Source organism: Mytilus californianus, unplaced genomic scaffold (assembly GCF_021869535.1).
Source record: "Mytilus californianus isolate M0D057914Y unplaced genomic scaffold, xbMytCali1.0.p SCAF_17, whole genome shotgun sequence".
Lineage (NCBI taxonomy): Eukaryota > Metazoa > Mollusca > Bivalvia > Mytilida > Mytilidae > Mytilus > Mytilus californianus.
Window position 1 is genome coordinate 12,756,611 of NW_026262659.1, and position 144,179 is coordinate 12,900,789.

Sequence of the window (144,179 nt, forward strand, 5' to 3'; positions counted from 1 at the left end):
TGTAGGTACGCTACTTTCAATCTGTGATTTCGTTATATTTTCTTCTTTCCGAACATTCTTGTACTTAGGAGAAAAATTAATCTTCACCTTGAAATCAAACAAGTCTTGTTTTGGATCCCACCTCATTCCGAGAATTTTTTCATGTGCAAATTCATCTAAATCAACCTCCACGGATTCACCACTATCTTGGGATTGTAATGTACTGCATTTTTCATTTCCAGATATAATCCAATGTTTAATGCGGAAACCTCCACATGCCAGCATTTTCGCGGTCTGCTGGATTATCAAACAAGCATTATCTACACTTTCAACTGACTGTAATATATCATCTACATAACTGTTTCTTATCACCATTTTTGATGCATCTGGGTAGATATGTTGATACATTTTTGCCGTTTGATGTAATGCAAGCGTCGAAATCGCTCCACTCGGTCTGTCGCCAAAAGTAACTGTTAACAATGCATAGTGATCTGGATCTCTGTGTGTTTCTAAATTTCTCCACACAAATCGGTGTGTGTTTGTGTGCTGATCTAACGGTGAAAGTCTTATCGCATTGTACATTTTTGAAATGTCACCAGCCAAAGCTATGGATTCTTGTCTGAATCGAATTAAGACCGCTAACAAATCATTGATCACATTGGACCCTTTCGCCCAATAGTCATTAAGAGTGTGTCCCATATAAGATGACGAAGAGTTAAACACAATTGTTAATGGTGTCGACTTTGATTCGGGTTTTAACACCTCGTGATGTGGTATGTAATGTACCGGACCGCTATGTATCTCCATATCTCTTCGTCAATTTTCTTGCTATGCCACGTTTTCCCATATCCATAATCTGTTCGTCGTAGGCACTTGCATATTCTAACGAATTTCGAAGTAGTCGTTTTTCAGTAGATCCAAGTCTTGATACGGCTGAATTCACGTTATTTGGAAGGTTGTTTGGATTTTTTATCCAGGGGTAATTTACTATCCATTGCTGCGATTCTTCATGATGTGTCATGCCTGATTTAATGATATTTAATTCCCTCTCCTCCCTTATACTGTGTTGTGATTGTCCTATAGCACATTTGCCACACTTACATGAGCCACATTTTAATGTGGTTTGTTTCCCAGGCCCTTCTATGTCAAAAAGTGAATCTAATTTATCCTTAATACTGTCTCTGTCCAATACATGAATATCATTTAACGGAATGATTTTCCCGGATGCCCAGTAAATACGGACTATGCCATGGTTTGACAATTTTGGCACTTCTAGTAGTGGATGGCTGCCACGAATGCAGTACCCAAATTGATTTCTCATCAACTGTAGATTTTTAATTTGTTCTTCTTTATTGGGCATTAAAATACAACAATCTGTGCCGATCACTATGTCTACTTGGCCAGTTGGCCTTTGAATGTCATTCTTGTTGATACCTTTGAACAGTTGTTCGACTCTACTCATATCAACTCTTGCAACCTCGGCTGTAACTTTCTCCGTGCCATATGCTTTTATTGTCCATATTTTACCTCCAAGGTCAGTCAAAGGTATTACATACTCTTTACTTTGTACGTGTTCGGTTACATTTCCAACCTTCGTCACAGATAATGTTATATCTTGTCCAGATAATCCTAATCGTTTAGCAGTTTTGTGTGTGATCAATGACATGTTCGCTCCAGGGTCCCAAAGTGTTGTCAACGACATGTCCTTACACTGAACTGAACTGATCATTAATAGTACTCCTTTCTTGTTCTTGTCATCGTTTATCACCTGTGTAGAGTTATGAAAGGATATGTCATCCATGTGTGCAGTGTGCAAATTTTTGTGATGAATTTTCCCACATGTTTGATGAAGCTCATTTTGTATGTCACAAGGTTTACGGTTGTGACAATTTCTTGACAAATGTCCTATCTTTAGACAACTGAAACATCCACCATTTTTTCTCACTAAATCAACCTTCGTCTGACTATCTAATCTCTCAAATATAGAACAATCACCTATTTCATGATTATCTGATTTGTGATCCCAACACTTAAACTTCCCTTCTGTATTTCTATTTGTACCGGTATATTTGTCTGAATTGTAACGATTTGTCGGTTTGTTTGACATTGCTTGCGCTACCTGTGCAAGACCTTCAACAACCTGTTTCATCCCTTGCTGGTTCTCTTGTAATTGCACTTGCAAGGGATCTACGGCTACACCATTATTATTCTCGTCATTTTTCGATTCATTTGCATCAAAAGTATTTATCTTTTCTATTGCTGTTCCATATTCACGCAAATCAGACTCCATGTACTCTAGAGCACTTTTTTCTTCTAACAAAAAATTTAAGAATTCTTTGAAACGCAATGGAATACTTTTCGATTCCGTCTTCTGTTTTCGTAATGCCCATTCACGTTTTTGTATAGGCGGTAGGAGTTTTTCTATCTGACTCACAATAGTTGCTGTGTTCATCTCTGCTTCGAGGTTCATTCGTTTTAAATCAAGCCAACATTTCTCGACATTTTCTACTACCGAAATAAACTTCATGTTGTCACCTTCTTGAACTTTCTTTAATCTTTTCAATTCATTTAATATGTGATCGATCAATTTCTCTTCTCTACCATATTTCATATCAAGACGCCGAAACATTTCCTCGAAATCATTGCCAACACCTTTCACGACAGTTAAGGCTTCACCACTTAAACATTGTTTCAGAGCATATGGATCTTTACCGTATGACGATATCATGTGTCTTTCATAATCAACTTTGAAACTTGGATAATCACGAATGCTGCCAGCAAAAATAGGAGCCTCTAATTTTTTCACCCTAAACGTTTCAGTATCTTTATTTTTCTTAGCATGCTTCATCGAATTTTGTTCCTTTAGCTTACTGTCTTGTTCATGTTTTATCTTTTGTCTTAGATTCTCACACAATGATCTTGATTTACAAAGTTCTCGGTACATACCAGTTAGATCATGATTACGTTCATTTATCTTTGGTTTGTCTTCTTCACTTTCAGAATCAAATGTTTCTAAAAATACCTCATGTCTTGCTTCTAGTTCTGTATATGCTGTTTCCAAATCTTGAAGTATTTTTTCAACCACAATTGTTCCTAACTCATCCTGTATTCCTTCTAGTAAACGACCATATATTCTATGAAATCTCCCTTTGGCCGTACTTCTTTTCTTCTTTGTTAACCGTATGTGATCGGCATCAACAGACATCTTGCCTTGCGTTGAAATGTATGAAGATAATTCGTCAAAGGCTGTAACTTTTTATTGTAAATGATGTTTCAACCTAAAAATACACAATATGACAATATTCAAATAACACACAAGTCACAAGTTTGATATCTGTTGACATCGCGATTGATAACAGTTAATTAGACACAATAAGCAGTTCAAACATTCGATAAACAATAATGTTGATATCACTTACGCATTGACGGCCTATTTCATATCAATCATTTGCTATTAACTTGTTGGTTTTCCATGATGAACAAAACAAGTTCAAAAACCATTCCAGGGTTAATCGAGAAAGGGGGAAAGAAACGAGTCTGTATACTGTACTTTTCTACTCATAATAATACCTCCATTATTTGGAGTACCACTTCTTTAACGTATACTGTACTTTATCACATCATCGATTCAGGATAAATCCGTCATAAAATCAATACTAATATTGGAAATGTCATCAGATTAAAATAATCGCCATACAATCCAAAATTAATTATCAATCAAATTGATAATGGTTATCGATCCGATACAGCTTGGAGTCAAACGCACATGTCCCGTGCGGGGTTGGAACTCCAACTTTAGTGTTGCCAGGCTGGTGATGCAGTAAATTAAGTACTTTGACTTCTTGGTCGACAAGCACCCTGATGCAATTGTTACCAAATTACAACCTTATTAAAATATAGATCTTTAAATCCGCTCCGTATTTATTGGTCGTCGCTTTTGTAAGATCTAAAGACATATCATAATTAAGAGTCATGTTCATGAGATACGGACGCCATAAGTAGGGTATGTTCATTACACATAAACAGAGTTATGAAGTATAACGGCTTAATTTGACACAACATTAGTTTTAAGATCACAATCACAAATGTTTTTAACGATATATATGTGTCTCAACTCACATGTGGCATGTTTTTTCATTCTATGATCTTAAGATATTAAGTCACCAGTCATCCACTTTATAATTTTATCAATTGTGTTTTATTCCCGATTATGACATTTTGACTGAGTGTTGATTAACATGACGGGTAATGCATGCTTAGCAGGGCATGTTGTTCCTGTAGTTGCACCCGGTCTCGCTTTATTAGTTTTATTTGACTACCTAAATTTTCTTTTGCAACCTTGATTTGTCGTCTTGATTCACAAGAATTAAACCTTGGTAAACCACTGTTGCCTATATGTACATGGTATTTTATACAATTTTGTTAACTTACAATAACTTCGAATGACATGCTGGCACTTTCACATCCGTATTATATAAAATTTTGTTAGAAAACAATAATTTCGAGTGACACGCTGGCAGTTTGAATGCAAATTTTCGGACAAAAACATGTTACTAATTTAATGTTTAATCGACTTACGTTTTATAATATACGTAATGAACAAAACAATGACACTTTACTGGTTCGCTTACTTGCGAAATGTTAAAAATTAGGTAGGTCGATGCATAATATCAGAACAATGCTAGACAGCTAAATGACCAAAACACAGTCAGAATTCTACTTCGTCTACTTCTTCAAAATAATCTTCCCATTATACAACTTAATTGTTTTTCAATCATGAAAATGGAAGTCATTGAAGGGATTAAGCTCTTGAATGATATTAATGTATTCAAATAGCATCATTTCGACTCCTATTTGAAAGTTGATTTTGAAATGAAATATGTATCTTCTAGCTATAACACATCATTTACTGTACTCTTATACCTTTTGTCTACATAAAGGTGTTGCTTGATTGGTTGTCATGGGTTATTTTTTCTGTATTATTAAATTCAATAAAACACTGCAAACTAGTTCATTTGATATTTTATCAGAAAGGCGGGCTAGAACATTCATTGTTTGAATACTAATACCCTTGATAACTCACATTAAAAAAGGAAGTTGGGCATTTTTTTAGTACCAAAATTCAACGCTGTCGTTAAAGGCTTTTGGTAAAACAAAATTAAAGGAGTGTTTGAGAACTTTCGACCTTTTTTTGGGGCATATTTCACAAACACATCGATTTATATGCCTTATTTGTAATTAAAAAATGAATGAACGAAAATATAAAAGAAAAATAATCGTAAGAAGTACACTTAAGGTTATTGCATTGGTAGTAGATCGAATATTTTGTTTTTTGTTATTCAAACACATCTATTCTATTGTTATGATTCATTACAATAGAATTTCACTTGACGGAAATATTTCATTGGTACTGGGAATTTTTAATTTTATAATATCAACATGTAGCCTTAATACATAACAGTAATGAAATCTGAAGCGAGATTATATATCAAATATTGTTTTTGGTTATATACGACTTCAGTAAACTCAAAAACGCATAAACGTTAAAAGGGTAACCAAATTCTCTTTGCGATAAGATTATTGTCCATTTTAAGACCGTTTTCCAACAGAGATGAACATTGATGCTTTTGAAATATCGTGTGGAATTTTTGAAAGTGTAATGTTTGCTTATGCATCTTTAAGACACAGAAGTATTTCACCTACCGATATGTCTGAAAATTTTCTTTTATTTAAAAGTTTACAAATATATTTTAGCTCCATACTATAATTTGAGTATACCATGTGTATAAGATGCAATAACTCTTAAATAATGTAGCTGCTTCAAACTTTTCAAGGCCATACAACAGATATATCGAAATATACCAGCTTGGGTATTTTTACCTTCCCTCATAAAGTGTTCCATTTCTTTTGTATACATCAAAGGTATATCAGCCTTTATTATCGGAAACGATTCGCAGCCTATCCGACAACATTTTTCTTGAACGATTGAATGTGCTTTAATGTGACCCCTTATTGGATGTTCAGATATTACACACGCGAAAAAAACCCACACATTTCTAACTGAAGGAATTAATATATATGATTTTAATCAGATTGACTTGATTATATTTGTCAACAGAGCCGAACACTGGTAACATGAGGTTAGTTTAGTAATCATACATCGACGAAGAGATAGAGCGTGTTAATTACATTAATATAACTTTGCATACTATGTTTGTGCACTGTGTCTGTGTATGTAGATTATGCGCTAACACATTAACTGCAATGAATCATTGTTTCTTGTTTTAATATCATGACAATTAATGTCGAACTCAAAATTTGGGAAGTAAGTTTTTTTTCTATCATTTTGTCATAATCCGCAACTGCGCAAGTGATGTAATATCTCTGAAAAGGTTAAAATTGGAGGTCATATACATAAAATGGACCGCTTTTTTTATTACTGTATGGAAAGTGAAGTCAACAATAGTTTTCTGTTGTTAAAATATCATACATCAATTAAGATATAAAAAGGTAAACAACAAAAATACCAAACTCCAAGGAAAATTCAAAACGGAAAGTCCCTTAACAATTAGCAAAATCAAAAGCTCAAACACACAAATCATTGTAACAAACATACTGATTGAATCGAAAATGAGCGGGACCGGATGCGTCTAGAGAGTAATCGTCTCCTGCAATGCATGTATATTCACCATCAGAATCTATGACTATTTTAGATTTAAAGGTCTAAAAAACAATACCATTGAAAACATATTCCTTATTTGGTGAAATAGAGACTTATTATTTTTGGTCAACAACTGCGTGATGGTGGCAGTAAAACTTATCGAATGGTACAGTAGTTTCTATAGCTCTGTCAAAAGTGGAATGATCACATTGTAAATGAACTGAATTCAAACGCACCTGCCACGAGCGGCATTGAAGCTAACAACTCAGTGTTGGCAGGCTAGCGATAACTTGAGATGAACTACTTTCTAGACTATTTGGTCAACAAAGCATCAATTTTAGTTTGAAGACGTCAATTTGTATCAAGGAAATATCAAGATACCTTTAAGCTTCTGTAGTTTCCTTCATTACAACATCAATTGGATATGTATGGTAAAAGCATTACTAACTGATATGAGTTATTGAAAGACCGGTCACCTTTTTGCAATTTTAGTTCATTAATATGTTTCGGAGTTTAGTGTGACGTCCATTTTCACTGAACTAGTACACATTTTGTTTACGGGCCAGCTGAAGCCCGTCTCCGGATTCGGGATTTGCTCGCTGTGTTGAAGACCCATTGGTGGCTTTGGGCTGTTTCTGCTCTTTGGCCGTGTTGTTGTCTCTTTGACACATTCCCTATTTCCATTTACAATTTTATTCCATATATTGGAAAGTGAAAGTAAAAATGTTTGAAAGATGTTTTTTTATTTTGTCTTTGAGACTGTTCTGTATGAATACTGCTTTATATTTGTTTAGAAAACATATTGTAAGCAGAGGTGCACAATTAGTGTCCATTGACATATATTTCTTTTGGAATATTGATTTACAAAACATAACACATTTGGTGTCGATCTAACAGTTCTGTATTTCTATGATACTATTTTCGGTTTCATTCTTGTATTTCAGAAAACAAAATTTCTGATAAATACAATTCTCTTAGTTTGTTGAAGAAAAAATAATTTTGAATCATTCAATTTTATTTCTATTGATTTTCACTAGAAACGACAGCAACATTGAGAAGATTATAATATATTGAATTTGTAGCTGATGCTTTTTTAATGACAGTGTGTTCGTATCACCTTCAACAAAAGTACAGGGTATTTCGTTTTCGGAAAATAATAAATTGAATCATATGATTGCTAAAAGTATAGGTGTGTGTGAGTGCGTGTGTGTGTGTGTGTGTGTGTGTGTGTGTACAATTATTTTCTAGAAAAATTTAGCATTGAAAAGAACTGAAACTTAAAATGACATGGTAATGATTTCAGTGATTAAATGTAGGAAATAATGCCATTTTGTCGGCAAGGGAAACTGAACCGATAATGATGCAAAGAATCAGAAAATGATAAAACTGAGAGTATATGCTAGATATTGCTGCTAAAACCCGTCCAAATTATGACGTCATAATTTCAGATTAACATGGTTAGTACTTAGCGTTAAGCTTGATTTGCAGTAACCAAGATCATTTCATAAATACTACATCTTCTTATTATTGCTTTCTTTGTACATTTGTGAGTGCTCTCTTTTTTGGCATTATTGTATAGTTATATGGTTTATCTATCCATATAAGTGTACGTACTTTTATGTACCTTTTGTTAGGTATGTCATCCGATCAAAATAATAAAGGAGGAGGCTAAGATCTTAAACCTAACGTTCACACAGTCACATGTTTCTGTGATGGTTGTCTTATGTCATAACTGAGTGATTGTCGTTATTTGGATGAGGTGGTAGATCCTTGATGGTTGCTATCACTAGTAAACCAATTTTTATCTAAAACGTTCATTTTGATCTCAACAGCTCTAAAAAGTCTTCACCACAAACATGCAAAAGTCGTGTTTGGAATGTACCATGAACTTTTTTACTCTTGAATTAAAAAAATTGAAAAACGAAAGAAAATAAAACGATTGAGAGCATAAAAGACAAAAGTATATAAACAGAATATGCAAAAAAGGTTTACGTTAACTTCATTATTTAAGAACAATAAAAACAGTAACAAAGTTAAACTGTATCAATCAATCATTCAGGTAGCGACGTACTAGCTGCTGTATATATACTGGTCATCCCGTTTGAAGTTGTGCTATGATTGATTTTCTTCATTGTGTCTATTTTTTTATTCTTACGATATAAGGTATAGATAAACAAGGTCGGATGTTTATGGGTGCGTAAAACTAGTTGGTAGCAAACGCTTGTGAAGGTACCAGGTAAGGCTATCTGTATCGTGTGTTATTCTTTGTGGTTGTTTGTTTTTTGTCCTTGTTTGTACGTCTATTGTTTTAGAGGAGTCGTGTGTTGGTTCTATCTGTTGTCAGCTGTACTTAACATTATTTTGGTTTTTGATTTTTAAAATGTGAATGTATTCTTTTTATAGAAAATAAACATGTTCTTTCCTTTTACCTTTGTACATACTAATGCATAGGTGGAAATTAAAATCTGTATTCGAGCTATAATAAATTAGACGGAACGAATCATATAGCATGATGATATGAATATCGGCATAAATAACACAAATAGGCAAAATATGATTTCATAAGGTAGGTGTTTGCATTTTTATATGTTCCTTTTTTATTATATTTTTATGAACGAATACCGGACGCATATATCAATATCTGAAGCAGTCTCCATTGATTGGTTGACATTTACAAATTTGAAGAAACTAACAATTAAAGGTATGTGCTCCCCAATTCTTGTTTAGAATCCGTATCGACGTTGACATTACTAGTTCTAGGTTTATAACAATCACCTCTGGTAAGATCTTTTTTAAATCAGTATTTGCTTATGAAAAATAATGAAATGGTAATGACTTCATCAGTTATTATTAAATGATTGGAATGTTATTATGTTAATTTGTTTCGACTGCAATGCTTTATACCTAGATGTGTGTTTTGCTTTTTACTTAACCACGATTGTACTTAAATATATTCGGATACACAAAACGTGATCGACATTTTTAGAAACGATTCTGTTTGCTCTTATTGGCATCGAAATGCGTTTTCAATAAAGAACTACTAAAAATATTAAAAATGTGCTTGAATAGAAAAAAATAAATTAAAAAGACAATTTACATCGTACAGGATATATGTAATAATATATTCTGATACATAAGCTTTGAAAATGTAAGATATTGATAAATATTGCGCACATTAAATTCAGTTATCTTGCACGACTAGTCAGTTTTGTGTAGACGATGACATAACATCTAAAATGAGACAACTAAGTTACCTGAATCCAGTGTAAATGTTATATCAGAGTATTTATTTTTACAAGTTAGTTTTCTCCGAAGCCTTTGATCAAATTATAATGGAAATTGGAATGATCGTTCCAAACAAAAATGAGGTAAAAATGAATGGTTAACGTTTTAACTTTGATAACTGATGTCATTTGAACGCGATAATATCTTAAACTTTGGGAGGGAATTTATGCAACGCTTAGCCAACTGGTAATACATCATTCTTCTAGGGTTAATTGTCTTGAACTATGTTCTTTTAAGTACCACCCCAATGCGAGGCGAACATGTAGCCGCTATAGAACTGTTGAAATAATTACACCTAATATTGGCTATGTTTTATGAGTCGTAAACATTTATACAAACTGGCTACCCAAATTATATGCCGGGATTTATACCCTTATTCAAGATATCGCTCATCTTGTTTTTTAGCTGATGTGTGCCAGTTTCTAATTATGAATATGAAACATACTTTTTAGATAAGTGAAGCGGAATTAAGAATGGTTTAACCTCACCACATAGTTATATTTGTGTTTCGTAAATTACAATGTATAAATTAGGCCATTAGTGGAGAAATCGTTTGAATTTGTTCCACATTTTTCATGTCGATGCATTTTATTATAGCTGACTATATGCTACGGGTTTTCGTCTCGTTGTTTAAGGCCGTACGGTGATCCATAACTGATTTATTTTTGTCATTTGAACTCTTGAAGATAGTTGTCTCTTCGGCAGTCATACCACATCTCCTTATATAGCATTTTTGAATTGGGATAAATGTGAACTATACAAAGGATATGTATTTCTAAGTGCCATGAAACTAGTCAATGAGTCCCTTAGATATTTTGTTATTCAAGCAAAAATGTATAACTTTTTGTGTTTTACTACAAATGTATTGAATATGTAAATATTTAAGAATTTTTTAAAAATCGTTTCCAAAATGTTACCAAAAAAAAAAAAAAAAACTAAATTGTGACTTCTTGTCCCTCAATGTTTATTTGTGACCTTTTGTCCTACCTTCTAATTGATGACAAAAGTCATATAAAAAAAGTCACGGAAAAAATTCATGAAAAAAGGGTCACAGGAAATAAAGTCACAATAATAAATTATATAAGGTTATTGATGGATTATTTTTGACCTTGTATTTGTACTTTCTTTTGTTTAAAAATTTTATCCTGAAAAATCATTGACATGTTGAAAAACGATTTCAAGAGTGTATATTATATTTTTCTATTATGAAAATAGTTGAAAAATATTTAAAAACTTCGTAATTACTTAAGATATGATTATGAAATTTAGATTTATTTATTAATTTATTTTACAAGTATTATCGTAAACAGAGATAAATATACAATGTTGATTTCCTTTGCTTTATGATTAGGTTAGATAATACTTAGTCATGTTTTGTGTTTTTCTAAAGACCGAGGCGGACATTAACAAATTATATCCTTTCCCATTGCAATAGTCAAACCTTAATATGAGCTATCTTTAAGTGTTAACATGGTTAGTAAAGGGGATGTAAATCATATTAAATTGTCATTTCAACAGATTGAATGAAATAGCAATGAGATATTTTTGTGATAACAAAAAAGGGTAAATTTTTCAAAAATGGAGATTTCTTCTGCCTCAGGTACAATAACAATTTTTTAAATTATATGAAACTTCAAATTTAAAAATAAGTCGAACATGTTTTATATACTTGAAAGGCTAAGTTTTTTCTCTAAAAGAAAAAAGTAAAATAACAAAAATACCGAACTTCGAGCAAAATTCAAAACGGAAAGTCCATAAACGGTCCGTGTAAGTAAGGTCCGTGTAACAATTTAAAAAAGTAAAAAGGTAAAAAGCAGGAAATATATCAAATCATTTTTTTAATTGTAAAACAAATAATTTAAAAAAGAAAATGTTTTTCTTTAAAAAAAATTGGAATCACATTAGATAACAGTATCCTGAAACTTTTAAGGTTTTGCATCGATTGAAAAAAAAAGAGAAAAACACATTTTTTAAACCTATTTAAACCTGCATCGAGCAGATTGATTTACTGTAAAAAAAAAATCCCTAACTTATAAGCTTAGCGTTTCAGAATTAATTCAGGACTATTTGGTTATCCAAGCGCCCATCATGTAGGAGTAACAATAAAAACTGAGTAAGTAAGTAAGCTAAATAATATGGTAGGGTTGAGTATGTATATATTGTCTACTCTACGATAAGCAATCAAATGGTTCAATACACGTGTATTCCCTCACATTTGATATCAGATTTTGTTGTTTTGCTTTACGACTTCTTACTATCTGCAATCATGTCCGCAGATGAAATTATTGAACGTACATTTTGAACGATCATCTTTAACCTTTAATCAACTATTTCAGTTCTTTTAAATCATTGGTCTTCAAATATTCGGCTTTCGAGCGTTCCTGATGAAGGTAAATCCAGAAAAGCGCGTCGGACGCATGCAATTTTTAACGTGTTAATTTCATATTTTATCGATTACATGACGATCATATATTGCCTTTCATCATTGATTTCAGTTCTAAATATTGGTACGGTAGGCATACTGAATCCATGGTGTCGCAATGAACGTTGTGAAACTGGGAGGTTGTCAATATCTATTTTACACTGCTACCCGCTATACACGCTGAATTTAAGAATTAGTTCAAATATTTGTAGCTTGGAGCTAGAATAAAAGGTAAAACTTTAACATACAATTCAGCATGCTGGTCTTGTAAAAACGGAATACATACATACCATATGAACAGTTTAATATATGAGCAACACTGTGTTGATTATTTAAATGATTCCCAGGTGAGGTAGTTTGATAATGAAATATGTTTTTGTGTTGAAATTATGTTTGTATATACATCGTTTTTTCTCTCTTGGAGAGGGCTTGCAAATGCTCAGCCTATTGCACCTTTCAATTCTATATATTTTGAAGTAAAACAAGAACAGTGTTTAAACAAATCGTAGTTTGAAATAATTTTTAAAAGTTCATATCAACGATTAACATATGAGTAAGTTCAATTGACCAATCTAAATGGTAATCTGTTTTTTTTTTTTTCGTTTAGTCATATTTACCTTTTGATTTATTATTTTAGCATAATTTAGGTCGTTGGTTGTCTCATTTTATCACGTTGTGTAACACGGTAGGTAAAGTGTCCGGCTGTCCGGCTGAGATCGTGTTTTTCGGGTGAATCGGTCAACTTTTTTCGAGTGAAATTAAATGCGACTAGATCGATTTACTGCTATTTCGCAAGTATGATAGTTTTATTCATGACTATTCATCTTTTTCTGAATAATATATATATATTAAGCACAAACTATGCACAATTTCCATGAATTTCACTCAAAATTCAGTGTTTTACATTTGGCAAGGGTTTTACTGCCGGTCTGAACAGGACCTTAGTGACAATATTTCTATTTCCGATTCCCAAATAGATTACCATTTAGATTGGTCACTTCAACTTACTCATATGTTTATCGTTGATATGAACTTTTAAAAATTATTTCAAATTACGATTTCAAAATGCCAACACCTACACATGGATAGATCGGCGCTTAATGTACAGCGGCAACTATTACATAAATATGCAGGCTGAAAATAATGTTTATGTTATATGTTTATACGGTTTGAATGTATTCAGCTTTTAAAAGACCAGCACGCTGAGTTGAATGTTATCGTTCTACCTTTTAACATTATCCTGGCTCCAAGCTACTAATATTTGATCTTACTCTTCAATTCAGCCTGTATAGCGGGTAGCAGTTTAAAAAAGATATCAACAACTTCCCACTTTCGGGGCTAGCACAACGTTAATTGCGAAACCATGGATTTACCTTCATCAGGAAGGCTCAAAAGCCGAATATTTGAAGGCCAATGATTTATTAGAATCGAAATAATTGATTAAAGGTTAATATGATCGTTCAAAATGTACGTTCAATGATTTCATCTGCCGACAAAATTGTAGATAGTGAGAAGTCGTAAAGCAAAACAAAAAAATCTGAAATTAAATTTGAGTGATTACACGTGTATTGAACCATTTTATTGCTTAATGTACAGTAGACAATATATACATACTCAACCCTACCATATTATTAAGCTTACTTACTTACTCAGTTTTTATTGTTACTCCTAAATGATGGGCGCTTGGAAAACCAAATAGTCCTGAATTAATTATCTGAAACGCTAAGCTTATAAGCTAGGGATTTTTTTTACAGTAAATCAATCTGCTCGATGCAGGTTTAAATAGGTTTAAAAAAAGTATTTTTTTGTTTTTTTCAATCGATGCAAAACCTAAATAATTTCAGGATACTGTTATCTCATGTGATTCCATTTTTTTTTTAAAGAAAAACATTTTCTTCTTTAAATTATTTTTTTTGCAATTAAAAAATGATTTGATATATTCCAAACTAAGAATGATCATAATCAGAGCCGTGTTTCTTATTTTAAATAAAGTCTCCGCTTTTGAAAAAATTGTTATTTTGTTATTTTGTAACTTTTCACCGCTTACAACTATCTACCTCTTGTTTTATTTTATACATAAACTTTTAAGTAACAGTAACTCTTCATTTCATTTTGTTTCGTATCTTTTCGTTTCATTCGTTTTATTCCGCATTTATTCCGTTTCGCACTTTACAGGTACCCCAAATGTTCTCTTTTTGCCCGTTTTTAATATCTTATTTGGTGAAAATTTCAAAAAATTGGGAATTTTGATATTTTAAAACTTTGATCAAAATTACCAAAAATTAAAATTTGAAACCTTTTTAAAGTTTTGAATTAATAATTGTTACACACACGAACCATAAACAAATGGCAAAATCAAAAGCTCAAACATATCAAACGAATGGATAACAACTGTTATATTCCTGACTAGGTACAGGCATTTTCTTCTGTAGACAATGGTGGATTGAACCTGAAATTATGGCTCGCCAAACCTCCCGCTTATATGGCAATGTTAAGAATATCGCTAAAATGACAACATTACGTGACAGAAATACAATACAAGTAAACAAAAGAACACTCAGGACAGAGAAATACATAAATAAATAATATAATAGTACAATACAACATGTAAACCACAGAATAATAATAGACACCTTCCACAAAAAGTACACCACAATAGAAGTGACAGTGATATTTTGTCTAAAAAAAATCCTTTATATTATCAAAATCTTCATAAATGTGCCGATATTGAATTATTGACTTCCCAGAACTTTTCGCCGATATTTTCCAGTATGCATTGACCTTAACTACGACACCTCTTGTTATAACTTCGGCCACCGCACAGCGCAAGTGCGAGGAGAAAACCGTGATGAAAGAATGTAAACACACGTGCTCTTGAAGGTAAATAGAAATAACAGAAACAACAAATCATTTAACAACTGTTAAGGAATAGTTTCATTAATAAATGGGAACACATGGAAAATATAAAAACAAATGTCATGGCTCTTTCAATTCACTTATCTATCACGCTTTCCACGTGCTTTCTTGTTATTGTTTTTTTAATTTCACGACCCGGTAAACTTCGGCAACAAACTCGAAAGTTAATTAGCTTGCGATCAACAACCACTGAATGAAATATTTTGTTATCGATAATACGTTATAGATGTGTAATAAATATAAAAAAAAAACGTGCATGCAAGACTTAGTTCAGTATATATGCATGCATAGGTTCAATGATTTCGATAACATTAAAATTTCAAGGAACTCGTTTCATATGACTTTAATAATGACAAAAATTTATCAATCAATTAATTTTAAAATTACTATCGTTTCAACATCAGATGCATACTTTTTTTTATTGATGGATGTATTGTTTTAAAATACTCTTGTTTTCATTTATAATAATTGGACTGGCAAACAACAGTACTCATGATTTAGTTTCGTTTGCTCTCTTCCTTTGGAAATTGCCTCAGGGGTTTGAACACTTCGTTAGTGCAGTTTTTAAGAGTCCACTTTCACTAATTAATCTACAATGAAAAGTCATTTATGCATAGCCTTTTATAGAGCATGAAAAGACATTAACTACGAAAATTAGAAGGCAAAATACTGGTTTTCCATTGGACGAGAATGGGTGAGTATGTTCTAAGGAACTTATAAAATTCTTATTCTATAGCTTTAGTTAATTAAGTATAAAGTTGCTGTTTCCTTTGACGATGTATTGAAGAGTTATAGTAACTAAGTTGTTTTTTTTTCTTGTTTTTTTTAAGCATTTCTTTTTTTCTTCAAGAATTTACAGGTATCAACATATATTTATCTTGTGGCACAATAATCAAGCAAGTAAAATAAATAAGCATACTAAGCATACTATGGTATAACAGTATGAAATCCATGGATTAAGTATAGTAATAACATTTTCATTAATATAATAATAATAGTAATAGTAGTGCAAGGACATATATGTACATGCATATGGTATATCAGTATACATATACTTTCAAATACTCATATACATACATATGTATATGGATTTATCTTACCTCCTATACATTTCTAGGAATATGATTGGTTAAAAGCGTCCGCGTGGAGACCGTGTATATTCCATATTAGGTTAGTAGGGATGCGGGGCTTATTTCAATACACGGTTAGTAATGGTGCTACGTCCCTTTATAAAAACATAACGGTACTGAGACAAAATCTTAAAGGTTTCACCAAACGAAGAAATTGGTGATTAAGATTGAAATAAATTAATAAAACACATTTAAAGCTAACAAGTTGTTATTGTTGGCATCTGTTTTTGTATGATCAATGGAAGTAGTTTCGTAATGCTAACGGTATTGAAGACTTGCTCATTTTGATAGGTTACTAGTCTAAATATCACACTTTAAGATAGTCGGTAAGATAAATTCGTTACATAGTGTGCTAGTGACGTAATACGGTATATATGGGGTCAGTAAATTCCATATGGGGATTCGAGCTTCGCTCTCACCCCATATGGAATTTACTGACCCCATATATACCGTATTAGGTCACTAGCACACTATGTAACTAATATTTCCCCATTAAAATTTAATCAGTGACCTAAGCCCAGGGGAGCCAGTACACGTTGTGTTCTTCAACACTTAAATATTTTGAGGAAATATGTTTTTTCTAAAATCAAGTTTTCTTTTATATAATTATGAAGTCCTTTTATATGAGGTGTTATATCTTGCATCTTAGATCTGTACATGGAGTACTTTGTCAGTAAATTAACTTTATTTTTGATAAAATTTAATTTATAATTTTCATAGAGGCCAAAAATGACTATTTTCAAATTTAGTGGAATTTCGATATGAACTATATCGAAAATCCAAGAATTCAGATTGTGCCAAATGTCGGCTACAATATGACAACCCCAAAGTAAATGTTCTATAGTTTCTGGCTTTTCCTTGCAAAATGTACACAAATTACAATTTACAAGATTCAGTTGGTTTAATGGTTTATTGCCTTTGCGGGATATTATTTGCTCCTTTGTATACATGATACTTAAATATTATTGTTTTACAACAACATTCAAGTAAAATTCAGTCGAAGTTGAAAATAAATTTCAGTAAAATATATATCAGTATAACTATATGCATTCTTGAGGTCTTTTGGGGGAATGAACAACATGTTAAAAACATTAATTTGTTTTCCGGCGATGCTGAAATTCATTAAAATGTTGCATAAGTATTTTCTGTCGATGCCGAAATTTTATGAAATGTAGTATCAGAAATGTTGCATCAGAAAATGTTGCATCACACAACCAGTTACCATTGCATTCGGAAATTTCATGACTTGTTATAAATTTAACGTAATGCATTCGGAAAATTTCATGACTTTTTATATTTTTAAGGTATTTCCCGAATCATTTATTTATTTAGTATATCTATATAAAAATAATTATATATAATAATATATAATTTTAACATAGTCCACTTCTAATTTTCCTGTCTGTTCGGAGTGCACTATGGAGGTCCTTTATATTTCTACAGACCCCTTTATTTCAGCATTTTAATTTCTTCCGTAGTAAATTTGTACAGGCAGTTTATGAAGTTGATTGACCAGAAATGGTTTTTTTTCAAATTTTTAATGCATAAACTAGTTAGAAATATCGTTCAATATTACTGTTTAAGTCTTAATTAGAATCCATAGAATTTTTTAATAATTTGTCAAAATGTAGTTTGTATCATGATTATTCCAAAATATAATAAAAAGTATGGGTCACCTGACTTTTTTTTCACACTACAGATTGTGCAAAATTGTCAGATTTTGTATAGATTATGCATGAAAAATCCAATTGTGTGTGATAAAAAGAAAACTACACCATAGAATTTTAAGATAAAATGTGAGAAGATAGCTCTTATAACATACTTTCAGATAAGAAAAAGAAAAAAATGGGGTCACCAGACTCGTTTTGTTTTGCTACATAATAAAATAGGCAAATTCACAACACTTTCTATTATAAAAAATACTTTATCTGATTTATCTCCTCTACTATCTGAGATATCTCCCCTTATGTGGCAAAGTTGAAAAAAAATTAAATTGTTTTTAAAGTTATTTTGATTTAGTTTATTCATAAACTTTGCAAAAACGGTAAAATTACTTTCGAAATCATAAAAAATACTTGTATCATAAAAACATTTTATTAGGCAGATGATATCGTATCACACAACACAATAGTTCAAATCAATAAACAATTCTAAGAATTATCAAGGTAGAAATTCTAAAAATGTAATTGCATAAAATTAACCCTCAACCAGAAGATCACGATATTACACAGTTATATTTATGGTACGACTGGGCGGGTTATATTTTTCTCTCAAATCTATCGAAATTGTTGATCGACGCTTCAACTGGAAATCAGATTCATTGTATATAAAATAAACAAGTGTGTACCGTGTGAAAAGCAATCCTGAAGTGAATGTTGCAGGTATGATGTAATATAATTTAACAGGTTAATGAAGGTGAGTCAAGGGCAAGGTACACTATTTTGTCACAAAATCATTTTCATGACATAAATGAACTTAGCATCGGAAAAGATTTGCATATATCTGTTCTTCAGTAGCACATACGTATTTTACCTTATTGCCCATTTTTTGGATTTTTTACCACCAAACTATCGCCGGAGGCAGAGATGCAAATTCATGCTTCAACTAGACAAATCTTTTTATCTTTCAGTTGAATTTTTTCGGCGGAATTTGTTCTTGTGCACAAAAAAAGATCCGCATGTATTTGCACCTACCACAATCGACTGTTTTATGAAATTGAGTCTTTCATTTAAAATTTTACAAATGTCTCAGAGCTCTATACTATAATTCAAGTAAAAACACGTATATCAGATGCACAAAATCCTAAACTATGCACCTACAATAAACTTTTAAAGCCCATAGAAACAGATGTTAACACTTCAAATATACCAATTTGGCATTTTTTACCTTTTTAATAAAGAGTTCCATATATTTCTTTTGTTTAATTTTAACTGGATATCAGCCTGAACAAGTCATAAATATAACTGGAATTCATGGCCTTGTAAATATGGTCTGCAATTATGTTAAGTAAATGGTGTGGTTCAAATATTCCTAAATATTCATTCATTACCAATACGGTATATTTTATTTATCCCACAATGTAGGAACAAGGGACACAATTTAATATTAAAAAGAAAATCAAATGAACATCTACAAAGGCAACACAGTACAAGAGAACACTGCTATTTTCTCACAATATTTGGAAAACTTCGACAATAGTATATTTACATTTTGATGAATTTAAATTAGTTTTTAGAACTTGTCTTGTTGATCAATTTAGCTTTTCAAAGTTTCTGTGTATCTATTAAAATGTTCATAATTCATATTATACTTTTAACACTTAAATTGGTCAAAATTCATCATTCATTGCCAAATAATTTTGTGTTAAAAGACCTGCTTGACAACTTCAAAACAAAGTGAATTATTAGTAAAGCTTCTTTTCAATTACTCCCATACAGAACACTTGGATCTTGGTCTCTTTATCAATTTCATGACAACAGGCAAACATATACAAAACGGTTGTGATTGTCATTTAGGGACAATAACTCATATAAGGAGTTAAACAATGATTTCCGTCTTGTCAAAGATTTTTAGATCTTGCTGATAATTTTGTCTATTGAAAGTTTCTATCTATCTAAAATATTTCAAAATAATAGGTAAATATGAAAAAAAAATAATTCGTAAAATTCGTCATTTAAGGGCAACAATTTCTAAAAGGATTTTACTGGCAATTTCCGACATGTTTTGACTTATTGTAGATATTCTCTTGCTGATTAATATTGCAATATGAAGTCTCTCTCTCTCTATCTCTCTCTCTCTCTCTCTCTCTCTCTATATATATATATATAATAAAAACATTACGGCCTTCTTCATTGGAATAAATTACATCATTGAAACAACAATTACATCGCTTGGATACATTACGTTATGATAACTACTATGACGTTCATTTGCCGCGTTTTTTTCTGTTTTTTTTATAAATATTTTCGCTATCGTTCATACATTGTGTTGAGTCCATCACGCTCTAATTTTTTTAATTTTTTTATCCAAAAGGCTTCTTTAGTTTTTCTGTAAATTTCTGTTCCAAATACTCTTTCTATGGCGGTAACTTTTAAATTTTTCATCGAATGATTATGCTGAATAAAGTGGTTTGCTACCGGATCGTCTGTTTTGTTTGTTCGTATTTTTGAAAAGTTCAATAGCATCCGTTGATCAAGTGTATCACCCGTTTGTCCTACATATATAAGTTTTTCGCATTTTGTACAGTTAATTGCATATACTACGCCCACGGTTTTACAGTTTTTTTGTCCCTGGATGGTATATTCTTTCCCGGTGTTGTCACAAAATACCTTGGTTTCATTTATGTGTGAGCATAATGCACAATTTTTACCGCATGGTCCACAGCCATTAGTTTGTTTATAAAATAGTAAATTGTGTTTCTTGTGCACTAAGATGTCTTTTATGTTGTTGTCGCGTTTAAATGCTACGATAGGTGGATCGGGGAATATTCCTTAGCCTGTTAGATTGATGGAGAATTTTAAGATTTTTTCTGAGAATTGAATGTATATTTGGAAGCGCTTTGGAAAAGTAATCACCAAGGGTGTTCTGTCGTTTTCTTTCTTTGGTTTGTACTGTAATAGATCGTCTCGGTTTAGAATATCGACTTTTTTTAATTGAACTTCAGTTGACGAGTTATTGTATCCACGTTTTTTCAGGTGCCTTTTTATATCTTCTCTTCTTATTTTGTAATTTTCTTCTGTTGAGCAAATTCTTTTGACACGAATACCGAGTCCATATGGTATAGCATTATTTACATAATTTGGATGGCTTGACGAAACATGTAATTTTTTTATCAAAACTAAAGTCGGTCTCATAGCTGAATGGAACCAATTTTCAAATTGCAATTTTCAAATTCAAATAAAGTTTAATGCTTTAATATAGGTGGGCAAGTATATATATATATATATATATATATATAAATAAGTCTAAATTGAAAACAACGTTTAAACCTATGATTGCGTTGGATAAAAACCGCAATTTTTATACGTGTGCATGCAAAACAAATTTCTTGGTAGAGGGGTCTAAATACAGCACAAACAACATTTTAAAAAGACCAAAAAAGTGAAAAAGTATATTTAAACAAAACGCATTTGACTAACAGGTCGAACAACTGATGTTCTTAAACCCTGCTGACTGCCATTGGCGATTGCCAAATAAACGGATCACAAGATGTAACAAAATGGATCTTTATTTAATTTATTAATTTAATACCAAATAGAAAACAATAAACTTGCGGAAAAGATGGTATACCGAAAACATGAGGTGCAAAAATTTGTACACCATATCCGGATTTCGACAATTAATGTCTCTTCAGTGATGTTAGGAATCGAAACGGTATTTGGAAGGCCATATAATTTACCTCAATTTAAGATAGACTCTTGAATTTAAGAGTCGAAATAGGATGAATGGATCATATAAACCCGAAGGCAAATATAATACAAGCCCAAACGAAAAATATAAATAAGTCTAGATTGAAAACAACGTTTAAATCTATGATTGCGTTGGATAAAAACCGCAATTTTTATACGTGTGCATGCAAAACAAATTTCTTGGTAGAGGTGTCTAAATACAGCACAAACAACATTTTAAAAAGACAAAAAAAGTGAAAAAGTATATTTAAACAAAACGCATTTGACTAACAGGTCGAATAACTGATGTTTTTAAACCCTGCTGACTGCCATTGGCGATTGCCAAATAAACGGATCAAAAGATGTAACACAATGGATCTTTATTTAATTTATTAATTTAATACCAAATAGAAAACAATAAACTTGCGGAAAAAGATGGTATACCGCAAACATGAGGTGCAAAAATTTGTACACCATATCCGGATTTCGACAATTAATGTCTCTTCAGTGATGTTAAGAATCGAAACGGTATTTGGAAGGCCATATAATTTTCTTCAATTAAGGATAGACTCTTGAATTTTAGAGTCGAAATAGGATGAACGGATCATATAAACCCGAAGGTAAATATAATACAAGCCCAAACGAAAAATATAAATAAGTCTAAATTGAAAACAACGTTTAAACCTATGATGGCGTTGGATAAAAACCGCATTATATAACATCACTGAAGAGACATTAATTGTCGAAATCCGGATATGGTGTACAAAAACCTTTGCACCTTTTGTTTGCGGTATACCATCTTTTCTGCAAGTTTATTGTTTTCTGTTTGGTATTAAATTTATAAAAGAGATCCATTTATTACATCGGTGGTCCGTTTATTTGGCAATCGCCAATGGCAGTCAGCAGGGTTTAATAACATTTGTTGTTCGACCTGTTAGTCAAATGCGTTTTGTTAAAATATACTTTTTCACCTTTTTGGTCTTTTGGAAAATGTTGTTTGTGCTGTATTTAGACCCCTCTAACACGAAATTTGTTTTCCATGCACACGTATAAAAATGCGGTTTTTATCCAATGCAATCATAGGTTTGAACATTGTTTTCAATTTAGACTTGTTTATATTTTTTCGTTTGGGCTTGTAATATATTTGCCTTCAGGTTTATATGATCCGTTCATCCTATTTTGACTCCTCAAAATTCAAGAGTCTTTCCTAAATTGAGGTAAATTGTTTGGCTTTCCAAATACCGTTGGGTTTCTAACATCACTGAAGAGACATTAATTGTCGAAATCCGGATATGGTGTACAAAAACCTTTGCACCTTTTGTTTGCGTAATACCATCTTTTCTGCAAGTTTATTGTTTTCTGTTTGGTATTAAATTAATAATTTAGGTCCATTTATTACATCGGCGGTCCGTTCATTTGGCAATCGCCAATGGCAGTCAGCAGGGTTTAAGAACATTTGTTGTTCGACCTGTTAGTCAAATGCGTTTTGTTAAAATATACTTTTTCACTTTTTTGGTCTTTTTAAATTGTTGTTTGTGCTGTATTTAAACCCCTCTACCAAGAAATTTGTTTTGCATGCACACGTATAAAGATTGCGGTTTTTATCCAACGCAATCATAGGTTTAAACGTTGTTTTCAATTTAGACGTGTTTATATTTTTTCGTTTGGGCTTGTATTATATTTGCCTTCGGGTTTATATGATCCGTGCATCCTATTTTGACTCCTCAAAGTTCAAGAGTCTATCCTAAATTGAGGTTAATTGTTTGGCTTTTCAAATACCGTTTCCGTTCCTAACATCACTGAAGAGACATTAATTGTCGAAATTCGGATATGGTGTACAAAAACCTCTGGACCTTTTGTTTGCGGTATGCCATCTTTTCTGCAAGTTTATTGTTTTCTGTTTGGTATTAAATTTATAATTAAGATCCACTTATTACATCGGTGATCCGTTTATTTGGCAATCGCCAATGGCAGTCAGCAGGGTTTAAGAACATTTATTGTTCGACCTGTTAGTCAAATGCGTTTTGTTAAAATATACTTTTTCACTTTTTTGGTCTTTTGGAAAATGCTTTTTGCGCTGTATTTAGACCCCTCTAACAAGAAATTTGTTTTGCATGCACACGTATAAAATTGCGGTTTTTATACAACGCAATCATAGGTTTGAACGTTGTTTTCAATTTAGACTTGTCTATATTTTTTCGTTTGGGCTTGTATTATATTTGCCTTCGGGTTTATATGATGCGTTCATCCTATTTTGACTCCTTAAAATTCAAGAGTCTGTCCTAAATTGAGGCAAATTGTTTGGCTTTCCAAGTACCGTTTCGGTTCCTAACATCACTGAAGAGACATTAATTGTCGAAATCCGGATATGGTGTACAAAAACCTTTGCACCTTTTGTTTGCGGTATACCATCTTTTCTGCAAGTTTATTGTTTTCTGTTTGGGATCCATTTATTACATCGGTGATCTGCTTATTTTGCAATCGCCAATGGCAGTCAGCAGGGTTTAAGAACATTTGTTGTTCGACCTGTTAGTCAAATGCGTTTTGTTAAAATATACTTTTTCACTTTTTTGGTCTTTTGGAAAATGTTGTTTGTGCTGTATTTAGACCCCTCTAACAAGAAATTTGTTTTGCATGCACACGTATAAAAATTGCGGTATTTATCCAACGCAATCATAGGTTTGAACGTTGTTTTCAATTTAGACTTGTTTACATTTTTTCGTTTGGGCTTGTATTATATTTGCCTTCGGGTTTATATGATCCGTTCATCCTATTTTGACTCCTCAAATTTTTAAGAGTCTATCCTAAATTGAGGTTAATTGTTTGGCTTTCCAAATACCGTTTCGGTTCCTAACATGACTGAAGAGACATTAATTGTCGAAATACGGATATGGTGTACAAAAACTTTTGCACCTTTTGTTTGCGGTATACCATCTTTTCTGCAAGTTTTTTGTTTTCTGTTTGGTATTAATATTATAATTCAGATCCATTTATTACTTCGGTGGTCCGTTTATTTGCCAATCGCCAATGGCAGTTTGCAGGGTTTAAGAACATTTGTTGTTCAACCTGTTAGTCAAATGCGTTTTGTTAAAATATACTTTTTCACTTTTTTGGTCTTTTAGAAAATATTGTTTGTGCTGTATTTAGACCCCTCTAACAAGAAATTTGTTTTGCATGCACACGTATAAAAAATGCGGTTTTTATACAACGCAATCATAGGTTTGAACGTTGTTTTCAATTTAGACTTGTTTATATTTTTTCGTTTGGGCTTGTATTATATTTGCCATCGGGTTTATATGATCCGTTCATCCTATTTTGACTCCTCAAATTTCAAGAGTCTATCCTAAATTGAGGTTAATTGTTTGGCTTTCCAAATACCGTTTCGGTTCCTAACATCACTGAAGAGACATTAATTGTCGAAATCCGGATATGGTGTACAAAAACATTTGCACCTTTTGTTTGCGGTATGCCATCTTTTCTGCAAGTTTATTGTTTTCTGATTGGTATTAAATTTATAATTAAGATCCATTTATTACATCGGTGATCCGTTTATTTGGCAATCGCCAATGGCAGTCAGCAGGGTTTAAGAACATTTATTGTTCGACCTTTTAGTCAAATGCATTTTGTTAGAATATACTTTTTCACTTTTTTGGTCTTTTGGAAAATTTTGTTTGTGCTGTATTTAGACCCCTCTAACAAGAAATTTGTTTGCTTGCACACGTATAAAAATTGCGGTTTTTATCCAACGCAATCATAGGTTTGAACGTTTTTTTCAATTTAGACTTGTTTATATTTTTTCGTTTGGGCTTGTATTATATTTGCCTTCAGGTTTATATGATGCGTTCATCCTATTTTGACTCCTCAAAATTCGAGAGTCTATCCTAAAATGAGGTAAATTGTTTGGCTTTCTAAATACCGTTTCGGTTCTTAACATCACTGAAGAGACATTAATTGTCGAAATACGGATATGGTGTACAAAAACTTTTGCACCTTTTGTTTGCGGTATACCATCTTTTCTGCAAGTTTATTGTTTTCTGTTTGGTATTAAATTTATAATTAAGATCCATTTATAACATTGGTGATCCGCTTATTTGGCAATCGCCAATGGCAGTCAGCAGGGTTTAAGAACATTTGTTGTTCGACCTGTTAGTCAAATGCGTTTTGTTAAAATATACTTTTTAACTTTTTTGGTCTTTTGGAAAATGTTGTTTGTGCTGTATTTAGACCCCTCTAACAAGAAATTTGTTTTGCATGCACACGTATAAAAATTGCGGTATTTATCCAACGCAATCATAGGTTTGAACGTTGTTTTCAATTTAGACTTGTTTACATTTTTTCGTTTGGGCTTGTATTATATTTGCCTTCGGGTTTATATGATCCGTTCATCCTATTTTGACTCCTCAAAATTCAAGAGTCTGTCCTAAATTGAGGTAAATTGTTTGGCTTTCCAAGTACCGTTTCGGTTCCTAACATCACTGAAGAGACATTAATTGTCGAAATCCGGATATGGTGTACAAAAACCTTTGCACCTTTTGTTTGCGGTATACCATCTTTTCTGCAAGTTTATTGTTTTCTGTTTGGGATCCATTTATTACATCGGTGATCCGCTTATTTGGCAATCGCCAATGGCAGTCAGCAGGGTTTAAGAACATTTGTTGTTCGACCTGTTAGTCAAATGCGTTTTGTTAAAATATACTTTTTCACTTTTTTGGTCTTTTGGAAAATGTTGTTTGTGCTGTATTTAGACCCCTCTAACAAGAAATTTGTTTTGCATGCACACGTATAAAAATTGCGGTATTTATCCAACGCAATCATAGGTTTGAACGTTGTTTTCAATTTAGACTTGTTTACATTTTTTCGTTTGGGCTTGTATTATATTTGCCTTCGGGTTTATATGATCCGTTCATCCTATTTTGACTCCTCAAATTTCAAGAGTCTATCCTAAATTGAGGTAAATTGTTTGGCTTTCCAAATACCGTTTCGGTTCCTAACATCACTGAAGAGACATTAATTGTCGAAATACGGATATGGTGTACAAAAACTTTTGCACCTTTTGTTTGCGGTATACCATCTTTTCTGCAAGTTTTTTGTTTTCTGTTTGGTATTAAATTTATAATTCAGATCCATTTATTACATCGGTGGTCCGTTTATTTGCCAATCGCCAATGGCAGTTTGCAGGGTTTAAGAACATTTGTTGTTCAACCTGTTAGTCAAATGCGTTTTGTTAAAATATACTTTTTTTAACTTTTTTGGTCTTTTAGAAAATATTGTTTGTGCTGTATTTAGACCCCTCTAACAAGAAATTTGTTTTGCATGCACACGTATAAAAAATGCGGTTTTTATACAACGCAATCATAGGTTTGAACGTTGTTTTCAATTTAGACTTGTTTATATTTTTTCGTTTGGGCTTGTATTATATTTGCCTTCGGGTTTATATGATCCGTTCATCCTATTTTGACTCCTCAAATTTCAAGAGTCTATCCTAAATTGAGGTTAATTGTTTGGCTTTCCAAATACCGTTTCGGTTCCTAACATCACTGAAGAGACATTAATTGTCGAAATCCGGATATGGTGTACAAAAACATTTGCACCTTTCGTTTGCGGTATGCCATCTTTTCTGCAAGTTTATTGTTTTCTGTTTGGTATTAAATTTATAATTAAGATCAATTTATTACATCGGTGATCCGTTTATTTGGCAATCGCCAATGGCAGTCAGCAGGGTTTAAGAACATTTATTGTTCGACCTGTTAGTCAAATGCGTTTTGTTAGAATATACTTTTTCACTTTTTTGGTCTTTGGGAAAATGTTGTTTGTGCTGTATTTAGACCCCTCTAACAAGAAATTTGTTTTGCTTGCACACGTATAAAAATTGCGGTTTTTATCCAACGCAATCATAGGTTTGAACGTTGTTTTCAATTTAGACTTGTTTATATTTTTTCGTTTGGGCTTGTATTATATTTGCCTTCAGGTTTATATGATGCGTTCATCCTATTTTGACTCCTCAAAATTCGAGAGTCTATCCTAAATTGAGGTAAATTGTTTGACTTTCCAAATACCGTTTCGGTTCTTAACATCACTGAAGAGACATTAATTGTCGAAATACGGATATGGTGTACAAAAACTTTTGCACCTTTTGTTTGCGGTATACCATCTTTTCTGCAAGTTTATTGTTTTCTGTTTGGTATAAAATTTATAATTAAGATCCATTTATAACATTGGTGATCCGTTTATTTGGCAATCGCCAATGGCAGTCAGCAGGGTTTAAGAACATTTGTTATTCGACCTGTTAGTCAAATGCGTTTTGTTAAAATATACTTTTTCATTTTTTTGGTCTTTTGGAAAATGTTGTTTGTGCTGTATTTAGACCCCTCTAACAAGAAATTTGTTTTGCATGCACACGTATAAAATTGCGGTTTTTATACAACGCAATCATAGGTGTGAACGTTGTTTTCAATTTAGACTTGTCTATATTTTTTCGTTTGGGCTTGTATTATAGTTGCTTTCGGGTTTATATGATCCGTTCATCCTATTTTGACTCCTCAAAATTCAAGAGTCTGTCCTAAATTGAGGTAAATTGTTTGGCTTTCCAAATACCGTTTCGGTTCCTAACATCACTGAAGAGACATTAATTGTCGAAATCCGGATATGGTGTACAAAAACCTTTCCACATTTTGTTTGCGGTATACCATCTTTTCTGCAAGTTTATTGTTTTCTGTTTGGGATCCATTTATTACATCGGTGATCCGCTTATTTGGCAATCGCCAATGGCAGTCAGCAGGGTTTAAGAACATTTGTTGTTCGACCTGTTAGTCAAATGCGTTTTGTTAAAATATACTTTTTCACTTTTTTGGTCTTTTGGAAAATGTTGTTTGTTTTGTATTTAGACCCCTCTAACAAGAAATTTGTTTTGCATACACATGTATAAAAATTGCGGTATTTATCCAACGCAATCATAGGTTTGAACGTTGTTTTCAATTTAGACTTGTTTATATTTTTTCGTTTGGGCTTGTTTTATATTTGCCTTCGGGTTTATATGATCTGTTCATCCTATTTTGACTCCTCAAATTTCAAGAGTCTATCCTAAATTGAGGTTAATTGTTTGGCTTTTCAAATACCGTTTCGTTTCCTAACATCACTGAAGAGACATTAATTGTCGAAATCCGGATATGGTGTACAAAAACCTTTGCACCTTTTGTTTGCAGTATACCATCTTTTCTGCAAGTTTATTGTTTTCTGTTTTGTATTAAATTTATAATTTAGATCCATTTATTACATCGGTGGTCCGTTTATTTGCCAATCGCCAATGGCAGTTTGCAGGGTTTAAGAACATTTGTTGTTCGACCTGTTAGTCAAATGTGTTTTTTTTTAAATATACTTTTTCACTTTTTTGGTCTTTTGGAAAATATTGTTTGTGCTGTATTTAGACCCCTATAACAAGAAATTTGTTTTGCATGCACACGTATAAAAATTGCGGTTTTTATCCAACGCAATCATAGGTTTGAACGTTGTTTTCAATTTAGACTTGTTTACATTTTTTCGTTTGGGCTTGTATTATATTGGCCTTCAGGTTTATATGATGCGTTCATCCTATTTTGACTCCTCAAAATTCAAGAGTCTATCCTAAATTGAGGTAAATTGTTTAGCTTTCCAAATACCGTTTCGGTTCCTAACATCACTGAAGAGACATTAATTGTCGAAATACGGATATGGTGTACAAAAACGTTTGCACCTTTTGTTTGCGGTATACCATCTTTTCTGCAAGTTTTTTGTTTTGTATTTGGTATTAAATTTATAATTAAGATCCATTTATAACATTGGTGATCCGTTTATTTGGCAATCGCCAATGGCAGTCAGCAGGGTTTAAGAACATTTGTTGTTCGACCTGTTAGTCAAATGCGTTTTGTTAAAATATACTTTTTCACTTTTTTGGTCTTTTGGAAAATGTTGTTTGTGCTGTATTTAGACCCCTCTAACAAGAAATTTGTTTTGCATGCACACGTATAAAATTGCGGTTTTTATACAACGCAATCATAGGTTTGAACGTTGTTTTCAATTTAGACTTGTTTATATATATAACGCGTCTAAACATCAGCCCAACAATGTAAGATCTGTAAATTTCCTTTCGCAAATTTTTTGTTCTTCCCTCGCCGGGATTCGAATTCATGCTACTGAGATATCGTGACACCAAATCGCCTGCACTATATCCGACGCGCTAGACCACTCGACCACCTAGGCTTCACAAATATAAAGCTTTCGTTGGCCGGGTGTTACCTTTCCTCGTCAGTTTAAATCTAGCATCGTAATACAGTACATGATATATAAGGCATGAAGATGGAATTGTTACAGATCAGCTGAAATATCTATTGTAAAGGATCATACAAATTAATGCAAGATACAGTCACAGAAATAATTATATATATAAGTACGTCTGAACCAGTGACAACTCTACAACAGATTTAATCATCGGATCACCAGCAGTGATGGTGATACATGGCTGTGTACATTCTGTATATACAACTCGTCTAAACATCAGCCCAACAATGTTAGATCTGTTTTTTTTGCTTTCGCAAATTTTTTATTCTTCCCTCGCCGGGATTCGAACTCATGCTACTGAGATAACTTGACACTAAATCGTTAAGTAAAGATAATGTTAAAAACCGAAACGGTATTTGGAAAGCCAAACAATTTACCTCAATTTAGGATAGACTCTTTCGGTGGCCGGGTGTTACCTTTCCTCGTCAGTTTTAATCTAGCGTCGTAATACAGTACATGATATATAAGGCATGAAGATGGAATTGTTACAGATCAGCTGAAATATCTATTGTAAAGGATCCTACAAATTAAAGCAAGATACAGTCACAGAAATAATTATATATGAGTTCGAATCCCGGCGAGGGAAGAACAAAAAATTTGCGAAAGCAAATTTACAGATCTAACATTGTTGGGCTGATGTTTAGATGAGTTGTATATACAGAATGTACACAGCCATGTATCACCATCACTGCTGGTGATCCGATGGATAAATCTGTTGTAGAGTTGTCACTGGTTCAGACGTACTTATATATATATATATATATATATATATATATATATATATTATAGTTTTCAAAAGAGTATCCAATAATGAAATAAATTGGTAAAATTTGTCATCATAATTCCTATAAGAAGGACAGTAGGCTCAACATTCTGAACATGTCTGCCCCTGTCGGATTTTAAGTTTGGTTAAAGGTCCAGTAGGTTCAGTGGAGAAGATTTATGTTAACGTTATAACGGACGACGATGACGACGGACAAAAAGTGATGAGAAAAACTCACTTGCCCCTTTTAACCTTAAAATATACTTAAGTATGTTAAATTGTGTTGTTTCTTGAAAAAAATATATATTTCATTTGGTTGTTCCGTTATTATGATAGTTGGTCAATTTAAATTCAATGCATTCATTAAAAAACTTATTAAAGATACCAGGCTTATAATTTTGTGCACCAGACGTGTGTTTTGTCTTCATAAGACAGTGACAGTCGGATCTAAAGGTTAAAATGCCAAATCCAGTACGAAGTTGAAGAACAACATGATAAAGGCATATTCCAATTGCAGTTTATATTATATTTTGGACTCAGGAATCACTAACGAGACAATACTTGCCTAAACGCGCATCTGCTGCAGTAAAATTAGTTTTTTAGCGTTTATTGATATTTCAGGATGTACACATCTGAGGAGCCAAAAATTACTGATTTAAACTTTTTTCTTATTCAACTTTTGGGTTTATTTGACTGTAAAAAAGTAATTGAGGAAGAAAAAAATTGATATGGTGGCACTTCTTTTTTTTTCAGCTACGGCCATTTAAAAGTACCTCATTTGTACTGATTTTTCATTTTTTCCTCTTTTTACCCATTGTTGGGCTATTATCATAAAAAAAAATGATATGGGATGTACATATTTATTGTAAAATCATTTCTTTGTACCCCTCATCTATTTTCTCGACATTTTGGCTGATGACACTTGTCAATTTTACTCACAAATTACTTATTGTAAGTATACAATTTTTCACAGAGTTTATTTTGATTATATATATTTTTAAAATTCATTAATGTTTTCCACTTGTATCACACTTTTTGGAAATAATTTCTGAACGAGATTTCAACGAGACTGAAGCATCAGAAGAATACACCCTTAATTGAAATTAGGTTTTTATTTTTGAATCTGATTTTTATTGGCGCACTGTGTTTACGTATTACTGATTGTACATCTAGGTCATAACATAAGAATATTACTTTATTTTTTTTCAGATATCTTGATGATGGAAGGGAATCTAAAGATGAAGGTGTCTTTGATAAAAGGCTATAGAGATCAGTGGTTTGTGTTAACAGAGGATGGATTTCTAAAGCGCTTTAGCGTATGTATGGTGATGGCAAATCTCTTTCGAGTTTTATTTGACACTAACGTGACCACAACTGTTTTCGGTGATTGTGTTATATGTCTAACTACTTGGGGGTGTTAAACGACCTGAACTCGCACGGTCGGTTATAGGTCTTGATTAGGATGCTTGTAATATATTTTGAATGTATAACGTTGTTGCTTCCTTTTTTGTTCTTTGGCCTCAGAGCACATTTATTTCGTAGTGCATTTCTTTTAGACAAAAAAAAAAAAACGCAAGTAAAAAAATTGCACCTGCTCTATCCAAAAAAGATTTTCACAGTGTAGTGTACTACCTTTGGAACAAATTACATCAAAATTATAGAAAAATCTATCGGTTCAACTCAATATATCAGTAATAACCCGGTTGATTGATTGTTCGAACGCATTGAGCTTTCTATCTTCAATCAAGCGATTCAATCACTGCTTTTTTCAATATTGTTTTTACGGCGTTCTAAGTATTATATCTTAGATTCTGAACAAACCTGATACCAACTACAATAAAAATCAAAACATGTGGTATTGTTGACATTGAGACATCTATCAACCTGATAACGACACAAAACGGAAGTAAGTTAATACAGGTCACCACATAGCTTTCAACAATGAGTAAAACCCTTACCGTATAGTCCGCTTATAAAAGTCCCGACGAGATACTTTCCATAGTAGTTAAGACTATCTTTTAATTAATTGTTTTTTTAAATACAATATTCATGAGAATAAATTCCGCAAGACAAATATGAAAGCACGTCTGATCGTTTGACATATTGATAAATTACAAAAAAAAGAAACCATTCTTAATGGACAAAAATACTTCTCGTTGGGATCTTTTATGTGTGTAAGGATAACATTGGTTAACGTAGATAAATAAAGGAACAGAGCAAGTCAGGTTCTAAAATAATGTATGAAAAAATTACGATAATGACAAGACAGGTTGTGAATTATTCCACAATAAAGGTGACCGGTTTGCAATAAATGAAAAATTTAACTATCTTATTTTAAATGTGTTTGTATATTCCTGCTTTTATTTTATACTTGTACTAGAACAAGTAGAAGTACTAGAAAGAGTTAACAGTGACAACCGATAAAATGTGTTTAAGCGATATTTCTGTTAAGCATGTGGTGATATTTTTACATCAGCTCGCTAAGGAAATTTATGTTCGATTTATTACTGTATGGTGTGGAAAGGATCAGGTTGTTAACTGTTTGATATAAAAGATAACTCATATTCTATATTAAATCGATTATTTTATGTTACAGGAAAAACCAATTAAGGAAAACAAGAAACCTAGGGATCAAATTATGTTACTGGTATGTATTTAAACTGTTAACTATACATACAAGTTCCACCAAGTATGTATATTGATAAGTTCCCACTCACTGTTGTACACATACAGTAAAAATAATAAATACGAAAAGTAGTAAATCAGATATTGAGTGTTGGGGATGTCTTCAGCAATACATCTTAGACTCATAACTTCTAAAAGAGCTGAACGAAGGATTTATAATTCGATGATTTGTACATTTAACCATTTTACTTTTGAGCTTTATAATTAGTAATTGAACATAAGTTACATGCACAGTCACTGGATTGTAAAAATAGAAAAGTCGAGTTAAAAGTAAAGGTTTAAATTGTCACATAAGTTTTAGTATGCAGAAGCGCTATTGTGTGATATACTATCGCTGGACATGTTTCAACAACCAGCTTAAACAGGCATTTATAACATGTCGGTTGTTGTTGGGAACTGTTGGGATTCGTTTAACTGATTCTTTGGATTCCTATATAGTGTTTTGTGGATTATTGTTTTCGTCTCTTATTTTGACCTTGTTATCTTTCTTGTTTCATCCTATGATTTTTACTGCCCATTTGGTATCACTGAACTATTTTCAGTACAATTAATTATCTAACGTTTGACTGTAACTTCACTGTAGTTGCTTTACTTCAATAAGTGTAGTCCTTTGAAAGTTGAAGTTGAAAATTTTTGAGAGAGGCAAAAAAGTTCTATAACATTATAGAAAGAAACACTGCGAAAACCTCAATCTGAAAATGTCACAAAGCCTAATTAATTGAATCTTGTATCAATAAACAACAAAAAGTCTATTTACTCACTATAGAACAATGTGTGAAAATGGTTTAGATTGTTTCAAAGAATGCAAAAATTTAACAGTTCGGTCACTGTAAAATATTTGAATAATAGTCAGCCATCGTTTATATAAAGGTGCTGAATTTATTTGGAGAGAAAAAGATTTATAGTAAAACATGCATTATCATTCTACTTTACCCCCGGCTCATATTATATTACTCTTCATGGAAACGCCTGATCATGCCAGCTCTTTATTCAATACAACTAATGGTAGTTATGTACATGATGTCATTGGTTACGACTTTTAATTCAAAATTTAAAAGAAAATAGTAATAGAAGTATAATAAATTAAATTTCACATAGCTGAGGGGGTGATACAGCAGATTTTATCCTCGAAAAAGCATTGTCAACCTTGGCTTCGCCTCGGTTGGCAATATTTTCTCGGCGTAACAATCTGCTCTATCACCCTCTCAGCTATATGTTATTTATAGATTGTTGCAAAGCATCAAAACGGAATAAACCAACCGTAAAATGTGTTGTGTTTTAATTCAACAACGATTATTTCGGTTACTTTCATCCCTCTTTTACATGTGAAATTTAAAGATGCACACAAACGTCAGATTCAGAATGCACATATAATTTTTCAGAGAAGAATGAAAGCAATGTATATGTCGTATTAAATGTCATTAGATTTGCGCGGGTTTTCATAAATTACATGCAACATAAATTCATAAAATTAACGCCGAAATAAAATTATCCTACAAAGACTTTATAAAATAAAAAAATATTAATCAGATATAGGACAGTGAAGAAATGTCGTTTTGCACGAAATTTGGTGTTAAAATCTGTTTCTCTGATGATTTTGAGAAGATATGCAAACAAATGTAGTTCTTTTTTCAAATGATCTGCACAAAGATGTGTCCTTTTTATGAAACGTCATCAGGCATGGTCACCTCTTTTTCATGACATCACTACAGTGAAATTCACAGGAAAGCAAAAAATATCAACGTCATAGTTGATTTTGACCAATGAAGAAATGAGTTCAAACGAACCACAAGTTGATTAAAAATAGATTATACCACAGCATCAAGTATGATACTTATAGGTTTCATAACGAGTGAAAATTGGATATAGCTTGATATCAACTCGAGTGATTTAATTTCAATATAATAATAAACGAGCCTTCGGCGAGTTTATTATTACTATTTAAATTAAATGACGAGTGTTGATATCAAGCGATATCCAATCCTTACGAGTTGTTGAACCTATACTTCTTATGGTCAACACTCTTATTGTGTTAGATGAAAAAAATCCGCGAATCCTTGATCTAGTCTTTTGCACATACATGTATCAGTATGACGTCATATGTCCTTTTTTCGGCATCGAACTTTAACATCAGACATTTTAAAAAAATTTGTACACTTCAGAATGTAATAAAATTTAACAAAAAGAAGATTTCCAGGTGGAAAGTATGAGTGTTTTGTATGTTATTGAAGAAATAACATATGTCTGTTGCCTTGGACGAAATGTACATCGTCTTAACCTTTGAAAGTTATCAATGACCTAACGAATAGCCAATGTAAATTTCGTAATATCGTCTCATGATGCTTGAAAAAAGCCAATCAAATTATCGCAGTTTTCGTATCACCTTGCTGTGTGATACGAGATATCATATTTCTTCATGCAAGAAATCGATTACAGGCCTCAACCATAAGAGAAAATATGTATCAACTCCAGTTAGTTAAATTTCAAATTCAAAAAACGAGGCTCTCCGAGCGTTTCAAATATTTAAAATTTAACTGTCGAGATTGGATACATATCGTGTTGCAAGAGATTTAGTGGTTGAATCTGTTCATCTAATGATATACAGACGATATACACGACGATCTTATTCCTTATTCTTGCAAAAAGATGTGTTCTTTCTTTGTGACGTCATCAGGCATGGTTGACTTTTTTCATGTCGGCAGAATAGGAAATTCAGAGGAAGGCAAGAAAATTTGATGTCATAATCGAATTTTGACCAATGAAGAACTGAGATCAAACAACGTTGGTTAAATAAAAATAATTAACAGGTCAGGAGCAAAAAAAAAAAAAACAAAAAAATTGGGTAAGAATTAGAAAAATAAATAAATATCGTATTGCATGATATTTGGTGGTGGAATCTGTTTCTGTCGCTTTCAGCAGCCACTTTGGTTCAATTTTGCTAAAACAAGATAAGAAACATCGCTGATGAATTATTCACTTGCAAGTGAACAATTCGACCTCTTTGAATCCGTATTCATGTAACCTGCAATTCAACCCATGAGCTAGAGATTGGTTACGCATGTATTAGTCGTGTTCAGCCATTAAAAGGAAAAGAATGTCAACATTGAAAGTAAAACAAAGCCTAAGACAGGTATGTCAAAGGTGAACCATTTCGTTCATTGATTCGATCCAAAGGTAAAATCAATGATTAACTTTTTTTAACCTATAACATGAAATCAAACATGAGGTCGCTATCTATTTATATTTATGTTTATGTTTATATCGGGTTATGTGACCGTCGGCAGACTTCTGATGTCATCTCGATGGTTAATTAGATGACGTCTAGACTAAAGTACACACGAAATGCTGATATATATATTATCGAGTACATGCATTGTTAGCTGTTTATTTCAGACTTATTGTAATTAGGATATAAGTTTTAGTATGTTATAAATCAAATATGAGAATTTGAGTCAAATCGATGAACATGAATTTGACAGCTAGTGCCCCTTTAAGTGCTACAAAAGATTGTACATTATGCTTTAAAATTTTAATTCAAATATTACCAAACAAGATACGTTGTACCGTATCCGAACCAGAACAATTCTATACCTAGTGACTACACGCTCTGTCTTTTTGTCGTATTTCTATTTGACATAATGTTTTTCTTCAACTCATTGTTTGTATTGCTCCTATGGTTTCTAATACACCTTTTTCAGCTTTCAGATATTTCTGTAAAGAAAGACCTCGTTTCCTTCAGAGTTACATCAGCAAATAACAATGTTTTTCGTCTGAGAGGTAAGTAATGTTCGAATATAAATAATCTGAAATACATGTAACAGGGAAAAAAATGTTTGCACACAAAATATCGTTTATAGGCTAATGTTTTTTGTTTTTTTTTTTTGTTGTTTTTTTTTTGGGAGGGGAGGAGGGAATGGGGAAAAAGAACTACTAAACAATCTCTGAAGTCTTTTTGTGTGGTATGCAAGACATATCATCCTTATTATTTTATTTCTTTTGAATTATAATTCGAACTTCTAAAGGCATAGTGTACATTCATATTTTATGAAAGTTTACCTTTGTTGCTTTGATAAGAAAAATGCTGGTACATATTATATTTTTATAAACTCAAAATCTCTTAAATTCTGCTTCAGCGGAACTTTATTTTTAATTAAGAACCAACAAAAGTATACCAACAATAAAGTTCCGCTTAAGGAGACCGGCATGGCCGGCCGAAAGCTCAGGATTATTATATATATATATACTACATGTAGAACACACCCGCGACATCGCGTATCCGTGACTCAATTAAGAACCTATGCCTTATTTACACCTGTATTCTGGATTTTAATTCACTTTCACTAATACGTGTAAACAGTATTCAATTACGGGTTTTATACAGTTTTAGGACAATTATATGTTAAGAAGGAATGTATATATACCCTTTTTGGTTTAGTATTTTAAATCTTAATTTTTGATTTTTGAATAAATAGTATTAAAATTAAGGGCTTTTAATACCCATGTGACACAGGTGCTCCGATAACGTAGGAATTTACGAACGAAGAAAAGAATAAGACATGTACTATTGGTATCGGTATCGGATTCGACCCGTAACTTGTTAATTATTGGTAATATTAATTAAGTGGAAAACAAAAGGGACTGGAATGGTGTAATTTTTAATCAACACCATTGTCCTATATTAGTTATATATAGAGAGTTAACTCGTCATTATTACGTTATGACGGCTAACAAATTGGATTACGTCGTTTTAGTATTATATATATAGCAATTTTTTTTTTGTTCTTCTTATATATATATAAAGGGCTAGAAAATCAACCTAACGATGTTAGAGTAGATCTGATTCTTTACTTCCTCCCCGAGCGGGATATATATATCGTCTAAACATCAGCCCAACAATGTTAGATCTGTAAATTCGCTAACATTGTTGGGCTGATGTTTAGAGTTGTATATACAAAATGTACACAGCCATATATCACCATCACTGCTGGTAATCCGATGGATAAATCTGTTGTAGAGTTGTCACTGGTTCAGACGTACTTATATATATGTACATATATATATATCTAAATTGAAAACAACGTTCAAACTTATGATTGCGTTGGATAAAAACCGCAATTTTTATACGTGTGCTTGCAAAACAAATTTCTTGTTAGAGGGGTCTAAATACAGCACAAACAACATTTTCCAAAAGACCAAAAAAGTGAAAAAGTATATTTTAACAAAACGCATTTGACTAACAGGTCGAACAACAAATGTTCTTAAACCCTGCTGACTGCCATTGGCGATTGCCAAATAAACGGATCACCGATGTAATAAATGGATCTTAATTATAAATTTAATACTAAACAGAAAACAATAAACTAGCGGAAAAGATGGTATACCGCAAACAAAAGGTGCAAAGGTTTTTGTACACCATATCCGGATTTCGACAATTAATGTCTCTTCAGTGATGTTAGGAATCGAAACGGTATTTGGAAAGCCATACAATTTACCTTAATTAAGGATAGACTCTTTAATTTTGAGGAGTCAAAATAGGATGAACGGATCATATAATGCCGAAGGCAAATATGATACAAGCCCAAACGAAAAAATATAAAAAAATCTAAATTGAAAACAACGTTCAAACCTATGATTGCATTGGATAAAAACCGCAATTTTTATACGTGTGCATGCAAAACAAATTTCTTGTTAGGGGTCTAAATACAGCACAAACAACGTTTTCCAAAAGACCAAAAAAGTGAAAAAGTATATTTTAACACACACATATATATATATATATATATAGTTAGAAGAGGGGATAAGGCGTCTGCACAATGCTAGGCGGTGTTGTCGTAGAAGTTAGAAATAAAAAGTGCAGGTTCCAGCCCCGCTCGGGGAGGAATTAAAGAATCAGATCTACTCTAACATCGTTAGGTTGATTTTCTAGGCACTTTATATATATACTGAACAGAGGCAGACAAATACATATATAAATTAACAGTGAGTGTATGCTTCTAAAAATAGATTAGCATCCTGTAATTATACTGAAGAGATGAGTAGATGATAATTCCTGTACACTTAAAAATACTTCGTGTATTGTGTCAGATGGCCTTGTTTAATTCCTACGAGGAGGTAACACCTCCCGAAACGAAAGCTGATTTTTTTTATCAGCTATAGTTAGAGGAGGGGATAAGGCGTCTGCGCAATGCTAGGAGGTGTTGTCGTAGAAGTGATCAATAAAAAGTGCAGGTTCCAGCCCCGCTCGTGTAGGAAGTAAAGAATCAGATCTACTCTTACATCGTTAGGTTGATTTTTCTAGGCACTTTATATATATACTGAACAGAGGCAAACATATATATATAGTTAGTTATTTAGTTAATATATATATATATATATATATATATTCAAGAGTCTATCCTAAATTGAGGTAAATTATATGGCCTTCCAAATACCGTTTCGATTCCTAACATCACTGAAGAGACATGAATTGTCGAAATCCGGATATGGTGTACAAATTTTTGCACCTCATGTTTGCGGTATACCATCTTTTCCGCAAGTTTATTGTTTTTTGTTTGGTAATAATTCAATAATAAGATCTGTTTTGTTACATCTTGTGATCCGTTTATTTGGCAATCGCCAATGGCAGTCAGCAGGGTTTAAGAACATTTGTTGTTCGACCTGCCAGTCAAATGCGTTTTGTTAAAATATACTTTTTCACTCATTCGGTCTTTTGGAAAATGTTGTTTGTGCTGTATTTAGGCCCCTTTACCAAGAAATTTGTTTTGCATGCACACGTATAAAAATTGCGGTTTTTATCCAACGCAATCATAGGTTTGAACGTTGTTTTCAATTTAGACTTGTTTATATTTTTCCGTTTGAGCTTGTATTATATTTGCCTTCGGGTTTATATGATCCGTTCATCCTATTTTGACTCTTTCAAAATTCAAGAGTCTATCCTAAATTGAGGTAAATTATATGGCCTTCCAAATACCGTTTCGATTCCTAACATCACTGAAGAGACATGAATTGTCGAAATCCGGATATGGTGTACAAATTTTTGCACCTCATGTTTGCGGTATACCATCTTTTCCGCAAGTTTATTGTTTTCTGTTTGGTAATAATTTAATAATAATATCTGTTTTGTTACATCTTGTGATCCGTTGATTTGACAATCGCCAATGGCAGTCAGCAGGTTTTAAGAACATCAGTTGTTCGAACTGCTAGTCAAATACGTTTTGTTAAAATATACTTTTTCACTCATTTGGTCTTTTGGAAAATGTTGTTTGTGCTGTATTTAGACCCCTCTACCAAGAAATTTGTTTTACATGCACACGTATAAAAATTGCGGTTTTTATCCAACGCAATTATTATAACAAAAATAAAAAGGAAGACGTTGTTGGAATTCATGTGAATGGTATATATGGAATGTTGTTATGTTGTGAAGTTAGCTGTTGTGTTGATTCCCGGCAGACTCTCAACAGACGAACTACATCTGTGAGAGCTGGTTCTTGGTTGTTACATGCTTGGGGAAACTAGCTTTGAACAATGCCTTTGATGGTGCATGACATTGCTGTCGATGTGAAGGCAGGCCGGGCGTTGTTGCCAATGTAGAGGCAGGCCGGGATCGACTGACACCTATAAGTTTCAAATTCAAACTTTGACGTCTCAAAGCAGAATTTCTACTTATATAGCAATCATTTAATTGATGGTATTCCAACGTGACTTTCTTTGTCAGCATAAAATTAGAAATTACCAAATATAGTTATTGTCCGAAATAAGGTCAAAATGTTGTATAAGTAAATGTCCCATATATAATAGAGAGGTCACTTTGACATTGGTGATTATAAATAATCTTTAAATGACCAGAGAACAGTTTGCATTATCCCACGGTGTATAATAGTGATTAAAAAAATCATTACCTTTCTTATTTGAATAAAATTTAATTAATAATTGTAACGTCAGCTATGTCCAAAATTTATGTCAAATATCTGTCATAATACAATCATAGGTTTGAACGTTGTTTTCAATTTAGACTTGTCTATATTTTCTCGTTTGGGCTTGTATTATATTTGCCTTCGGGTTTATATGATCCGTTCAACTTATTTTGACTCTTTCAAAATTCAAGAGTCTATCCTAAATTGAGGTAAATTATATGGCCTTCCAAATACCGTTTCGATTCCTAACATCACTGAAGAGACATTAATTGTCGAAATCCGGATATGGTGTACAAAAACCTTTGCACCTTTTGCATGCGGTATATCATCTTTTCCACAAGTTTATTGTTTTCTGTTTTGTATTAAATTTATAATTAAGATCCATTTATTTCATCGGTGATCCGTTTATTTGGCAATCGCCAATGGCAGTCAGCAGGGTTTAAGAACATTTGTTGTTCGATCTGTTAGTCAAATGCGTTTTGTTAAAATATACTATAGATATATATATATTTTGCGTCTGTTCAGTGACAACGGTAAAGAAGTATACCTTGTTCATTTGATTAAATTTGCGAAAATGTTTTGATTTTAAAATTTACAAGTATACGAGCATAGTTCAGTTTTAAATTGTATTACTGTCAAGATTGCGTTGGGGAAAACCAGCATTGAGTTTATAAGATTAATTGTACATCATACTGACGAAGCATATTTGTTATCCTAAATATTTATTGACCCTTGTATTTATCGTTTCCTTTTTGTTATTTTAGGGCATTTTGTATATGGACTAATGGATTCAGACATTTTAGAAAATGCCTGCAAAAATTTGAAAGGCTTTTTACCCAATGGCTGAAATCATTATCATAATGAAATGTTCATAAATACTGAGGCATTGAAAGTATTGAACAACAAAGCAGTTTTATCTATAATGATAATTACTGAATTTAAGGCTTGCAGTTTTAATTATTCATTATATTTTCTACTGAATTATTTAAACTTCCCACAAGCACTGAACTCGACAAATTATGATTATTTCATAAAATGTTTGGATGGCAGGTTCTGTTACACGTTTGTCCTGATTTGTTTGCCAAAAATAACAACGTTTGACATTAAATCAGGTCTTAGCAGTACCACCATATTTGATGAAAACCCGGACCATGACCCATGAGGCTCTGTTATTATTTTTACTGATAAATCACTTAATGATGTACACTGTTCGTAAAACACGGGATTTCGCAAACAGCATACACATGAATATCTTCGTTTTTCATGTGTTACCAAAACATTCTAAGTAACATAAGTATGATTAGGTTGATTTACATGCACATCTTTTGGTTTATCGGTGCATTCAACAGGCTGAACCAGATATTGGCATGGTGTGCGATGCATGCATAGCAGGAGACGTTTACCCTATCGTCGCATCCGGTCTCGCTACTTGTTGAGTTCATGCGATTCCCTCAGGTTTTGTTTCTACGTTAGCTTGATTTGTCTCTTCTTGATTGCTTTTCGAGATTTAAACATCGGTAAACTACTATCGCCTAATTCAGCAGATTGTAAAGACCCAAGAATTCCCTTCAGGCACTCTTGTATGGAAAAACCCATGCTATATGGGGAATCTGTTTGGGTGTGCAGGAATTATAGATTCACATTATTTCTGAATGGGGATATTAAAGCTGATGCATCGTGTAAGGAGAATGCCATGCTGTCTGTACTTTAAAAACTCTTCGACCGTTCCGCTATTGGCCTGTTAAAAGGCAACATTTCTGTCCTTATCCTACATACTTTCATTTCAGCAGCAGTCGAAATTCCTGTTCTTTTTCCGAGTCAATTCCATTCAGAACTTACCTATTTGATGTATTATCCATGTGTTCTCTTTCTAAATAAACATAAAATATTTGCAACTGAATGCAAACAATAACAAGAGGCTCATGAGAGCCTGATATCGCTCACCTGTAATTTCAGTTTCAAACATTTGACTTATTTGTAGATCTTACTTTGCTGAACAATTTTGTCGTTTACACTTTCTTTCTATAATAATATAAAAGATAATACATAACCCAAAACTGTAAAATTTCCTAAAAATTAACTATTTCTGGACAGTAACCCAACAATAAGTTGTCCTATTGGTCTAACGATTACTTGACAGGTAGATCTAAACCTGTTTAACACTTTCACCTATGTCAGTTTTGCTCTAACTGCTTTAGTTTTTGAGATGAAAACCAAAAACTTCATTTGACTCCTATGTTCTATTTTTAGAAACTGCCTCCATTTTTTGAATGGATCAAATCCTCGAATACAATCTATAAACTAAATACCCTAAGGAATATTCAATTACAGTTTTTAAGTAGTATTTGGCAGTTTCAGAGAAGAAGACTTTTGAAAAAGTAATTAGACTTTCACAAAAAAAAATGTAAAAATAAAACGTTTTAAGGGCAATAACTCCTTTAGGGGTCAATTGACTATTTTGATCATGTTGACTTATTTGTAGATCTTACTTAGCTGAACATTTATTGCCATTTATACTTTCTCTCTATCTACTATAATATTAAAGAAAATAACCTTAAACAGTAAAATTTAATAAAAATAAACTATTTCCAACAGTTACCCCACAATGGGTTGTCGAACTTGTCTGAAATTTCATAACAGATTGACCTATTTATCACTTAAACTCCCTTTCACTTTTTTTCTAACTGCTATAAGCCAAAAACTGCTTTTGTCCCCTATGTTCTATTTTTAGCCATGGCAGCCATGTTTGTTTATGGATCAAAACTTTGGATACAATTTATAAACTATATACTCTAAGGAATATGAGTTAAAGTTTGGAAGTATTTGGCCCAGTAGTTTCAGAGAAGAAGATTTTTGAAAAAGTAATAAACTTGCACCAAAAAATGTAAAAAAAATATACGTTTCAAGGGCAATTACTCCTTAAGGAGTCAATTGACTATTTTGATCTTTTGACTTATTTGTAGATCCTACTTAGCAGAACATTTTTGCTATTTACACTTTCTCTCTATCTATTATAATATTAAAGATAATAACCAAAAACAGTAAAATTTCATGAAAATAAACTATTTCGGACAGTAAGACCACAATGGTTGGTTCAATTGGTCTAAAAAATTCATAGCAGATAGACCTTGACGTATTCATCACTTTAACTTCCTGTCACTATTGCTTTAACTGCTATAGGTTTTGAAATAAAAGCCAAAAACTGCATTTGACCCCTATGTTCTGTTTTGGCCATGGCGGCCATGTTTAATAATGGATCAAAACTTTGGATACAATTTAAAAACCAGTTACCCTAAGGAACATTCAGTTAAAGTTTAAAAGTATTAGGCCCAGTAGTTTCAGAGGAGAAGATTTTTAAATGTTAGCAAACATGAATAAATTGTGTTAAATTGTCTTTAAAGTGCAATAACTCCTTAAGGGGTCAATTATTGACAATTTTGGTCATATTAACGTTTTTGTAGATCTTACTTTGCTGAACATTTTTGCTGTTAACAGTTTATCTTTATCTTCAATTAAATTCAAAATAATAACCAAAAACTGCAAAATTTCCTTAAAATTACTAATTTAGTGGCAGCAACCCAACAATTGGTTGTTCGGTTCGTCTGAAAGTTTCAGGGCTGATAGATCTTGGCCTATTGAACATGTTTACCCCTGTCAGATTTGCTCTAAATGCTTTAGTTTTTGAGATATAAGCCAAAAACTGCATTTGACCCCTATGTTCTATTTTTAGCCATGGCGGCCATGTTTGTTGGTGTATCAAAACTTCGGATACAGTTTATAAACTAGATACCCTAAGGAACATTCAGTTAAAGTTTGAAGGTAATTAGTCTAGTAGTTTCAGAGGAGAAGATTCTTGAAATAGTTTATGACGACGACGGCAACAGACGACGACGACTACGACGAAAGACGACGGACGACGACGGACGCCAAGTGATGGCATAAGCTCACATTGGGCCCTCGGGCCCGGTGAGCTAAAAATCAGTCAATCAAAAGCACCCTTCCTTTTCTCTCCTTCATATTTAACACTTCTGTTTTGAATCTAGATTTTCCAAAAATTCTTTGGTAAATTTTTTTCTCAAGTAACCAATTTTCGTTCTGTCATCATGATGAGAAGATCATTAAATTACTTTCTAAAATACCGGGTGAAAAAAATACTTAACGTAGTCTAAAAAAAAAAGAGCTTATTGGTTTTTGGCCGTAATGATGTTTTGGTCTCTAAATGATATCCTTTTTCTACAACTAACATGCAATTTGTTGAATTTTGTTTACAAAATGACTAGGTATTTTTAGACATTTAATTTAATGCCTGTCAAGATTGGGCATTTTATAAATTGCCTTAAAATTCAGTTATTTTACAAAATACCTAAATTTTGAAAATTCTTGTAACATATACATATATAACATAAACATGCTTATTTTCATTCTCAATTTTATGCTAAGTTTCCTTTTCGGCATATACTATAAATGTAATTTAGTAGCTGCATCAGTTTCTTTTCAACTTAATCAACGCCAAGATAGACTGAATGTTGATTGTGCTATATCTATTCCTAATAAAGATTTACAATAAGTGTATGACTCCGACCCGCGTCCGAATACGAGTCAGAGTAAGACAGTTTAAATGACGTGGGCGATCTCAAAATAATAAAATTATCGGAAACATCGTAGTGTAATCATTATAGTATTAATTGAAAAGTTGTTTTCGGCGATTGCCAAAACGATGACTACCACAAACTTGGCTTAAGATGAAGTGTGGCAAGGAAGCCTCCAACGAGTTCCAATGACTTTATAGTATTTCAATTCGCTTATAACATGTTCAGCGGAGATAATTTTGAGCCTGTTTATCCTCCTTAACATTCTCTTTTTGTGTTCCGGCTTTCTGGTTGACTGCTGTCTGGTGTATATCGTGAATAGCTGATAAAACACTCCAACCTATTTTTCTTGACGAGGATCAGGAACAACCCACTCCTGTATGAGCGGTAGATGAACCTGAACCTAAAACAATGGAGATAAAATGCAGGTGATGCTACAGCGAAAGCTATTGAAATTGCCAGAGATAATGCTACAGCCAGAATTGTAAATAATATTTCTGATGCTCTTGTAATTCTTGCAACTACAAGAAAAGAGCATCCCCGGAATAAAACCCCAAAGAATCTTAAACGCAATTGTTTCGCAGTAACCATGAAAGGTATGAGTCATTTATTACAAAACAGGTTTCAAAATTGTTTTAAAAGTCTCAGGGTTGATATAGATTAATCTGAAAGTTGTTGGTTCGATAATGTGAAAATTATGAAAACAACAATATATATTTGTATATTCATCAAAAAGGAAAAACAAAGAAATGTCTTAACATATAAAGCATATGCATTTAACCTATAGTGCATAACAAGATTTTGTGAGGTAGACGAAATTGACCCTAAAACGATCGTATTGAATTTTGGTGTCCAAAAAATAGACAGATCGGACATAGTTTTGACTTTATCTACTGACTTGTTTTGTTTGGAATCAATCGTTATTAAAGATTTATAATTAGACTGAAAAATGTTTTTTTTTTATAAGATAAACAATAATTTTACCTGGCGTAGCCGTGCGTAAAATGTATTTCGGTATTTCTCTTCGAAAAATGACTTGTTTGATGGAATAAAACGTCTGATTTGAAAACCTTCACTTTTATCTCCGGAATAGGCTATTGTAACGTGTAACCGGGCGGGGACGTTTAAATATGTTTATCCTCGGGTTCGTACCAGTTTCCTGGGATTTTGAGAGCAATTCGAAAATTCTTAAGTCAATAAAAAGTTTATGCTATCACTACCAAATAATAAAACAAATACTACATAAAACGAAGTTCAACACCTATTAACTTAACCCGAACCTGGCAAATTGAAACAGTTTAACAAAACCCTTTCAGTCTGATATTAGTTTTAAACCAAATGTTCGAAACTAGGCTGAAACCTAAATGTATGAAACTGGCTGAAACCTAAATGTATGAAACTGGGCTGAAACCTAAATGTATGGAACCGGGCTGAAACCTATTAAAACGAATGTATGATAACTATTTCAACTGGTGTAAACTTTCGGCGTATGAAACTTTATTCAAATATATGTATAAAACTGTTGGAATAACAGGGTAGCACTAAGGTATGGTTTAACAGCAAACACTCACTGCAATAGTGAGAGATGTGGAACGCAAAACCTTAGCACTAGCCCTGTTTAGACAACTTGTACTGAACCAAAACTTTCCTATCTTTATCCTCTCAGCAGGTTTCAAACACTCCACTTTGTTTGATTTATCCTGCTACTCGTCTTAAACAATTAACTGTCCTACCTTTCTGCTCTACTTCTTACTATCTCTACGGCACAAATGACAACTTGAACTGAATAGCTGCCCACTATTTATACTTTGGACGCGGACCTCGAAGAGAGCACCATAGCAACAACTGTACAGGTAAAGCGTCTTATAGCAACCAAGGATAAAGGGATGATTTCGATGCTGTTTTCAATGATAAAAAGATCAAATGGGAAATTCATAGAGGTATCGGAAAATATATAACTGTAGATATATTATAACATTCTTAAACTGTAAATTCGTAACACTTAAAAATAATTGATTTACGCTATATTTCAAAAATTTTGTGACAATATAAGAAGTGGCAATTCTTACCTTTCATACCTTTAGTTTCATTGATAAAAAATAATATGGATTCGTCCAGTGTCCAGTTTGAGGTCATTTAAGTTACTGCACATTCATGCACGTTCTGGTTTAATCAAAAAACGTGTATAAAAAATAAAAAGTTTGAAGGTAAACTAAAAATAAAATAATCAAATCAAATTGCGTAAGATTCATTCTCTTATGGTTGTGGCCTACTATCTATCTCTTGCATGAAGAGATATTTCTCGTACCACACTGCACGGAGTGTGATACGAAAAAGTGATACGAAAATCTGCATTAATTTGATTGGCTTATCCAGTTTCATGAGACGATGTTACGAAATTTCCATTGGCTAATTGGTTAGGTCATTGATGACTTTCAAAGGTTAAGGCGATGTCTATTTCGTCCATGGCAACAGACATATGTGGTTTCTTCAATAATATACAAAACACTCACATTTTTTCAACTAAAAATCTTCTTTTTGTCAAATTTTATTACATTCTGGAGCGTACAATTTTCCTTTTACTGCCAAGCTTGTTTTTTTTTCTAAAGTACACAAGAATATTTGCCGTCAGTGACGATAACAATAACGTCGCGTCATAAGATTTTGCGTAAAAGGGTACGACGTCTTTCAGTGATTGCATTTGAACGGCAATTTGGAGAAGTTTTGCTTCCGTATACGTAGAAGTAAATTGTACTTTTTCGGTAATAATTTTATTAAAAATCTCAGGGGCATAGGTAGGTTTTAACTTTTTTATTTCTTTTTAAATTCGAAGAGATGGTTCCACAGCGCTCAAACAAACAGTTGATAGTTGAGCTTCCTCACGGGGCTTTTGATTATGTCATTACGTGGACGTTTTTTAGTGATTATTTGATTACCAGACCAAATATTTCATGGTTATTTGATTATTTGATAATCTAGGAGTGTATTTTTCTACGCCCGTTTAAGGGACGTATTATGGTATACCGTTGTCCGTCCGTCCGTCCGTCGTCAACATATCGGATATTACCTCAAAAAAACTTCAACCAATTTGCATAAAACTTTGGTGAATTGTTAATATCTATTGACGTGAGCTCCCTTTCCTTTTTTTTTTAATTTTAGATTTTACGTTTCCGAGTTATGGGGTTGTATTATAATATATATTTTTTTTTTACAGCAGATATATTTTTTTTATTTTTTAAAAGAGAGAATGTAAAGTTGGATGCAATTTAGAAATTCGATTTAAAATGCACATGTATCCTTTCGTTCGTATGTTATATATAATTGGCAGTGATTGGGGTTAAATTCTGGTAAACTTTACATTAATTAAAACAGAGAAAATTCGACATTTTCCTGCGATTAAAAAACCAATTAATATAGTTTTCTTTTATGACTGCATAAATACGACACTTTATATCATATTTACTTTGATATCTAAAAAAAAACTTGCATTCACTGTCCTTCTATTCTCGCTATTGGAGAAAAACAGATTTTTCCTATATACACTGAACAACACAAATGAAGCACCACTTCTTTCCATACATAGCAATTTTTTATAAAATATAATCTTAAAATGAATCCCCGTGTTTAAGAGAAATTTTCGTTTTTGTGGCGACAATGTGGATTTCAACCAAACAATAGTCAACAATCAAAAGTAAGTTATTTTCAAATTGGTCATTAAAGAAAAATAAGATCAAAATTTTAACATCGTACTAATTTTTCATTGTTTTAGGTGAAAAGATTCACGCGACTTTCGTTCTTGCAATATTCAGGTTAATGTAGTTTTTGATGAAGTTGAATTGCAACTTGGAACTTAGTACACATGTTCCCAATGATATGATCTTTTTAATTCTAATGTCAAATTAGAGTTTTGACCCCAATTTCACGGTCCACTGAACATAGAAAATGATAGTGCGAGTGGGGCATCCGTGTAGTGTGGACACATTCTTTTTATTTTGTGTTGACAAATTGATTTTTTTTAGAAGATTTTGTTGATGTTGATGACCCCAGTAACATTGTGTAAATTTTTGGACTCATTTCAAGCACTTATAAAGCAGTCATAGATTTGGCTGATATGATCAGAGGTACATGTACTTGGGGACAGGACGATTTTTTTTACCTTCCCCTATTTTCCAAAACATATATACATCAGTAACAGCTGTGTATAGTAAACATGGAATTGATAGTAAATAGCAAATACAAGTTATTTATAGTATATTAATCATTTTATGTTCTTATAATACAGAAAAAACGCAAAAATAATTGGTATTAACAGAAAACGATGAAATAATGGATTTTGGAAAAAAGGGAAAGGGCCAAAAAAAATTGTCCTGTCCCCAAGTACCTATGGATATGATGAAAGAGAGTTATAATGATGGACGAAAAAATTTAAAAGTATGGAAAAAGGTAGTTTTTTAATCTTGTGCTACGTATCGTTATCAATGCATACACATTATACCAATAAAATACATCGGATAACCTTAAACTGTCAAGATTAGCTTTCACGCAACAGCTTATTGAGGATCTCGCCAAAGACCACATGATGCAAAGAAACGAAAATCAAGACAATTTAGACAAAATAAGAATACAAATGGAATAAGGAAGTTGCCCGGTCATCGAGAGAAAGACTGTGATGTATTTTCAGACAGGAATGGTTACGGCGGTCGAAGGAGGAGTAGGACAGTGTGTCGAGTATGCAGTAAGGGGGTGCGCCGGGATTGTAAAGATAATCATTAGTGTGTTGAATCTTGATTAAAAATATATTATTTTTATCTGATAAAAAACCGTTTTCATTGTAATACCAGGTATCGTTTTAAAATGGAGAAGTGAGAACATAAGACAACCCACCACACCTACATGAATAAATGATTGATAATGCATCAAATCCCCATCCCCTCCCATAAAGATGGCTCTGTAGGATCACGACAAGCACTTTAATTACTCAACTTTACTTTTCCCTACATGGTATTTTTAATTGATATTTCGGTCATTCTAGTATTTGAAATCGCTCTTCGATCGTTTTTAGGCTTCTTGTTTGTTTGATAATTCCATAATTCGGATCTGGACCACTACTGAAGATTCATTATTTGATGAAACATGCACATACAGTGCAACAAAATTGGTTTCAGTAATTAAACATCTCGACTGCTGTCACTAATGAGTGAAACTTCTCCATTTCTTTAATATGATTTTTTTTTTATATAAAACAAAACAGAAAAATCAGCAGGAAGTCCACAAAATGAAAACAAATTGAAATAATTTATATATATACTCTATAAAAGTATGGCCGACGCAACTAAAATGAAAATTTGAAAGCACTTTGCATGCATAACGTTACGTTTTGTTACAGCACAGTTCTTCGTCTGTGTAGCCACTCTCATAGTACACAAAAGAGGCAACGTCACTGAAGCCTATTGTTCTACGTAAGGAAAAAAACATCGGCCGAAAATCGGCCCGTGGCAGTCAACGTAGTATTTACAAATCGGCCTAAAATCGGCCCGTGGCACAGAAAACGTTAAAATGTCTGGTGTTAACAGTTGGAAAGCAGGTCACGGTTTGACCCCAAGTCTATCAGCAACAATAGAGTCACGTGACCGTGAAAATTCAGTAAAACTACGGATGAGACAAACCTCACTTTTACTCACTAAAATACCACTGTCATGGTAAAAACTTATTGATCAAAAAAATCTTGAATATACATAGTTTTGACTCGTCAAAACTTACACATCAACTCAAAGTCCTTTATTCTTTATTTGATCTTCAAACTTGAAGTTTGTGTGAAAATTGTCAAGGCTCCTGATCGAAAAATCTAAACATTTTCGAGGAAACTAAAAATGATGGGCTGAATTTAAATTTAATAAAGCATCTCAGTAAGACAAACACTCGATATGAATATCTAGGCAATACAGTTGTGGATACGCAAACGTCAAGTTATGTTCAACACGAAGCGGTGGTTTTTTTGGCCGATTTGTGCAAGTGGTTATCTCCCCTTGATATCACCAGTCAAAAATAAAAACCCACCAAAATGAATAAAAAGGAGTTTATTTTACAAAAATCAAGAAGAAAATAAAAGAAAGTCGATTAACAACTATGTTATTATAATATTAAGAGGAGATACTTCCCTACTTTTCAGAGAAGGATTACAGGTAAATATTAAAAGACAAACAGAAAAAAATGGTAAAAATAAGATCTAGAAACCTAGCTGAGTTGATATGAATTAGCTTTGGGCCTGATGAAATTTACTTTCAGTTTGTAATTTTTGTAATGGGATATGGGATCACTCCTAATGGATTTTCTTTTAACTACTTCTAACAATGTTTAATGCAATAAAACATACTGTATACAATTTAAATAATCTTTCTGAAAAAAAATAGTACTGACCATTTATATTTTATATTTTATTAAAGTGGGACCAAGAGTCACAATTTAATTTCTTCAAAGTAAAAAAGCCTTTTAACTCCAGCCTATGTTTCTTAGTTGAACAGTACAGTACTGCCTAGAAAATATCATACAGAGAAAGGACAAAAATTCTGTAAAAAATAATGCTTAAATTATAAGTGAAAGCAGGGACAGTCTATACTAACTGAGTATAGAAAGTCCCTGGTGAAAGTGACATAATTTTGAATTTTAAAATCATTATTATTGTAAAATTCAACTATTAGATTAGCTAGCACAGTAGCCCTTGTCCAATTTCTCAGGGTATTTTATAGATTATGAAAGTAAACTTTAAAAAAAAATGGGGCTTCTTCTCTTCAGGTTGCTGTATCTGCTGCTTTACATATTTATAAAAATATATATAATTGGATATTAATCTCAGAAATGAAAGTTGGTAAGACAAATCTTGTGCATTTTACTTTAATAATGATCAATGATGATTAAATTTGACAAGAATTTGCCATTTGAATAAATTCAATTTTGTAAAAACACATCTCTATGAATTAATTTCTTGTTTGACTTGAAAAGCTAGTGTTTGCTCTTATTAATGTAGCTTACTTAGTAAAGAGATAATAAATAAGCAAGGTTTTTAACTTATAAAATATAAATATGATTAAGTGACCTTCATTTCCTTTTTTCATATGTTTTTCCTCCAGAATTTTTCTTTGCAATGCATTTTCTATTGCTATTTTTGCGCTTTTGTTTATCCATAGGCCATCATTAATTTGTCATATTTGCTTCCAGTATAAATGAAATTTTCTTAGACCTATAGTTTCAAACGCCATAAAGAAGAACTTTGTCGTTTCACTTGTCCAATGTGTAAATTTTCACCATGCACATGACCCTGACACATATTTTGTAAACGTTATATGACGTATGTTGAAAAAGAAAACAATGTCACCGTCAATTTGTGTAGGGGATCAAAAAGGGTTTTAATTACTTTGAAATGGAGGTATCGTCTGGAACTGTGAAAAACAAAAATTTTTAATCACAATTTCATTCATATATAAGATAAAATCAGTATTTTAGAATACTTTGGAAACAGGTACAATGAAAAGAAGTTGAACTTTACTGTTTTGAAGTAGAAACGCAGCCAAAACCAGGTACAAATTGACATGACTGGTGGTCACCAAAATTAATGTATAATAGTAAAAAAAAGATGGTTTCAAAATTGTGTAGAAATTTGAAATAGTTTACCCGGTTTCATTTAAGATTATTACCGTTCTTTTCCGTATTTGGATACGCAAACGTCAAGTTATGAAAAATCGATGTTTTTGGCGAACAAAAAAGATGGCTGAAGTTTTTTAGAACGGACAGGATAAAGAAATAGCAATAACAAGCTATTTTTGATAATGTTTGTATGACGTATTGAAACTATATTGGTCGCAAAACCTACAAATTCTAAAATTCAATTATAATAAAAGTATGACAAGTTGAAATAAATACTTTAAACGTCAATCTTTTAGCCGATTGATTTGGCGGACTTTTTGACGTGACGGACGACTGTAGCGCCACCTAATTAATTCCCCCTGCTATTGTTGCTGATAGAGCTTGACGACAACGGACGTTTCCAAGGACTTGCTTTCCAACTGTTATTGTTTGACACCGAAACAGAACATATGACATATGCAAAAGACTAGATGAACGATTCGCGGAATTTTTAATTTAACACAATGAGAGTGTTGACCATAAGAGAAATAGGTTTAACAACTTGTGAGAATTGGATATCGCTTGTTATTATACCTTACATATATTATAAACAATTATATTGGGTAACACGTTATCACGTGACATGGAATAATTCAGTTAATTTTAAATTTATTTAATTGCAAGGAGGGACGAATAACCCTTAAAATTTACACCAGCGGTGAATAACCCTATTATTATCCTTCCCTACCGCTATATCAGCTTCCTCAACATATCTGTAAAACTAGTATCCAGTTAGCGCGTGCAAGTGAGGAGACATTATCAAGTGAGCAGGACTTATCAACAAATTCTCCCAACATATTGCTTTGCATTGTATACGTAATGGTGATAAGTCACCAAATAAATTCTTTTAATAAAATAAATTACACTTGCAGTACATATTTTACAATGAACCATTTCTTTTTTCCTAAAAATACTTTACATTCTGAAACGAGATGTTGATAAAATTGTGTCGACGGCAGTCTTGATAAGTTCTGCCGGGACTACTTTTTTTCAGAACTGAACTATTTGACCTAATTTGAACTATTGATCTGACCTGTACAAATGTCAACAATGCGCGGGTGGCAGTTTAAATTATTAAAAACGTTTATAGTGAACATAAAATTCACAGTAAAACTTATAATAAAAATTGATTAATTAAATGCACATATATTATATATCTATACACTCTAGATTAAACATTTCATTTTAAATAATAAGATAGGGGAAACAATCTACCACAAAACAACAACCCTCTTTCTGACAAGTCTAAAATACTTATTTCATCTGCTAAAACAAAACAAAACAAAACAAACATACAAAATGGCCACTGACAAAGATAATGCTTTTGAAGACCAATCAAACTGACATTTTTTACTTCAATTCGGGGGAAATTCAGCAAATGAAAGTCAAAGTCAAACTGAGTGCATGTACATATATGTATCACTATAAATGTCAAATTATTTGAGTCTGAATTACATATACCTAGTTTTCTCAAATTGCTTGTAAAAACAAAAAGAAAAATAATTGTTTCATAAAAAAAAGCACACATACAACATTTTATTATCATGTTCACTGCATATTAAATTGGTATCCTGAAAAATTCCACAAAAAGTCACAATTTAATGTTTTTGTTGTGAAAAATGGTGTAAATCATATATATTGGCTATATCTGTATAATGTACATTGATAATTCACATGAAATAGACTGAAGAGGGCAAACTATTAAATGATTAATACATGTAAAACATGTTAAGATTCCATTTATAGTATTTACTGTTTCAGTGTAACTAAGTTAGGATTTGAACCTAAGACCTTCTCATTAAGAGATGCTCTGACCCCTGAGCTACCTAGTTGAATACACTGAAAGCATATTTTTTTTCAAGAATCATAAACATGATGTACCTTGTCATTTTAACTCCAAGTCATCAAAAGAATGATATATCAATGTACATGTACAAGCAGAATGCAGCGAAGCAATTTTGTATAATATTTCAAAAATCCAGGTGATCTGGTTCTGTTATTTCTGACGGAAAATTTTGACATGTTTGAACCAAATATGTTTTCCTCAATGATAACATTTGGCAAAGCACTTATAGGAAATGGTACCCCATAACCTGAACCAGAATACCGTCCCAATGCAATTTGGTGGGGTAGTCGTTACAAAAATAACACCTACCTTCCTTGTCTTCTCACTTACAAATGGCGGGTACAAGGTGCGAGATGTCGAGGTATTTACATACAAGAAGGACAATTCACCAACATCTGTCTTTCTCAAATGAACTTCTCCTTTACGAATTACGACTACTTAAATATGTATGTGTACTTTTAGTCTTGAAAACAAACAGCATGTTGATGCGTTTCTGGAATTTTTTTATGAAGCGTATGCTGTTCAGCAGTCAGCGAGTAGAAATTTTCTTCTTCTGGTGATATGAAATACTACGATCTTTCAATATAATCTTTAATATTTCTTTTTTTTTGTATCATCTTCAAATATTATACTCTCATATATGCATTATCATGTACACGAAACATTTTTCTTCCTCTAGTTAATGGGAATATTTTACCCTGCGTATTTTGGCCATAAGGTGTATCCGCGGTTTAATATTTTGATGACGTGTGTTGCCTAGTAATAACAGAGACACTCTGGTAATAACAATTCCCGCGAAATTATTGAAAAAGGAAATTTTGATAAGAAACATTGCTTTGAAAGATGATAAAAATGTTATCTGAATGTGGATTGTATAGATATTGAAAAATATCAGCCCCCTCGACAGAATATGAAGCTAAATGGCTCGTTCGCTACGCTCACTCGACATTTAGCTTCATATTCTGGATCGCGGGCTGATATTTTTCTATATCTACATATCCACATCCAGATAACATGTACTTATTCACCGATGAATAACCTTTTGAGTTTCTTGATTTGTCCACGAGTTATCTCCCATGAAAATGACGTCACAGACGTAAGTAAGCAAAATGGCAACGTTCAACTTCAAGTTACAGGAAGCCCATCAAGTGACGAGGAAACAAGACTTTGGAAATGCATCTAGTGCCGAGGATATCTCTTATAAACGGTCCTTTTCAGGACCATCAATATTTCACAAAAAGATTCTACCTTTTTTGTACATATGAGAAATTTTAAGACACAAATTTATTTTCGAACGTTTACTTGTGTTTGTTACGATACAGTAGGTAACGTGCTTTTTCAATGTTTCAAAAGGTCCTTCCACTGTTAGTTCGGTATAATAAAACAAGTATGGCCCCTTTAGAAGCGATGAATATCCAAAATTGTCAACCGTAAAAAAATATTTCTCTTCGGGCTGCGCCCTCAGTGAAATAACCTTTTCGTGTTGACAATTTTGGATATTCACCTTCTCTACGGGCCATAATTGTATTATAACATCAACTCGTTATTTAATTTAAATAGTAATATCGTTTATTATTATATTGAAATTAAATAACTCGAGTTGATATCAAGCGATATCCAATTCCTACTCGTTATGAAACCTATAAATAACAATGGCCGGTCCACATCATAATAATTAATAGGGGTGAACTGGGAAGGTAGAAAATGACAGATATTGAAGTTTATTTTTTTTCAATAACGAATAATAATTTGTCAACCAAAAGTTTTGCTATAATTTCAAAAACATGTCGTTCTGTATTGGTATAGTTTTCGGATCTTTCATTTCCGTATTTAAGGCAATAGAAAGTTTGGGCTTTAAAAGTCTACATAATAATTGACTTTATACAGAAAATTCGCCCTTTTAAAACATTTATTGTTTCACAAATAATACATGGATACAAAGTAAAATCATTTCTTAAAACAATGCAAAAAAATTCTTCTGATTGGTACAGTGGTATTTCATAAAGTGGTATAGCAAACATCGAATTCTCTCACAAAATATTATCACACACTGTAATCCCTTTGCTCCTTTCCAGGAAGGATCTGCCTATCCTTCTGGAGCACCTGAGATCCACCCCCCCCCCCCCCCCCCCCCCCCCCCCCCAGTTTTTTTTTTATGGGAATGCCTTCAATAAATAATATTTGTTTCCAACATTGAGCAAATCACTTTAACCATGCAACCATGTGTGAGGGGGGGGGGGGGGGGGGGGGGGATAGGAGGCGTCATGATCCCGAAATCCCGGGCTTAAAAACGTGGAATCCCGAGGTCCCGAATTTAAAAAAAAATTTAAATCCCGACTTCCCGAAATTCGAAAAAAGAATTCCCGGATCCCGAAGGATCAATCCCGAAATCCCAAGCTTAAAAACACCCGATCCCGGAGTCCCGATAAAGGTCCTACCAAAATTCCTCAAATTCCTGTATTTGAAGCGTCGAGTGGAAATAGTTGCCAATAATTATTATCTTAGCCATAATTTATTCCTATCCTTATCTTACAATACCAGTGTTAACACCAACAATTATGAAATGCCTTAAAAATAACAATATACAGATACAGCAGAGTGTAGATAGGGTCTACAGAATAGAAAATCATGAATGGACAAAAAAAAAAGGAGAAAAAAGGACTAATAACTAAATTAATCAATAGAGAAAAACGGGGTGTCCACATATACAAAGAAGAGAATACCTGGGTGCTTAAAAATAAAGAATACAGAATACAGAATAATGGGCCAAAATATAAGGAATAATGAATAATGAATGACCCTCCACTCCACATCCAAACCTTCATATAGACATACTTTGAGGATGCATTCACCAATCTGCAAACTGCAAAGAAAATTGAAAAGATCATGACCTTAGTAGGATGCTGACAGATAAATATTTTATTCAATTGCTTTAAAAAAAATATCAAAGGAATCTGAGCTATAGAATTCAATTGCATTTGTCAATAGTTGACAAGTATCTTAATCATATGTCAATCTTTAAATCGCCCAGAATCTAATCAAAGTACTGAAGTACTGAACATCGGATGACCGCAAGTTATTGTGGATGTCAGAAGCACTTGTCTCAGAAAAAAATCACATCTTTATACCTGAAAGTGAAGTTAATGTACAGATGTATTTTTTTCTGAGACAAGTTCTTGTGTGGAAGATAAACAAATAAAAGGGAATTCAACATCACCGTAATAACTATTATATATATATATATATATATATATACAAGTCTAAATTGAAAACAACGTTCAAACCTATATATATATATATATATATATATATATATATATATATATATATATATATATATATATATATATATATATATATATATGTATTGTAGTGATACAAATCAATATACTCTGGTTTATATTAATATTAATATTTGTATATTACAGTTACATGTATATATAATTTTCATCCATTTGTATATCATTCTATTCTACTAATTAGTAATAGTGCAGTGCAAGTGCATGGTGGACACTCTTTTATAATAATTCGATTTTTCTTATAGATTTGATTTGAGTAGGCATTCATATTTTCCCGCAAAACGAGAGAGCAAGGACCAATAACTCTGCATGTATCTGTATATAATCTTCACCTCCTTTATAGGAGATTGCAATCGTTCTTGAGATATTCTTCCGCACACAATTTTTTTGTACGTCTGCATAGATATTAATAATTTTTACTTACATACATATAAAACATTTTAATATTATTAAATAATGTTCTAAAAAAAAATTTGATGAGTATTCATTGAAGAAATGAATATATAGCAAGCGATAAGGAATGTTATTTTGCACTCGATGATGTCGGCGTATTTATCATGTTTATAGATCGGTTAAAAACCCAAAACTAATTTACATAATGGAAATTTAGGCGATAGCAATACACCGGAATGACCTCACGGTCATCCGCTGTAAAAAGATAAGATAATTTAAACAAAAACAAACTTGAAATAAAAAGGGTTGTCTGGCCCGTGTGAACAGAAAAAGAAACAACATTCATCTTAGTCGTAGTAGGAAAATAGAATTTATTTGTACTAGTTTTCCTTCCAAGGAAAACAATTAATCAAACCATTATACAGTATGTAGGATAATTCAAGATTGGAGATGATGTTACTAAGAAGTGTAGAAATAAGTTTCTGTTTTAAATTTCATAGAAGTTTAATTTTTATTTATATCAGATAAATAAACAATCTGACTCATAACTTATTCAAAGATTTCCATAAAAATTTTCCACTATGTTCATTTGCAATACATATACTGTATATCTTTATTTTTGTTATATCTATTGTGACATTTCATGAGTGAAGATACGTCTCTGTTGGAAACAGGAAACCCACTTTTTTGTGTAAATATTCTTTGTTTTGTTAATCTTCTATAACAAAGCTGAACAGTTAATCAGTAAAACACCTTTCAAGCAATAACCGGTATCGACAATTAAAATGAAATCAACACATGGTCGTTTCTCAAAAGATATATTTTTACCGTATACGAATGGCTAATATTAAACCTCTACATGCACATGAAAAAAGAAATGAGGTATGGATAATACAGAAAAAAATCAAATGGACAAATATATACTATTAGATGTTCATGTATCTACTATATAACGTCCCTTATAATTGAAATTATTTATTTCAAAAGACAGAAATCCTACAACAAAAGTATAAGTAATGGTCGGATAAGAAAAATTTGTGTAATTATTCAGGCTATTTGAACAGAGTTTGATTTGTCACATACGGTTCATCCTTCATATATTTGCATATCAAATAGATATTGAGTCAGAAATATGATAATTACAATGTACCATTTTGTACACACCAGATCAGGTAGACGTAAACATGTTTTCTAAATCCTACTTTTTGAACCAATTACAAAAAGAAACCATTTCTTTACCATAGAATATTTGACCACGATCAAATTTTGTTTCATAACTACAAACGTAAGTAATGTAATTTATAAGAATATCGTGACCCTTTTATTAAACTGCATTTGTGATGACTTTTTTCCTGGTTGAAATAGTTATTTGTTTTATTGTGATTAAGATTGTTACACAATGTTGACTGCTGTACCCCAATTTTTGACAATTTTACTTATTATGTCTGTTTGTTTTGCTCACACATTGTTGTCAATATAATGGAATTCTATGCGACAGTCATACAATTGAGAGGTTTAGCTAGCTATAAAACCAGGTTTAATCCACCATTTTCTAAATAAAGAAATGCCTGTACCAAGGACACAGGACAAAACGTCATAAACAAAAAGTCACGGACAAAAAGTCACTGGACAAAAAGTCATAATTCAGTTTTTAAGATTATTTTTCTTTGCTTAGAAAACACTTAATTAAAAAATAACATTTTTGTATTTTTCTTGAATTATTGTATATATAAACCAACTTTGTAAACAAAATTTATAAAAAAAACATCAATAATAATCAAATAATTGTTAAGAAAACAATACCTCAACATGACTTGGTATTTAAACGGCTTGATGGAGCCAAGAAATATATCCTTTGCATGATTAAAATTTAATAAAATTAATATTCATTTATAAAGGCTAATGAGAAATTTGCCGAACTGTAAAAACAATATATGTTATAAAAAGTAAATATTTCAAGATCTTTCTCTTATATATTCAAACAATTGTAAACAAATTATTTGTGACTTTTTGTCCTGTGAATTTTTGTCCTATCAAATTTGTGACTTTCAGTCCTGTGACTTTTTGTCCTGCGACTTTCTGTCCGCTTACCGTTTGCCTTTCGTTTGATGTGTTTGAGCTTTTGATTTTATCATTTGATAAAGGACTTTCCGTTTTGAATTTTCTGTATTTTTGCTATTTTACTTTTTTATACAGGTATTGTAACAGCCTAGCTCCCAATATGGATAGAATTAATACACTTTAAATTGTTTGATTTTTTAATGAATCAAAGCTTCGTCGGTGTTTTGATCCAGCCAACTTTGTGGCAAATCAGACATTTTTTCTAATCTCATTTTCAATAATTTTTTTGTTATTTTCATTTCTCTAATTTTACTATAAATTGTGTATTCTATTGCCCAAAAAAGGAGAATTTCTCAATATTGGTGCGAATTCTTTTGATATTTCAATTGATTTAAAAAAAAATAAAATATTTTTTCAATGTAAAGATTTTGACAAAAATGGAAAAGAAAATCTTCAAAAGTGTAGTGTATATTTTTTTTTATTGAAGTTTGACTTAATAATGTCCAGTAAGAGGCATTGCAAATGCATTTATCAACAAAAACAGAAATTAAATAACTAGTTTTATCTATAATAGTGTTCATTCACCATTTAGACAAATGCATTCCTGTATTCAAATATAAATGTACAAATACCTTGTTAAATGTTAAATAGCAATATATATAATGTGGAGTAAACAAATTAATTTTATTGCAGAAAATGCTCAGGTTAGAGTTATGCATTATTATTTATTGTTTCAGACAAATTACTGATAATCCTAACTTTAATTCTCCTAAAATTATTCACTAATATCAGATAATTATGAAACTGATTTTACAAGTGAAATAGAATGTTTTTGCATTTTCAACATATATTATTCTTTTTTATTTTCTTTATAAAAAAACCCACATCATATTAATCTTTAATCATTCATTTTTCATACATAATTTACAAAATAATTCATGTAGTGTAGATCAAAAGTAATAATAGGTATAATATTGAGGTCAAGAATTGAGTAACAAAGTGTTTTTAATTAGGCAATTTTACAAGACGGGCGACCTACATTTGCGCGAATTTGAATTTTGACAGATATTACGTTTGACAAATGGTTTGACGTTTGCCCGAATTTACCTGTTATTTACCTGATTTTTTATCTGTGTTTTAATCAAATGCATGAAAATAACGTGAACTTTATGATTTTTTTTTATTTAAATTATTTGGATATTGATGGATTCCTAATACAATCAAAGAAGCGTTTCTTCGTTTATATAAAAGCTTGTCAAATAGCAAAGGTTTGAATAGCATACAGTTCGTCTTTTCTAGAAAGGAACATTATAAGTATAAAAACCCTATTCTGGAATTTAACACAGTATGTAATCTCGACAGGAACAATATATATAAGTCCTTGCTGTGAAAAGACTCTGGGCCATTGTTTCTTCGTTCTGTGCTTTCATTTGGAACAGTCGTCCATATTCTTGGCAGTATTATAGACTCACTGTTGACGTAGTATTCAACTAAGTAGTTGGCAAATAGTCTACAAAACTGCCCTATACTTTCTCCGCTGGAAGACCTGGCAATCACAAATCCTTGCCGTGTTTAAACCACTTTTCTATTTCAGTTGACACATATTCAACTATTTGTTTATTAAAAAATTTAAATAATTAGCGCAAACGTAGTAACTTTTCAACAGGTAAATTTGAAGGAAACGTATTGTGTTTTGTCGCGCAAACCTGAATAATTGTTCGCCCAAACATAGGACAAATTCGCACAAACGTAACGCGCCGCACAAGAGATATCAACTGTGGCCATTTACGATTGCAATAGGGTGGAGTTGATTCCAATTAATACCCACACCTTTTGAGTGTAATTGTTTGCAAATCATGACAGTTGTCAATCGTACTGACATTTTATCAGTACTCGTATTTACCTCATGAAATAATTCGAATGATATAATTTGAAAAAGTGAGGGAATCAACTTTGATAACAATACAAATCTTTTACAAATTTTTATTCAAGTACCCACACAAGCATAAGATACTATAAAAATGCTTAAATTTGATATATTACCTTTTCGCTTAAAAAATTAAATAGTAAAATACTATTATAGATGTTGATTTACAAAGGAATTATATGCACATGTTTATCTCAAATTTAGTTGCTTATCGACCTCTCTTTTTTTAATTTAGAGGAAAATTACATGTCAAAAGTTAGCAGTAGATGATTAAAATGGTGTATAAACTATCTGCAAGTCATAAAACGCATCTTTAGATTCTTGATATTTCTAAACTCAGAATTCTGCCCATTCTTAAAAGTTCAGAGTTATCATATAGATCCAGAATGGCTGGATCAAAAATCTAGAAATTATAATTTATTTATTTTTTAATAAAGTTAACTCAATTTTCATTTTTATGAAATTGCTCATACATGTACAGGAACGCATCCTTATACATGTTATATTATCAGATCATTGCATGGCATTTTTCATATCAAATGTATTATCGGCCCAGGAGCCGAAGGCTCGAAGGCGTAAATTGACCGAGGGCTGATAATACATCTGATATGAAAAATGACATGTTATGATCTTTTTATCATATGCTTTAACCACGGAAAATAATAAACGGTTTAATATACTGGTCATTTTAAGTGATTCTCAAGTAGAAGTTCAAAAAGTGAAAAGTTTACGGTCGACGGACGCCAAATTTAATACATCCGTTATGAAATCTTTCTATTATATTCCGCAGTAAAGGAGAAAAACAACAGTATTTTTTTTTTTAATAATGACGATAAAAAAAATCAACAAAATATAATGAACACTGTTTGGAAAAGTCAACATTTGTAAAGTAACTTGCTAAATTATGCTAGAAACTTTTAAAAATGCATTTATTGTATCATTTGTTTTGCATTTTACATAATATATTTTCTTGTTTCCTAATATTTGTTTTGTACCCTACTTTGTTATGTTTTTCACTGAAAACGTACAATTGAGGTGTATTTTCCGGAATTTGCCGAGTAACGCCGGAATTCCATGCGATAACGTTACGGAAAGGCAAGCGATAATAGCCGGAAGCAGTTGATAAATTTTTCATATCAGCCCGCTAAGCACCATTTCGGAAAACATGGAATTCACGTAAATTTAATGCTATTATCATACTGTAAAAAATATAAGTTATTTACTCTAAGTATATGATAAGAAGATTTATCAAATGTTAATGATACAAATGGGATATTTTGTGGCAGGCACCAGGAAGGCAGACAGTTAAAAAAAGACACCTATACAGTTTTTGTTAATGATAATTTGATCATTATCAAATATTATATTATATATAAATGAAATAAAATTGTGGTTACGAAATTGCTTAATAACAAACAGTTATTAGGTCGGAAAAATACAAGAACAATTTCTAGAAATAATTCTTTTGTTAAAGAAAGAAAAAAATCAGACACCTGAGTTTGGACCTTTTGTTCTAGACTAAGTATATTCTAATAGCTCAGAGGAGATTAGATATGAATGCATATTAGACAACAATCTACCCGAGTTAAAACGGAGTGGTAGTAAGCAAATATAGGCCACCGTACAGCCTTCAACAATGAGAAAAACTTAATCCGTAAAGTCAGCATACTACGTAGCATACTTCACTAGACTTGTACAAATATTTTCAGCAAATGCAATATGCAAAATAATTTCTAAATGGAATGTAGTGAGGAGTTGTTCGTATATTCTTTTCCAAGGTAGAGATGCATGGCTTGTAACTGAAGGCAATATCAATCCTTCGATTCTAGATGTCTTGTATAAATCTTTCTCTCATGAGACTTTATTTTTGTATATTTTTTATAATGATTTTCTTTTATCCAAGAAAACTCCAGCGTCGACACATTTTAAATTTTACACTATTTGAACTTTGTCATGTCAGATATTAATTCAAAACAACAAGTCATATGGGAAGAGTATATAAATCTGTGAAAAATATAACTAAAGGCTCCCAAGAGCCTGTGTCGCTCACCTGATTCTACTTTGGTTTTGGAAATCATATAAAAATAGATTAAAATCATAACAGATACCCCAATAATGATTGAGGCCAAATTTGGTTTAATACTGGCCCCGTAATTTAATCAAAAGCAGAAGACTTTTGTAAAGTTTACAGAAATTACCAATAAATTCATTGAAATTGTAGAAAATGACTTTATAAGGACAATGACAAATCATCTACAAAGTAATAACACTAGGTCAGCACTTCAAAAGAAACATTCATACCATGTTTGGTTTTAATCCATTAAACGGTTTTCTAGAAGAAGACATTTGTATATATTTCCCATAGGGTCCTTTTTTAAACTAAGTCCCATGTTGGCAGCCATCTTGGTTGATGGATTTGCTACAAAGTAACAACACTTGGTCAACACCTCATAAGGAACATTCATGCCATGTTTTGTTTCATTCCATTCAGTGGTTCTTCAAAAGACTTTTGTATGTATTTCACATAGGGTCCTTTGTTAAACTAAGTTCCCCGCTGGCAGCCATCTTGGATGATTGATTGGTTTTAAATATACCATGAAGAGGTGAACTATATATACAAACAGTCAAGCGATGTAAGTAAGATTAGGATTTCTAAAAGTTAATCTAGAGACTCTCAAGAGCCTGTGTCGCTAACCTGATTCTACTTTAATTTTGGAAATCATGTAAAAATAGATTAAAATCATAGCAGATACCCTAATAATGATTGAGGCCAAATTTGTTGGTGTAGTTAATAGATATTTCTGGTTTTGTAAATAGATTAGACCATTGATTTTGCTGTTTGAATTTGTTTTACACAGGTCATTTTAGGGCCCTTTATAGCCTGCTATTCGGTGTGAGCTAAGGCTCCATGTTGAAGTAACAACACTTGGCCAGCACCTCATTAGGAACATTCATGCCATGTTTGGTTTCATTCCATTCAGTGGTTCTCTAAAAGAAAACATTTGTATGTATTTTCCATAGGGTCCTATGTTAAATGAAATCCCAGCTGGCGGCCATCTTGAATGATTGATCGCCTACAAAGTTACAACACTTGGTCAGCATCTCATAAGGAACATTCATGCCATATTTTATTTCATTCAATTTTGTGGTTCTCTAAAAGAAGACATTTGTATGTATTTCCTATAGGGTCCTATGTTAAACTAAGTCCCTCTCTGGCTGCCATTTTGGATAATGGATCGGCTTCAAAGTAACAGCACCTGGTCAGCTCCTCATAAGGAACATTCATGCCATGTTTGATTTCATTACATTCAGTGGTTCTCTAAAAGAGGACATTTGTATGTGTTGTCCATAGGGTCCAATGTTAAACGAAGTCCCCGCTGGCTGCCATCTTGGATGATGGATCGCCTACAAAGTTACAACACTTGGTCAGCAACTCATAAGGAACATTCATGCCATGTTTTATTTCATTCCATTTAGTGGTTCTCTAACAGAAGATATTTGTATGTATTGTCCTCAGGGTCCTATGTTAAACGAGGTCCCACACTGGCGGCCATCTTGGATGATTGATCGCCTACAAAGTTACAACACTTGGTCAGAACCTCATAAGGAACATTCATGCCATGTTTTATTTCTTTCTATACAGTGGTTCTATAAAGGAAGACATTTGTATGTATTGTCAATAGGGTCCTATGTTAAACGAAGTCCCCCGCTGGCGGACATCTTGGATGATGGATCGGCTTCAAAGTAACAACACTTGGTCAGCACCTCATAAGGCACATTCATTCCATGTTTGGTTTTACTCCATTCAGTGGTTCTCTAAAAGAAGACATTTGTATGTATTGTCCATAGGGTCCTATGTTAAACGAAGTCCCCCGCTGGAGGCCATCTTGGATTATGGATTAGCTACAAAGTAACAACACTTGGTCAACACCTTATAAGGAACATTCATGCCATGTTTGGTTTTATTACATTCAGTGGTTCTCTAGAAGACGTTCAAAATGTAAAAAGTTAACGATGACGACGGACGAAGGACGCCAAGCGATGAGAAAAGGTCACTTGGACCTTCGGGTTAAAATCCAACTTTTATTTCAAAGAAAAGCTTCATTTTGTCATTCATAACCTAACGCATTTACATATAATTTCAGCTGATTTGACCTCTAATGGTCTTTCAATGTAAAGGTTTTTCTTCAGAAAATAAGTCAGTGTCAATTGAAATGAAAGTTTATCTGACATTTTTGCATAATCCCTTTTTAGGATTCTGAGTCCTTACTATTTGTTTATCAAATTTTGTGACAAAATAGATCTGTATCTACATTTAGAGGTAAGGTAATTTCAAAAATTAAGCAGATTCTGAAAAGCTAATGAATATACTTTTTTATAGTGAAACTGTGTCGCTAACCTTGGTCTATGTGCATATCAAACAAAGGACACTCTCCAACATTGTAGACGAGAATAGACTTCATGACAAAAATCTCTATTTTGTTGATCTTGTATTACTGATCTTTTAGTCTATTTAGTTTCTCTCTATCTTCTTTAGTTTTTGCTCAAAACACAAGGAGGGTAAAAAAAAATCCTCATTTAAGGGCAATCACTCCTATGAAGAGTGACAGTCTACTAACTATATCGGCAAAATTTGACTTTTTAATAGATCTTGCCTTGCTGATCATTTTTGTGATTTAAAGTGTTCATTTATTTATTATAATTTAAATCATATAAGGCATAACGGAAAAAAAATGTTCTCTCTAAATATCATAGTTTTCATGATAAAAGGCAAAAATGAAAAAAAATGGTAAAATTTGTCATTTATGGGCAATAACTCCTATAAGAATGTGTCTAACAGTTTTGACGTATATGGACAATTGGTAGAGCACATTGTTCTGAACATGTTTGCTCCTTTCAGATTTTCTCTATTTATAACAGTTCAAAAAATAATAGACAAATAATGCATTTTACCCCTATGTTCTATTTCTAGCCATGTCGGCCATGTTGGTTAGCAAGCTGGGTCATCGGACACATTTTTTAAATTAGATACTCTAATGATGATTGTGGCCAAGTTTGGTTAAATTTATCTCAGTAGTTTCAGAGGAGAAGATTTTTGTAAAAGATTACAAATATTTACAAAAAATTGTAAAAAATTGACTATAAAGGGCAATAACTCCTTAAAGGGTCAATTGACCATTTTGGTCATGTTAACTTATTTGTAGATCTTACTTTGCTGAACATTATTGCTGTTTACAGTTTATCTCTATCTATAATAATATTGAAGATAATAACCAAAAACTACAAAATTTCTTTAAAATTACAAATTCAGGGGCAGCAACCCAACAACGGGTTGTCTGATACGTCTGAAAATTTTAGGGCAGATAGATCTTGACCTGATGAACAATTTTATTCCTGTCAGATTTGCTCTTAATGCTTTGGTTTTAGAGATATAAGCCAAAATCTACATTTTACCCTTATGTTCTATTTTTAGCTATGGCGGCCATCTTGGTTGGCGGGCCGAGTCATCGGACACATTTTTTAATCTAGATACCCCAATAATGATTGTGGCCAAGTGTGGTTAAATTTGGCCCAGTAGTTTCAGAGGAGAAGATTTCTGTAAAAGTTAACAGACGACGACGGACGACGACGGACGACGGACGACAGACGACAAGTGATGAGAAAAGCTCACTTGGCCCTTTGGGCCAGGTGAACTAAAAGTGGATATTAGCCAATAATCTATCTGCAAAAAACTTAGTAAAAATAAATTTAAATTGAATTTGAAGAAATGTCTCCAGAAGAACAATTATAAGACATGGCTAGATATAAGAAATAGTAATTCAAAAGATACCGGAAAACTCAGCACATATTACAAATTCATATTTACTTTCAAGTACACATGTATGAAAGTTATTTAAATAGGAAAAATTTTAACAGCAGAAAAACACAATTTATGCTGAGCAATCTGTTAACTGGTAGGAAATGAACTCAATTTTGTTTTAAAGTTCCCTCTATAATGTTTACCAAGATCGGAATTCTATGTCAACAATTTACAAATCTGAGAAACATTTTAGGCAATCTTTTTTTTCTGGATCATGAGAAATGAGGATTTCGATTTTGATACAGTTTTTAGTCTGTATCGGTATTATTTTTTCCAGGAAAGACCGGGAAAAAGAGACACAAACTAAGTTAAGGTCAACAAATGGAATTATCCCTCATTGCACTCAATGGCTTTCCTCTTATGTATACAAGTTTTCATTTGTTCTGAATCATTTTTAAATTATTAACAATCTGTATGTATGATAGATTGCATGTGTTGTTTCTGTGGATATTGTATGAACTTTGTAATTTGTATTGATATATATGCTTTATATTGTCCCTTAATTATGAATAAAGACATTTGATATCCTCTGATGATTTCTTACCTGCTTTGGGTGTACGGAAATGGTGCTGTAGCTGTAAAAGAGACCGTTTCGACAGTAGGTATTTGGTAAAAAAAAGTCCCGAATAGACTTGATGAGGCTGGTCAAAGAATTCTGAGGCGGCCAAATTTGAAGTCCGAAAATCGCGCGCTCCGAACTCAGATTCCCAAAAGGGATCAACATTTTTCAATCAGCTGTCTTTTGGATCCGCAATTACCATATGATTTTTAGATAATTATTTAAAAAAATTCAATATCACATAACGTAAATTTTACTTCACTTTTTTAAATTTATATATAACTAATCTTTAAACGTTACCTCCCTGCTAAATGACGATATCGACCTGAATTCCGAAAAAAAGTTAGATCGACTACATTTGTAAACAAGTGAAAATTATTACATAACTTTGCCCGACTGCTTTATGGTGGAATTGTTTTATAGTTTTTAATTTATATAAAACTGGAATGTGCAAGTGGTCTATTAAGATAGTTAATAATGCATTATGAATGTAATGAATGCATTAGGAATGTTAAGGTGGGTCATCGGTAAATATTTCCTTATTTTCTTAAAATTTTCTTATACTTTGCCAAAAAGGAGATTTTACCATTATTTTTTTCACAAATATAATAAAAAGCATGGGTCACCGTACTATTTTGCAAGTTACAAGTCGTGCAAAATTGCCCAGATAGAGGTATACAGTGAATCTACCTTAAAAATATGTTTAGACTAATCAAGACGGTTAAGATTGTTCAGAATGTGGTTTTGTTAATTTTACGACAGACAATGTGTTGAGACATATTTATACAGTATTCAGGCTGTCAAGATACAAAGTCAAGAAAAACAAACGTTCAAACAAATTTGGGACATTGATTCTTCTTGAAATGTTCAGAAAAACATCAGACAAACATTGGTGATTTCAGAATTGGGTGACTAAAGATTAAAGGGGGTTATCAAACATTTAATGTATCTTTCAAGCTTTTGTTTGATAAAATAACATTTCAAAATTATTTGAATTTGTCAAAACCATTTTGAAACTACCATGGTCAACATACGAATATATGCCAAGAAATGAGAGGTTATCTCAGGCGCACTTGAAGAGTAAGTAGACCCTGCTCTCTTGGTGGCATCTGTCCTGTTGCGCATGATAAATATAAACCAGAATTTACCACTGTTAATTCATTGTTCCCCATCCATGCTGTAAGCATGTCATGAATATTTCTATTTGACCACTCAATACTACCCTGTGATTGGAGATGTATTGGCTTCCCTTGAACAATAACTAGTTCTGGCCAATACATCTCCAATCACAGGGTAGTATTGAGTGGTCAAATAGAAATATTTATGACATGCTTACAGCATGGATGGGGAACAATGAATTAACAGTGGTAAATTGGAATCAAATTCGTCTATATATAAAAGAATCTTGCCCTACACAAAGGTATTGGACGATCACCAGGTATAAATGCTAGAAAAAAAAACACTGTGAAATAGTATGTGTCATAGCTCCGCACCAATTGGTAACAAATAAATCAATAACATTTATATCAATATAAACATAAGGAGGTGTAGTATAATTGCCAATGAGACAACTATCCAACAAGTTTACATATATTTTAAGAGGTTTATTCAATGAGTTTTAACATCAATATTTGTCTTATGATTGTTTTTCATGTAATAAGACATTCAAACTTCGGTTCATTTTACTTCGCCTCAGTTGACAATGTTTTCTCGGGGTAACAATCTGACTAATCACCTTCTCAGCTATGTGTTATTTATATAATGTTTGACTAGCATTTGTCTATGAAGCGGTTTTAATGCAACAGTGTAATAGGTTTATATTCATTTATCTTTTCCACTTATGATTGATGGTGTAAATTTTAAATTTTCACTGGTATGCGTCGTCGTCGTTCGATGAAAAAAAGATTCCCGATGACACTTTCCGGCTTTTGTAGGCTTCCGCATAGTCGTACTGCATTTTAGATAATTGTGGATTAAAAACTATTTATCAAACCCTTCTGTCTTCTATTTTATGACTCTTTTCAAAGATAAATGAGAGAAAATATGGTGCAATCGTCAATGATAATACAATGACCAAATACAATATCGACGAAAATGACTGGCAATTCTATCATCTGAAATTCAATGTTATTTGATTTTGTATTATTTTTAAACAAAATAGGATGTTTTACCTGCAACACAAAAATGATATCTCTATGTACCATCTAATAAATTACACACTTTTAAATCAGAAAATGTACATAATTAAGGAATCGTTGTGAAGAGTGTAGAACAATCAGACATTCTCGCAATTTTTTTTAGCTTACCTGGCCTTAAAGGCCAAGTGAGCTTTTCTCATCACTTGGCGTCCGTCGTCCGTCGTCGTCGTTAATTTTTTACATTTTGAACTTTTTCTAGAGAACAACTGAATGGAATGAAACCAAACATTGCATGAATATTTCTTATGAGGTGCTGACCAAGTGTTGGTACTTTGTAGCTGATCCATCATCCAAGATGACCGCCAGCGGGAACTTCGTTTAACATGGGACCCTATTAAGAATACATACAAATGTCTTCTTTTAGAGAACCACGCAATAGAATGACACCAAACATGACAGGAATGTTTCGTATGAGGTGCTGACTAAGTGTTGTTACTTTGAAGCCGATCCATCATCCAAGATGGCCGCCAATGAGGGACTTAGTTTAACATAGGACCCTGAGGGAAATACATACAAATGTCTTCTTTTAGAGAACAACTAAATGGAATGAAATACAGCATGGGATGAATGTTCTTTATGAGGTGCTGACCAAGTGTTGTAACTTTGTAGGCAATCAATCATCCAAGATGGCCGCCAGCGGGTACTTGGTTTAACATAGGACCCTATGGGAAATACATACAAATGTTTTCTTTTAGAGAACCAATGAATGGAATGAAACTAAACATGACATGAATGTTCCTTATGAGGGGTTGACCATGTGTTGTTACTTTGAAGCCGATCCATCATCCAAGATGGCCACCAGAGAGGGACTTAGTTTAACATAGGACCCTATAGGAAATACATACAAATGTCTTCTTTTAGAGAACCACTAAATGGAATGGAATAAAACATGGCAGGAATGTTCCTTACCTAGTGCTGACCAAGTGGTGTAACTTTGTAGGCGATCATTCATACAAGATGGTCGCCAGAGAAGGACTTAGTTTAACATAGGACCCTCTGTGAAATACATACAAATGTTTCTTTTAAAGAACCACTGAATGTAATGAAACCAAACATGGCATGAATGTTCCTAATGAGGTGCTGACCAAGTGTTGTAATTTCAACATGGAGCCTTAGTTCACACCGAACAGCAAGCTATAAAGGGCCCCAAAATGACCAGAAATATCTATGAACTACACCAACAAATTTGGCCTCAATCATTATTAGGGTATCTGTTATGATTTTAATATATTTTTACATGATTTCCAAAATTAAAGTAGAATCAAGTGAGCGACACAGGCTCTTGAGAGCCTCTAGTTTAACTTTTAGAAATCCTAATCTTACTTACATCGCTTGACTGTTTGTATATATAGTTCACCTCTTCATGGTATATTTTAAAGATCTTTTTTAACTTTATTAAAAATTGTTTAAATAGTCATGGAAAACGTGCTTTATTGAATGAAGGTATGATGCCAAAATCACTGCACTCGACGCGTGTTTTTTTTTATTACCTTCATCGGACATCTTCAACTCAAAATGTTTGAAAGGCTTCGTCCATAAAAAGTTCGTGAGCTAAAAACCAAATAGAAACTTTAACGGAATGGCCAATAAAGATACGCAACTAATGGAATATCAAGTATGATTCTATTTTGTTTTGAAACGATCTTCATGTGGATACTTGTGGTTCCTATGTACATTATTTGTTAGTTATAGTACCATATATTCCGCGGGATTTTTAGAAAGTACTTGATTGATCTACTTTAAATATAAAAAAGGATAGTTTGATTTCATGAAATTCCTGGCGAATGGCATGATTTATAGGAGGATTTTTCCTGTTTACATGTATTCTCTGTAAAATGTTTGAAGTGTTTAACGATAAATTTTACTTTCAAAGTTTATAACAATTATGATTACCGACTTGTTAAGTGATTTATTTCTTTATATTATTATTTGTACAGCTGCTAATATTGCGGAGAGGGGAAAATGGGTTCGTACAATGACTGACATTAAGACTAAATTGTACAACAGAATGTTCACGGTACTGTATAATAATTTCTTTTTTTATACAATAGTTAAACTGATAGAATATTGTTTAAACAAATCTTTTATTCCAAAAGGATAAAGCTGATCAAACAGACAGGTCAAGTTGTACTAAAATTCATTATTCCTTATTCGTAACTTATACCGTATTCGTTACTTATTCCTTATTCGTTACCTATTCGTTACTTTTTCCTTATCGTTTATTCGTTATCCTGTTCCTTATTCGCTTTTTATACGTTGTCCCTTTTTTAATGATTTGTTTTTATTTCTTATCATGTCTCTGGAAATAATTTTCGTTTGGGTGAGTTGAAAAAAGTAAAATAACAAAAATACCGAACTTCGAAGAAAATTCAAAACGAAAAGTCCCTAATCAAATGGTTTAATCAAAAGCTCAAACACATCAATTGACTGTCATATTCCTGACGTGGTGCAGGCATTTTCTTATGCAGAAAATGGTGGATTAAACCTGGTTTTATAGCTAGCTAAACATCTCACTTGTATGACAGTCGCATAAATTGAAATTACCCCGTTAGCACATCTGTTGCTATTTATTTGTTCCTTATTCGATTTTTTGTACTTTACATTTTTTTAATACTTCATTTTCTTTTTCTTTTTTTGTCGCTGGTGTCAGTTCTTGATTTGTAGAGTTGAAATAATCATATTAATGTTTATGTACCCGTTTCTGCACTTGACTGATACCCTGTTACTTATTTTTTCCTTATCCGATTTTCATACGTTGCTCCTTTTTAATGATTTCTCTTTACTTCTTTTCTTGTCTCTGATGTTAGTGTTGGTTTCAGTGGGATGACATAATACCGTGAGCGCATATGTACTAGTTTATGCGTTTGATTGGTACACTGGTCACTTGTTGAGAATAGGGACTGCGAATAAGGCATTTAAACCAAACCTGCACCGTTAAAAACATGCATATAATAAAAATTTAACTTCGTACTTTCTCTTTTTATCTTTATGAATTCGCAGTTTTAAAATTGACATGTCTTTGCAAAATTGAAGGAATAAAAGGATTATAAGTTAATGGAACAGCAACCTCTTAAACACATATATTGGTCAACATGATTTATTCAAAAGAAGATTCTTAATTTTAACGAGTTTCACAAGTTAGAAAAATATGAAAGACCATTAAGAGATTTCCTCACCAACAAAAAAAAAAATGAAAAAAAAAACAAATGGAGATAGAAACAGAATAAGTAGGATACAATTTAAGTCAACAACTGGCGGAGATCATTACTTCTGATATACATATAAACAAGTCAATAATAATGTTAGTGATGGTTCTTATTAGTATCTTAGTATTCCGTACAATTGAAGATTTTGTTATGCCAAAGGGTGTTCTTGCATAGTATAATTATTTCCATCTTTTATAGACTCCGAACGATTTGCAGTAACAGGGTATCAGTCAAGTTGGTTGACCGTTGTGGAATATCCGTTTCACAGATGATAGTGGATATGTTCCAAATGTCGTGACTACAATCCAGTCCCCTTTTTCCCAAATGTGACCTACCGATTTAGAATTTTTACCTGGTTTGTACTAACATGAGCAACACGACGGGTGCCACGTGTGGAGCAGGATCTGCCTACCCTTCAGAGCACCCAAGTTTTTGGTAGGGTTCGTGTTGCGCAGTCTTTAGTTTTCTATGTTTTGTTTTGTGAACTATTGTTTGTCTGTTTGTCTTTTTTCTTTTTTAACCATGGTGTTGTCAATTTATTTTTGACTTACGAATTTGAATGTCCCCTCGGTATCTTTCGCCTCTCTTTTGCATGTTCTCGAAATGTCCCGAAAGAATTCCCCTATTTCCTTATCATTAAAAAAATTCTACGTCATAGATGAATGGTTTTCAGACTAAATCTGCATGATATAAAATTATGCGAGGGATCGTCGGCCATAGAATAGTATGAACCTTTTGACAGAAAAAAGTATGATTACTATGATATATAACTGGTAAATTGAAATGTGAATGAACAAACAAAATAATTCCTCACAAAATATTACATAATTTACATTCATACTCACAATGAGGAAACTTATACAATTTCTACCTTTGCATTGTACCGATGTGTCATCCGATGTCTGAAACACAATTTATCGAAATTTCCCAAATTATAAGTTCATACATCACTAAGACTAACACATTAACGAAATGCCTAAAATGAAGTCATGTATTAACTATAAACATTACACTGACAATGAAACAAATTATTGATTAAAACCTATCAAGAGATTATTTGAGCCTTGATCACCTTAAAGTATTCTAAGTTGAGTTCCAAATGGTGAAGTTGAAGTCATCCCTTCGTAAATTTTACGGACGCCATCACGAGTTGGTTGACCGTTATGGAATAACCGATTCACAGATGATATCGGATATGTTCCTTATGTCGTAACTACAATACCCTCCCTTATCACGAATGTGACTTACCGAATTAGACTATTTACCGGATTTGTAATAACATAAGCAACACGACGGGTGTCACAGGTGGAGCAGGATCTGCTTACCCTTCCGGAGCATCTGAGATCACCCCCAGATTTTGGTGGGGTTCGTGTTGCTTAGTCTTTGGTTTTCTATGTTGTGTCATCTGTACTATTATTTGTCTTTTTATTTTTGGCCATGGCGTTGTCAGTTTGTTTTCGATCTATGAGTTTGACTGCATGTCCCTCTAGTATATTTCGTCCCTCTTTTGTAAGAGAATGGTAATCCCTTTAATCATGATGAAAGGGATTATCATACTCTTTTACTTATAGGTTAGACAATACTTGGTCATGTTTTATGAAGATTTAAAGCCCAAGGCGTAGCCGAGGGTTTTAAATCTTCATAAAACATGACCAAGTATTGTCTGACCAATTTAGAACATATTCACACCTTCGAGTGACATAACAAAATTAGCCTCTCATTGTAATAATTAAATTTTGATATAAGCTCATTTTAAATATTGCCTTGGTTAGTAAAAGGGTTGAAAATCATTTAAATGATCATTTCAATTAATGGAATGAAAGAGCAATGAGATTGTTTTGTGATAACAAAAAAGGATAAATTATTCAAAAATGGAGACGTCTCCTGCTTCAGGTACAATTTAATCTGATATATTTAGAACTCCTTCATTTTAAAAAGAACACAATGTTATATAAATATTCTTTTCTTAAATTGTATAATTTTTGATAATGAAAAAACTTCATCAATCAATTTTGATTTACAATCGTTTTAACATCAGATGTTTATTTTTTATTGATGAATATAATGAGTTTTTTCAAAAACTATCTTTTTTATCATCAGCCATTGGTTCTTAAATATTGGTTTTCAGGTCTTGTTTAAAAATTAGATTAAATACTAAATGTATTTTACCCACACCTTGGCCCCCTTATCATTTCTTTTTTTTTGTTTTTTTTTTTTTTGGGGGGGGGTCTATATATTCACCATTAAATAACATTTACAATGTTCTCCTGATTTCATTTATAATAATTTGGCAAATAACAGTACTCATGATTTTTTTGCTCTTTTCCTTTGGAAATTGCCGTGGGGGATTGTACACCTCATTAGAGCAGTTTTTAAGAGTTCATTTTCATAATTATCTACAATGAAAAGTCATTCATGTATAGCATTTTATTGGGCATGGAAAGCCATGTACTATGAAAATTAGAAGGAAAAAAACTGACTTTTCATTGGACGAGAAGGGGTGAGTATGTTCTAAATATACATAGTCCTGGAAATGGTGAAATGGAGATGATCACTGGTCAGTGTGTTCTTCATTGGTATACAAAGGAAGTGAGATGGGGTCATAGTTTTCTGCCCTTATAGGCAAGGGGATCTAAATATAATCAGCACTCTTTTTGAAAGGTCTCTTGTCTTAGAATTTTGTGTGTAATACATGTATGATGTTAGTTATTTGTATTTGTAAATAAGTTTCAGACTACTTCTTTCTTACTTTAACCCCATCCCCACTCCTCACCCCGATTTAAAAAGGGTATTCAGCATGTTATGAAATTTAGTGCTTACCAAACAGAGGTAGAATTGTCAAGCGCATTTTGTCTGCAGACCATATATATGTCTATAACGTTGTCATTTTCGTTGAAAAAATAATTAAAAGTTGATTTTTCTTACGATTTCATAACGTGCTAACGATTTGACGCTTGATAAATAGCAAACGCAGAAGAGTTATCATAATTGAAGACCGTAGAAGGCCCTACGATGTATAAGAGCGAGGCGAAAGATGCTTGAGGGACATTCAAACTCAAAAGTCGAAAATAAACTGACAACGCCATGGCTAAAAAAGAAACTGACCAACAAACAAACAATAGTACACAAAGCACAACATAGAAAACTAAAGACTGAGCAACACAAACCCCACAAAAACTGGGGGTGATAGCAGGTGCTCCAGAAGGGTAAACAGATCCTGCTCCACATGCGGCACCCGTCGTGTTGCTCGTGTTAATACAAACCCGATATTAGTCTAATTCGGTAGGTCAAAATGATGAAAAGGGGACTGGATTGTAGTTACGATATAAGGAACATATATGCATAATTCTTGTTACAATACTAATGTTTACCCGACAACTACTTTTATTTCAATGCTTCTGCATTTTTTTGGACAATAAGGGGGCATTTCGACGAAAGTAATCCAAAATGGATTCAATTAGTACAGTTAAGGTCGAAAGAATGTTTTAATACGTTGAAAAAATGTAGTTAATTTCGTGATATTTTCATAAATATAATAAAAATGAAAATAACCATATTTTGTGAATACAAAGAAAGTCAAAAAAGTAATAACAAAAATACCGAACTCCAGGATGAATTCAAAAAGGAAAAGTCCTTGAAACCTGACTAAATCAAACGCTCGACTTTTTCAACCAACGGATTGCATGGAAAATAAATGTCATATTTTTGACTTGGTACAGGCATTTTCTGAAGAAAATGGTGGCTTAAAACATGCAAAAAATTGCATGAATGGTAGAATTTTAAAATGAAATATGAGAAGATAGTTCTTATAATATGCTTTCAAAAAAGTTAAAAAAAACAATTGCTGTCTTAAAACTCGTTTCTTGCTACACAACTAAATATGTAGAGTTATTATACATTCCGTTGTAACATTTGATTGTCTGACCTATCTGTTTTTATGTGACTAACTTGGAAAACACCGAACCAAATAAAATGTATTCTATTTTGTTAAAACAGTTTTTATCATAAGCAAACTCACATACATTGCATTCCTCTCAATATTTGCATATCCATTGAAGATCAAGACCAATTGTTATTTTTTTTCATATATTCAAAGATGACAGACATCCGATCTACCTTAATTTTGTTACAGTATTCTTTTTTGCTGACATGATTTTTTTTTTATTCAACTGTAATGATAAAGAGGCCAAAAGTATAAAAACTTTAAAATTAACAGGGGTTTTATAACACAAAAGAAAGAGTGCAAATAAATGCAGATGAAGAAAATAACGGCAATGGTATGTAATGTAAATGACATTTTTTTTTGTATTTATGAACATCCATTTCTTTTAACACTTGAATATCATTAATAAAATAGAAAAATTACATGATACCAAAAAACAATGTTTAGTTAGAACACAAAAAAAATACGGTTCTTGATAGAAGGATAAGATAAAATAATCAAGATGATTTTGTGAAGGATAAGATAAAATAATCGATGATTATATGAGTTCTATGTATGAACTTCTTTTCAGTAATTCGTTAAAGTGTCGGGGAACTTTAAATTGCGACTTTCTCTACGTTTCATTTTCTATAATGATTTCAGTTTTGTAAAGATAAGACATTTTTAATTACTGATTTGTACTAAACAAAACTTATGTGTTTTGGTGTTTTCCATTGACTAAAATTAAAAGAAGGAAGGTAGAGTCCAGGAAAGCTAGTTTTATCTCACCATAATTTCACATTATTTTAGTATTTAATCTTCTGTATCATTGACGTATATCTGATAAATCATTCAACTCATACGAAAAGTACAACAGTTTACTGTTTCACAACAATTTCCCGATAGAATTTAGTTTAGCACAGATTCGGTATTTTGTAGATTTTCTTTTGCAATAAAATCACTACAGAAAGACGTTATAAAATTATAATGCACAGATTTTCTCAAAATGCTACATTGACATATATCAAGATATTATAGCGACACATCCAAACAACACAAAAATCTATTCGTATTATTATACGATCGGTTGATGGACAGCTTTATTTTTTTAAAGAACTTACTATCAATGGCATTTCTGTGGTAGACTCTGTTGAATGTATTGAAACTTTTCTAGTGTCCCGGCAACAATTGCAAACAATATGTTTCGTTAACCTATCTAATGTTAAGAATGATCTTTAGAAGTAGATATATTGCTATCACAATATCTCCCCCAGCATGTATTGATATAAAACGTTTTCTTTGCGTAAATATTTTATGAAAACTAAGTTTTGAACAATATAGGTAGCGATTGTGTTTTTACACAAGTACAAGAAACAGTAAGCGAAGATCATGGTATTGTTGCAACAGAAACAGACATCACATCATTTTTCAAGACTGCAAAAAAGTAAGATATGAAGTATTTGTTGGTGTCCCACTATTAGGGTCTGTAAGTTTTTTCATATCTTTTCAATTCTATATAAAAAATATCTGTATTACTTTATTGCAGGCTTGATCCTTTTCGGTTCGTAGTCATTAGACTACATGTAGATACGAATTTTCTTATATGAAAGGAAGATTACAATTAATTTACGTTTTACACAATGTTAGGATAATCATGTCAACGGCATATAAAACAAAGGATGTAATTAAGTGTTAATATTTCATTAGGCATAGATTTTTAAATGTCCTTTTCGTAACGTTTCTCTCTTTTCGTGAACATTTTTTAAAACTAAAGACAGTGAAACTGTTTGAATGTTAACATTTTAGAATAGACACTGAACATCCCTTAAATAATATTCTATTGCAGGAATTTAATTCACTACAACAAATATTAAAACAAAGTTTAGCTTATTGTACTGGACATTTCTACTAGATCTGACCATACGACATGATGCACTCACTAAGAACAAACAAATTTATCGGAAATCCTCTATAAAAAAATCATTATAGACGATGCTAGCAAAAATTTATAATACATGACTTGCGTAATACATGTCAGTATATTTGAAAATAAGGCAAACGAGAATAATATCTGTTAAACCACATTTTCAGTAAATTTTAATCGTTACGTGCTTGGCTTCAGTGGAGAAAACAATATGTTCCAACCCATCTTGTTAACCAAAAAATTCGGTATTCGCTTCCTCCCCACAAAACACACACCATGTTAATAAAGGTGTACAACCAAGAAGAGTCGTTTCGGTTTATAATTATGTGTAGCCTGTAACCTATAAAATAATCTAGAATTTCAAAGACCTCTTAATCTATGCTTTAATCTCCTACTTGCTTGTCATCGTCCTGCAAAATCATGCATTATTTGCTGTCGCGATCGGTTTGATATACATTCATAGATCCATAGAATCATATGTTTAATAATCGTTATAAAACATTAAACATTTTATAGTTTTCTTACACATTGTTCTACATTTATTGTACTAAATAAAATTAATAACCATTTATATTCTGCATTATTACTTTCATCTTAAACCAAAATATATTGTAAAATTTAGGCCATTTATTGCCGTAGCAGCGATTGACTTTGGAACTACGTTTTCTGGATGTGCATTTTCAACCGTTCAAGATTTTGTAACTAACCCGTTGAAAATAACTACAATCGAGCTAGACGATGAAAATGTTGTTTCATACAAAACTCCTACAGTCTTACTATTGGACCCTGAGGGACGCTTTCATTCATTTGGATCAAAGGCAGCAGATCATTATGTAAATTTAGCAGAAAAAGAAGAAGCTTGTAAATGGTACTTCTTTGATCGATTCAAAATGCAACTTTATAAGAAAGAGGTATATTCATTCAGATATATGTTCACGCAATTTAAACTCTCTAAAATGAAAGTAACACGATATAATATTGGTGCATCCGAATCGCTTTTCTTGATTTAATCCCTGTCCGGATTGTCTTCAACATTTGGATTAGGTTTATGATTTTCACATACAATGTAAGTTGGCCTCGAGTATCATTAAAGAGACCCTAATAGTCGAAATGTGCATCTGATGCTGTAAAAGTGACAGTGTTCATGCTATAACCTTCACAAGGAACACTCAAAACAAACGAAATTGAATACCTGAATACATGTGGATCTTTGTGACCAAAAGGAGCTTACAATTTATTAAAAATACATTCGAAGGACAACTTTGACTGAGGGTGTTTAAATCCTAGTATCTAGATAATTTCCATATAAAATCAACGAAGACATTACGACAAGCACATAATAAATCATGTCAGTACCGAAGCACTGATAACTGAACTTATATCTCCCTCGGGAACTAGCAGTCTATCAACAGTGGCATCGATAGCATATCAAGTTTGTTTTTATAATACAAGCATTGATTTTTAAAAGATGTCATAAAAAACTTTAAAAGCTGTAAATAAGAGCAGTACTTACGTATCTATGTAAATGAAAACATTATTTATCTGTAAAATGACAAGTGCGGATAGAATTTCTATGGTTTTGTTTGAAATAATAAATCAAAATTTCCAAATATCATTTGAGGAAATGCACATCTTGGTCTAATTTGATTTTTTTTAATATTCCATAGCCTTGTTTTTTGTCCTGGATGAAACAACTAAGATGTTAAGCTTTTTCTGGCTTTACGCTAAAATTTCGATTCATCGTATACTTGAGTGTGCAAGCAGTAGAAATATCAATTTGAAAACATTCGTGGCGAAGAGTGGTAGTTAGGCTTTTTACTAGCTCTATTTCGTTTCATATATATTGCCGCAACAAGTACAAATGTAAAATGAGGAAATGAGGTGGTTAGTCCTCCGAAAAGATGACCCGAGCTCATTAAATGTTTTTTTTTTTTCAAATTCCTTCATCCAGTAATCATGGCAATGGAATATATCTATGACTATTTTGTTCACCTTTTCGGTAAAAGTCTACCAAGTCATATTGATATTCGTTTGACGTTTGCTGGTATGACCTTTAATTTGGCTATATATTCATTCTGATTCTTATCTGATCATAGAGCTCCAAGCATTTTAAGTATTTACACCCGACATTCAAATGTCTAGGTAGAAGTGTTCCTGATTAAGGTAAATTCAGAAAATCACATCGGACCCCCGAAATTAATAATTTGTTATTTTCTCTTACTATTGGGTCGATATAAATTGCTGCTTAACTGTAAGTCCGCTCAGTAGCATCTTTTACGTTATTGATATGATTTATAACATTCCATTTTAAAATAGCTGGGTTGATAAATTAAGAAACTAGGGTTCCAACTGTCTCCGGCACAATTGACCTTAGATGAATTTGGCTATTAATTTTATGTCTTGTTTGGTAATATAGTACCTAAGGTTCTTACTTATTTACATATATCCCCGACTTTCAACTGTTTATGTTTGTGCTTTCCTAATGAAAGTAAATACGGAATACGCCTAAGACGCACAAATATGATAACGCGCTATTTTCATTGTACATCTCTAACTTAGAAAGGTCAAATAACATGTTTAGCATTAGTCTATTGTTGGTCATCTGAATCAGCAAGATGGGTGAAAGTTATCAGAGGCACATTCAAACTCGGAGTCGAAAATAAACTGACAACGCCGAAAGAAAAACAACTAAAAATAACGAGGGTCATCTCCGGTGCTCCTGAAGCTAGGGTAACCAAATCCTGCTCCACATATGACACCCGTCGTGTTACTCACTCAAGTACAAACACGATGATTAGGCGAATTTGTAAGGTGTTATTCGAGAAAAAAAGAAAGTGGCGTTGTGGTTACGACGATTGAAGCATATCCGTCGTCATCTGCAAAAGAGATATTCAGTAACGGTCAACAAACTCATGATGGCGTCCGTAACATTTTCGAAGTGAAGATTTCAACTTCAACACTTGGAACTCTTGGTTTAATAGCTTACTTGGGAGCAACAACCCTCTATCAAGGAAATCATGATACGAAACACTAGCCCTGGATTATTGTATCAACTGGTAGATATATACTCCATATGCAGGCGCTGCTGGAATATTGCTTCATCGAAAATAAAAAATCATAATTTGGAGGCGGAAATCATCTCTTTTGTCGTAAAGTTATGTTTCCAACTGACCCTCATTGTCAATTTTCAGATGTAAGTCAAGATATGACGCAGACTTAATTGTATCTGTTGTATCCTTTATTTCAAGTTCGTTTCGATAGAAGCGTTCAAAATAGTCACCAAATTTTGAGTTATTTAGTGAGATGACATCATCTTAATAGCGGGAAATTAAGGTGAAGGATAATGCTAGCTGCTATTCATTCTTCATAAAAAGCTCCTGTTTAAAGCCAGCCTTATGTGAATAAGGAAACAAGTCGACAAGGAGAGTGTACAGTTGATTTCCATGGATTTGTCGATTGTGTGTTGTACAACCTGTCCTCCAAACGTAACAAATATGTTGTCAATCATGAAATCAAGCATCTTGATAATGTCAGTTTCAGGGAATATTTGTTTGAATCATAGTGATTTTTGATAAAATACGATTTATTCAATCTTGTATTTACGTTGACAATTATTTTTTAATGAAAAAAAGCAGGACCACTTATTTCTATTTGTCTTTTCGTTTGGAATGGGGAAGCCAAATGTTTTAATATTATTGAAATATGAAAGAGTCTTAGATTGTATGTACTCGTACAGATCATTGGAATTTTTTAGTATCAACATCTGATTAACGCCGCCTCTAGAATAGGTAGTTTCACAATAACTTTGAAGACCGGCTTTTGTTTAGAAAGGGGTGTTGTGGAGCACTTGGAAGACCGAGCAATATTACGTTGAAGATTTATGTAATTTATGTATCCAATAAAGTTAAGGAAGATCCAGTTATTCATCTTTGTTGGAAATGCCAAATGAACATAGAACAGACCTATGATTATCCAGGATGTCCTCCTTGGTAAGTGTCGTAGAGGTATAAGTTGCGTTTCCAAATGAATTGTCAATACCTTATTCATTTATCAAACAGTTTATGTAATGTGATATAAACACAAAACCGATGTTGCTTATTAATTTTTCTGCGGGAACAAAACCATAATTGTTCTAAATCAACAGTATGATAAGAGAATCAAGACTATAAGCCAATGAAACCGTTTGTCTTATCGATGAGAACACAAATTTGAACAATATTATTTGATATTACCAAAACTAGATAGTATGTTTCATACATATAAAAAAAATAAGGAGCTGTGGTGTGATTGCCAATAAAACAACTATCCACCAGAGTTCAAATGACGAAAATAAATCCAATTAAAGGTCCCCGTACGGACTTCACTAATAAGAAACAACACATACCGTGTAATCATCTCAAAAAGTCCCGACATGAAAATGTGAAACAATTCAACTAACGGACTAATTTTATAATAACACTTTATAAAAAATATATATAACAGACACGAACCAACGTCAACCACCGAATTACAGGCACACAAAGATTGTAACAGGGTTAAACTTATTTGTGAGTGCCCTTATATCCCCAAACCTGGGACAGTGGTGTTACAACAGAAGAATAAACTATAAAATTCATTTGAAAATGGCTAATCTCACTTATTCTGTACGAAGTACAAATAGACCAACTAACATAATCACAACATACACCACGCACCAATATACTTGTACTCGCAGTTACTGACAGCTAGTTCAAATCGGATTACAACTAATAAATAAACTATGTTTTCCCAGACTTAAGTATCAATTCTAATATGACGTGCTTCTTTCGCTTTGGAAACAACACCGTGATAAAATTCTCGATATATATATATACTTAGCGCAGACTCCGAGATGTACATAATAATGGCTGTTAAAATATACATCCCACGTAAATCCACATGTATCGTAACATATGTGCAAACGCTTTGTCGATTTCGCTGTGTTAAAAATTACAATAAAAAAAAACCTACAGAACCTTTATTCTTATTCTGAGGCATGACAAAAAGAACTAATGCATTAGAGATCGGAAAAATGTATAAAATCATAATAAATTAAACTCCGCGAAATTCCATGAATGTTTTTGGCGCATTAACGTCGTTTCAAAATATGACGTCATACGAATGAAAACGATAAAGCTGAAGGGTTTTCCATTGCGTTTACCTTCTAAACTCGGATAATATTGCATTAAAATAAAATTTTGAGGTAGGTATTTCTATTCTATTGCATTATTCGCACATTTACTGGTTTCAGCAAGTCAACATGGCGGCTCCTTGGTTACAAAATGTCAACAGTGAATTTGACTGTAGCTTACGAGAAAGAAATGTAAATTAAAAATGGCAAATGATGAGTTTGAGAATTAAAAGAATCAATCACATTTTTTCTAGCGGTTATTTAAAAAATGATTCATGCCAGCTACAGATTTATTAGATTTTTTTTACATTTATCTAACAGTGGGTAAAATAGAACAGCTACACACACGGCATACCCACCCTCGCTTCAGCTTTTTAATGACAGTATTTGTCCTATTAGAATCGAAATAATTCATGGAAGCCATAGATTTGTTGTAAATTTACACATGGGCCATGTGTAAATTTCCAACAAATCTATGGCTTCCATGAATTATTTCTTAATCAATACCCATTCAACGGATATAGTGTAAGGACGTAATAAACAGTATGAGAAACACATGACCTTGTTCAAAGCAAAACAAATAAGTAAACAATCTCGACAGAATGTAGGATCTTATGTGTACTCATACTTGTACATATATAGCAATATATATTTAGTTATATTTTAGTTAAACACAATCAATATTAGTCACGATAAAAACAATAGTTAAAGATTTGACTACGGTAAAAAATTGATAACCTTTAAGAATGAGTTTATTCAATGACTTTAAATCGATGTTATCTAAAATTACTGGCTTTATAAACATTATCACCGTAGACTTTCGAATGTGAGCTTTTCAATATGAATCTTACAGCAAAACGTCAAGAATTCGATGAAAGTTATATAAATTTGTCGTAAACCTCTTGCAAATAGTTTCCCATGTGAAACTGAAATATCCGAATCTATAAAAGGACAATTATTACGTGTTGTATTAAATGTATCTAGAATAAGCTCACTTGAGTAAATGAGAACATTCTTGATTATTCAATGCAGATATCTTCAATATATTGTAAGTGTTTTTAAATATACCAATCAAATGTTATTGAATGGATCGTTACTGGGCTAGATATGTTCCCTAGTAATTTAGTCTTCGGGGATACACTGCAGTCTGTAGTTGTTTAATCCAAGACTGTTCGGATATTTAACGAGACTTATCAAATTGTTTACGGGATTGTCATTGTTGTCTCAAATGGTTGATATTAGTTTCTCATTTGATTGGTAGTCCGTTTGAATGTTTACATTACAGGGCCTTCATAAATATGATTGTGCTCCTTAGGAAAACACTCCTTTAGCAAGATTATGAGGAAAACATTGAAATCGCCACTACACAGCGAACATAAGCTTATGTTTGGCTTTACGAATTGGTTGACCGATATGACATGTAAAAGACATGTTTAGTCGGCGTTAGATCTAAATATACTAGCAATGTCTGATCTTTTTTTTTTAACTTGTCCGTGAATATTCAAAAATATATGTTTTGTGCTTCGTATTTTTTAAATATTCTTTAATTTATTAATTTATTTGGGGTCAAGTATACTGCTGCAAAGAAGTTAAACAATAATACATCTGGATGTGCAAATGTCTGTGAATTGTTAAAATGATAATACTATTTTAAATTTTCATCATATTTATATATACCATTTGAAAATATTTCTTGAACGGCACCAAGACGACGATTTATTTGGTACTCTTTGGCCTTCCTTAATTTTGTGAAGAAATTCATTGTAGAGAAGGATTTTATGTTTCGAGCAAAATTCATGATTACATTAAGACAGCTGTCTAAATTTACAAAAGGATAATTTGAGAATGATATATTTTGACTCATGTCAGTACCGAGGCACTAACTACTAAACTGATGTACCAATGGGGATTAACAGACCACCAGCAGTGGTATCCACCCAGTGCTAGTAAATGAAAATAACACTTCACCAATTTCTTGCATTAGAAGGCCAACCCACCCTTTTATATTTTGGTCTTTTGCTTATCGTATCAAAGCATGTTATTATCTTTTGTCTAGAATCGTCCTGTAAAATATGACGTGAACTTTATTATTGTGTTTTATTTGAATCGATGTAAACATTGTCATTTGCGTTTGTTATGTTAAGCAGCTGACACACAACATGGAAATAGAAGAAATGGGAGGTAAAAAAATGAAAGCCATGTTCGTTTTTGCATTCTGCATTGAATACATCAAAGACATGGTATTGGATAGATTGAGCAAGGCAATAGATAGTCTAGATGAAGATGATGTCCACTGGGTAGTGACAGTCCCGGCAATTTGGAATGACCCAGCAAGACAATTTATGATTGAAGCGTCCGCAAAGGTAACTATGTACAAGATTCAAATCATTTCGTAGTTTGCTAATATTAACATATGTTACATTACAGAAGTATATATTTTATGTAATGTTGAATGGGAATCGTAATATTCAATTGATTGCTTTAAGTCATGACAATTCTAATATAACTTTATGAAGAACAACAATGATTTCAAACCAAATATACCTAATTTATTACCAACATCATCTTGTACAGTTTGATGGATTGATTGTTCAACGAAGGTCGGTATTCCTATTAGTATTTAGTGTGGATCCTTACTGGCCGACTGGTTTTTGTACTCGTATGAGGCATAATGCATAAAATAACCGGATGTGTTTTCGCTTAATCGAGTTATGACTATTGAACAGCGGTATATAGATGTTGCTTTTATCTAAAAGGCAGAAGAAACAATATTTCTAGCAAACTTTTCAAATATCACTTTTAGATATATTGATGATGAGTCTAAGATTCGCTTAAATACGTATCTTCTTCTTTTCTTTAAGAGCTTTTCATTTATGAGGTACGAAATTAAGAATAAGAATAAACAAGGATAACATGTATTTATTAATATTTATTTGAATAGAAATGATAGAAAAACAGAGTTTATAATATTTTTTCAGAAGTTATACTGGACATGCTTTTCAGAGTGATTCAATGATTATAACAAAACAAACATAATTAAAACAAAAACACGTATGTAGGAATGTTAACTTTCATTTGAAATAATTCTAAATTATTTGTGATTTCTAGGCAGGCATAGGAAAAGATAACTTGACTTTGGCTTTGGAACCAGAAGGGGCTGCTATTTGCTGCAAATATATTGCGATGGACAAAATGAAAAGTGGTGATGAGACTGAACTGAAAGCTTTTGATGAAAATTCCCGATTTATGGTGGTTGATTTAGGAGGTATAATATTAAAATTACAAATTGTGTGGTAGACAACATTCACTGCATTAATTACAAACTATTCATTAATCTTTTCAATCTGCATGTCATGTCAAATTCAATTCAATTTAAAAAAATAACAAAAATAATGTAACACTTATTCCATTAACGCAACTCTAGATACATAAACTCATAGATGCATATTGCAATCAAAATATTCAATTATTCAACTACAAATTAACAAAAGTTGTCAATAACTTAAGAAAGATGAACACGTTGTCTTTTTAACTATCAAGAGAGTGAATCTAGGGCCATTTTCAAAATTAATTCAATACAAAAAATCGAGGAACATCTTCATCGTTTATAAATGTTGGCAAACATAGAAATATATGGTACATTATCTGCTAATTATTCTGTCTGCTGGTCCACTATGGTAGTAACTAACTACAATAGAGAGTGTATTGTGTAACTTATTTCCATTTGACCTGATTCTGTTATATAGTTATTTATAAAAAAGACCAAATGGGTTTCGATTTACAAATGCCTTGTTCTTTTGATGCATAGCAGCAGACGATAACCATGCCGATGCACTCGGTCTCGTTTCTTTTTAAGTTCATGCTTGATTCCTTCTGTTTTTTATATGTTACCCTGATTTTCTCTCTAAGTAATCGATTTAAGGGCACACGATACAGTTTGATCCCACAGTTAAAGTTTGATGTGAAAGTTCGCATACAAGCTATTTTCATCTAATCAATTCATATATGTAATAAAAAATATACCTTCATGTGCTACTTTTAGAGATACGTGGGGTCGAAATTAGACATTTACTTGACATTTCGGTTTTCTGGATATTTCTATCCTTTGATAAGAAATACCTCACTGTTTTGTTTCAAAAGATAAACGCGAGCGGATTCTTGTAAAAACATCTGGAATAGCTTCTCTACATAAGTGTGTTTTGAATTTGTGTGACAAATCTTTGGAAATAATTAATTTGTATAACATTTTCCTGATTTTGCTAAAAAAAAAACACGGCATCTGTTACTGTATTTTTATCTAATTTAAAGGCTCTATTAAAGGACTAATCCAATGTACTTTTTGTTAATTTGTTCCTGTTCTGAACCTGCATGTAATATTTCCACTGGAAGTTAAGAAAACATCAATAATTGATTCCTTGCTTAAAATGAAGCCTTAAGAAACTTTTTGAATTACATTGTGTTAATTTAGTTTAATATATAGTTTTTATTGGTGATAGCAGGTATATAGAAAACAAAATTAGGACCTGCTCTTTTAAATCGTTCTTTGGGCGTATAAGGACAAATGATAAATGATTGTAATTTTGATGATTGTTGTTCATTGAAATTATTATTTGTTTAAATTAAACTATTCTTATGTTTAAAAGATGAAAAATTCAGAGTATTGTCTGTCTAGAAAGTAGGAAGGTAACACACCTAGTTGTCATCATATGACATGTTTTGTAAAATGTTTATCTTTTTTTATTCGTTTTATCAAAGGTCCTGTACAATTTCTCCCCGACTTTCAATTGTTTTGCCCCTCGACATTAGAAATATCTAGATGAAAAAAGGAACAGAAGATACCCAGGGAAATTTGAAATTCATTAGTCGAAACTAACCAGAAACGCCATGGGAAAAACAAAAAAGGATTAAAAGACAAACAGGTTGACAAAACACAACATCGAAAACTTATAACGAACCTCATACGAAATTGCGGAAGTCCAAAGAGGTAAACAGATCCTAATTATCTATAAGCATCCGTCATGTTGCTTATGGGAACAACAACTTCGGTGATAAGTCTCATTCGGTTATATCACAATCACGGTAAACGCCATACCATTTATATGACTTTTCTATCCTTTCCTTCCTTTAGTTTTTTCTTTTCCTTTACCGTACGTTTTTTCCCTTCTAACAAATTGTACATTTTTTTAGTTGTATATGCGCGTGTTTGCATTGCACTATCCTATTCAAGTGAACGTTTTATGTTATTCTTAAAAACAGTTACGACAGGAACATAGATATTGTTAATTTCTCAAAACATCTATTAAGAGATGAATAATAATGGCATTCGTGCTTCAAAAACGCTTTTATTTATTTTTCAACATCAGAATCGCTAAAAACTAAAACATTTAAAGCTTAGGATATATAAGAAACAACTTCGTGTAAAGATCTTTTTTACAAGTTTGAATCTTCTTTGAGTAATCTATTAAGAAGTGGTAATTAGAGATCTGTTTTTTTTTCTTTTCTTGGAATTATTTTTTTTAAAGTTACTTGTTTAGAATTTGTTCCTCAAAAATTTCTTTTTCGCTTAAGAAACATTTTTTTGAGATAAAAACAAAGCTACAACAAATAATAATCGGATTTAAAATATGTGTTTTAATGTATTATAAATGTTATTGCATTCAATTGACATTTGACAAAATATGGATAATTTCTAAGAAGTTACATTTGTAAAGAGAACACGATAAATATAGGTTTCATAACGAGCGAGAATTGGATATTGCTTGATATCAACTCGAGTTATTTTATTTCAATATAATAACAAACGAGCCTTCGGCGAGTTTATTTTACTATTTGAATTAGAGAACGAGTGTTGATATCAGTCGATATCCAATTCTTAAGAGTTGTTAGACCCATTTCTCCTATGGTAAACAGTCTCACTGTTTTGAATTAAAAACATTTCAAAACTGTTTGTATGCTTCCTGGTAAGAAATGTAAAGAAAAGGTAAATAATTCAAAAATATATCAAACAATATGACAAAAAGATGATTTTCAGTTGAAAATTGTGAGTGTTTTGTATATTATTGATGAAATCACATATATCTGTTGCCATGGACGAAATGTAAATTGTCTTAACCTTTGAAGGTTGCCAATGACCAAACGAAAAGCCAATGAAAATGTCGTGATAATGTCTTATGATGCTGGATAAGCCAATCAAATTTATGCAGTTTTCGTATCACACTCCGTGCTGTGTGATATGAGAAATATCTCTTCATGTAAGAAATAGATAACAGGTCACAACAATGAGAGCAGTAATTACTGTACTATTGCAGTCTTCTTTGAAAAATCAGAGGTCTCATATTTCTCAATTATGTGAAAACAGTAGATACATTACCAAAAAAAAAGGGGGACTAGTGCAACCATAAACATTCTATTGAATTAAAGCAGTGACTGATATAAGACTACACTGTGCGAATATGCTTTTACAATAAATTAGTTTTATTTAGACATTAATTGAAAAAACTCCATATACACAGTCACTAAGAATGAGTATCACACACAATAAATATAGCAGAAAGTAAAATAGTGAAAATTATGCCTCTCCAAAGAAATTCAAAACGGAAAGTTTTTTATCAAATGGCAAAGTCAAAAGCTCAAACATATCAAACGATTGAAAAACAATTATCAAATTCTTGACTTGGTACAGGCATTTCCTTATGTAGGCCATATTATATTTTCGTCAAATAAATCAGAGTGATATTTAAGTTTGGTTTTTTTTCGCCAAAAACAAAACATTAATAGAAGTAAGGCCATCATTAATGGTTGAGGTAGATATTGAAAGCCAACGGTGTCAAAATTATAAATTCGTTAATTGTTAATTCGTAACATGTAACTGTGTAATTTCAAAATGCTTAATTCGTAAATTGTCAATTTGTAACTTGTAACTGTGTAATTTGTACAATTGTGATATGTAAATTTGTAATTCTTAAACTCGTGATTTGTCAATTCAACATTTGTCTATTGATCATTAGGTGCTACATTTGTGATATGTGTTTTTGTAATTTGTCAGTTGCCAAATTGTACATTTGTATTTTGTAAATTGGTAGATGTCAATTAGCATCTTTGCTTTTATGTTATTTGTAAAACCGTATAATACTTGTAAATCGACACTTTTCTAACGCGATGATTGCAAAGTGGGTGATTTGTTCATTCGACATTTGTACATTCAGTTTATGCTACATTTCGTATATGATAACAGATGGCGCCGCCGTCAGACTTTCGGTAACTTTCGGGAGGTTACTAGTTTCGAAGTATAGATAACGTGGATAAAGAAAGGTAAATTATTTTACAAGTGTACCCAATCATATTGAAGTATACAAACCGTTTACGCTCTGTGTCAGGTTTATTATTGATATGTCTGACCAAAACGAAGAGGAACCCTAACACTGTTAGTGGAAATAGTGACAAAATAGGAAAAAGGGGGAAAGAAGGACACCTCAATTTGGGGTGGAGGAAAGGATTACTTGCCATCATTTTGGGTACAACTGTGCCGATTGCACTTGTCAAATCATACCATGTTCTTTACAGAAACAAATGGAAAACTTACCCTGTTCTAGGCACGCTCAGGAAATGTATACCCTGTTCTAGACAAGCTTAGAAAATGTAAAGAGGGGCGAAATGACTTTTTTTTCGCGACGTCAGATTTGGACCTTTATTTTCGCTGGAATTCAGGATTTACCCCTGTCAGGATTCAGGAATCAATGATTTCATTTTTCGGGACTCGGAAAGTTATGTTGGTTTTTTTGGGGGAATTCCGGATGCAGTGTATAATTTTCCGGGAATCCAGGATGACACCCCTCGTACCACCCCTTTGTAAACACTGTTCTAGTCGCGCTAAGAAAATAAATGACTTGTACTTACATTTTACCCTGTTAAAACAAATACATTAATGTAAGTTAAACAATACTTGTATCTATTTCCTGTATCCAAACTCAACTGTGTTTTGACGCATTTAAAAAAAAACAACAAAAAACAAAACTGTTATATTAACAATCAGGACATGAAAAGCGACCAAGTTTTGTAGCACACTCATACCACTAAAATTAAAAGAAATAACACCCCTTGAGGGATGAGATAAATCATGCAAATTTGAGTTGTAAATGAATCGACTCACATTAAATATGAAGCAATTTTAATTTGTATAAAGTATGCAAATATACACAGCCTTAACTCTTTAACAATCAAGGATTTTTTACGTTTTCAACCCAAATAAATGCTGTCCAATTTCAATCAATTGTACATGTTAACAAAAGCTCATACAAAGGACCACTATGACTCATCTGACAGATACTTGATTGAAGTTTCCAGAAAATTTAATTTAAAGAAAACTATTCTTTACTTGGTCACGTGGTATCTCTCAAAAAGTCACGTGACTTGCTGAAAAAATGTAGGAAAATGTACAATTCAAGGGGAAAAGGGGTAGTTCATGCATTTAGTTACCAAAATAGACCATAGTTTTAATGTAAAAGTAATGCACGAAGTCTTTTTGAAACGTACTAGGTACAAACTTTAAATAGAAAGATTAAAAACGTGCCAGATGGGTCGAAATATCGATGCTCGAAACATAAAAAAACAACGCATTTGTGAGGAATTTTGGTCAAAGTCAAATAAATGGCACATGTATCCGTAAAAGATGCGTTAATTAAAACTGTAAACCGAATTAGTCCCATACGAAAGAATATTCACTGAATATTCAATGATCATAATCTGTTATGGTTGGGTACCCAGGCGAAGAATGTAACTAAAACAAAGGAGGAAGAAAAGGGGGGGAGGGCAGAATTTACTTTTCTTCTTAACTTGACTTAAGCATGTATTTCAGTTGTCTTAATTGAAATTTAAAGTAAAGTTAAATTAAGTTACATTTAACATAGGAATTTATGTTTTTCATCCCGTCAGTAAGGTTTGAAATCGCGATCTTTTGGGCGTCAGATTGTTCATCTTACCACTGAGCCAAAGAAAACCATAAGTAAAAGTATGAAATTTGAGTATCTAAGTCAACTTCTATATACGAAGAGAAACAAATATTTGGAAGAACATAATCCAACTTATCTTCTCTAAGGAAGCTGGTTTTGCAAATCCCTATATTTTCAAGCAAATATATGGGAAAGTAAGTCAGAAATGATCGTATTTTTCATTGATATGTAACTATTTCTTCATTCAAGCAATAAGTTGTCCAGCATTCTTATAAATCTTATAAAGTTTTAGTATTGCTTTTCCGACTTCTCTAACAATTTTCAGGACATTTTAGATGTTTTCATCTCTTTTGCCATAAAAACTGACAAAACGAAACATGAATTTTTAGTGCGTTTTGAGTTTGTCTTAATGTCGATACTCTATATATCAGATATTTTGTATGTGTACAGGATTTAATTGCAGTTTAAATAGTATTCTTGTAAAAGAACTAGGCATAGTTATCAAAATAGTCATATTTTTTTTAAATCAATGATTTGTTTTATAATATTCTTTGAAAATAATCTATCAAAAAATGAAGATAAAAACAGTTTTCTCAAAAAATATTCTTGTCAATAAAGGTCAAATTGACCAAACGCATTGCATGGTACAAGTTGCAGGCATAATAAATCATGTTGCTGTTATTCCGAGTATTAATATGAGCCCTCAACCACATCTTTACGTCAAACAATGTCAACGATACAAGACTTTATGCAAACCAAATGTCAAAAAATTAAGCTTAAATAGAAATAAGAAGATGTGGTATGAGTGCCAATGAGACAACTCTCCATCCAAGTCAAAATTTATAAAAGTAAACCATTATAGGTCAAAGTACGGTCTTCAACACTGAGCCTTGGCCCACACCGAACAGCAAGCTATAAAGGGTCCCAACAATTACTAGTGTAAAACCATTCAAACGGGAAAACCAACGGTCTAATCTATATAAAAAACGAGAAACGAGAAACACTTATGAACTACATCAACAAACGACAACTACTGAACCTTTAGTCTAGGATAGTGTCAAAATATAAGTTCATACATACTGATATCTGTTATTTCTAAATTCTATCTTATACAAATTTTCAGAAACAACAAACAACGAGAAAACCTAACATTTAATAACATTTACGGTACCAATTTTACTGAACCAGATGTGCATAATGAAAATATTTGAGTAAAGAAACATAATACAAGCTTTAAATGCTTTATAGATTTTATCTTTTAAATACATATTCACGTGTACATATTTTTAAACAACGTTCTTCTTTCACTTTGTATACATTGTATAAAGCGATGCTCTGGGTATTATAAAACATTGAGTGCATATGTTTAACGTCACAATTAAAAGAGGGATAAACCATCGGCGTCAGTTGTATCTTGAATAACACAGGATATCAAAATGGACGTTTGCGTTGGTGTTGCTTGATAAGAAATTGAATAAAATCATTCTAAATGTAAGTTTTCATATTTTTGTTCATTTTTGTTATCGTGAAACGGCTGGTTTTCTGTAACGTTTTGGCTTCATCGAATCAAAATGGCTGCCATACGAAATACAAATGTTCTTAAATTTTATTTGAGAATCGAAATGATTTAACATGACATGCTCTATGCTTATTGTATCAATGGTAAGCATTATTATTCGTCAACATTTTTACCCTTTCTACCGCTCTGTATAAATAAATTGACCAATCAAATGCCTTCCAAGAGCAAAGAAGAGGACATGAAAGAACTAATTCTTAATTCAATTGTCGGTGGCTTAAAATCATACGATGAAATAGAGTATACAGTCAGAATGACAGTGTTTCTTAGGTTTCCTTGTCATACGTTGGAGCTGTGTTCCTCATTGCATATATGTAGCATGACCAACATCTGACAGAAAATTGTGCGTTTTTCATTTTTGGCCATGGCGTTGTTAGTTCTTTGCCGACTTGTGAGTTTGACTGTTCATTTTGGTATCATCCGCCTCTCTTTTCCTGATGGATTTAATTCACTATTGCTGTCTCCTGTATATTGTGGTACCCTAGAAAATTTACCAAGGTTAGATGACGAAAATCATTATGTCCTTAGCTGTATATCAATTTTCTTGCTTAACATATGCATTGCACTTTTTCAATGTGATTAAAATAAAATGCATGTTGTAAAGCTTGGTACTATGTTTCATTCCATTCAATGTCTATAGATTTCTCCACCTATTAATGAGCCCCATTCTTTTTGATAAGTTATTCTTCCGTAATAATGTGCAGATTCAGATTCAAAGTATTTGAATTCTATAATATTGCCTTCGTTATCTTTAATCTACAAAATCCTAAAAGTAACGACATCACTTCTGAAAATGAATTTGATAATAGACATACAATGACGAATAACCAGTTCACCGGTTCTTTCATTCTTTTGTAAAATAAGTGTAAATGGGAGAAATCTGGCAAAACGTCACTTGATTCCTTTAAAGATAAATGTCTGAATATTGTTGATATTTCCATATAACATTTTGAAAACAATTCAGAAACAAGAAAAAGAGTAAATTATACGCCCATGTCTAGGATTAAAAGACACAATTCAATAACCGCCAAGCCGTTTGTGTTTGTTCCAGCCGGCAAAGCAGCCAATAATGTGGTGATGGTATTACGTAAATACTACACAGAAGTCACGAAGAATGAAATTATAGATTCAACTATTTTAAGGCCATGCGCTGTATAGAAATTCAAATAGTAAATAATCATGTCACTACCATAGCTCAGCTTAAGGCCTCCTATTTAGAGGTCCCCACTATGTTTTGTTTACCTGAACTACACACACAAAAAAAAAACGGAAAATATTGTTTTATCTCGGCCTCCAGTAAGTGTTTTACTACTTATCTTTCGGTGTTTTTAACTAGTTTCTTATCTACTATCAAAGAACTTATCATTAACTTTGGTAAAAAATCATACGAAAATAGTGGGAATAAACATTTCTTTCGATGTTTTAAAATACATAGGTGCTTTGGATTGTTATTTTTATTCAGTTGACAGTTTGTTATCTTTTCCACCCTTTATACTTCATTACCGCAAAATCTTATAAAACAAAAGTTTTCTTATTTAATTAAATGGTCGATTGCGAGATCTGATTGCAAAATTATTTGCTCCAACTCATATTAAGCCTTTGTTCTCTAATGAGAAAGGTAAATAAAGACCAAACTTTTCTTAAGAAAGGACCTAAATATCGTTATCAATCTATTATAGATTGGAAACAGTGTCGTCAGGTCATTAAAGACCTACTGTAAAAATTGGTGTAAATGTGAAAATCTGATAAAAAAATCTCTAGACCGATATTTGAATAAAATTATGAATACTGTTGATATTCGTATATCTCATTTTGAAAACAATTCTGAAATTAATAAAAGGGTTCATGATATAGCCATATCTTTAATAACAAATAAACTCCAAGTACTCGCAAAGCGGTATGTGTTCTTACCGGCAGACAAAGTAGCCAACAATGAAGTGGTAGTGTGACGCATATACATCACAGAAGTTCTCCAAAACGAAATTGTCAATTATTCTACATGCAGGTCCGTTCGCTCCACAGAGAGTCAAATTGTAAACAGGCATATCACTGCCACTACCCAACTTCAAGCCTCTTCCGAACATTTGAAAGTCCCGACTATGTACTGGTTACCTAAACTTCACAAACAACCGTTTAAATTTCGTTTCATCTCCGCATCTATTAAGTGTTCTACTTCTTATCTGTTATTACTTCTAACTACCTCCCTTACTACTATCAAAGAACTTGTTATTAGCTTTTGTAATAAAGTTAATGTAAATAATGGTATTTGTTGTTTTTAAAGTGTTAAAAGTTATTCAGAGGTTTTAAATAAAATACATGCTTGTAATGGTCCTATTAATTATGTAGACATTTATGATTTTTCTACTCTCTATACTACACTTCCACACAATTTTATCAAGAAAAAGTGTTCATATTTAGTTCAATGTTCTTTTGAAAATCTAATTGCAAATTTGTTTGCTGTAACGCTTTTAAAGCCTTTTTTATTGTAACGACAAAGGAAAGTATGCTAGATACACATACTTGTAATGTGAAGATATGATAAAAGCTTTAAATTTTCTCTTGAGCAACATAAATGTACGTTTCGGCAATAAAGTGTATCGACAGGTAAAAAGTAATCATATGGGCACTAATTGTGCCCCTTTAATAGCAGATTTATTCATGTATTGCTATGAATCACAGTTAATGGCCACAATCAGTAAAGTTACGCATTGTTTTATTTGGTTGACACATTCAACAATACCTACCGTTATTTTGATGATATTTTTCGTTAAATAAACCACAGATCTCTTTATGTACCATCAACATTTACCCAAATGAACTTACTATAAATAAATATATCATAAAAAGCAGTAGTTGTCCTTTACTAGATTTAGATATTTCAATTTCTAAAGGGAAACTCCTTACTAAAATTTACGACAAAAGAGACGATTTTTCGTTCCCTATAGTTAATTTGTCTTTTTAAGACGGCGATGTTCCTTTGGTTCCATCAGACGGTGTTTATATATCCCAACTCGTTCGTTATGCTCGTGGTGTAGTGATATCATAGATTTTAACGAACGTAATCAATGCATCACGGTAATATTGTACTAAAAGTGAGGAAATTATGTGATCTGTGTAAACTCATCGGATCTTTAAACAAAGTTATGAGTAAAGGTTATCTAATTAATGTTGTATAGAAGATTTCTTTATACTGTTTACATTGGCGCTAACATCGATTTTGTCATCAACATATCAAAACATAACTAAAATTGGTTTTACACTAGTCATTTTGGGGCCCTTTATAGCTTGCTGTTCGGTGAGAGCCAAGGCTCCGAGTTGAAGGCCGTACGTTGACATATAATGATTTACTTTTACAAATTGTGACTTTGATGGAGAGTTGTCTCACTGGCACTCATACCACATCTTCTTATATCTATTCTATTCTTTTAAAAAGGATTTTGGGATGTATAATACACATCTGCGTTTTTTTTCTATTTAGAGATCGCTTTATCTATATATAACATAATACATATTTATTATAAGGTTATGTCCTAACGATCCTACTGCCTGTCGATACTTTTATTTTGGCATTGCATAAGTCATGTCCTCTTTGAGTGTCCATGGCGTTTAAAACACTAAATCCCTGGGGTTACCCATGAGGCATTCAGGCTTCAATTTTTGTCTTTGTTTAATAACATAACACTGATACAGTATACATTAGTTTACATGGTATACATACAGCTAGGGAATGACCACAAGATTCAAACTTATTTCATGTTCTAATATTTGTTAAACACTGCTGTTTTTTTTAAGTTCACCTCCCAATGGTATTCATTAGAGAATATTAAAATAAGTACAGACAATAAACATTGTTATTATAGTCTGTTTTCATTGAAATGAATGTATTCCTTGAAGTAATTGACCATACAGTTGCCTTTGGAACACAAAATTCATTAGGAAAAAGAGAGATTTGTATTTACTGTTATTTCAAAAATTAGGAGTATGTTAGCCAAAACAAGAATGTACATGTTTTTTTTCTTGCAGGGTATTTTATTGCATGTCGTATAATGCACTACATTTCCTCTTTGGGTGCTTGGATTTCTTTTATATTGTTGAAAAGACTTCTTTTATCTTTGTGGCTTTTTCTAATGGGAGATAACCCAAAATATATGTTTACTCTTGTGGAAATCCTAATTATTTCATAATTTCCATAAATTTTCAGGAACACTAGAACAAATGTGTGCATTCTTTGATTTAGACATTTGTGCAATACTTATTGACATGAGCATTGTACAAAGTGTCTATGCATCTATGCATAGTAAAAACTAAAAAAACAATAGTTATGAATAAACTTTTATTTATTGACACTCATATTTGATATCCCATCAAGTATTCCAGTTTCACTATTTGAAATGATTTCAAAAAATTTTAATAATTTTTGGGAATATTTTCGATAATTTTTCACTATATCTCCAGATTTTTTTCTATATCCACAGTATTCCGTTTAATTTTCCATGAAATATAGGCAAATTAAACCGGTCGAGTCTTTATATTCGATCCAGAAATTTGTACTTTTTTATCATTTCTAATATCACATTCAAAATAATTATCCTCACTTTACAAGTTTCTTGGAATATTTCCTTTTTTTTTTCACTATATCACTTTATTTTACTATATCCACTGTATTCACATTTTACTTCATTTTCTATGATATATATCCATAGTTGTTATTTTTTTTTAAATCAGTGTGGTTCATCACAAAGTAAGATTTAAAAAAAACTAAAACAAGACCTTTGTATCTACGATTTCCATTTAAAAAAGCTCTGTCAGTGAGACAATTTTAATTCCCTCTTTTAACTGAGCATTGGGAATGGTATGGTGAAGGATATAGAAAATAAAAAGTTTTGAAATACTTCAAAATTGTAAATATTGTAATTGAAGATTTTTTGGTAGATCTTCAGAATTTTAAAGAATCAACATCTGATTTACATCGGTGGTTTAAAATACCTCATCACAGTATTTCTAAAATCCATCTTGTACAGTGGATAAAATGGTGTATAATGACTTTTGTAAAGTTTTGGGTATCAAGTATAAAGGCGGGAAATTTCCGCGTGCTCTTTAATGTTGATACCAAAACAGAAAGAAGGACGGATTTGTGATTTCCTGTCTAATCGTAAATTTTTGTATCTTCACTCTATTGTCATGATAAAATATCCGTCTGAGTAAGAGTCGTACCAAATCCCCATATCAAAAAGTTAACCAATCAAAAATTCATCTACGAATTAAGTGGGGAAACCATAAAAAATCTGCTCTTTTGAAAACCATAATTCTTCTTAAGGGTGTACTTCAATCAGTGTATAAAACTATTTCAGGAGGTACAATTGACATCACAGTATCTGAGGTTTTACCAACCGGACAATTAAGAGAAATCTACAACGCAACTGGAGGTCCATGGGGTGGAAATTATATCAATGACCAGATAATAAAAACCCTGATAGAAGTTATTGGTTGGAGTGTGATGAGAATGTTAAAATCAGATGATTTTGACGATTACCTTCAATTGTTGAGAAATGTGGAGGAGAAAAAACGTAGTGTAAAGTACGACTCCGAGTTATCATTAACGATAACAAAAGATCTCCAAAAGAAAATTGAGATTCCCGATACATACAAAAAAGATGTTCGAAAGGAGAAAAAGCGCATTAAGCTATCATCATCATTGATGAAGAAAATATTTTCATCGTCAGTCGATTCAATGATGAAACATGTAGATCGGCTTCTTGAGAAGGATGAAACAACATTGGTGTCAACTATATTGTTGGTAGGGGGATATGCAGCCTGTGACTTTGTGCAACGCGCCTTCCGCGAGAAGTTCGAGGAAAAGTACAGGATAATATTTCCATTAAAACCTGATATGATAGTCTTAATAGGCGCTGTCATAACGGGTCATCTCGTCGAAGCAATCGTCGGCAGGATGGCAAAATATCATTATGGTCTAGGTTTGAGTACAGAAGCAGTCTCTGGACGTGTTCTATCAATTGGAAAAAGTAACGGAGAAAAAAAGTTTTTCTCATTAATAAAAAAAGGGCAAACGATTAATGTCGGAGATGTTGTTACAGAATACAAAGTCGTCTTAACCGCTACATCGCAATGGGCAAACCTTGAAGTCTACACAACTGAAGAAGATGAACCAAAGACAGTTATTGATGAGAATCATTTCACCAAGGTAGGATGCATCAATGTTAAACTTCCACAATTCAAACAGGAAAGCACTCTTGCCCTCACCATATCGTATGCTGAAACAGAATTCAAGGTAGTAGCTACAGATGAAAGTACAGGTTGCTGCTTTGTTGGTAATTGCCAGTTTTTAGAGAAAGAAATCAAGCCAACTCTGACTAGTACAAGAATTTAAACAGACTTTACAACGCGTGAAAGTATAACCCTTAATGGTTTTGTTGTTATTGTGTCAAAATGCTTAGAAATAGATGTCCATTCAATAAATAAATTGTAAAGTACTTATGAATGTTAATATTTAATATTATGTGTATTGTATAATGACATTGCGTTGGTAAATAAAGTATTGAAGTCTTTTCCTCTTAAAGTCGACGAATAACGACAAATTATTTTTCTTGAAGTCAAAATAAAAATAATGTGGAGATGTGGTATGAGTACCAATGAGGCAACTATCCTTCCAAGTTCAACTGAAGTGAATGTAAACCATTATAAACAACCGTACGGCTTTCAACAATGACACAAAACATATTTAAAAAGCTATAAAAGGCCCCGACATGAAAAATATTTATCAATTCAATTGAGAAAACTAATGACATAATTTACGACAATTTACGAAAAACAAATATGACAGACACGAAGCAACGATAACCACTGAGCTACAGGCTCTTGACTTTGGACAGACACATAACGAATGTGGCGGGGTTAAACATGTTAGTTGTTAGTTAGCGCTCAATCCTCCCCTAACCATGGACAGTGGTGTTACAGATCAACATAAGAACAAAATATCAAAATCAGTTGTAACGACTTAACACATCAGATCGATAAAATGCAGAAAAACGTCTAACATAAGCACGGATCGGACGTGACAGGATATTTATTCATCCCTCACAAAAAAGACAAAAAGTACAGATCTGAGAGTACTAACAGTTAGTTCAATGCCAATGATAACAAATGAAAAAATTCATGTATCTAAGACTAAAATATCAATCAGTACACATCCAACATCCAATGGATTAAGTGTAAAGACGTCATTAACAGTCAGAGAAAAGCATGACCTTGTGCAATGCCAACATATAGGTATCGACAGATTGTAGAACCGTGAAAGTGCATTTGTGTTTGAAATACTATTAGTATGTTTTATTTTACTGATAGCAACATCAGTATTCATACCAATAAAAAAACATAACTCAAAGATCTAATGACAGTGTTGAATGGTAACTCTTTTTAGAATAAGTTTATTGAACGGATTGATAAGTTTACCCGAATCGTATATAAATTTCAGGGCTCGGTAAACAGCATCATCGTAGACATTAGGGTGTGCTATTTCGTCTGAAAAAAATAAGCTTTTAAGTTATTTGTGGTAACGAAATCCCTGACTTAATAATTAACCAGTAAAACATAGATTAAATTCATTGAAATCTAAAACGTCACTACATACACCGATATAGCGAGCGAGGTGGGATATAAAAACACAATAAGACGGTCCCAAAGGAACATCGCTGTCCAAAAAAGTTAACCATAGGGAAAGAAAAATCATCCCTTTTATCGTGACTTTTTGTGTAGAGTTTCTGATGTATAACTAAAATGTCTAAATTTAGGAAAGGAAACTTAGTCATTTTATAAAATTTACTGTTTGCAAAATTATAAATTATTCTAAATAATAAGGATGTTCTTGTCCCAGGCAGAAAACCCTGGCCGTGTTAGGCGCAACTTTTTGGAAGTTTTGGTCCTCGGTGATCTTCAGCTTTGTACTTGTTTTAGCTTTTAAACTTTTTTTCATCTGAGCGTCACTGGTTGGTCTTGTGTGGACGAGACGCACGTCTGGCGTATTGAATTTTAAGCCTAGTACCTTTTTTTAGCTATTATTCGTGTGTTTCTTTGTCCTATATGTTCTCCCATTTATTTGTATTGTGGTCCTGTCATGTGATGTTGTCGTTTTGGTGTTGTGTTTGACGTTGTCATAAAAGCGGGAGGTTTGGCATGCCACAAAACCAGGTTCAACCCACCATTTTTTTCTTAAAATGTCCTGTACCAAGTCAGGAAATGGCCATTGTTATATTATAGTTCGTTTCTTTGTGTGTTACATTTTAATGTTGTGTCGTTGTTCTCCTCTTATATTTGATGCGTTTCTCTCAGTTTTAGTTTGTAACCCGGATTTGTTTTTATCTTTATCGATTTATGAGTTTCGAACAGCGGTATACTACTGTTGCCTTTATTTATTGCTGTTGATATTTGATTTATTTAATGATAGTTCCTTTTGGTCAACTTTGGCAGTACATTTAGAGAATATTTGATTATTTAACGAAAAAATATCATCTCGATAACGGTAAGTTTTGTTAAATTTATCAATTTAATGGAATTTAGACGGGTCTTAAATGAGTTTTGTAATAACTGTGGGTCATAACAGTACAGGAACAAGTCTGCTTTTAAAGGGGGCACAATTGGTGCCCATAGGAATACCTACAATCTGTCGATAAACTAAATTTACCGAAACATACATAAATGTTGTCCAGGAGAAAATTAATGTCTTTAATGATCTCATCACAACTCCAGTAAGTATATTTAACATATTCACCTTTCTCATGTGAGAAAAAAATCTTTATATGAGTTGCAGCAAATAAATTTGCAATCAGATTTATCAAAAGACCATTCAATTAAATAGGAACACTTTTTATAAGATTATGTGGAAGTGTAGTATAAAGAGTGGAAAAGTCAAAACTGTCAAAATCAAACGACCATCAAAAGCACGCTATTTATCTAAAACATCAAAAAATGAATTACACTCTAGAAATGGTTAATTCGAAATATGGTATGAGTTCCAATGAGACAACTCTCCATCCAATTCACAATGTGTAAAAAGTTAAAAAAAATATAGTTCAAAGTACGGCCTTTAAAACGGAGCAAGCTATAAACGGCCCCCAAATCAATAGTGTAAAACAATTCAAACAGGAAAACCAACGACCTAATCTATATAAAAAACGAGAAACGAGAACCACATCAATAAACGACAACCACTGAACAGGCTCCTGATTTACGACGATGCATACAAATGCAGCGGGTTTTAACATTATTCGACCATTTTAATATGTTTTATTACAAAAAAATAATAATAAGTTCTTTGATAGTTATTCAAGAACTCGTTTAGCCCTGAATATTATTTGTAGAACAATTACTAGAGACCGAGATGAAACAATATTTCATGGTTTTTTTTTTTTGTGTAGTTTAGGTAACCAATATAAAGTGGGGACCTTCAAATGTTCAGAGGAATCCTTAAGCTGAACTGTGGTAGTGACATGATTATTTACTATATGACTCTCTGGATCGTACGGCCTTGCATGTAGTTGAATGTATAATTTCATTCTTAAAGACTTCCGTATATAATATATACATCATAAAACCACCACATTTTTTGGCTGCTTTGTCGACCGGTACGAATACAAAACGCTTTGCGAGTACTAGAATTTTGCTTTTAATTCTAGAAATGGGCGTATTACTTATGCGTTGAAAGATCATCTTTAATGACCTGACAACACTCTTCCCAATTTATTCTCGACAGTGGACGCTATTTTAGTCCTTTTTTCAGAAGATTTATAACATTGAACGATGTTGATGTCCCCCGTATTTACACGGCCATATGAATCACATCTAAACTTCGATGTTTCACAGTATACTGACGTCTTACGTATTTTTGCGCCTGTCCCAAGTCAGGAGCCTCTGGCCTTTGTTAGTCGTGTATGTATGTTTTAATTTTAGTCCATTTATATGTTTTGGAATTTGGTGTGACCTCCATTTTCTTTGAACTAGTACATATTTTGTTTAGGTGCCAGCTGAAGCCCGACTCCGGGTGTGGGATTTTCTCGCTGTGTTGAAGACCAATTGGTAGCCTTCGGATGTTTTCTGGTCTTTGGTCGGGTTGTTATTTATTTGACACATTCCCCATTCCCATTCTCAATTTTATAAAATAAGAAAACTGAAAAACTAAAGAATAGGGACAACAAAGAGAAAACAGGGTTTCGAACATAAACCGAGAGTCTCTACTTCTAACTTGACTCTATAAATCATTGCTAACAACTTCTTTTATGGTTGTCTTTTATGTATATATAAAGGCACAAGCCATATGTGTCCGTTGTACCGATGTGTATCATTATGTTCATTTATATATGTAAAAAAGACATCCAAATTGCAACCCATTGGTAGCCGAGAGGTTACGTCAATGCGTTGCTGTTAGTCACACGTAAAAAATTATTCACTTCCAATTTAACTATCTCTTTTGGTTTATTTCTAATTGACCCGGTAAATGCTATTTTTTCGAACAAAGTGCTGGGTTTGGAATTGATTTATATCCGGAATTGGTAAGGGGAGATTCAAACATCCTAAAGGTGCTTTCAAATTACATTCATATATGTTGGTATTGTTAATTACTTTTAGAGAAACAGTCTTGTGGTTGGATGTATTCTTTGGGAGTGTCCAAGATCTAGTATATATAGCCGTGCTTGAATCGATATTTTTAGTCGAAAGATGAACGTCAACCAAGACACACATAACGAAAAAAGTAAAATCACAAAAATTCTGAACTCCGAGGAAAATAAAGTTGCGAATCTATATTGTAATTCTGAAGAAGAATAAGAAAGCATATAGTTCCTGAATAAGGTTAAGTGTTTAAGGAAACCGTGTTTGTAAAGAAGTTGCTGCTGAAGAAGCAGGGGCATCCGAGTTAAGCCTTGGCTGTAGTATAAAGATTTGGCTGTAGTACAAATCATTTGCTTCAGCTTGAAGTATTGACCCATTTTGAGTGCATTGACTTTCAAATGAGTTGATGCATTGGCACATTTTAAAAAGCAATTAAAAGCGTTGGCTAAAAACAGCAATTCAGAGCATTGCTTCAAAGAGCAACTGTAAGAAAAGCAGTACCCTAAAAACGAAAGCAGAGAAATAAGGCATCTTCCTTGGCATCCATCGTCTACTGCTATTACCTTGGTTATTTTATTGAAGGACAAGAAGCCATTAAGCCCTTGCATACCCCCGGTTCGTGACAATAATTATTGTGATGTTAAAGCAAATTCAACGTCATTGATTCCTGTTATGTACTCACATCGTGATACTGGAAAAGATGAGAGGAATAATCCGTATAGTAAAAGGATATATTTTTGTAAGGCCTCTTCTAAACATTTGAAGGTCCCTACTACTCTAATAAGTGGTCCACAACTAATATTTAAGTGGTTTTAGATAGTTCATTAAAACTATCCAAGAACTTTTGTAATAAAACATATGAAAATAGTTGAATTAATTTTTTGGGAATGTAAAAAATTCTGTGGAAGTTTGAGATGGATTATAGACCATTTGATTCTGTTGACTGTTTTGACTTTTCAACTCTTAAGCTAGTTCATTTATATGATTTTAAGTTTAAAGCAACTATATGAGCAGGATTTTGTTTTTACACAGTTTTGATTTAGAAGAAAAACCGATATGGTTAGAAAATACAAATAATTACACCATTACTAGCACAATTCTATATTAATATTCTTGTAATGGTTAGAAAATACATCAAATAACACCGTTACACACTGAATTCTAATTTTATATTCTATGTTTAGAAATTAACCCGTGACGTCACTTTTTGTGGCGTTCATACATTCGTGTGACGCACAGTTCATAATTCTATTGTGGTGTACTGGTGTATTGTCGTAAATTAATGGAAGGTATTCGGAGTTATTTTGTGGTTTGCATGAAGTAATGTACTATTATATTATTTATTTAAGTATTTCTCTGTCCTGAGTGTTATTTCGTTTATTTGTATTGTATTCCTGTCACGTATTGTTGCCATTTTAGCTGTATTTTAACATTGCCATATAAGCATGTGGATTTGCTCGCCATTAAAACCAGGTTCAACCCACTATTTTATCTTAAAAATGTCCTGTACCAAATCAGGAATATGGCAGTTGTTATCGAATAGTCCGTTTATATGTATGTTGGTGTTTGTTTTTGTAGCAGTTCAGTGTTTCTGTTGTTCCGTTGTTGTCCTCTTATAGTTGATGTGTTTCTCTCGGTTTTGGTTTGTGACCCGGATTTGATTTCGCTTAATCGATTTATGACTAATGAACAGCGCTATATTACTGTTGCCTTTATTCACACTACACTTCTACATAATCTAATCAAACAAAGATTTACCTATGTAATGAAATTGTCATTTGATAACTCTGAATGCAAATGTATTCGTTTAACCCATTTAAAGCTTTCTTCTCTAATGAGACAGGTTAATATGCTAGGTTCCATTGGTGGCCTTGTGCTGTTTTCTGCTCTTTGGTTGGGTTTTTGTCTCTTTGACACATTTCCCATTTCCATTCTTAATTTTAGATATACTTACTGGAGGTGTGATGATTTGATTGAAGCTGGTAATGTTCTCCTTGATGACATTTATGTACTTTTCGTAAAAAAGTTTATCGTTGTAGCTGTTTCTATGGGCCCCAATTATACCTCTTTAATATCAGACTTGTTCTTGTATTGTTATAAATCACAGTTTTAGACCAATCTCAGTAAAGAGCCATCTAAATGGCATCTAATTGATAAATTCAAAACCACTAACCGTTATTTTGATGATATGTTTTCGTTGAATAATCAAAATATTTCTAAATATACTGACGAAATTGACCCAAAGAAACTTTTTTCAAATAAATCAAATATAAACGGTAATAACTTTCCTGTCCTAGATTTAGATATTTCAGTGTACACGAAAAACTCTACACAAAAAAAAATACTATAAAAGGGATAATTTTTTTCGTTCCCTATTATTATTACTCCTGTTATAGACGGTACTGTTCCTTCGGCACCGTCTAACGGTATTCATATATCACAACTCATTCGCTATGTCCGTGTTTCTAGTCACGTTTTGGATTTCAATTAATGCTATCTATGTATTACTGGTAAATTACTAAGTCAGGGATTTCATTACCACAAATTACTTAAAACCTTTACTAAATTCTTCTATAGATACAAATATTTGGTTTGGAAGTTTGGATGTAGTTGTAGAAAACTTATTTAAAACGGGATAACACATACTAATGTCTACGAAGATGTTGTTTACCGAGCCAAAATTTAGATACGACCCGGGGAAACTAATCGATCCTTTAAATAAACTTAAAGGTTACCAATTCAACACTGTAATTAGCTCTTTGCATATTTTTTTGTAGTTGTATAAATATTGATTTTGTGATCAGTAAATCAAAATCAAACTAAATATTATTTGTATACACATATGCACATTCGTAGTTCTACAATCTGTCGATACCTATATGTTGGCATTGCACAAGGTCATGTTTTTTTCTGACTGTTAATGACGTCTTTACATTTAATCTATTGAATGTTTGATGTGTACTGATTTATATTTTACTTTTAGATGCATGATGTTTTATTTAGTTGTTATTGGCTTTCAACTAGTTGTCAGTAACTGCGAGTACTCTCAGGTCTGTTCATAGTGTCTAGTCTGTTATTGGGATGTATAAATACCCCGCATCGTCCGGTCTGTGTTTTTGTTAGAAGTTTTACTGCTTTGTATCGATCTAATGAGTTAAGCCCTTTTCAACTGATTTTTATTGTTTCTTCTTTTGTTGTGCTGTTACACCACTGTCCAAGGTTAGGTGGAGGGTTTGGTGCCTACAAACTAGTTTAAACCCGCTATAATCTGTATGTGTCTGTCCCAAGTGATGAGCCTGTAATTCATTGGTTGTCGTTGCTTGCTGTATATTATATTTGTTTTTCATTCATTGTTTTTTCATAAAGTAGGCCGTTAGTTATCTCGTTTGAATTGCTTTATATTTGTTTTTTGTTGGCCTTTTATAACTGACTATGCGGTAAAGGTTTTGCTCATTGTTATTGGCTTTCAACTAGTTGTCAGTAACTGCGAGTACTCTCAGGTCTGTTCATAGTGTCTAGTCTGTTATTGGGATGTATAAATACCCCGCATCGTCCGGTCTGTGTTTTTGTTAGAAGTTTTACTGCTTTGTATCGATCTAATGAGTTAAGCCCTTTTCAACTGATTTTTATTGTTTCTTCTTTTGTTGTGCTGTTACACCACTGTCCAAGGTTAGGTGGAGGGTTTGGTGCCTACAAACTAGTTTAAACCCGCTATAATCTGTATGTGTCTGTCCCAAGTGATGAGCCTGTAATTCATTGGTTGTCGTTGCTTGCTGTATATTATATTTGTTTTTCATTCATTGTTTTTTCATAAAGTAGGCCGTTAGTTATCTCGTTTGAATTGCTTTATATTTGTTTTTTGTTGGCCTTTTATAACTGACTATGCGGTAAAGGTTTTGCTCATTGTTGAAGGCCACAAGGTGAACTTAATATGTTAACGTCTATGTCATTTGGTGTCTGGTGGAGAGTTGTTTCATTAGCAATCGTACCACATCTTCTTATTTTTATACTGCATATTTTCCTGGTTCATGGTTTTTTTTTACCATAGACATACGTGTAAGTATTCAATGCAATGACTTCAAAAAGCATAGCCGTCTTGTCACGAAGAAAATATGTACAGTACATTTTTCGAGATTTTGACAGGTTACAGTCCAAATAAGCATGATAATAGTATAGAAAATCCAGATTGGTAGTAAAAGTACACACGTTTTATATTTCTAATATTCTTTACAGTCTTTGTTAATAAAACATAATTTTCGGGTCATATTTAAAAAGTAATTAACTTTATGTTCGTGTTCTAGATTAGTAGTATTATGAATATTTGTTCCAGATTAATTCCAACAACAGGCTGTCGAGTGACTGCAAACCGGATTTTCCTGCAAAGGTAGAATCCTGAACAGTAGAGCAAGTATGGGCACAACATTTAAGCTTGAAACAGCTCTAAATTTGGATTGTTATTGAATATCTAAAATAGATTATTATCTAATTAATAATGAAAATGATATTTGCAAATCTAAACCCCAAACAGGATCATGTAAAAATTAAACATTGACACACACAACAAAAATAAAATACCACATAACAACTGTGACATCTACCTTCATAAAACTCATGACTAAAAAAAAAATAGTTTTAAAGAAATTTTGATTTTATCATTACTGGTTCATGGAGTAAGTTTGAGTTATTTCCCTTTGGACAGGAATATGGTTTAACATAATACTCTAACATTAGATAATTATGATTAATAATTCTCTAAAATTAGATATGATGTAACACATGTATATCTATTTTCAAAGTATAATCAAATATAATTAATAGTTCCAAATATTTTTTTTCATTTGTCAAAAACAAATACAGATCTGCAACTTATCAATGTCAACAACTTTAAATGTAATGAAGTATATCCTATAATGAAATAGATTATTATCTAATTAAAAGAGTTCACTTCATAAAAAAACCAGTGATGACTAAGTTCTCTAAAATTAGATATGACTTAACACTCAAACATTGCTGGAATCAGCATACCAAAGAACACAATAATTCAATTTTTGATGAAATTGAACAAAAGTTTAATTGAGGACCCTTTGGACCAGTAAATGTGGTATTATCTAGTTAATAATGAAAATAAATACAGGTTTAGATTCAGCATGTCAAAGAACCCTATATATATTCAATTTATGTTGAAATCAAACACAGTTTAATTTTGTACCCCAATTTGGACCAACTAGAAAACTGGGCCCAAAATCAGAAATCTTAATATATGTTTATTAATATACTATATAAGCTTAGTTTTTAAAGTAGTTCACTTCATCAAAACAAAGTATATATAGCATTCAGAAAATTAGTTTTTATAGAATAACAAACAAACTTACCACAAAATTCTTCGATCAATTGACCAAATAAAAGAGAAAAGAATCCAAAATTTTATCTATCATTAATACAATGTTTTTTAAAAATCTATAAAACTTATCTGTAACTATCTTCAACATGTCTGAAAATGAACAGCAAATTACCTACTATATTTATACAGTCCTATATCATTGTATATAGCTTATAATCATCAGCAATTAGGAAACAGAAAATTTTCAAATAAATCAGTCACTCCAATTATAATTGTGAGATAAGACTTTTACCATATACTTTGTCATTATCTGATAACAGATAAGAGAAAATCATTGAAAAACACTTAGTGTAATCAAACTTTATATGTATAATTAACCATTTCTGTACAAAGAAAAATAACTCAATCACATTATAAATACCACTTTTGGATATTAAAAAGGGCGATAACTCAACAAGGAGAAAAGCTAAAATCGTGAAAATTGAACTTCATCAAAGCTTTTTTATGTTATTGAGCGAACACTATTTGGCAGCCGACCGCTCGCCCGATCGCCATACATCCCGAAATCAATAACCGATATTTCCTTCCAAAATCCGGTTAATGAAAATGTTAAATTTTATTAGCTTATATCGAACTTTATAAACGAACGAATGTTCATTTAAGAGTTTAGTGTTAATCTTAAAAAATTTAATCTAAAAAACAATATCGATAGAATTCAACTTATCAGTCGTTTTCGAGTACATATTGTTTTACTTTAGGAACGTCGTTTGAAATAGCCATAAGAAAATAAGATGTTATCGTAAATTTAAAAAAAAAGATAAATGACAAACCATTGATTAATTATATGTAAGACGGAGACATCTATAAAATGCAACAAAGAGAGAGAGAGTGGGGAATGTGACAAATAGTTACAAATAATTTTCTATCCTATATGAAGTGCGTTTTGAAAGCATCGTAAAATGAGAGAAAGAAAATAATGAGAATAATAAAGTAAATAATGCAAGAGAGGGGAAACAAAAACCGTTCAAAACTTATGGTCAATTGAAGTTTTTGGAAACGGGGAATGTATCTAAGTTATTTTGAAATAATCTGTAATTTGGAATAGTAATTAATACATTCATTAATGCGAACAGGAAAAACTGTTATTATGCAGCTGAAGAACTATATTTAAGTAAATGAGTAATCATTAAGCGAAAATAAAGGAGCATGGCGCAACTTCAACGCATGAAAAAAAAGTAAAATCACAAAAATACCGAACTCCGTGGAAAATTCATTCGGAAAGTCCCTAATCACATGTCAAAATCAAATGACAAAACACATCAAACGAATGGACAACAACTGTCGTATTCCTGACTTGGTACAGGCATTTTCAAATGTAGAAAATGATGGATTGAACCTGGTTTTATAGCGCTTAACCTCTCACTTGTACGACAGTCTCATCAAATTCCGTTATATTTACAACGATGCGTGAACAAAACATTCTTTTACGCGTCAAAATCATCTTTTCCTTTGGACCGTAATGTAATGCTGATTTGTAGCAAATCAGTTGCTGTTATGTTAAGGGTACTTGTTCTCAGATTTTGACTTTAACGCTCACCTCTTGATTTGTCTTTGGAATGACACGAACTTGTCTTATATGTCCTATTCAGTTTGAAATTCTCACTTTAAGGATTGAGAATGAAAAAACGGATTGAGCCAAAGAGATCCGACCAAAGAGCCCAAAGCCACCGATGGATCTTCAATACAGTGCGATTTATCCCGCACCGAGATGCGGGCTTCAGCTGGCCCCTAAACAATATTTTTTACTAGTTTAGCGTAATAGATGGCACACAACTCCGAAACATATAAATGAACCAAAATTTGACTTGGGACAGGCGATAAAATGCGGCGGGGTAAATAAAACATGTTTTGTGAGATGTCAATCATCCCTCTATATCTCTAGCCAATGAGGAATAAACAAACACAATACGCACAGTTTAAAAGAAGTCCGAGTCCGTTGTTAGAATAGATAACAGAAGAAACAAAGCAAAATGACAATGATCAACGTAAATTAGCAAAGGACTACTAGCAGTTACTAACATGGCAGCTGCAGCTTCAGAACCGTCACTCTAATGGTCTTTATTAATTTTTTGATTTGTGCAGACTATAGATCGATGGTCTGCAAATTGTCAAAAAATATCACAAGAACTTAACAGCTACAGTTCTACAACTATGCCAGCTCCAGACCTTGTCTCCAGATTATGCCTTCATCATATGAAAATTGTGTTGCTGAACACCAATATATACGATTGAACCAGTCCATGTTTTATATGGACCTCATCGTGAACCGATGACGTAGTGCTTATAATGAAACATTCTTCTGTTCACCTTCTACCACATGTATTGGCTGTTCATTAGGTGTATTCATTGCTTACATATTTGCTGCATTTTGTGTATAATATGATATCACCTGAATAAGCCCTGGTGAGTTATCATATATTGTTCATATATTACCATTTCATGCTCGGATCCCATGACATTGGCGCCGACGACAGCTCTAATCTGTTAACTTTAAAATTACTGCTCCTGTACGGTACATTTCACATCATTTGCATTAAACTTTCTGCAAATGTCAGAGAAGGCTATATTTTAAGCATAAACCTCCATCAAATTTTAATGATATAGTACTTTTTCAGGCAGAACTGCATATTAGATTCACTGTTTGAAATTTAATTCTTGCCTAGTTTCTCGTTTTAGTGAGTCGCCATTTTAAATCTCCTTAAGCTGCATCTTATACAATTTGACCAGGACGGAAGTGTATTTTCAACGCATGCATTGGGTAGAAATATAGTACTGACAGAGTGTCAAAAAAAGAGGGACGAAAGATATCAGAGGGATAGTCAAACTCATAGATCGAAAACAAACTGACAACGCCATGGCCAAAAATAAAAAGACAAACAGACAAATAATAGTACAGATGACACAACATAGAAAACTTAAGACTAAGCAACACGAACCCCACCAAAAACTTGGGTTGATCTCAGGTGCTCCGGAAGGGTAAGCAGATCCTGCTCCACATGTGGCACCCGTCGTGTTGCTTATGTTATTACAAATCCGGTAAATAGTCTAATACGGTAAGTCACATTCGTGAAAAGGGAAGGGTATTGTAGTTACGACATAAGGAACATATCCGATATCATCTGTGAAACAGTTATTCCATAACGGTCAACCAACTCGTGATGGCGTCCGTAAAATTTACGAAGGGATGATTTCAACTTCACCATTTGGAACTCTTGGTTCAATATTCACAACACGGTGTCAACAGTTGAAATACAGAACGGGCAAGGAAGAGGATTCCAAAACACCGATCTTAGGGGGAAAATACAGTTTTGTTAAAGAGAACATATTCACAAAACGCGTCCACGCTTGAACTACAGTGCAGTTGGAATGGATAATTTCCAAACACCGACAACTGTTGAAAACTTTTAAAATAAATTCACGAAACAGATATATTCAACAATATCAAATCCTGTGAAACTTATGGAGGCCACTATGGAACAACTTCAATCTATTGATGGTGTAGACAATGAAATGGCCATACAGATCCTTGAAGCTAGAGATTCCTCACACTTCATAGACTTTAATTTAGTGTTCGGCATCACTGGTGTGCCCAGATCAGCATTGAAGAAACATCTTGTAGAACTTGCTTTGTCATTTTTTTATCAAAAGAGGCACATTGAGATAGTTGAGTTAAGGTAGGTATTCAAACAAGAAATGTCCACTGTCACATCACGACTGCAAGAGGAAGATAAGAAAGTGTCAATAATTAACAACACGAAAGAGACGGCTGAAGACCTTTGTATCCGCTTGACTAAATTGGAGCAACCCCAGTTGATGGGGTCAACCATCTAGTTCAAAAATCCAATACCTTTATTGTAGGACGAACATCTCTAACAGATATAAGTACCAGAGGAGCTCGTGCTTCTGGTACTACAATAAAACAGTTTGACAGGGGTCTTTGGCTCCGCCAGTATACTCAAAAATTGAAGCTTATTACATATCTTAGTTGAAGGTTGTCCTGCACCCAAAACGTCAACAATTAAGTCTTGTATTAATCTGCTACCGGGAGTCCAGCACAATTTTGGATCAACTGTACCGACAGCTCCAGCTTTTTACTCGGGATAAAATACGGACACTCCAAACAATATCATTACAGTGGACGACTCCAGCTATTATGCCTTTCAAAATACAGTTTGAAAGTCAGTCTGTGAATACTTCTTCTAATCAGAAAAAAAGCGAAATAACACCTGACAGAGACAAGGGAATGATAGAAAACGCTGCCAGAGGGAATCCTCTTCATCAAGTGAGAACTCTTTGGACACAAAATCATCCCGTTTAAAGGAGTCCAATGCCAGGGGACTCCTCAACATTTACCGGCTCTAGCAATATATCTGGGGAAGACTTTATTTACCAGTTCAAAAGGACTGTAAGTCGGTGTAATTGGGATGACACAAAGCAAGCGTGCCGGTTTCTAGATTGTTTGTCCGAGGTTACACTTGAATATGCTCGAAGATTGCATTTATTCAAATATATCGACAATACAGGAAAAAACAATTAAGCAAGGAGGAAGCATCTGCAGCAAGAAGACCGCTACAATACAGCATGCAGATATACGGAGAGACTTCAGCAAGTTCATTTGCTTACAAAGGATATGAAATTGTAGTTCCGAAACAACGATGACATCATTGACCAAATACATACCGAGGCATTCCTGCGTGGATGTCAGGAGGAAGTAACCCGGATAGTCATGGAGAAAATAACATAGAACTATGAATGAAGCATTTAAAAATTGATTAAGTCTTCATTAGCTAACCAGAAAGCCAGTTATAGAGCCAGTAGTTATTACTCTGGCAATCCTCAGTCATATTCCCAACGGCAAGTAACATTTCCTGATATGAGTGACTTTGATCCTTCTCCCCAGAGGCCCACGGCCTCGCAAAACTGTCAGAGGGTTGAAAAAGTAGATAACTCTTTACCAGCTGATATTATAGACTTAGTATCTCAAGTTGGCCAGTTATTAAAAGATGAAAGGACTAACCGATCATCATTTCCCGAGGAATATTCTAACTCGCCCTCCAGACACTTCATAGCAATTATGTCAGATCACCAACCCCACCAAGGTCACAATCAAAGTTCCGGAGTCCTCAGAATTTACGATCCCACTCACCACAAAGAGGTTCTAGGTCAAGTAAAAACAGGACAACATGCCATTTAAAAGAGCAATATCACCGACTTTTCAAAGAACCTCGTCCTCGAACTCATCAAAAGACCAATCTTTCAACAGGACAGGGTCAGGCCACTAGGCTCACGTCTGACCTAAGAGGAAGATAGCCTATATGATCTGGTTGTTAGTAGAAGTTTATTTATACCTGCAGCTGAAAACTCCATACCAGTCAAGGCCACATTGACACACTTACTATGATTACTTTAGGTGTAAGCAGTTCCCTAATTTCAAGAAAATGAATATGTTCTTTTAAAAGGAATTGGTCCTTATTGATATCTTTGTCACAAACATTGCAAATTCTATAGGACAGTTCACTATGCATTTAAATGTGTGTGTCATATATTTAATCGATACAATCATCCTTGGCCTGAATTTTCTGAATGCATGCTCCGCAGTGGTAGCCTTGGTACGCATGACCGTTGTTTTAAATGGAAAATCAATTCCTTCACTTCTTATAGAAGGAAGAGTACACATCCTCTAAATTCATGTATGTTGATAACAGTGGAGGTCATACCACCGCCGGATGACTTGAATGAAAACGTCGGGAACAGTGGACAACACTACGTTATTAAACTTTTTTCATGATAATGAACGATATGTAAAGATAAAGAAAGGTTCTTATCGAGGCTACACTGATTACTAGTAAGTAAATGAAATTATTGATGACATCGCATCCATCAGAGAGACATTTATGGTCAGGAAGATAAACCATCTGAAACCTGTCAAGTTTATGAAAACGGAGTATACATACAATATTGCCATCCGATATCTCCAGGAGCCCATGGTCCTGCACCATCTACTGTCACAGCATCTTGTTCAGTAGCAATTGAAAGTAAATTGATAACCACATTAAGGAGTCGACCACATCAGTGTTTTGTGTGTGGATTAGTAACACATGGCAAGATGAGACGTCATGTTGTCTTAAAGTCATATTTGCCGTGGTATTGGGAACCACACACAACCTGCTGGAGCTGTGAAGTTCAAGAGGCTCAAGCAGGTTCTTTGGCTCACCGACATACAATGGAGCATGGGGTAAAAGGGACCATATTTGACGAAGACCATATGCATCTTTGGTGCCAGCTTATGTTGGGTTCACTTCATTTAATGTAGGAATGATTGGAATGTACCACTCTTGACAATCCACTGCATTGCATTATACAGAGAAAACTTTATACTTTCGTGAAGAACCAATTTTCACCTCAAGAACTTCAACTTTTGACATTTTGGACCGATATTTTCTGTCCTTCATCAGTGTCAACTTATATTTGCAATCCACCAAATCATCCCGTTTGTATTTCAACTGGGAACTGATATCAGTTTTCGTATCCCGAATTGGGGCAGTGAAACAGTAAAGATTTTTACTACATAAACAACGATTAACATATGAATGTGCTAACATAACTGACTCAATTTCACTGTCTGAGGAACAACTTGTGTTTGTTGATAGCCATTTTAATCTATATCAAATACTCAGAAGGATGGGTTTAAGAAACTTTCAACACCAACAATCAGTGGTGGCACCTGGCTGCTCTCAATGTTTCTTCTATGGCATGGCAAATTACGTTTTCCCGTCAAGATGAAACAACTGGGCTTCAGACATAGGCTTTGCCCGTTGTGTTTGCGTCGCTTTCAGAATACCCCCACATCTGGCAGCAGAAGGCATATCCAAGAGACAAATGGATCAAAATGATTCCCTGACAGATAACAATTCATGTGTTGCTATAGGTGAAGTTGGATTTGATTACACCACAACCTGCATTTGCCGTCCCTTTCTCAATTCTAGCATGTGTAAAGAACAGGCACGTCGTAATTAGGAGGAGGCCTTTAAAAATATGATGCTCCTATCCAAGAGAAAAAGTTTTCCCGTTATAATTCATTGCAGAGATTTCGGTGACGGTTCGGCCACCAAAAGGACTTTGGAAATAATATTTTACTATGACCTCGCTGAAATAAACTGTTACCGCCACTGCTTTGAAGGAACTATCAATGAATTGACTGCATGGCAACAACTATTAAGTTTAATTTTTGGTAAGTTCATTCGTGATAATACTGGTTCAGAAATAATTGATGAAAGATGTGGACAGTAAATGACAATGCTTTAAAGTTTTTCATATTCCAAAACCAAGAGAATCATGTTAAACCGGTTGGAAAAATAGTGATGAACTTATGTTTCATATCGAGTTGGATTACGTTTCCAGAGAGGAATGGGCATATTTATTCTTTGAACCTTTTATTTTTCGTATTTCATGAACTTGGAGACAGTAATTGTATTATATGTTTTCACCTTTCATAATGGGGATTTCAGCATGAATTTCTATGCAACTGTAGGTGAAAATATGAGACATCGTTTATTTCAATATCACTATATTGATAATAATTACACAGATAGTGCGTTTTTCCAAGTTGTTTGATTCAATCCTGTCCTAGTTCTACTGAGGTAGGGCGATTGTGGTGCTGAACACCAATATAAACTACTGAACCATTCCATGTTTTATATGGACCTCATCGTGAACCGATGACGTTGTGCGCATAATGATACATTCTTCTCTTAACCTTTAACCACATGCATTTACTGTTTATTAATTGTATTCATTGCTTATTATATTTGCTGCATTTTGTGTTTAATTTGCTATCACCAGAATAAGCCCTGGTGAGTTATCATATATTGTTCATATATTATCATTTCATGCTCGGATTCCACGACAAAATCAAGCACACTTTTTGTTGATGTGTTTTAAATAAATTTTTGTGTAAGGCTTTTGCTTTTTACACTGTGTTACATGTACATAGCCATTCTCAGTTGAATATGTCACATTTGACATGTTTAGTTTGTCATAGAGAGATAACATAAGACATTCATGCACTACAGGAAAACTAACTTGATCGTTCATTTCGAGTATCTTAACATAAACATTACTTCGTAAAGGTTGAATTTTGTTATGTTTTTGTAATTTCCGGAGCCAATCAAATGTTTTTATTCTACTTTTTCCTTTATTCATAGCTTTGTCATGATTGGTACCCGACCCATGTCATATAGATTTGTGTATTGACAAAGACCGTACTATTGAGACATCTAAATATGCGTGTATGTGTTGTTTGTTTCCTGTTATATAATTACGTATATTAATCATATATCATCTACACATTTGCCCTAACACTTCATTATTTTTCGAAAACATAATTGACCTTTACCGCCATCCTCTTTGAAACATGCACTACTGTAAATCTCTAGGGTTCCTTATCTTAATGATCCTTTGAACAAAGTGAGGGGTAGAAGGGATTTATAAGTGGATCCCGAATTATCGAAAAATTAAATCTTCTGTTCCGGATTCCGAAAACTTAAAAATTAATTCCCGATAAGTGTATATCTGGAACTTCTGCACAAATAAAGACAAAAAAGATAATTATATGCTACAATAAAAGGAGAACATTGAAATGAAATTATCCAGATAAATACAAATAAATTCGGGTAAAGAAGGTGTCATTATCACCAATGTCAAATTGTTTGGATTTTGTACGCTTAGTCTTTAATATATGAGAGAGTAAATATCACTGACCTGTTCATTAGATCTACCAGATCAATATTAGGCTATTAATAGCTCGACATGCTATAACATAAATATATCTTATCGATTAAAGCTTCCAATGCGTAATAATAATCTCAAAGAGTACAACATATTATACCTCTTTAACGGGTCGGAAACTTTAGATTTCCTGACGTCAGAATATATTTGCATAGTAATTTTCAAAATAGAAGGTAAACATGGCCTTGAAAAACTGGCCAATCGACACAATGAACTACAATGCATTGTGGGCTACTACGAGTTTACTACCTCTTAAAAACACGTGGAATTAGTGGCGAAACTAATAGTTAATATCTCTTTTCAAGATAATGGAAAACCAATCTTTCTGAAAAGTGTTTGTGTTATAAAATAAGGAGATCTGGTATGATTGCCAATGAGACAACTATCCACCAAAGTTCAAATGAAGTGGATGTAAGCAATTATTGGCAACCGTAAGGCCTTCAACAATGAGAAAAACCCATACCGTATAGTCGACTATAAATGGCCCATGGATGATTACAAGTGTTTGTTTCTTAAAGACAAACTAATAAACACATACCCTTCCTCGATTTAAATGACTTTTTAAAAGAAGGTACAATATTATAACATCAATTTTGTGAAAAGCTGGGAAATTTTAGTGAGCACTAACAGATATTTGACACACTCTAAGGTTTCCCCTTTTTTACGAAACCAAAATTCAAGGATCCCTTATTTTTTTAACTATCTGAATGAAAGTTTGTCTTATGGGCAATTGTGTTGTTCACTGTTGCTTCTTTGCTGTCTTGTGGACGAATACCTGAAATCTTTGTGTAATCATCAATCATATTAATGGCTATATTTCGGGTATTTCAAACACTCGTTTCTTCGCATAGAAACAACTCTTCGTTAATCTGAGTATGGAACGAATACTTTATATCACGGACTATAAAACTTAATGCGGATACAAAAAATGAAAAACTAAGCGAAATTGTTCATCTCGCGATGCATAAAAAAAAATGTGTTGTATTTCAGTAAATAACACGTGTTCTGGGTTGATCGTAAACTCGATCGTAGTAGTTCATCATGCATTATAACTCATTCAGTGGATTGGTCAAAAACCCAGGTAAACAAAAATTGCACCATACGTAGATAAACAATTTACATGTGGGAGGACATAAGTATGCTAATTTATGCATATCCATATAAGGTAGTGTTCCCGACCTGTTTAAAGATAGTCAAAATACATATATCACAAATTTAATTACTTGTCAAAAGCTGTATTATATAGATCAGTATTACCTTAAATTCTTTCCCATAAATACATAGGCTTAAATAAAACAAAACAATATATTCATATTGCCGATAACCCAGACAGCTTGAAGGACACCGGATTTTAATAAATTGACAAATACAATTCATAAGCATAAATACATAAATAAATCATTACAATTATAAATGATGACTGAATGCTGATATGCTGTATTTTAAAATTTGATACCAAATAATGACAAAGTCTCTATCATCGACGATCCCGGCGGCCAGGAACAACCAAGTAAAACGAGTTTACTCGGTCAAACTACATTAAATACTAAATATGTAGTGGAAAAAAGTTGGAAACCTGTTTCCAAACCAATGCTCGGAAGACCGTCTCAAGAGGTATACTTTGACAGTATACAAAAAATGAGATATATAATTCTTAATAATTCGAACCAAAACACAACTAATCACGAGCAAAAATATGAATTAGAACTAAAAATAATACATATCTGAAATATGCGAAAAAAAACTTGACACTACGACTGTTGGGTAGATTTTGTGAGGAAATAAATTTTACTTTATTTTGGTTAAAACGACAATCCATAATTTACGAAAATTTTACAGTAAAGCGACTTTAAATTAAAGTTGTAAAGAATTGATTAAATTCATTGGTAAATACATTTGATAAAGTTTGTTGAACTTTATCCAGTTACAAACAATTACATAAGAAATCAAACAAAATAAGCGATGACCATGTAGATCAAATAGAGGTCAGTTATGTGTTTCCAACAACAAAAATGTGAGGAGAAAAGAAGGAAATTAGACAAGAAATTATAATAATCTTTTAGCAGAAATCATAAACGAATAACTTAAACGAGCCTCAATTTATTGCTAACGAAAGTACTATATAAACCTGTGTCGCCCAATATTAAGCACTTCGGTGTTGAGGCAAATTAAAATTACATTAGAAACTTCGTTTCTATTCTTAACAGCTAAGACAGTCCCACCCAAAGCCAAACTACGGTGAAGATTACAGGTCAGTCTAAGAACTTACGAGACAAACAAAAGTCCTGATAATTTTGGTGGAGGACCCAGGCTTTCAAAATATTTTTCCGCACGTGAAAATGTGCACGTGACTAAATTATAAAATTCATACGCATCGTTAATACAAATGTTTCCCGCTATTCTTTGAAACGCGGGAAAATGTAATTTTCCTTAGGCGTCCGTACAAACGGTACAGGAAAGTGTTTTTAATGCATCAATATATTTGTCAAGCTTTAAATAATATTTTATGAACCTTTGACACAAGGTTTCATAATTAAGATATAAGCAACATAGAGATCCTACGTTCCGTCGTCGATGTCAACATCTGAAGCAAAATTTTGAAAGTAGATATTTCTAATTTTCAGTTATTTACTAATACATGGACTTAGTTTTTTAAGAGAACATAAACATACAATTTGGGGTAATTTTTGCTTAACAGAGACATAGAGTTCTACGGGACACTTTACGAGTAAGTAAAAATGTGGATATTGAAAGATTTGAAGCATAAATGGTCCTAGTTAAATAAAACTGAAAAACATTTGATGTTTCCGAAAATCGAAATCTTGAGTGGATTTTTATGTGTATTTTTTAGACTCTACAGAAGTTGCAAAAAAGAATTAAGTTACGAAACAATGAGAAAAACCCATACCGTATAGTCGACTATAAATGGGCCATGGATGATTACACGTGTTTGTTTCTTAAAGACAAACTAATAAACACATACCCTTCCTCGATTTAAATGACTTTTTAAAAGAAGGTACAATATCATAACATCAATTTTGTGAAAAGCTGGGAAATTTTAGTGAGCACTAACAGATATTTGACACACTCTAAGGTTTCCCCTTTTTTACGAAACCAAAATTCAAGGATCTCTTATTTTTTAAACTATCCGAATGAAAGTTTGTCTTATGGGTAATTGTGTTTTTCACTGTTGCTTCTTTGTTGTCTTGTGGACTAAATTATAAAATTCATACGCATCGTTAATACAAACGTTTCCCGCTATTCTTTAAAACGCGGGAAAATGTAATTTTCCTTAGGCGTCCGTACAAACGGTACAGGAAAGTGTTTTTTAATGCATCAATATATTTGTCAAGCTTTAAAAATATGTTATGAACCTTTGACACAAGGTTTCATGGTTAAGATATAAGCGACTTAGACATCCTACGTTCCGTCGTCGGTGGTGTCAACATCTGAAGCAAAATTTTGAAATAACACACTGTGAATGCAAAATATACTTGTCGATTCTGATCGGTGAATTTTTCCCGACGAAAGAACGAGCGAAATCGAAAGACTTATATGTAAGAAAACAAATTACTCGAGGCGTATGCAAATAATAAGGTAGACGCCAAAATAAAAAAAAGGAATAGATACGTTAAAAAAAGAGTTTCAACCTTGAAAAGAGAGAAACTATTGAGCCATTAGGAATAACCATTTCGTTTCCGGTGTTATATAGCCATTCCCCCATGCCAGTTTTACACCTTTGGAAAAACCGGCATGATCTCATTTTCCCCCTGGAGAAATGTTTGATTATTAACATTCTACACCGCGGAAAGTTGACAATACGTATACATATAGCCACTTTTCCCCATGCCAATATTCCCCCACAATATGTTTTTCACTTTAGATAGACATCAAAATTGCAGGGCCATTCATTGCATATATTTACGGTATTTTCTTTAGATTGATCTCTGAAATGCTAGAATAACCTGGTTTTTTTTCGGCTTAGGTTGCATAGAAGAAATGTTTGGTAAAATTTGTGTTCGTTTTATTGACACGCGCGTCACTTAAAAGGTCTTAGGTCAGATAGTGGGGTTTGTTACAGCGGTGCCGTGTGCATTAAAAAAATACCTAACTTATATATTGGCTTTGTCCAAAAATACATGATATTCGTATGGCTGAAGTGAAAATGTGTTTCAATTCATTTATATAACACTCCCAAACGTGTCCATCCTCCAAACGTGTCCGATTACCCCAAACGTGTCTATTTTTCCCAAACCTGACAAAAAAGTGTCCTTAAAATCATAAATCGTCCAAACGTGTCCGATAATTGTTATTTGCCAAAACGTGTCCACTTTAAAACGCCAAAACGTCTCAAAACTTTCTGTGCGCTAAGATGTTCCCTTGACGTCATAACGTTCACGGCAATTCAATTATGGGGAACACGATTGAAGATGTTGTGTTTTGGTTCGATTTAAAAAAAAAAAGATCAAAGCTATCCAAGGTTATCTGGAGGAAAGGGGAAGTGATCCGTATATACAAATGTCCAAGACGTGGTACACAGTAATTTCTGCTTTCAAATAAACAGACACCAGATAAGAAAAAGAATGACACAATAAAAAGTCATGTTTGCTTGCAGCGGTTTTATTTATTTTCGTATCAATATGATTATTATTGTTTTAAATTTTAGATGAAAGTACTTCACACTTATAAAATCTAATACAATTTTATCTTGCAAGTTTTCCCAGTGCTTCACTATTGGTTGAGTAGTCATTTTTTAACATTAGTTTGATTGACGGTTGTTTATATTAGCACAATTGCAAGTTTAATTTGTAACACATAAATTAACTCTTGGCTGTTGATTGCTTAGTATCCATTTGCAAATATTTCATGCATTTTTAGAGCGAATATAAAAATTGCAATAGTTTTGTATAGTTTAATTCCTCGTTTATTTACTGAATTTTGTTGTACTAATATACTCCGGTGATACCTTACTATCTAAATAATGTATGAGGGCATTGCACGGCCGACTTCCTGCAAAAGTGGTTTCGTTGGACACGTTTTTGTTTCATATGGACACGTTTGGGGGATGGGACACGTTTGAAGATTTTAAAAAATGGTCACGATTGGGCGCTCATAAACAGAATACGTTTTGGTGCCCTTTAGCAACTAGATATGCTTTGCAGTTCAGCAACGTCATATGGACACGTTTGGGCGAATCAGATGCGTCTTGGGGGATGGACAAATTTCTGAGTGTTACATGTATACTAGCTCTTCCAGTTGTTTCGCATTAAGATCAAAGGCCAAACACTATTAAGTATGTCTCAAACGCTAAGCAAACCTTTAAACAGACTTATTCACAAAGGATATAGTTCCGATATTGTTGTCAAGTCGTTAAAGATGGCATATTTTGTTACTAATATTGATTCACTCGTAGGGTCTTTGTGCGTGCTACGGGTTATGTCCTTCTCGTATAATTTATGATGGCATGTTACTAAACCTCTAATGGGAGGGATGGCGATTGATTTTCATATGATGAAGACATGATCTTTCGATCAGTTTAATTGAGGTCTGGAGCTGGCTTATCAATAAAATCAAATTAGGTCACTAGCACACAATGTAACTAATAATATAGGAGACACAATTTTACTCTAAAGGGTGCTTAGAATTTTGCGGTATATCATTTAGCAATGTTGAGCTTGAAGGCAGACAGAACAATTCCAGCAAATACTGAGATAATCATTCAAAGATAGAAAATGAACAATGTGTGACATGATTTATTCCAAAGCAAACACAGTTAAATAATTAGACCTTAATATATTTTAAGATGTCATAAAATTTGAGGTTATCAACTAAAAACTAATGTAATTTGGATTTATGTTTTAGTATGTTATAAATCAAATATCAGATATAGGTGAACATACATTTGACAGTTAATGCCCCTTTAAAGTACTATTACATACATGTACTAGTTCAGATAGCTTTTAAAATATACAAAATGGAGCAGATAACAACACAATTACTTAACACCCAGTCTATGATAGAACTATGCAAAAGGCTTATAAGTGGATCCACATGACTACCAAATGTGATGACATTTTGCAGATATGTTATGATAGTCAAGAGCAAAAAAAATCTAAATGTCATCTAAGGCTATTTCTAGATTTTGCAGCGCCATCTACTGAAAAAGGCTTAATCTCCCAACATTTCCACTAAAATGTCACATTTGTGCTGCTTTGAATATGCTAGATATGGTTATGTTCAGCTGGTAGTTGAATTGATTTTAATAACAAACATTATTTGTCCTTCGAAATTTAACAAAATATTATAGTTTGAGTATCGTAATATTTTGGGGCTTACCGGTCTAAAAAGGGCATTTTGGGCATTTTTTGTAACTTGCTAAAAAGATTAACAAAATGACATGAAATCTTTTAAATAGCTATGATTTTTAAATGTTTTAGATATTTCTATAAAGGTTTACATGTGTGCTACGATTTTCATGATTTTTTAGCTGGGTTCTCTTACACCGTTACCATAGCAACGGAATAAAAACGTATTTTTCAAATGACCTTGACCTGATTTTTTTTTTCATTTTCTTGTCCGAAGAACACTTTTTTCTCTCCCTTGCAATTTAGGCTTTTAATATTTGACACACAAGTGCAGCACCTCAATATGATGTGTTGCGTACCATGAATGATGACCTTGATATATAGTATATATATATATTTGTTTAGGGGCCAGCTGAAGGACGCCTCCGGGTGCGGGAATTTCTCGCTGCATTGAAGACCTGTTGGTGACCTTCTGCTGTTGTCTGTTCTATGGTCGGGTTGTTGTCTCTTTGACACATTCCCCATTTCCATTCTCAATTTTATTGATCTTTGACCTTCAATATATATAGATACGCTGAAGTGAAATATTTAGCAAGATATGCATTCTGTTTCTGTTCAGTTTTCAAGAAAAAGAAATTCCTGAAACCGATCTTTCTCTAAAATTCATTCTGCAATTGGATTGGTAGAAATTGACATATTTCGAAAACTATATCATTAAAGGTACGTGTTCACTGTGGCCGGTATAGTACACGTATTGATCCTGAATAAATGTCTTTCAATTTGTATTGACTCAATGGCAATTGACGAGATAACGTGGAAAAAAATTCCACGTTTGTCGTATTTCATTGACTTTTTTATTGCGACAGTTGGCTTACATCAATCAAGTATAATGATGTTCAGGCTACAATTTTTTAATAGCCTTTAAAATTCAATTTAATTTATTAGTTTCATGAACAGTGAACAGTTAAAGTAAAATGTGAATGGTATACATTGTAAATTTGATACTTACCCTTAAAAGAAACGACAGAAACTTTCACGTGTCGTTGCTTTTATACACAGCTCAACCAAATGGTAAATAATTATGTTATGAAAGAGAGGCGAAAGATACCAAGAGGACATTCAAACTCATAAGTCGAAAATAAACTGACAACGCCATGGCTAAAAATGACCAACAGACAAACAACAGTACACAAAACACAACATAGAAAACTAAAGACTGATCAACAAGAACCCCACCAAAAACCTGGGGTGATCTCAGGTGATCCGGAAGGGTAAGCAGATCGTGCTCCACATGTGGCACTCGTCGTGTTGCTAATATTAGTACAAAAACGGTAATAAGTCTAATTAGGTAGGTCACATTCAGGGAAAAAAGGGACTGGATTGTAGTTACGACAATTGAAAAATAAAGGCAACAGTAGTATACTACTGTTCGAAACTCATAAATCGATAGGGATAAAAACAAATCCGGGTTACAAACTAAAACTGAGGGAAACGCATCAAATATAAGAGGAGAACAACGACACAACAAAAACACAACATTAAAATGTAACACACACAGAAACGAACTATAATATAACAATGGCCATTTTCCTGACTTGGTACAGGACATTTTAAGAAAAAAATGGTGGGTTAAACCTGGTTTTGTGGCATGCCAAACCTCCCGCTTTTATGGCAACGTCAAACACAACACCAAAACGACAACATCACATGACAGGACCACAATACAAATGAATGGGAGAACATATAGGACAAAGAAACACACGAATAATAGCTAACAAAAGGTACTAGGCTTAAAATTCAATACGCCAGACGTGCGTCTCGTCCACACAAGACCAACCAGTGACGCTCAGATGAAAAAAGTTTGAAAGCCAAAACAGGTACAAAGCACCGAGGACCAAAACTTCCAAAAAGTTGCGCCTAACACGGCCAGGGTTTTCTGCCTGGGACAAGAACATCCTCATTATTTAGAATAATTTATAATTTTGCAAACAGTAAATTTTATAAAATGACTATATAATAGATATACATGATAAAACCGAAATGGGGAATAACTACAGAATAAAAACGGATACATTACATAAAACAACTTAATCCAAGACATAAAAATACACAGTCGAGTTAGCCAAAGCCTCAACGCACAAAGTGACGTCACATTTAAAATTCTAAACAAACACACAAAGTGACGTCACATTTGAATATGTAAAAATATTTCCCAAAAATAAGATAGGATTAGGATTGATTCAAGATTAGATTTGTAATACTGACATTACATTTATTAATAACAATGAAAATTACAATACTTATTAATATCAAATTGTGGTAGTAATTAGATAATTAATTGTATTATCTAGCTATGTCGATATTTTTCTGAATCAAACTGTAAACCAAATATGATCAAATATATCGTATAAATTTCGTTGAACCAAACTAAAATCTAAAAAATGAAGGGGGTGATTAATTATCTTTACCATAACACACGAATATAACATAAAAGACGTTAAGACATTTGACAAAATCCGACGAGAATAACAAATATAACATCAAAATTAAATACATGAATTTGGGATAGAAAAGTACCGTGACACGTCTTATAGCAATGCGGTTTTACACTCAGCAAAACAGTCACAATCGGGAATAAGTCACGTTCGGTAATTAAAAGATCAGACGACGTAATGACAAACCACAATCTAACACGTGGTAAAAATGTCCTTAGTTAGTTTGGACAAAGACACATCGTATGGATCAACCAATTCGTGATGGTGTCCGTAAAATTTACGGAGTGTCATTTTTAATCTGTCCTCCTCATAAGTTTGTTGGAGCAGTTGTGAAAACATATCCGCTATCATCTGTGAAACGAATATTACATAACGGTCAACCAACCCGTAATGGCGTGCGTAAAATTTACGAAGGGATGATTTCAACTTCACCACTTGGAATTCTTGGTTTAATAGCTTTTTTGTGAGCAGCAACCCTCTATCAAGGAAATCATGATAGGAACTACAAGCCCTGGAATATCGTATCAACTGGAAGATATATACTCCGTATGCAGGCGCTGATGGAATGTTGCTACAAAGAAATGGAAAGTTCACAATTGGGGAGCTGAAATCATCTCTTTTGTCGTAAAGTTTTGTTTTCAACCAACCCTCATTGTCAATTTCTAGATGAAAGTCAAGATATGAGGCAGACGTGACTGTATTTGTTGTATCCTTTATCTCAAGTTCGATGGGATAGATGCGTTCAACATAGTCACCAAATCTTGATTTATTTAGTGAGAGAACATCATCGATATAGCGGAAAGTATAGTTAAAGGATACTGCTTCTTCTTTTCTTTATTCCTAAGAAGTTTCTGTATGAAGTTAGCCTCATGTGAATAAAGGAACAAGTCCGCAAGATGAGGGGCACAGTTAGTTCCCATGGGAATGCCGATTGTTTGTTGAAAAACATACCTCCAAACGTAACAAATATGTTGTCAATCAGGAAATCAAGCATCTTAATAATGTTAGTTTCAGAGAATCTTTTGTTTGAATTAGAGTGATACTTGTATCTTCGTTGGCCATTCTTTTTTATGAAACAAGCATGACCAACTCTTTCAATTTGTCTTTTAGTTTGGAACGGGGAATATTTGAGTAAAGTGTAGAAAAGTCAAATGTTTAAATACTATTACAAGATGAAAGAACCTTATAAATAAGAAGATATGGTATGAGTGCCAATGAGACAACTCTCCTTCCAAGTCACAATGTATAAAAAGTTAACAGTTATAGGTCAAAGTACGGCCTTCAACACGGAGCCTTGGCTCACACCGAACAGTAAGCTATAAAGGGCCCCAAAATGACTAGTGTAAAACAATTCAAACAGGAAAACTAACGGTCTTATCTATATAAAAAACGAGAAACGAAAAACACATATGAACCACACCAACAAACGACAACCACTGAACAACCGGCTCCTGACTAAGGACATGTGCATAAAAATGCAGCGGGTTTAAACGTTTTAACAGGAGCCAACCTTCACCCTAACCTGAGACAGTAGTGTAACATAGCAACATAACAAGAAACACTATAAAATATCAATTGGAATGGCTTAAATCGATCAAAAAGACATTTAAACAAAAACAAGAAAAAATACACTGAACGAATAAGTTTGATCTATGACACAGTATAAATACAATATTTAAAAGTAGGTGCCTATATAACATAGACGTTGCAGGTAGTATTGTATGTGCTCTAATAGATCTTTGGAATATTTTAGTATCAACATCTGATTCATGCCACCTCCAGAATAGGTAGTTTCACAATAACTTTGAAGCCCGGCTTTGATTGCTGATACAATTGATATTAAATAATTTAGAAAGATGTTTCGTGGAACACTTGGAAGACCCAGCAATATACCGTTGTTTGTGAGAACACCTATGTAGTTCCAGTTCTTCATCTTTGATTGAAAATCACAAATGGGTAAAATTGTCCCGTGAAATGAACCGGTAATTCAAAGTGCTGTGGTTGGTAACTAGTACATTTTGACGACGTGTTTTAGTAGCCATTATTATCCTATCCTGTCATTAGTTTTTATAACACAAAACTTTAAAAAAAAAACAACAAATAATTGATTATATAGTATTCGACACAATGAAGACCGAAAGCCGTATTGTACAACAAATTACCCCAATAAGTGCTTATGACTATACACTATTTCTCCACTTTCCATAATTTCGTTATAGTTTTTACAAGCTTTCTTGTCTGACATGGTGAAAAATAGAAATTTGAAGAAATTTAAAGAGTCGAAGAATAAATGTTTATATGGTACATGGAAGAGGGGCGTCTGCGTGTTTAAATTTAAAAGTAAATGATAACTAAGAAGACTATTAAAGAACATTTATTTTGCCAAAAAGTCTTGATATTCTCTCTGTTTAACCCAGCCAATTTCTTCATATGAATGTCTCAAATCGGGAACATGAAGTACAGTGGCTGTAGTTGATTCTTGTCTGTCATATTTGTTTTTCGTAAATTGTTTTGATATAAATTGGGCCAGATCGTTAGTTTTCTCGTTTGAATTGTTTCACATTTTTCATGTCGGGGCCTTTTAAAGCCGATTATACGGTATGGATTTTTCATTGTTGAAGGACGTACGGTGGCCTATAATTGTTTCTTACCACCTCATTTTATTTTGATTGATAGTTGTCTTATTGGCAATCGTACCACACCTCCTCATTTTCATATTCATAAAAAGAAAGAGAAAATTCAAATGAATAACGATAACAAGTAATGTTTGACTACGTTAGATAAACTTTGATGAATCCAAAAACAATCATCAATTATGGAAATGAGCACGAAGTTCAAAAATTTTATAACACTTTTAGATATTTGGATGATATATTGGCTCACAATAATGACGACTTAAGTGTGTAAACTAAAGAGATTTATCCTGCTGAACTGACTTTAAATAAAGCTAATACTAACAATGAACACTGCCCTTTCCTGGATCTTGATATCTATATCTTTAACGGAAAGCTTAATACCAAAATTTATGATAAAAGAGATGATTTTTCATTTCCTATTGTTAATTATCCATTTTTAGATGGTGACATTCCCTTGTCACTTTATGTCTCTTCTTGTTCGATTCGCTCGTGTATGTAACAACGTATTTGATTTTAACGAAAGAAATCTCTGTATTACTGAAAAATTATTACACCAGGATTTTCGATATCACATACTAGTCAAAACATTTACTAAATTTTATCATCGGTACAAGAACATAATTCGTAAATATAAATCAACATGCAGACATCTGATACGTTCAGGTATTTCACATTCAATCTTTTATGATAAAATTGTATACAAAGCACAAAAATGTCGGCACTCACCTCAAAAGCTAACCAAACCTTTAAACAGACTTACTCAAAAGGGATATAGTTACGATACTGTTGTCAGGTCATTAAAGATGGGATATTTTGGTATTAATATTGATTCACTCATAGGGTCTTTGCGTCGGAAATTCATTCATTCTAAAGCAAGTTGTTCGCATGATACGGGTTATGTTCTTCTCATATATTCTATGATGGTATGACACTTAACCCCTATCAGGAGGGATTGTTCTTGGTTTTCATATGATAAAAACATATTCTTTCAATCAGTTTAATTAATGTCTGGAGCTGGCATGTCAGTAACCGCTAGTAGTCCTTTATTAATTTATGTATCATTGTCATTTTGCTTAGTTTCTTTTGTTACATATTCTGACATCGGACTCGGATGTCTTTTAAACTGAGTTTTACTCTGCGTATTGCTGTGTGTTTGTTTATTCTACATTGGCTAGAGGTATAAGAGGAGGGTTGAGATCTCACAAAACATGTTTAACCCCGCCGCATTTTTGCGCCTGTCCCAAGTCAGGAGCCTCTGGCCTTTGTTAGTCTTGTATGTTTTTTTAATTTAAGTTCATTTATATGTTTTGGAGTTTAGTGTAACGTCCATTTTCACTGAACTACCAACAGATGTGTTCCATTTGAAAATGCTGTAGGCACAACTGGCTTCCTAATGATCAATATCAACACATGGATGCATCTAGGGAAGCAGTATAAAATAAGGAGATGAGGGTTAATAACCAATGAGACAACTTTACAACATGTTCATATAACGTTGATTTAAGCATTTATGAGTCACCATACAGCCTTCAACAATGAGCAAAACCCACACAGCCTACCCAGCTGTAAAATACCCCGATATGACAAAATATAAAGCAATCCTAACGAAAAAAAAAACAATGGCCTGTATGTCTATTTTCATGATGTCGTTTATCTTCTGGTGGCTTTGCATTGTTCCATTAGGTATTTTGTAACAGTTTCCAGGCAATTGTAAATCGAACTGGTCTTCTACTATGTCCTTGATTACAACGAAGAATAAACTATTTAACAATTACTTTATTGTATATGTATGATAATACAATAGTTGAGGATTAATCCAAAGTGATTGGCATAATTCAAATGAACCATCAAGATTGGTAAAAGGAGGAAGTAATCTGTATGGCTAAACTTACGGTAAATTTATTTTCAAATGAAATGGAAATAGTTTGTTCAAGAGCTAAAATGGATTAAATGAAGCTGCTGGAAATAATTGTTTTTGTTTGTGTACATGTATCTGAATTATTTCAGGCCACACGGAAAATACCAATAGAACAATTTCTTAATTTGTAGGAACTTTCTTTGAGAATATCACTTTCAATCTATTGTAGCTTAAATCATTGATTTATTTAAATTTTGAAACCAGAGCAAACGCCATCATTAAATATATTAAAATAAACTTACTAAAAACCTTCGATAAAAAAACTTCTGATATTGTATTTTTCAAAAGGTTTAAGTTGCATTCAACTTTAAAAGGTACGCCATTTATGTTCAAAGTCATTGTGATTGTTTTTTTTTTAAATTTACAGTGTAATCATGCCTAAACAGTTACCAGTTTAGAAATGGGTTATTAATTATTATTTAATAAAACAAATAGTCAATACATACTTCTATTTACTTAATAAACAAGTACATTAATATATAAACATTGTTGTCCAGATTAGAAAATATATAGTTACAAGATCAATGGATTATTTTTAAAATACCTTTATTTTATTCAATCTCTAGATGTCATTCAATGTAATTGAATATCGCCATACCATAAGGTCAAATTGCTGAAAGACCCCCTCCTCATGGGTTTATCTAAATTAGTTTTTTTCAAAATTATACCTGGTCATATCTTAATGTGTTGGACAATTTATTTAAACTCGTGGCGATTTACAGCTTGACATCTGTGAAATTTCAAATCCTGTATACTCTCTGAATTATTGAAATGAATGTTGTCTTATTTAAATCTGTCGATCATGTATCATTACTGGCACATTATCCCATTTTTGTATTAATATTTTTGCTTGCACGTCAATGACGACTTATTAAACAATAAATTCTAATATATGAAAAAACAGTATTACACAAAGTTAAAAAAAAAAAAATAATAAAAACCATAAATTAAACTACATCTTTAATTGATAAAGCCAAAATATCTTTACATTACACAATATTTATGATAACTATAAAGATTTATTTAAGAGTTAAGTGCTTGTTCTGTGCTTATTGTTAGGTGCATGTATTTGTTTCATTGTTAATGAAGTGACCGACATTTAAAGGAGAAGGTTAAGAACTAGTTTAACGCAGCTACATGTTGATGTGCCAAAGCCAATTCGGGAACCTGCCAATTGATTGTCTTTTGTACTATCTGAATGTTTTAGATGTAAGAAGATGTTTGTCTATTTATGTCGAGCAGTTGGTGTTGGTAGGATATCTGCCATAATCCATGTTAAATTTATCCACAGTGCATTGAGACTTGAAGCGATAAGGGCTTGACATAGTGTATAGACACTTGTTTACTGCAAAAAGAATGCGTGTTTTTTTGTATTTACTTCATTAGAAAAGCTGGTCCCAAAAAATGAAAGATAGGATGTATACATACCTGAATATACGAGGAGCTAACTGATCAGATCAAAAGTGGCGTAAATATACTCATAGGGTCAACTTTGAAATAATAAGTTTCTTGATAATTTATTTAATGTGTTTTTAATTTTCAATCATCAAAATTCTTTCTGCGGCGTGCCCATCCCTTCCCCACAATATCAAAAGGTCGTCTACTATAGTAATTTCCGAAAATATGTTGCATTATAGTTTATAGTTTTTAAATATGTTGGTGTCCGAATAACCGATATATAGTAGATTTAATTTTAAATACCCAGTAAGCAGAATAAATAAATTGACATAATCAATATTTTAAAATGATGCTTTCAAACTAAGTATTTTAATTATGGTTCAGAGAAAAAAAAATGAAATGTTTGAATAGTATGTATGTCAAGGTAATTAATGTGCCTTCTTTGAATGGTTGTTATAATTCTGCAACTGTGTTCTAATGCACATATGAAACTTGCTCGACATATTCCATAGTATGTTACTTAAAGTTGAGTTAAACAAGTTTTAGTAGCTGGAGTTGTCTTAAAAGTAAAGTGTTATGTGACCATTTGCTTCGAGTTGAAAACATCACTTGACTACATAATGTATGTGATAAAGAACAACGACAAAAAGATGTGTTCCGTTTCTCTGGGTCTGGTGCATGTAGGGATTTAATGGCATGCATTAATACACCATTACTACTATATCCATTTTAGCAAACGTAGTCGTAAGAGACCAACACCTCGTACAAATCAGCTTTGAAAAATGTCTGAAATATAAATAGATTGCTGATGCTGATTTACAACGCAAATAGAACACTGTTCAACATAACGACACTAGTATATTCCCAAGTATCATTCAAATTTAAGCTCCTGATACATCAAGGGCAACACTGCATGCACATGTCCAGCGCAATATACTACCAGTATTCAGTCATAAATGCTTTTGTCAGCCAGATGATGCTATTGCCCATTAGTGAGTCATGTTACTCTAGGGTTAAATATGTCCTCATTGAAGCCTGCCGGCTTGACTCACCAGATCTACACAAATCGCACAAAAAAACTAGTAAAAAGACTTTTAAAGTACAGATCTGAGAGTACTTGTCACTGAAAGCTAGTCAGTAGCCAATAACAACTACTAGTATATAAAACAATCTTGTATTCGAGACTAAAATATCAATCGGTACACAACAAATGTATTTGTTGCAAAGACATTAACATAGTGTAGCTGTATGGCAATAATATTTAGTTATGTTTTAACTTATTTATTACAAAATCAATGTTTGTACCGATAAAAAAAATATGTAAAGATCTTATTACAGTGTTGAATTGATAACATTTGAGAACAAGTTTATTCAAAGAATCGATATATTTACACAGTGTGAATCTAAATTAACCATCACTATAAACATGATCACCGTAAAAATTAGGATGTGCTATCCAGTTTGTAATATGTTTTCTACATGTACATGTATCGCCAAACTTCCAAACTAAATCTTTTTATCCATGAAAGCATCTAGTTAAGGTTTTTAAGGGGTAAGATCTGTATATTCATGGTCCGTGATTCTCAAATTTGATTGCTAACATAATAAAACATATGTCCAAATTATAAAAAGGCCTTAAGGAATAATTCATAATGCATGTACATGTTATAATGTATCAAGCATTATTTTAGACAAGATACCTTCTAATTATCACTCGAGATGACCCCCGCAGACTGCCGATAATTATATTACCCGATATAAACATAAACATTCATGAAACATGCAATCGTATAATACCGATTTGTCTAGGTCTATTTGATGGCATGTTATAGATTATAAACATATGTAAATCATTGTGTTACCTGTATGAGAATGATTATTCCTAGTGGCATTTTACTGACTTTGAAGATTTCTTGAATAAAAAAATAATGCATGCAAGAAAGTTAATAATGTAGACTACATTTTGAAAATTTAAGATTGTTAGAATTGCATTATGTCTTTCCATTTGTCTTGACTCAAAGGCAACTGAAATAAAAAAAACGCGTTTGTCGTATTTTATTATAAGCCTGCTATATATCTTTATTTGACTTTTTACATAAATCATCCTTAATTATGTTTCACTTGATCGATATCGATCAATAAGTTATAGTTTTTAATAGCGATTAATATTCAATTAAATTAATCAGTTAGAATAACAATGAGATATTGAAAAGAAAATGTGAATGACATGTTGTAAATTTGATAATTACCCTCAAAGGGGCATTAGCTGTCATTTAGAGAAAAAAAAAAAATAAAATACGATTTGTTTTCTTTAATCAGTTCTCAAAGCGGAATACTGAAATACTATTTCATTAATAGCAGTCAGTTTGGTTCAATTTGGTCAAAATAAGATAAAAAAACATCGCAAATGTATTATTTACTTGCAAGTCAATAATTCAACCTACATGTATGTTGAACCCGTATTCATGTTATTCTCATTTGACCTTTAGCTGCAAATGGGTTACTTACGCATGCCCTAAACGTGTTCAGTTTTTAAAAAGAAAAGAATGTAAATATTGGAAAGGAAAACAAGGGAGCCATCATAAATAAAAAATATTTCCTTGAACGACGGACTTTTGTAATTTGGATTTACGTTTTAGTTTGGTATGAATAAAATATGAGAATTTAAGCCTAATCGGTGAACATGAATTTGACAGCTAATGCCCCTTTAAAAGAAATGACAGGAATTTTCACGTGTCGTTGCTTTTATATATACACAGCTCAACCAAAGGGTAAATAATTATGGTATAAATCACACATGGGTGAAATTCAGAAATCTCGTGGAATGGCCCGGTAATGGAAAGTGCTGTGAATGGTAGCTAATACATTTTGAAGACGCAGTAGCCATTATTATCTCATCCCGTCATTAGATTTTACAACAGAAAAACTGGAGAAAAAAATTATCATTACTATTGTATTCCTATATGATCGTAAGGCTCAACACAATAAAGACCAAAAGCCATATGATATAACAAAATGAATTTTTCCAGTATTTGTTTACTCTATTTCTCCACTTTCGATATTTTCATTATAGTTTTTACAAGCTTTCTTATTCTGAGGTGGAAAAAAAAAATTTGAACCATTTTAAAGGTAGAATCCGAGAATAAATATGTGTATAATGCATGGAAGGGAGGCGTCTGCGTGTTTAAATTTAAAAGTAAAAGATAATTAAGAAGACTATTAAAACAACTTTTATCTAGTTAAAATTTCTTAATATACTTTCTGTTTAACCCCGCCACTTTCTTCGTGTGCCTGTCTCAAGTCTGGAGCATGTAATACAGTGGTTGTAGTTGATTCTTGTCTGTCATATTTGTTTTTCGTAAATTGTTTTGATATAAATTAGGTCGTTAGTTTACTCGTTTAAATTGTTTCACATTTTCATATTTTTATGTCGGGGCCTTTTATAGCAGACTATACGGTATGGATTTTTCTCATTGTTGAAGAACGTACGGTGGCCTATAATTGTTTCTTTCCACTTCATTTTATTCTGATTGTAATCGTACCACATCTCCCCATTTTTATATTCATAAAAAGAAAGATAAAATTCAAATGAATTACGATAACTAGTAATGTTTGACTTAGTTAGATAAACTTTGACAAATCCAAAAACACGTTTCTCAGATTGTCCTGTTTTGATTTTTTCTGTGGTGCCCGTTATGCTTGACTGTTCTAGTGCTTTAAACTAGTAAACCATAAGTCTCTACAGATGATTTTAGACCAATAAGGTGTTGGATTAGTCAATGATGCAAACGAAAAAGAACAAGCCATATGTGACATCTACGGCATCTGCGTCACAAACTACCAACAGATGTGTTCCAATTGCAATTGTTGTAGGCACAATTCCCGTCCTTTCATCTGTATATAGCATCAACGACACTGGCTTTATAATGATCAATATCAACACATGGGTGCATCTAGGGAAGCAGTATAAAATAAGGAGATGATGGTTAATTACCAACGAAACAACTTTTCAACATAATCAAATAACGTTCATTTACGCAATTTTGAGTTACCATACAGCCTTCAACAATGAGTAAAACCCACACCGCCTAGCCAACTGTAAAACGCCCCGATAGGACAAAATATAAAACTATTCAAAAGAAAAAAAAAAAACCAACGGCCTGTATGTCTATTTTTCATGATGTCTTTTATCTGCTTGTGGTTTTTTATTGTTTCATTAGGTATTCAGTTTCCAGGCCATAGTTGATCGATCTGGTCTTCTACTATATATGTCCTTTATAACAACCAAGAATAAAATATTTAAAAAGTACTTTATTGTATATATATATAATGATACAACAGTTGGGTATTAATCCAAGGGTTGGCATAATTCAAATGAACCAGAAAAATTTGTAACAGGAGGACGTAACCTTTATGGCAAATTTATATTCAAATTGAATGGAAATAGTTTGCTCAAGAACTAAAATGGCTTGAATGAGGAAGATGTAAATAATCGTTTATTTGTGTGTACATGTATCTGAATTATGTCAAGCCACATAGAAAATACCAAATTGAATACTGTAAATTCAGAAATTATTGCGTGCATTTATTATTGTGATTTTTGTGTAAAGGACAAAAATGCGAGATTAATTATTGCGATTGCAGGAAAATCTTCACACAGTTATTTATATCAGATATCATAATGCGAGTTTTTATTTTTGCGATACTCACTTAATCGCATTATTCGCATTAATAAAAACCTCGCAATAATTTCTGAATTTACAGTACAATAAACTCTTTATCTTTTATGAACTTACTTTGAGAATATTTCTTATCAGTGGCTAAAGTTATTGATTTATTTAAATTTTGAAACCAGAGGAAAGACCATCATTAAATATATTAAATTAAACTTACACATAAAACTTCGGCTAACTACTTCTAATATTGTATTTTTCAAAAAAGTTGCATTCAACTTTAAAAAGAACGCCAATTGTGTTTAAATTATTTGTGTAATCATGCATAAAAAGTTATCAGTTTAGAAATGGGTTATTAATTATTATCTGATAACACAAATAGTCTATATATACTTCTGTGTACTTAATAAACAAGTACATTAATGTATAAACAATGTTGTCCAGATTAGAAAATATATAATTACAAGATCAATGGATTTTTTTAAAATACCTTTATTGATATCAATCTCTGGATGTCATTCAATGTAATTGAATATCGCCATAACGGAAGGTCAAATTGCAGAAATACTACCTCATCATGGGTTTATATAAATTATTTTTTCAAAATTTTACATGTCATATCTTAATGTGTTGGGCATTTTGTTTAGACTCGTGGCGATTTACAGCTCGACATATTGTATAGAGATCTGTGAAATGTTAAATCCTGTATACTCTCTGTATTATTGAAATGATTGTTGTCTAAATTTAAGTCTGTCTGTCATGTATCATTACTGGCACATTATCCCATTTTTATGTTAATAGTTTGTACTTGCACGTCAATGACGACTTATTGACCAATACATTCCAATATATAAAAATACAGTATTAACACAAAGTTCAAAAAAATAAAAATAAAACATAAATTAAACTATATCTTTATTTGATAAAGCCAAAATACCTTTGCAACATACGATACTTATGAGTTAGTTGCTTGTTCTGTTCTTTTTTTAGGTATATTATTTTTTTTGTTAATCAAGTGACCGATATTAAAAAGGAGAAGGTTAAGAACTAGTTAAACGCCGCTACATGTTGATTTGCCTTAAAGCCAAGTCAGGATTTTGGCAATTGGTTGTCTTTTGTACTATATGAATGTTTTGTCTATTTATGTCGAGCAATTGGTGTTGTTAGTATATCTGTCCTAATCTATGTTAAATTTATCCTAAGTACATTGAGACTTGAGGCGATAAGGGCTTGACATATTGTATAGACACCCGTTTACTTCAAAAAGAATTCGTCTTTTCTGTATTAACTTCATCAGAAACCTCGATCCCCAATAATGGAAGATAGGATGTATACATATTTGAATACACGAGTAGCTATCTGATCAAAAGTGGCGTAAATATCCTCATAGGGTCAACTTTGCAACTTAAGTTTCTTGATAATTTATGTCATGCGTTTTATATTTTCAATCATCAAAAATCTTCCTGCGGCGTGCTCATTTCTTTCCTTACAATAGCACAATGTCGTCTACTATAGTAATTTCAAAAAATATGTTTCATTATAGTTTGAAATTTAAATATATTGGTGTCCGAATAACTGATCTATAGTGTATTTAATTTTAAATACCCGGTAAGCAGATATTGAAAAAGCCATATCATATCATATACACTTTATTATATACCTCAAGTAGATGTTTTTTTATATGTGACATGACGTTCTACAGATTAGAGGTTTAATAAAGCATTTGCAACAGTGACTGATATCGATGACATGACGCCATATAGATTAAAGGTGTGATAAAACCTTTGCAACCGTTACTGATCTCGATATCATCACGGATGGCTTATACAGCACGATTGCCGTTGACCATATTACACATACAATTTATCTGTTTTTACTACTAAGTATATAATTATTGATTTTAAATACCCGGTTAGCAGAGCAAATAAATGGACAAAATCAATATTTTAAGATATTTCTTTCAAACTAAGTGTTTTAATTATGGTTCAGAGAAAAAATGTTTAAAAATGTTTGAATAGTATGTTTGTCAATGCAATTACTGCGCATTCTTTAAATGCATGGTTGTTATAATTCTGCAACTATGCTTTAATGTACATATGAAACTTGCTCGACATATTCGAAAGTATGTTACTTAAAGTTGAGTTAAACAAGTTTTAGTAGCTGGAGCTGTCTTAAAAGTAAAATGTTATGTGACCATTTGCTTAGAGTTAAAGACATCACTTTAATATGTGATAAAGAAGAAGGACAAAAAAAGATGTAATTCGTTTCTCTGGGTCTAGTGCAAGTAGGGATTTAATGGCATGCGTTAATACACCATTACTATTATTTTAGCAAACGTAGTCGTAAGAGACCTCGAACAAATCAGCTATGAAAAATGTCTGAAATACAAATAGATAGCTGATGCTGATTTACAACGCAAACAGAACACTGTTCAGCATAACGACACTAGTATATTTCCAAGTATCATTCAAATTCAAGCTCCTGATACATCAAGGGCAACATAGCATGGACATGTCCAGCGCAATATACTACCAGTATTCAGTCATAAATAATATAGTTTTTGTCAGTCAGATGATGCTGTTGCTCTTTAGTGAGTCATGTTAATCTAGGGTTAAACATGTGTAAAGATGTCCTCATTGAAGCCTGCCGGCTTGACTCACCAGATCTACAAAAATCGCACAAAAAACTAGCAAAAAGACTTGAGACACAAAGTACAGATCTGAGAGTACCCGTCACTGAAAGCTAGTTCATAGCCAATAACAACTACTAGTATATAAAACAATCGTGTATCCGAGACTTAAATATCAATTGGTACACAACAAATGTATGTGGTGTAAAGACATTAACATAGTGTTTTTGTATGACAATAATATTTAGTTATGTTTTAAATTATTGATTGCAAAATCAATGTTTGTACCGATAAAAAAATATGTAAAGATCCTATTACAGTGTTGAATTGATACTATTTGAGAACAAAGTTTATTCATATCTTTACACGGAGTGAAATAAACTAGCCATCTCTATAAACATGATCATCGTAAAAATTAGGATGTGATATCCAGTTTGTAATTTGTTTTCTACAGGTATAAATATCGCCAAACTTCCAAACTATTTCTTTTTATCTATGAAAGCATCTAGTAAAAGTTTTAATGTGGTATGAGATGTTAAATTCACGTTCCGTGATTCTCAAAACTTGCTAACATAATAAAACATATGTCCAAATTATAAAAAGGCCTAAAGAAAAAAATTATAATGGATGTACACGTTATAATGTATCAAGCATTTCGTGCGTATCTTAGACAAGACGCCATCTAATTATCGCTCGAGATGACCCCCGCAGACTGCCGATAATCAT

General features: G+C 32.6%; 1 protein-coding gene across 1 annotated transcript; it reads left to right on the forward strand.

The window, feature by feature from the left end:
- Window positions 1-9,382: 9,382 nt before the first annotated feature.
- On the forward strand, window positions 9,383-103,082 carry LOC127726371 (heat shock 70 kDa protein 12A-like). The gene is made up of 11 exons (XM_052233744.1): window positions 9,383-9,420; window positions 32,066-32,172; window positions 33,453-33,503; window positions 37,240-37,318; window positions 73,804-73,883; window positions 79,289-79,349; window positions 80,336-80,438; window positions 81,541-81,829; window positions 88,215-88,430; window positions 89,176-89,332; window positions 101,943-103,082. Exons 2-11 carry the CDS (start codon window positions 32,074-32,076, stop codon window positions 102,977-102,979), a joined length of 2,172 nt encoding a protein of 723 aa, XP_052089704.1. The 5' UTR covers window positions 9,383-9,420; window positions 32,066-32,073; the 3' UTR covers window positions 102,980-103,082.
- Window positions 103,083-144,179: the final 41,097 nt, after the last annotated feature.

Excerpts from the sequence above, each read along its gene's own strand:
- LOC127726371 (XM_052233744.1), top strand. The coding sequence starts at position 32,074 with ATGATGGAAGGGAATCTAAAGATGAAGGTGTCTTTGATAAAAGGCTAT. Across the intron at positions 37,319-73,803 it reads CAATGTTTTTCGTCTGAGAG|CTGCTAATATTGCGGAGAGG; the intron begins GTAAGTAATGTT and ends TTATTTGTACAG. Across the intron at positions 73,884-79,288 it reads TGTACAACAGAATGTTCACG|GGGTTTTATAACACAAAAGA; the intron begins GTACTGTATAAT and ends TAAAATTAACAG.